The sequence below is a fragment of the Lycium barbarum genome, chromosome 5 (genome assembly GCF_019175385.1).
Source record: "Lycium barbarum isolate Lr01 chromosome 5, ASM1917538v2, whole genome shotgun sequence".
NCBI lineage: Eukaryota > Viridiplantae > Streptophyta > Magnoliopsida > Solanales > Solanaceae > Lycium > Lycium barbarum.
This window is the reverse complement of record NC_083341.1, coordinates 7,459,266-7,581,953: the sequence shown is the minus strand read 5'-3', so window position 1 is coordinate 7,581,953 and position 122,688 is coordinate 7,459,266. Positions and strand designations below refer to the sequence as shown.

The 122,688-nt window shown below is 34.3% G+C and overlaps 5 protein-coding genes across 18 annotated transcripts; 1 reads left to right on the top strand and 4 right to left on the bottom strand.

The window, feature by feature from the left end:
* Positions 1-1,432: 1,432 nt before the first annotated feature.
* LOC132640315 (squamosa promoter-binding-like protein 1) lies at positions 1,433-9,962 on the bottom strand. Its single transcript, XM_060356861.1, has 11 exons — positions 8,560-9,962; positions 7,703-7,884; positions 6,688-6,851; positions 6,230-6,616; positions 5,602-5,676; positions 5,391-5,498; positions 4,868-4,985; positions 4,616-4,748; positions 4,339-4,489; positions 3,350-3,925; positions 1,433-2,202 (listed from the first exon to the last, which is right to left on the bottom strand). The coding sequence occupies exons 1-11, from the start codon at positions 9,138-9,140 to the stop codon at positions 1,753-1,755; spliced, it is 2,925 nt and encodes a 974-aa protein (XP_060212844.1). The 5' UTR covers positions 9,141-9,962; the 3' UTR covers positions 1,433-1,752.
* A 17,026-nt stretch (positions 9,963-26,988) lies between these two features.
* On the top strand, positions 26,989-35,818 carry LOC132640314 (pto-interacting protein 1-like). 2 transcript variants are annotated; one of them, XM_060356858.1, is made up of 8 exons: positions 26,989-27,129; positions 28,859-28,969; positions 29,828-30,075; positions 30,161-30,287; positions 34,124-34,397; positions 34,605-34,737; positions 34,837-34,923; positions 35,477-35,818. In XM_060356858.1, the coding sequence occupies exons 2-8, from the start codon at positions 28,888-28,890 to the stop codon at positions 35,603-35,605; spliced, it is 1,080 nt and encodes a 359-aa protein (XP_060212841.1). In that variant the 5' UTR covers positions 26,989-27,129; positions 28,859-28,887; the 3' UTR covers positions 35,606-35,818. The 2 variants fall into 2 exon arrangements, with proteins under 2 accessions (XP_060212841.1, XP_060212842.1); XM_060356859.1 differs by having other exon boundaries at positions 28,849-28,969.
* A 2,191-nt stretch (positions 35,819-38,009) lies between these two features.
* Positions 38,010-43,012, bottom strand: LOC132640313 (rRNA-processing protein fcf2-like). 5 transcript variants are annotated; one of them, XM_060356854.1, is made up of 6 exons: positions 42,867-43,012; positions 41,450-41,673; positions 41,293-41,353; positions 39,507-39,584; positions 39,287-39,402; positions 38,010-38,506 (listed from the first exon to the last, which is right to left on the bottom strand). In XM_060356854.1, exons 2-6 carry the CDS (start codon positions 41,665-41,667, stop codon positions 38,398-38,400), a joined length of 582 nt encoding a protein of 193 aa, XP_060212837.1. In that variant the 5' UTR covers positions 41,668-41,673; positions 42,867-43,012; the 3' UTR covers positions 38,010-38,397. The 5 variants fall into 5 exon arrangements, with proteins under 5 accessions (XP_060212837.1, XP_060212836.1, XP_060212840.1 ...); XM_060356853.1 differs by having other exon boundaries at positions 41,450-41,676; positions 42,867-43,010; XM_060356857.1 differs by having other exon boundaries at positions 41,450-41,698; positions 42,867-42,966.
* A 3,924-nt stretch (positions 43,013-46,936) lies between these two features.
* LOC132640312 (CBL-interacting serine/threonine-protein kinase 1-like) lies at positions 46,937-56,086 on the bottom strand. 3 transcript variants are annotated; one of them, XM_060356849.1, is made up of 13 exons: positions 55,985-56,086; positions 52,580-52,765; positions 51,068-51,130; positions 49,382-49,453; positions 49,184-49,291; positions 49,022-49,102; positions 48,752-48,931; positions 48,427-48,651; positions 48,239-48,334; positions 47,916-48,032; positions 47,760-47,822; positions 47,598-47,672; positions 46,937-47,510 (listed from the first exon to the last, which is right to left on the bottom strand). In XM_060356849.1, exons 1-13 carry the CDS (start codon positions 55,997-55,999, stop codon positions 47,448-47,450), a joined length of 1,344 nt encoding a protein of 447 aa, XP_060212832.1. In that variant the 5' UTR covers positions 56,000-56,086; the 3' UTR covers positions 46,937-47,447. The 3 variants fall into 3 exon arrangements, with proteins under 3 accessions (XP_060212832.1, XP_060212834.1, XP_060212835.1); XM_060356851.1 differs by having other exon boundaries at positions 52,580-52,762; positions 55,985-56,084; XM_060356852.1 differs by lacking the exon at positions 52,580-52,765 and having other exon boundaries at positions 55,985-56,014.
* Positions 56,087-89,615: 33,529 nt separating this feature from the next.
* LOC132640311 (uncharacterized) lies at positions 89,616-96,174 on the bottom strand. 7 transcript variants are annotated; one of them, XM_060356844.1, is made up of 5 exons: positions 95,751-95,940; positions 94,121-94,565; positions 91,620-93,488; positions 90,535-90,625; positions 89,616-90,181 (listed from the first exon to the last, which is right to left on the bottom strand). In XM_060356844.1, the coding sequence occupies exons 2-4, from the start codon at positions 94,471-94,473 to the stop codon at positions 90,541-90,543; spliced, it is 2,307 nt and encodes a 768-aa protein (XP_060212827.1). In that variant the 5' UTR covers positions 94,474-94,565; positions 95,751-95,940; the 3' UTR covers positions 89,616-90,181; positions 90,535-90,540. The 7 variants fall into 7 exon arrangements, with proteins under 7 accessions (XP_060212827.1, XP_060212829.1, XP_060212826.1 ...); XM_060356846.1 differs by having other exon boundaries at positions 90,535-90,622; positions 95,751-95,939; XM_060356843.1 differs by lacking the exon at positions 95,751-95,940 and adding an exon at positions 95,953-96,174 and having other exon boundaries at positions 89,616-90,625.
* Positions 96,175-122,688: the final 26,514 nt, after the last annotated feature.

The window sequence follows — 122,688 nt, the reverse complement described above, 5'->3', positions numbered from 1 at the left end:
GCACACACCCTTTTTTGTTTCTTTTCTTTTTGGTCAAAAATATACTTTGCCAAAAGCTAACCTGTCCCGGTAATATTGTGGCTGAAGAAGTTCTTAATTATACATTTCACCTGATTGGATCATAGAGTTGGTGTGTGAACTCTACAATAATGTAAAACTTGCTACAAGCATAGTAGTGTATGGTTATTGAAGCCGACTATTGGATTCATAAATCTTTTGGAGTAATTTAAGTTGGGGCCGGCTATATGAATCCTCACTTATCATGTAGAACCATTTAAATTCTTCTTGGATGAAAGTATAAACAAAATAAAATAAAAGTAAAAGTAGTAGAAGTTCTCTCACGCATAAGATCTCTAATAAGAGCTAAAAGAATCTTAGGAAGCATGACACCTAAAGTAAACGCATTAACATGACTTAAACATGACCTCAGCTAACTGTTACCAGAACACATCCAAAACACTGAAATTTTTATTGGAAAAGGATATCCTCCAATATGTTAGATAAAAAAATTCATTTACTAGTAGCTGACATTATGTTTGGATCGGAAATGATAAGTTTGACAATGGTGAATTATACTAATAGAATACAAAGAAATTGAATGGTTGCGGGCAGTTGAAAACCAAACCGTAATCGATAACCCAACCCTATAAATCCATAATTGGCTTATTGGCTTTTTGGTATTAGGTTATCAGATTAACGGTTGGTGAACAGATTAAAATTTTATAGTTAACGGTTTATCAGTGCGGGGGTCGGATTACTCAATTTCCTTATTGGGTAAACCGTTAACCCGTTAAGAATTATTATATTTATTTTTTACTCCTATATATATAAAATATCTATTGTAAACCCTATTGCTAAAGCCCCATTCACTATTTTATTCACTTGCTTAGGAAATAACTGCCACTAGATAAACATTATTGGGTCTAGTATACCTGAAATTAATTTCAGCCTAAAAAGAGAGTGCTAAAATTGTTCTAATTGAACTTTGTCATTTAAGGCAACGATTCTTTTGTTTGGTCCTCCTTATACAGGGAGAACCACCGCTAAGGCTGGGGTAACTGAAGCTCGTGTAAATTTCATCAATATTTCAATTTCCAGTATTTTTCAAATTTTCATCAATATTTCATTGTCCTTTAGATTTAGCCAATACACCGTTTGCTAACCGCCCAATAATTGCTAACCGGATACCGAACCAACCGATATCTTATTGGTTGGCTAGCGGATTAGTACATTTAAAAGCCAATAACCGATATGCCGAACCGTTAAGCATAATTAACCGCCTGGTCCATCCGACAAGCAGCCCTAATTGCGGGGAGGCCGGGGCAAATAAAGAACAACAATGACGAGAAAAGTAACAACTTATCCAGATTTTACCTAAATGGAAGCTAAAAAAAGGCAATTTAGCAAGAAAATTATGTGCTCAAACCATAGATTTAGGCAATTAGCTGTACATATAATTGAAATATAAAGCAAATTACTTATCTTCCACTACATGTCGTGGCTCAGATCTGCGACGCCTACAACTACAATTTCAGCGGTCAGTCCTATTCTAGTTCTACTATCAACTTATAAAAAGAATAAATTTCCTATTTGCAGTTAGAACTTCTCATGTATTGTATGATGAATTAGTGAAAATAAATATACAGAGTTGGAGCTCTCCAATTATATCATGCCATATAAATTCAAAAGATAAAACAAGTCATGGCATTCCTATACTCTCTTCTAAAACCATGACATTAGGTTATACCTACTTTAGATGGAGCCATACTTCAGCATCTCCCACCTGAAGGGTCTGAACGAATAAAGAACCTCCGGTGAACTTTTGAATAGCAAAGCTACACAAACACATACAGTAGCAATTGCAACCATTGAAAGCACTGCCGGTTTGTATATTGCAAGTGATGTTCCAGCGTTTCCATAGGACAATTTCTGCCTGCACTGTCTGCATTTTGGTTTCCCTAAAAACTTCTCCGTTTGCAAGCTAGCTACTTTTACCGACCTATGACCATTTGATAGTTTCTGCTTGAGATTGCTATCTAATAAAGAACCAGGGATATCAAGAACAACATGCCCGTCACCTAGTTTCTGATTAATTTTCTTCTGGACTATATGGACGTACGAGTAATGGCCTCGCAGGCATGCGTAATCATTAGGTGTCAGTCCAGTACTGTCACGGGCACTTTTCCAAGCTTCAATTCCCACCTGAAGAAAACAATTATCAGTTCCTTGAAACAATGGAACCAGAAAATAAAAAGAGGAAAGATCTACCACACAACATCCTTGCTTGTACATGAATATAGTGGGGTGCCTCTAATTAGTAATTAAACACTCATCATAACCTTCAAACAAGTTACGGAGACAAATTTACTTCAGAAAGTTAAAGCCTAAGAGAGAGCAGTTTGCAGAAAAACACTCTAAACTGCTAGGTGAAGTCATGGTTTAGAAAAGAGAATACAGCTAAAGTTCCTTATTCAGGGAAAGCAAGAATGTCAATTTAATAATAGGGGGTCATTTGGTTTACATGCTAGTTGTGAAGGAATTATAATGTAAAGTTGTTTGTACGGTATAATAATAAATGGATTATTACACGTTGAATTATTATAATGTAGGGATTGTTAAATGATGAGTAATAATATATGAAATGCTTTGTAAGGATTATCTACTTTGGAGGCATTTTTGCTTGACTTTGAACAGGTAACTTGAGGAAAGTAGTGGCTATATTGATGAGAAAAAAATTACTATCACTAATTCGTTGCTAGCACAATTTACAGAGTTGGGAGTCCTCCACAATTTAAAAGCATTTTTATTCTTTAATACTTTTATCTCCATACTGCGAACAGGCGCATTCTTAATCCACATTCTATCTCGTATAAAATAATACATAGTTATTGTATAATTACTGAACGCGTATTATTTAATACCGTCAACCAAACGTTTGTGTTAGTTATTTAATTCATTCTGTTATATAGCCAACCATATGTCCCATTAGTTAAGAGGGAATTCCTCTTCCTATTCCCTATGAGCTCCAACCAACCATTGTATTTATATTTGTACTAGTTTTCGTAATACCTCCAATCAAACGACCCCTAACTGCATGAGGAGTGCTTTTGCTCCTCAATTGTTAAGGCAATGATGATAAAACTACTGAGATTATTAGAGCCACCCTGGATTAGAGTGCTGATATATCAACACCAATAACAAGGAAAAGATGAAAGGCTACTGCTAATAAATTTATCGTGCTTCACAACACCCTCCCCCCACCACCACCCCTCCTTTCTGTGAATTGAGGGGACTGTGAGTTTTCAATGCAACAGACCAAAATGCACATAATAAAAATAGGAAAATATACCTGTCTTGGATCATCAATTAATGCATCCAAAAGATTCTCAAAGCCAGCAAGACTAGCAACAACATGAAGTGGAGTCAAACCGCCAGGACCCACTGCATCAGGTCTAAATAAATAATCACGATCATCTTGTTGGTCAAAAGCTCCATGATGACGGTATTTCAAGAGGACATCTACCATGGATCTGCACTTTCTCCTCACGGCTCGATGAAGGATGCCAACCTCTAGCAATGGAACGTCAAGTGATGACTCTTGTCCTACATCTACAATTCCATTGAAGAAAGCATCCAACAGTTTCTTTACTACGGCACACCAGTCATGATCAATGGAGAAATCTATAAGCCGCTTGAATCTCTGAAAAGGAAAGAGGTTCAAGTTGGCACCAGAACCCACTCTAAATTTCAAATGACTTCTATGAAGCAGCCAACCCAGTTCATGTAAAAAGTCCACAGCTTGGTCCCTCGCTTGCAATTCTTCAGTAACCTCAATAATGCTCTCCAATGTACGAATCTCAGAACAAACGTCTTTCTCTGCAACTATAAATGGGAAGAAGTTGCTGCTAAGACCATGGTCCTCAACCTAGTCAAAGATAACGAACCTAAATTTCAGCAATAGAATAAAGTGTATACAATATAGTCAATTTTACGCAACAAAAGGAGATTGAGATATAAGGATTTGCTCAGTCAACACATGGCTAAGTAACAGGAGGTCCAACCGAAAATGAGACTATAATAATTTGCATGTTCCAATGAGTTAAAAAAAAATAGATTTCCTTTTGTTTGTTTTTTTTCCTGATAGGTAGATGCATTTATATTTTATCAATCCAAGCCTGGGTTTATTGTGCCATAGAGACCAAAAGGTGATCCTTTTCGGTGAGTCTTAACTGAATTTACTTACAAGATAAAACCGCGAGTTAAGTACTGAACGGGATTGCTCCGGGATAGGGACAACAAAATAAGCATTAAGGAAAAAACAAAAGAAAATAACTTCACCTCAATGAACCCTCTGCCAGTAACATTTGGCATAATACAAGGAAAGCTAAGGGACTGGATCTCTTCATGGTCCATACAAGAATCAGCTCCTACCGTCATATCAGTACAATTTCCCTGAACGAGGTATTTCCCTTCCAGTGCGCATAGTAACCTAAAAGAGAGGTGGAGACAAAACCAAGAATCAATTAACTAGCTCAAAATACTCCAACCAGCTAAGCAGAGACCAATAAAAAGGAAAAGGAAAACGTCTTTAGGATCAAACAAATATCTAAGTTACCTTGTAGTGGGACGAGATAGGTTAAAGCCTTTCACCAAAAATTGAACTCTTTCGGAGGCACAAACTGCAATAGGTTTGACGATTGAAATTCTGTGGCTTCTAACTGGCAAGGGAGTGTCCAGAACAACCTGCCCTGTAGTACAGAAACAACGACTAGATGTTCATATCAGAGGCGTAATTGTAGAGAAAAAGACATGACAAGACAGAACATGGATCAAGAATGGATACAATGACAGATTCTGTCAAATATACCATTAAACAAAAATGCCACTCGATCATTCACCCTAGTATAAATCCATCCAGTTCGCCAAAATGAATCAGCGGACGCATTAAGAAGCTTCCTCAAACTAGAGTTAAGATCACAATAAAGCTGCAAAGGGAAAACATTTAGTTGAAAAATTTGTTTGACAAAAACACTAACAGAAGAAACAACGGAAAAGGAAAAGGAGGGAGAAGATGCGTGGCCTGAGTGGATTTCGTTTCCTAGTTTCATTTCATTAATAGGTTAGGAATAGCTTATAGGTAGCGCAATTTAAAGGGATAACAACGCAATACGTAGCACAATTTAAAGGGATAACAAAGCGATACCCTCATTTCAAGTATCATGCAAGTTAATCTCACACTCATTTTTAGCCAACAATATTATCCATTCTGGCCAACATGTTTTCTCTTGCCTTTCCCTGGTTCTTTTTAAATAATAAACTCTTGAACTTTTGTTGCTCCACTCTTCCTCTTAGAAAATGAAGTGATACATATCTGAGAATAAAAAAGTTACCTCCTCCCATATGGATTTATCCATCCGAAGATATATTGTTAGTATAATACAACCAGGTCTAATGTAGCTTTCAATATCTGTTGGACTGTGTGATAACCAATCAAGAATCTGCAAATTGTCCAGGAATAGAGAAGGTTGGGTTTCAAATTGAGACGAAAGAAATATGAGAACACTGTCATTGAAGCCTATTATAGCAATAGTACCAAAATACCTGTTTCCGCAAAGCTGTTGGAAATTCACCAGGATCTTTCCCAAAGAGTTTAAAAACAATACGATCCGTTCGACTCTGAAAATTAGTCACAATCTTGGAGTTAAGAGACAAATCATCTTTATTGATACATCAAGTGTTAAGAATCAAACTCACTGAACATTTCTTCTCTGTGTCTGACAAGCACTACAGGCACAAAGAGCCTAGAGTAACCTCATGATAAAGACACATCGACTCAGACTCAAAGACTTATTTACCAAACATCAACTAGAATTTTTTGTTTTATCAAAATACAACTGAACCAAATTTTTCTCAAAGAGAATGGATTTTACTGCAAATGACATATCTCGCAGCCAGCAGTTCATGGGACAAAGAAACATGGCAGTTGCATATCTCACAGGTAAATTCAGCAGCCCGAATGACAGTCAATGGCTGGCTGATAGAGTTCGGATGAGCAAGCTTATGGAACATCATAGTGGTGTGCAAATACAGATTAAAGTTTGCTCTACATTGGAGGATCTTGTGGAATGTATCTATACAGCAGTGAACACCAAATAAACATGCCTGTCCGTTTAACAAATTGCATATAAGTACAATGGTAAACACCAACAGCAAACAAAAAAACTCATACCTGAGCCTCTCCACTTGAACTAGATGGTGAAAGGGATGAGGTGGATCCTGAGTTCCAACTTGTCCTTGTGGAGCTTGATTTGTGAGGGTCATGACTTATCGATAAAGGACATCCAGAAGATGCAGCCCCTGGGTTTGCAAAGGCACCAGAATTCTGCAGCATTTGATTTCCACCTTGAGAATCATCATAGACGTTATTCAAATCAATATTTAGCTTCAATGGTGCAGCTGTGGTGGCTGAGCCATTTGCATTGATAGGTATAGAACCAGGCTGCGAAGCACAAGGATGTTGTGAAATCCCATGTTCAGCATCACTCGTGTCCATTCTCTTCTCTGTCACTTCTGATGCAGGTATAGTTGAACAATTCCCGTTAGGCCTAAGAGAGTCCTGCAAATCAAATCCAATCAGAAGCTGAAGGGAGAAGGGGTACAATATCAATGTTTGGATCTAGTGCAGACCTCTTTTGGATCCTCCATAGATGTCCCTGTATTCTGCTGATCATTTGAAGGTGCAGGCAACAAGCCTGACACATCCCTCTCATTATTTGCACCAGCCAGACTAGCTAAGTTTCTCAGAAGATGTGACAATAGATCCTGGTCTTTAGTTTGATCTGAGCTATTGACTGCATTTCACAATGAGACAAAGCCTAATTTAATATATTCATATGATATTGTCCAACATGGGGGCATATTCAACTTAAGAAATCACCTCTAATACTCTAATGCTACATGATCCCACTAATACTGCCTGCAATACAATTTTTGCATCCCTCACGGAGTAAATTCCAGGTATCATGAATCTTAGTACTTCAAAAGTATCATTTGAAAAACCTAATTTCCAGAAGAAGAAAAAAAACAAGACTCATATGAGGATAATTGCGGTTTCTACTACATAAATTGTTCCAACTAATGTACAATCCCCTACAAGTTATTACTTCTGGTTAGTTCTATAGATAACTTCAAAAATACCACCTAAAATGGATAGAATATTTGAAAAAACCTAAACGCCAAAACACCTGTGCTAGTCCACAAGAATTGATGGCTAAAGTTCTAATAGAAGCATCAATAGAATATAGAAAATTTCCACCAAGATTTATTGGCCATCAATTATTCAGTTGTTAATCCCTGACAATGCCCTATGTCATGTGTAACCTGCGCTGATGTTTCAACCAAACTAAATAAAATTTATGCAAACAAAATCTCCTGCCACCAAAAGCAATATCCAATATCAGTTAGATTTAACAACTGCATTCACAGAGACAAACTGCTGTTTACAGTATAGACATCGTTGTATTAATCAAGTTGATATTACTCCAGGCAAAGGAGTTGATATTACTCCAGGCAAAGGATAAATATACATTCTTTTATTTCTCAGCTTCTTGCACCACATATAAGTTCAAGACACATAACACATTCTGTCACACGAAACATAGATTTTATGCAGGAAAACCATGGAATTCATATAATGACTTACACTGTACATTGGCGAGTATCCTCAGCAGACTAATTAATAAGTAGTTACTACCCCCCTCAGCATTCATGGAGGCTCCATTAGCTACATTTTCTGGATGTGTTTTTCTTCTTCGTCTGTTATGACCAGCTAAACGCCTACGACAGCTCCGCTTCCCCTCATCAAACTCTTCTAGAACATGAAACCTGCCCAAAGCAATCATAACAACCAAACTATGATCATTTTCCACAAACACATAAATAAATTCGTCTCCTCTCTAAAAGCTTAATCTTTTAGATGAGATGACCAAAAGATCCCACAAGATATATATGGCACGTTACGTCAGAACATACGCGGTGACTAATAGCCTGTTTGGGCAAGCTTCCAAACTTTGCTTATTTTGAAAAGTGCTTTTTGTCAGAAGTTCTAGAAAAAGTACATTTGGAGAGTAGCAGGTTATGTTTGACTTATCAATTTGAAAATCACTTTTGCTATTATTAAAGCAGTATTTTGTGCTTGGCCAATGTTCTGAAAGCGCTTCTGTGGGAAACTACTTTTTCTAGCTTGTGAACAATTGCTTCTACTGCTATTCAAAAACACTTATTTTCCCAAAAAGCTTTGTCAAATACCTTAACTTTCTAAAATAAGCACTTTTTGAAAAGTAAAAAAAAAAAACACTTTTGGCTTCCCAAAAGCTTTGGCCAAACAGGCTAGAAGTTATAGACAATGTTATCGACTTAATCTTTCGCATATGAAAAACCAATAAATCCGGTTTCCAGAGGTTCTAATTTTATTACTAGTATACTTTAACTGGTTCATAAGCTAGACATAATTAAGCTAATACATGGAAATGCAAATGTGTTTACTAGTAGAAAACTAACCTACTACACTGCTGACAAAAACGCTGCATAACATTCCCCACCAAAGCGTTTGCTGCTTTAGAATGAACATCACACACTTTATGTCGTCGATGATAATCTTTAGCACTGCTCAAATCTGCTTGACAATCCTGCACTTGACAAACTGCACGATTATTCGACGAAGAAGAAGAAACCCCACAAATTTTCTTCTTTTTACCACTCTTCCCTTTCCCTTCCTCTTCCATCACAGGATATAACTGTTCACCAAGTTTCAAATTAAGTGATGCAACAGCTTCACCATCATTCTTCTCATTTTCATCTTCAATTACAATCGTTCGCCTCCTTTTCTCCACTTCTTTTCTCCCTTTATCATTTCCTAATGTTAATTCATCTGAATTACCATTTGAGATTCTAGAAGTTTCTGGAATCTCTGTAGGAAACAATTGTTTGCTTCTACAACAATCTGATGGCAAAGAATTCACTTGTTCAGCAATAAATCCATCTCCATCCCATTTCCAACCATTTGAATCCCATTCTCTACTCTTTTTTCCTCCTACCTCCATATTTGACACGACTGGAACATGAAATTTGCGAGCCTCCATTAACAAAAATCTCTCTCTCACAAATTAAAGGTGAAAAAATGACCCCTGAAAGGCTGTAAAATAAATTAACCCCAAAAGTGAAAATAAACTCTCTCTTTATAAAATTAGTGATCCTAACACAATTATAACCACAACTTTTAACTCTCTCAAGGGCGGCTCAATAAAATTAGTGATCTCACACAATTGAACTCAGAAATATTTTAAATAAACTCTCTCAATAAAACTAGTGATCCTAACACAATTATCACCAGAACTTTTAACTCTCAAGGGTGGCTCAATAAAATTAGTGGTCTCACACAATTGAACTCATAAATATTGAAAATAAACTCTCTCAATAAAACTAGTGATACTAACACAATTATCACCAGAACTTTTAACTCTCAAGGGTGGCTCAATAAAATTAGTGATATCACACAATTGAACTCTTTGTCAATAAAATTAGTGATCTAAAAACAACTATCACCACAACTTAAATCAAGGGTAGCTCAATAAAATTAGGCATTGAACTCATAAATAGTGAAAATAAACTCCCTATTAGCTTATATTAGCAACAATTAAGTTTTAAACTCTCTCTTTCTTTTAGTTCAACTACATTTCTCCCAACCAGAAAACTCCAGTTCTGTGTAAAACCAAAACAGAACAGAACTGAAAGTGGGTAAAAAAAAAAAAAAAAAGTGTTGATGAATTCAAGTATACAGAAAAAGAGTCAAAGTGTGAGGATTTTTAGAATGCTGTTGAGAGAATCTCTCTAAGAGGAATTATTAAAAGTGAAGTAAACAGAAAAAAAGATGAAAGAGAAATAGGAGATAATGGGTTTGTTTGTCCCCCGCGTTTAAAAATGCGTATTTTGTTGTACCATAAGAGAGTATGAATGTGAAGCACGTGAATAAACAGAATAACTACAGTATTGAACAAGTCATGTAATTTTTACATGACTTGTTCCTATATTCGAGGGAGTATTTTTTTTTTCATATTTTCAAATACTCAATATTTGATTGGTAGGGAGAAAATTATTACTTTAAATTAATACGTTTGGCCATAGATTCCAAATATTTTTCACTTTATTTAAAATTTATGAAATTGAAGTTGAGGATGGAGTTGTGTTTGGTTATACAATTTGCAAAGAATATCTAGAATAATGTTTATGCTTGAATGTACATTTAACAAAAAAAAAAAAAGTTCTTTTTCAAATCTGAAATACAACTTCAAAAGTGAAGGTGGGATTGGAAAGTAGGTTACAAAATGTTTTTTCAAATTTGAAATACAACCTCAAATGGAACTTGAAATTTCATGACCATACACTAATTTCCAAATACAACGAAATAGTATTTTGGAAAAAAGTGAATAATTTTTATTATCAAACAGTCCTAAGTTTCTTAAAATTAGGTAAGTGACTTTTCTAGAGTGAATAAAATGATATTCTTCGTTGATTGTCCCCAACACCCCTTCTGCCAGAGAGGTCAAAAGCAGCAGATGGTAAATTCCGTTGAAGTTTCTCTAAGTAGATTCGAATCCTGTCAACTGGTGGTAACAACTCTACTCTTCGTCTCATCTTCATACAAATTAGATCTACTCTCACCTCTGACACCAAACCCGATGCCTACCCCACGTTCATAATATTTGCCTAGATTATATTGTTATTGAAAAAAAAAATTGCTTATTTATCAAATACCGAAAAATAAGGTGTATTTTTCAAGAAAATATTTTCGTATCTTCCTACCAAATAGGCAAATACTCCCTAATTGTTGGGAATTCCCGTTTCTTTCAAAACCAAATATCGTGCACTTATTTTTATCCGAGTGATAAAAAACGTGTAGGTAGTTGGTTGACCAGAAAAGGGAATGTTTGAAATTGAAGTTACATTTATGTAAGTTACATTTATTTGTGTTACTTGTTTCAAATATCAAAGCTCTAAATTTAAACAAAAAAAATATATTATGTAAATGAGCAATGATATAGATAAGAATCTGACTTTACTCATTGATGATATTATATTTAATTTTTACACTATGGTACATTTTAACTTTTTGTTAGAATATAACGTATTTACTTTATTTTTGAATTACTTATTTGAGTTTTTTCACAATCAATATGATTTTAATTGTTACAATATGTTATTTACTTTATTAATTACCAATTAGGTTTACTATACAAAGTCAGTAGTATTTACATTGTAGATTAAGGAGATTCAGGAAAAGTACTATGATGTCACACGTAAGACCAGAACTGATGACTTAACCCCACTTAACATGAACTTTAAACATATTTGTCACAACATTAATAACTTCTCTTATATATAATTAAAAAAAATCAGTAATATATATTATTTTGTTGTTATCTTATTATAACAGTATAGTTTTTCATAAAAATAATTCAATTGAACCCTTGAACTTAGCTCTGCCCTGCTTATGTAACAAAGATATGCATTATTCATGCATGTTTTGTTTAAAATAAGTACCAAATGAATTGACGTCATTTTAGTTTAAAGAGAATCCCTCAAGCCGTTTAAATCTCAACGTATCTTATCTAGTCACTTGCTTTTTATCGTCCCATTTTTTTTTATATATTTTTCATTTAATATTTGGTACCTGTTTTGAAGTCGAATTAATTTAAATTTTGCAGTTTGCACTAGAACATCCTACTTTGAAGGTAAGACACCTGACACCTCCTATAAAAAACAATTTTATTATTAAAGCTCGAATATGAAATGTTTGATAAAAAATGAAGAAGTACTTATCATCCCACCCTAAATATTAGGGGTTGTTAACAAAAACAAAAAAAAAAAACTATTAGGGGTTGCTTCAATCGATCATTGGTGTGTGTTTGGACTTTTAGCAAACTTTCCACAACTTTTTGGAAAGTGTTTGTTGGAATACCCTTTTCATAAAAGTTTTGTGAACGGAACCAATTTTCTAACAAACAATTAGTACTACTTCAAATTTACTTTCTGCTACAAAAATCTTTCAATTTGATCCGGAAATATCCAAAGTAAAATCATGCTAGCTTTATGTAGAACAATTATTATTTATCGACGACTTTCATGTTAATTGAAATATAGGGATATTTAGTGTACTTCTTTGTCATAAAATTTAGTTTTAATTATGATATTGTTGCAGTAAACATATAGTTTGATGATTATTGAAGAACCTAACCTATTTTTTAATTGATAAACAAACAAAATCAAATGATGATGTAGGTTTTAACAGGAGTGGCTCAAGGGCAGGCTCCATAGTTTTTTAATAGGGAATCTATGATTCTTTTTTTTTTTTTTTTTTTTAATTAGAATATATTGTAGTTTGTAAAGAAAAAAAGGAATTACAAACCCTTATAAAAAAAAATGACTTGTTTTCCTTTTAATAGTAGAAATATTTTAAAATTTGAATTAAGCTACTCAAATCTTCATATTAGTAAATAACGTTTCTTACAATAAAATCTAAGGTAATGTATCGCAGACACATGACTAATATCGTATTAACTTGAATTAACTCTTACTTGTATAAATAATAGGCTTTATGTCTTGTACAAATACTAATATATAAACAATAAGCATGAAAAGTAAAGAATGTGTGTATGTATAGATTATATTAAAATGTATAAGGGAATCCTTCAAGTCATTTAAATCACAACGTACCTTAGCCAGTCACTTGCTTTTATCGTCCTTTTTAATGAGTATATATTAATATAGGTACCTGTTTTGGAGTCCAATTACTTCATATTTTGCACTAGAAAATCCTATTTTGAAGGCAAGACACCTCCTATTAAAAATAAAGAAGTACTTAGTACGTCCTACCCTAACTTTTAGTGGTTGCTTCAATAGTCCTTTGCTCTCACGTATTGGTCATTGGTGTGTGTTTGGACTTTTAACAAACTTTCCACAATTTTCTGCAAAGTGTTTGTTTGGGAATACATTTTTTAACAAAAGTTTTGTCAACGGAACAAAATTGACAATTACTACTGCAAATTTACCTTTTACTGAACAAAAACCTTTTAATTTGATCCGGAAATATCCAAAATAAAATCAAGCTAGTTTTATGTAGAATTTAAGTCTTATTTACCGACAATTTTCATTTTATTTGAAATATGGGGATATTTAGTGAGCAAAAGGTTTACGATATTGTTGTAGTAAGCCTTTAGCTTGATGATCATGAATTATGATGAAATTAACTTACTTTTAATTGATAAAACAAACAAATTAAATCAAATGATGGTGTACGATTTTAGTTTCACCAACTTTAACCACCTAGCCTATTAATATGTACTAAACCTCTCCCACTTTCCCAGGCATTGACAACAATATACAACTGTGAGAAAATTGGTCTTATTGAAATTTCACAAAATGGATCTGTACATTTTTTTTAAAAAGAGATGGACGATCTAGAGTGATAGCAAAAAAATTACGATGATATTAAAGAGTAAGGGGAAAAAGATCCATATGACCCAATATATCTGACAAGTCGTGCTATACGTCAACCCCAAATGCATCTTCCTCTATAGGACTTCGGAAAGGAAATTTTGGAACATCAATAAGCATTAAATGAAAGAAAGAACTAAATACTATATTTCACTTTGAGGTGGAAACGTAACAATTTTTTTTTTATTGTCTTTATAATATTCATATTGATTTTTATCGTATTTATTTTATCCATAGATTCTCAAAATTCATAAAGAAAGACAGAATGAATAAACTCAAATTATTATGAATAGGTCTTTCTAATGATAAATAAGTATGGGATCAACTCCCCCATTGCGTTAATTTAATTGACTAATAAATGAGTTATTTGAATCACTAAAAGTATTAAAAAAGAGTTTTTTTTTCTTCCATAAATTGAGAGCTTAATATAGATTTTTTTTTTTAAAAAAAAAGGGCATCCTATTAGAACAAAGGTTGATTTGAAAACAAGAATTTTGCAAATCTCAAATCCCCTTTCAGACGATATCAACATAAACTTTTTAATATTATATATAAATTGAATTCATATATATTGATATTATCAAGCATCTTTCATCTTGTCAAATAATATGTTTTTGGGGTAACGTTCGATATATGCATCAAAAGAAAAATATTGCTATGCCGTTATCAATTCTTTTAGTAGATAAATCTGGCAATTTATTATACATAGGGTGATATACTTTAATTGAAAAAGGCATTTGGATATTATTAGTTGATCTAGTATAGTAGTATTAATGAGTTATAAATGATTAATTGGTGTGATAAATCATCTAATTTCAGAAGTCACAATTAAATCATCTAATTTCAGAACTCAAAATTAAATGAAAATACGTACTACTAATAGTGGTGTGATAAATATTTATATCATCGACAAATGTCTTGCATTTTTTGTTTCATGCAAATTTTGTTGGGTGTGCGAACAAAGTACCACATTGATATCTGAAAAGAAAATGGAGTTATTTATAAGAAGTTGGATACTCTTAATGATGTGAGGCCTTTTGGGGAAAATCGTGCGGACTTGGCCCAAAGTAGACAATATCACATCATGTTAAGAGTATCTTTGGACCGTTTAGCCCAACAAATTTCAAGTACGAATAGAATATCTTATATAGTTTAGAGATATCTTTAATGTTGCGTTTGGTGCAAAGGAAAATGTAATCCACTTCTGAAAAATTGGTGGATTTTTATTTATTTGTTAATGTTTGGTAAACAAGTAAAAAAATATTATCTCCAAAGTATTTTTAATAATGTAGGCGAACACTATGAGGGGGTGGGGTGGGGGTAGGAAACAGTGTAGGGTTTGTGGGGTTGGGGGCTACATGGTGGGGATGCGTTAGAGGCCGAAAAGGAGACAATTAATGTAACATGCTATTATAAAACTTTTTTTTATTTCTTATTACGAAAGTTATTTTCCTCATTCCTAAGAAATTTGTTTTACTAAGAATAATATTTTCAAAAAGAGCAATCAAATATGAAAAAATTGGACACCCTAAGTTTTTCTGGGATGTGAAATAGAGACACGTGAATAAAATTGTATTTGTAGAAGTGACTCTCATGCCAACCTACTTCTTTTTTTTTTTTTTAATCCGCCGATTAATACATATTTTGAGGTTCGACTAATTTGATTTCACGTTGAAAATTTTCACTTTGAAGGTTCAATTTCATACTCGGCGTTAGGACATGATATCACTAGTTAAATAAATTAAAAGAATACTTGTCACTTCATTATAATCTTTTCTTATATTTTTTCCGTTGTAATGCATTAAGTCCAAGTCATCCTGTCCTTTTTTCCCAGTGGAGATGGTCCATTGAACAAATTAGAATGGAAAGGAACAAGGAGAAAGAGCCACGAGAATCAATATTTGGAACAAGGTTATGGTAACCCAACAATGTTTGTTATTTTCATTATTAACTTTTCAAAAAAGACTTAGGTCATCAATTCACATTCGACTATGCTTCTCATTTTATTGTTATGTTAATCCGTAAGGAGCGAATAAAAGTAAATTATACCTGAATATGAGTAAGGTTTGTTTCCTTTTTTATTTATATTTTTCAATTTTTCTTGATACACTTTATTTATCGAGGTACAGTTATTTACAACCACAGGAATTGCACCAATTGCCATCAATTGCGAGTTCCACACATTGTGGCAAAGGCCACGGACAATAGGACCATGAAGTAAAGTTGAGTTGGTCCTTTACCTTGGGACTTGTGCTAAACCATTATGGTAGTTGTAAGTACACCCTACATAGGTTGTAAATAATTTTTGTTATTTAGTTTTTTTTTTTCCCCGGATACCTATTTTAAGGTTCCTGACTATTTTTGATTCATGCTAAGGGGAAAGCGCTCACTATTAGGATTTTTTTTTCCTATTCTCGAGGCTCGAACTCGAGAGGCCGAGACCTCTAATTAAGGATAGGGGATCCACTTCATCCCATCACAATCTTTGGTGACAAATTATAAAATTATTATCTGTCAAAATATTAACTCATGTACAAATTTTACTATATTTATTACTTTATATTAAGAATTCCATTAGTAAAAATGTGGCTCCGTCAAGTATATTATAATTAAATTTATTCAAGTACATAGAGTGATATTGTCAAAGCATCTTTCATGTTGTCAAATTACGTGTTTAATGGGGTATAATTCAATACGCATCAATTATTAGTGTCGTGCGACCCTACCACAAATTATTGTTATGTCATTATTTATAGTTGATCAGTTTCCTTAATGGATAAAGTTTTGTCAACAAAAGCCCCTAAAATGAGAAAAAAGTTTATAGTAGACACTGCAGACTCAAGAGTGGATATATCATCTATGTGTGAAAGGGCATTTAGATATGATTAACAAATATGGTATAAAGCAGTAATGATTTATTAATACGTACTATGGAACCAAATATTTTGACTTTAGAAGTGATAAACTAAAGCAAAAAATACACATAACTTAATAGTAGTTATGTAATGAAAATCTATATGAAAAAACGGTATCATGTTGTTGTCGATTTAGTACAAACATCATGTGCAAAACTGCGACATTTCATGCAATCCCACTTCCTCGAGCTCGTTTGGTAGGAGGTCTTAGCTAAAATAGTCATGGTATTAGATGTGGTATTATTTTATATTATGTTTGGTTGACATTTTGGGGCATGTATAACTAATACATGAATTATTTAATACACCAAAGGGTGTATTATCTTATCCCATCACCACCATGGGATAACTTATCCATGGATAGCTTATCCATGTATAAAAAGCTAAAATGACAATAGTAGCTTTATTTTGTTCCAAGAAACCTAAAAAGGTCAAGCATCCAAGGGTATAGTTGGAACAAATTATTTCTTAAATTTTAAAAATAAATAAATATTCAAATGGTATCTTTTGTGTCCAATTTTAGTGCAATGAACTAAACACCCAACAAAAATAATCCCTATATTATAAATTCATGTATTACTAATCCCTATCTTACTAATCCGGCATTATTAATTCATGTATAACTTGTCTTTGAACCAAACAACCCTGAGCTCACACGGTCCTTCTCTTTCTTCTTCTTTATTCTTTTCCGCAGTGGAGATGTCTCGTGAACGACTAAGAATGATAAAAAGAGAGGATGAGATTCAATCTTTGGAGCAGGGTTTGTACATGTGATCTACACTGATGTTTGTCAAATTCCCTATTATATGTTATCAAAAATTTCTTCAAGTAATTTTATGTCTTAATAAGCAATTTTTTCTAAAAGATTAGGTCATAAATTCAGATTCCATATTACTTCTCTTTTTATTCTTGTGCCAATTCCACAAGGACCTAAAAAGCAAACCATGCCTAATATAAGGTTCAATTCCTTTGTATTTATAATTTTGGTTCATCTGCATATATGTTATTATGATATTATAGGCAAATTCCATATCGACAAAATATGAAAGAGGTGTCGCGTATATTAGAAAATATTATGCTTAAACTTTAGTAATGTATTTTAAAGCCGCGTAGCCTAAACTCAAAGCGGATAGTATTACTAGTGGACTGAGCTATTACAGATGTTATTAAAATCAATCTTTATGCAACTTTTGGGAAATGATTGAGCAAATTTTAACGTTCAACTGAGTTTATCAAACCTCGCATCTTTGAGATGATTGTGGGCAAACGTCAGTGAGCATGCTTGAGTCCCTAAAGAGGGGGGTGTGAAGGCAACGTAAGTAAATCACATTTGCTAAACATGAAGAAATGTTGGTACATCAGGAAACAAATCTTTAGAGCCTAGTGATGCATTCCATAGTCGTGTGACAAAGGACAATACCACTAGTGAATCGAGCTGTTATAGTTATGCTAGTAATGAAATTCAAAAATAAGATAAAAACGAAATCATAAAAAAGGGAGTAGAAAACCAAATAATTGTATCAAAAAATAATTATGCTACACTTTTTTTAGGTACAATTGGGTAATTACAACCAAAAGAATTAGTACGAATTGCCATCATCAATTTTCAAGTTCCACACACTGGTTTGGCAAAGGCTATTTGACAATAGTACATATATGAGTGATATGACAATGAAGTAAAGTTTGAGCTGGCCCTTTTACCTTTTGGACTTGGGGTAAACTACTATACTAGTACTACATCTAAAGAATTAGGTGCCAATTGCCATCAATTATGACTAGTGCTAGTACCATCAAGTGGATGAGTGGAGAACAAAAGTTTGTGCTCCCTCCATTGTTGCGCTTTTGCTTACTTCTGATGTACATGCCTATCTCCATAGAACGCTTGGACAATAATTAGAAAAAGAACACATTAATAAAATATGTACAGATATCTGCAAATGTCAATTATTTGGGAACTCATGAAATTTGAAGATTTTAATCTACAGGAGATGGATATTATGTTTTATCTGCATAAATCTTCTCTTTTATTTGTACTCTTTTTGGTATAACCATTTGGGGTGTGTTTGGTATGAAGGAAAATATTTTTCTTGAAAATGTTGCCCTAAAGAAAATGTTTTCTAAAATTTGACGAGAAACAAAATAGTCCCTTATGCTTGAAGGTAGGTTCAAAATAGTCCGTTAAGTATGCACTTAACAGTTTTGGTCCTTTATGTTGGCCAAAATTTAACAATTTTAGTCTCTATGAAATACATAGCGGAATCAGTCTTAGATTCGATGGAAACATTACAAAAAGTTAAACTATAAAGTTAAGGGACCATTTTGTCATTTTTTTTGTCAAAATATTTTGAAAAACATTTTCTCTAAGAAAATAAATTTCTTAAAAATGAAGAAAATGACTTTTCCTAGACGGATCCAGGGAGTTCCGGGATATTGTTATGTGTTGTTTCATTTTCAAAAAGAAAACGCTTAATGGATATAAGAAAACGGAATAACAATAGTTCAAAATAATAAAAGAGCTTGTTCTTTTTCACCACACAAATTTGTTTTCTTCTCCAAACAAAATTGTTTTCCAACATTTACTACAATATTGATTCACATGTGCTATTTCTTTTGCAATTAATGAAATACAAAACAATATATGAAATATTTTCAGAATATTGTTAGATACGGAGATCTTAAGTGGACCATTAATTAATACTACTAAACTAACCGACAAATAACACAGCAAGCTTCCAAATTAGTTGGTCTAATCTAATCACCCCAATGAACTTTTATAACTGTGATTTTGTTGTATACTATTTTTTTTTTTTTATAATACGAAAATTAGCTAAAGGAAGAAGATAAAGAAAAGACATGGTCACATTTTATTTTACGTATAAAAGACAGGAAATTAAAAGCAGGTCATGTGAATGGGGCCATTTTCATTTATTGCTAGCTTTGTTATCTCTCGTACACTGTACGTATGAAAAAACATGTGCATGGACCACTTAGCGTAGAGTTTAATTTTGCTTACTTTGTTTTATACAGAGTTAAAATATATTAAGTTAACATTAAGTAGGTATTTATGATAAGTAATTGAATAACCCAGAAAAGAGGTACTGAAATCTGTTAAAGATAAATTCATATTCTTTAGCATGTGCTATACCACATGAAATTATCTCCATTCCGCCTCCTCTTACGTTAGGCGGAACTATATGATGGATAATTCAATTAATCCTTTTTGTTTGAAAATTATACTGTTAAAATAGGGTAAAATATTTTTTTTGCGTGTGTACAAGAGAAGTTTCTAGTTATTGACAAATTAAATGTGACTCATAACTACTTCAGGATGTTCAAATTTCAAGTGTTACATTTATGTATTTTCTTATAACGTCACTAACCGTATTCGTATATATTCATAGACAGATTCAGGATTTAAAGTGTATGGGTTCCTACAACGACCTCAAGTTAACACTATAATAAAAATCGGATACATAGTTAAATATTTATAACTATTTAGTGAATTTCTTAACGTATACATAAAATTTGGACAAAAAATTATTGGATTCACTTGAACCCGTAATTAACAACGTAAATCCGCCCTGATGATCCCTAAGGCATAAAAAATTAAGTAGACTTAAGTTGAGGCTTGCACATGGAGATATTGGACATGGACATCATTTATGTTTGTGTATTCTGGTCAAACATCATAACATGGATCCGAAAATGAAATATGTTCATATGTTCCTCTTGTTTTCTTGTTTTTATTTCTAGTACCTGAATTTAATAATAATTTGAATCAAAACATCATATTTTTTTTTTAATCTATTCCTTTTTTTTTTTTTTTTTGTTCTCCTCCTCCTCCACCCCATCTTTACAAGCATAAAAGAAAAAAGAAGATAGAGAATAGATGTTCAGCATTAAGGAATAACTCTTTGGGATATAATTATCCGTAACGAGGATGCACTCGAGAAAAAAAAATGATGCAATTTATCAATAGAAAAATCAGTTGATCAGTTTAAATCGGTCGATAAATTACATTACCAATGAATTTAGATTCGTTGCTAACTTGGTTGATAGACAAATGTGAGTCCATTAGTAAAATTATCTATGAAAATCGGTTGGTAAACAATAGTATTAAAATCCCTTAGTAATTTGCTTGACTAGATATCAAGTATCTTAAATAAAAGTCGGTAAACTAAGATGAAATGATCTCCTATGACCAATTAAATTAGAATTTTTTTTTGCTACATATTAATTTATTATTATTGTTAATGTCCACCAAAATTGTACAGAATGAACAAAAGTAGAACGAGTTGTTCTCCGCCGTAAAGAAAAAGAAGCAGTTACTCTTATAATATGCTTTTATTTGATTTGTGATTCATCACCTCTTTTCTCTGTTGTAATTCTTTTTTTTTTGGTTGGGGGGAGGGGGGTTTCATTGTCATTGAAATTTAACTAAACCAAAAAAATAACTAAAATCGTCGTGATTCCTCATCTTTTAGAACAATATTAAGTTGCATATTCGTAATGTCATTTATTCTGCAATTGTAACCTGAACAAATTGTATTGGGCCAGTTACACTCTGTTCAAGTTGGGTCCTGTCTAATATTCCAGATAACATAAACGTCAAAGTGGAAGTTGGAAAAATTAGGAGGTATAAATTTATATTGGGATAAATTTACACCTCCTACCAAACATGGTACAAAATGAAGTCTTATCCTAAGGGTGGATATCCCACCTTATCCCACTTATCCTGGAATTATTTTATCTCATCTCCCAGAAGTGGGATGAATTAGTCCCGGGATTATAATCCCGGAATAATTTTGGCTAACTGCCAAACGACCATTAGTGTCGTTACAATAACTAATTAAGTACTATATTTGACTAATGACTAGGATACTAATGTGGTCATATTATATAGGAAAAGTTATGTGATGTGACAAACACTCGGACTATATTTACGAAATGTAACTATAGTTTCAAAAAATTATGAAACATAGCTATTGTATTTATGAAACGTAGCTATTAGTGTTGATACAGTGCGTGTTGATACAACTCTTTCGCGCGATTTTCAGCCGATACCCGCCTGATACAACGTTTCACTGATACACCTGATACCTGCTTGATAAAACTCTTCCGCTTGATACAGCTGATACCCGTTTGATACACCTAATATCTGCCTAATATAACTCTTCCGCCTGATACAGCTGATACCTGCCCGATAAAACTCTTCTGCTTGATACAACAACTGTAGGTACATTTCTTACGTACGCAAACTGTAGCTATGTTTCGGAATTCGGCCTAAACTATAGCTATTTATGAAATTTTCTCTATTATATAAAGCCGTGTGGATCATGTGGTCAAAATATTCAAACTGCAGCCTCGGTCTAGTAGTTGGACTGGTTCTCTTAGATATACAATGTCAAAATTGGGCTACAATAGAAATTGGGCTTTTTCTTCTTTGAGCTGATTTGTTACAGGTACTCTGGCCCACTTATTTATTTTGATGGATCCATACTTTGTGATGTTAAGTGAAGAGGAAAAGTGCAGTATTATGCTGTGGGAGTTAGTTCTTACCCCTGTTTTGAAAATCGGCTATTAATATCACATTTGTTTTTGGTATTAGGACTATAATATAATTCAATTATTATTACTTTTCTCAGAATATACTAAACACCACAAAAGCCTCTCTGTCTCTCTCTCTCCTAGTTGGCATGTCATGTCACATTAAAATTTTATTTTTTTAATAATAATTTTTTTTAATTCATTAAACCTATCTAACTCAATCCAAAGAAGCGTTATATGTTGTTTTTTAACCACAAAAAGAATAAGAAATTTTATGAGATTCTTTTGAGAATTGAGATTTTTTGACTAATGATAATATTTCCAGTGATTGTAATAATAAAGGAGCTACAGATTTTCAGGTCAAAGAATTATATTTTCAAGTTCAAAGAGTAATTTGCATTGTATTTCCTTGTTTATTTCCGCAAAGCAGATCTTTACTTGATAACTTATTTTGATTTTTGAAGGGATTTTGTAGTTCTCACCTTTGATTATCAATGTGAAGTTATGGCCGTATAGTTATTAATTTGTTGTCCCTAAAAAGTTAATTTGATATTCATCAGCTGCGGGGAAAATTGCCATAGTCCAGGTTTGGTGATGCGTTTGTATTTATTCAACATATAACTATTAATATTCATTTTTGATCATACCATGGATCGTTTGAATTCATTTTAAGTTTGCCAAACGATTTAATAGACATCTGAGGGTCTTGTATGATAGAGTCATTAACTTATTTGAATCTTTTTAATCGGGAAAGAGTTACACCTAATTAGCCGTTCTAAGAGTTGCTTTTTAATCTTTTTTAGTGGACAACGGGAATATGAATAAGCGGGAAAAAGTTACGCTTCTTTGGAATTTTTAATCGAATCTATAATCGGGTATATGATATGGATTGAGTTGAGTTAAATGGGTTTAATGAGTTAAGAATATTTATTATTAAAAAAAAATGTGACGTGACATGCCAACTAGGAGAGAGAGAGTTTGTGGTGTTTAGTATATTCTGTGAAAATTAGTGATAGTTAGGTGATATTGTAGTCCTAAAAGAAACAAAAGTGATATTAATAGACAATTTCCAAAACATGGGTGACCATTTAGGGAAGGGAAAATAGCTATAATGCAGCCTAACGTTTGGCCGGATTATTTATAACACGCTCAACCTTTACAGGTGACCTTCTATCCCCTGGACAATTTTAAAGTGAAATTAATACCCCCGTCAAACGCTATAACCAAATTTGTGCTGAGTGTGTGATGTGCACACGCTGATACATATAATTTTTCTATTTTTAAAATTAATTTCTCGTTTTATTCTTTTTGCATTTCTCATTTCTTTTTTCATTCTTTTCATTTTTCAAGAAAGCTCCTCCATTGTTGAGCTCTTGCCGGAGCTCATTGTTGAGCTCTTGCCAGAGCTCCGGCAAACTCCATCCACAATTGAAATTTTCCATGTAATTTTTCTCTAATCTTCTTCTCCATCAAATCACCACTTTCCCTTCTTCTACTTCACCACTGTCCACCGCCGTCCACCACCCTCCACTGCCGCCAGTTAATTTTCTAAAAGTTAACCCATTACTTCTTCATCTTTTCTTACCCAAACCCGTTACTTCTCCAAGGAAAAAAAAATTCAAACCCATTGCCGACCATGTCAACACCATACATCACTTACAAGACCCACTTCACTAACCCTTGCAAATGGTCTGGCTGTGACATATCCATCGAAGTTCAAACATGCGTCACTAGTATATGCATGTCAAGGGAAATTTATTGAAGTATAAGGAAGTGTTTGGGGATGTTGAATTGGATGTAACAGAGAATTCCCCCAATAATGAAATGATTGAGCTTTACCGGTGATGATGGGATACCCTCTAATACCTTATTAGAGGATGATGATGGTGGGGAAGAAGAGGAAGTTGAGGATAGTGTTAGGATTAGGACGGTGGGTGGGCAAGTTTTGGAGTTGGGTTTGGGTAAAAGAAGGTGGGGAAGTAATAGGTTAATTTTTAGAAAATTAACTGGCTGCGGTGGAGGGTGGTGGACGGCGGTGGACAGTGGCGATGAAGAAGAATAAGGGAATAATAGGAAAAAAGAAGAGAGAGAGAATGAAAAAAAAATAATGCTTATAAATTTTTTTTTTAACATTTTTATTTGCTTCTCACTCTCTCAAAGAAAGTGAACTACACTCTATGTGTCACCTCACCATCCAGGGAGGTATTAATTTCACTTTGAAATTGCCCAGGGGGTAAAAGGTCCCCCCGTAAAGGTTGAGTGTGTTAAAAATAATCCGGGCCAAGCGTTAGGGTGCACTGTAGCTATTTCCCTTTAGGAAATTAACTCTATGTTGTTGCGATGGAAATGTGAGTGAGCAATTTTTGGGGCTAATAGCATTTTTGGTTTATTGGTAATCGATAAATTTTAGTTGTAGTTTGTGTGATATCCGACAAAGCACATTTAATATTTAATTACTTGTAATGTGCACTTTTGAACCCTTTATTAGGGAATATTCACAGAATTATTAACCTTTTCACTATTTTATTACATGTGTTATGTTAAGGTTGTATTTTTATTCTATATTTGAGGGTAATATACTTTTAAAAAAAATACTCCACAAATTTAACATATTTCCTACCTATAAGAGACCAAAAACATATATTTTAATTAATTAAAGATTAAATTTATTAAATCATATCACAGGTACCTAAATCAAAATTCACCATAACTAAAGGACATATTAAATCATATCAGAGGTACCTAAATCAATATTCACCATAACTAAAGGACCGAAAATGCTATTATCCATAATATTTTGTGATGTTAAGCAAAGAGTAAGGTTTGATCCCAAATTTAGAACAAGTTCCGTACTAGTGAAGTTTTCACGACATTATTCAAGGGACAGCCTAAGAAAAATTAAAGTACTTCTATTTTTTTAGAAATAATACTCTTTGTATAATTTCTAAACATAAATAATTACTTTAACAATAAAAAATTAGGACTAATAATATGGCAACAGTTAATAATTACCGCACTATGAATATTACAACAACATGCCCGGTGTAATCCTACAAGTGCAGGTCCGTGCTCTGAACATTATTTTATTATTATTCATTTAAGACGGAGGAGGAACTCAAATAATTTGGAAGAAATATTCGTGATTTATTAAAAAAATAATTATAGGACCGACTGCCGATTATATTCACACCAAAATTCACTAAACGCCAAAACCACTTGATAGAGGAATATTTTTCCATAGATTGCTTTTAACAGAGTTGCTTATTATAATCATAAATGATGGTCAAATGTAAAGATACCAAGATGATAATAAATTTAATAGAAACAAAATTAATAAAACAAGAACCATTTATCATATTGTTACTTTAAGAATCGGTGTTCCATTTGTTTAGCATTTGATGAGTTATGACTAACAAACACCCATGTGATGCCTTACTTGGAAAAATTATGAATTGGGGAAAATGAATTAAACAATAACAATAAAAAGATTTACACCTAGCTGTCTACACAATTATTATGTATTTGTAATCATTTCCTGAACCTAGTCATTCTAATTATGAAATAATTTGCCTTGTTTTATTACAACAAATTCATATCCACCACCTTTTTAAACGATTGCATTTGATCTCTTTCTTTTGCTGGTTAATCTGTCATTATTAATTAGTTCTATGTATCATTTCAATTTTATCGTTTTTTTCTAAATAGACAATAATTATTGACTAATAAGTTTTCGGAGTTGGTTTTGAGATACCAAATAAGGAAATTTCCTAAACAATAATGTTTAACTCAAGTGGTTTGTACATAAAACTAAACAAAGAGTAGCTTAAAGGTACACGTAACAATATACTATTGCAATAGTAAAATTTCATTGAAGTAAGAATAACTCTTTCTAGTGTGAATTTCGTATCCTTCAATCTTTTGTGGATCGCTTTAGTATCTAGACCTAGACATTGAGCTTAGCTTGACTCGATTCGGTTAAAGCGCAGTTAAATTACCTTTCATCAAATTCAACCCGATAAACACTTTGACTAACTTGGCTTGATTTTATAATGCAATTATTATTGAAAAATAAAACACATTTATTAGGCTTAACAACTGGGCAAAATAGTAATTAACTCAAAATCTAATATGCATATTAAATTTTATCGCATAAAACTCTTTTCCGCGACAAGCCTTGGCTCTTCTATGCACTCTTCGCTTTAGCTGTTGGTGCTCTAAATACCGAAAGCCAGAAGCAACTACTTGCCTAGCTATAGCGATTGCGTATTTGGTTGGGATTACTAGCCTGATCAAAGAATAAAATAAAAAGATTCTAACAAACCGTACAAAAGAAACACAAGATAGAACTAATTGTTAGTTTTCACCTTTATCCTTACTAAATATGAAAAGAGATTATATAATAAAAAGAGAGTAGTGTTAAATTGAAACTAAAAAAAAGTAATTAAATTAACAAAAAAGATACTTCCTCTATCTCAATTTATATGACACTCTTTTTTTAAGTCAGTTCAAAATAACATGATATATTTCTATATTTAATAACAATTTAACTTAATTTACTTTTTTACATTAATAAAATAATTTCTATCCACATAAATTTTTATAATTTATTAAATACCACAAGTTTCAAAAACCTTCCGTTATTTTTTAAACTTCGTGCCCAGCCAAACACGATAGTATAAAATGGTACAGATGGAGTATAACAAATAAAATGAATTGGAGGAGTACTTATAAAGGAAAGTAAAGATGAAAAAAAGATAAAAGAGAACAAGAAATACTATATATCTAACAAAATAAACTTGTGAATCAGAGTATTCTTTACTATTTGTGTGTGTGTGTGAGAGAGAGGAGAAGAAGAAGAAGTCAATTGGGTGGGCGAAAGAGAGAGCAATTACTACACTCTTTCCGTTTCTCTACACTATACAAATACAAATACAAATACAAATACAAAATACTACTACTACTACTTTTCTCTCTATACTACTCTCATTCATTCAACACAAAAATAATTATTCTATATTTTGACGACTACCTTTTATAGTCTTCTTCAGATCACAGTTTTTTCTCACTTCAACTACCCCAAATTGTTTGTTATTTTTGAGGCCAGTTTGCTTCTAAGGTTAGACAAACTTTTTCCCTTTTTTAGTCTCTTTTTTTTTTTTTTTTTTTTGTTTTGAAATCTGGTGGATCGGTGCTGATTTTTAGATTTGTACCACAATTTTACTATAATTTTATTAGGTTCATTTTTTTTAAAATTACTGAGAGATTTGGGTTATTGTTTGAGCGTTATTAAATTGTAGTTGTACTGGACTAGTTAAATGTGTGGCTTAACGGTCAATGACGTGGGTTGAGACCCATGAGTCTATGGTTCAAATCCCGAGACAAAAAATAAATAAAAATACATTAGGAGCCCGTTTGGATTGACTTATAAGTTGCTTATAAGCTGTTTTCAGTTTTTTTGAGTGGTTGACTGGCCAGCTTAAAGTCATTTTGTGCTTAAAATAAGCTCAAAAAAATAATTGGGCCCATTTGACTTAGCTTATCTAAAGTAGCTTATAAGCTGAAAACAACTTATAAGCCAAAAAAAATAAGATAGACTACCAACTTATTTTTTTTAGCTTATAAGCTGCAAACAGCTTATAGGCATAAGCCCATCCAAACAGGCTCTAGGTGATGTCTACCCTTGGTGGGAGGTGAGTGGAATTAGTTTAGTTGAGGTGGCGCAAGTTGGTCCGAACACCATGGTTATTAAAAAAAATATATAAAAAGAACTGCGGTATCGGGGCTGATTTTAAGATTTGTAGCACAATTCTGTGTTGGTTTTGATTTTTTTTTCTAATCTAGTGGAATAGCCGGTTTTGTTTTTTTCAAAATGTTCTAACTGATTTTGACAATTTTACTGTAATGGCAGTGTGTTTCAGGTTTTTGTCTTGATTTGAGGGTTATTAAGATTTTTTTTTATGTGTTTCCAGCTTAGGATATTGTTATTATTATTATTACTGTGTTTTGTTTGAGGGCTATTAGATTGTACTGGTCACTGGACTAGTGAAATGTGAGGTGTATCACTTAGATTCTATAAGGATACTGAAGTCAATTAAAGAGACTGATAATGTATTTTTCAATAGTTTTCCTATGTTTCCAATTGAGGGTTCAAAATAGTTGTGTTTTTAAAGTGAATCCTTTTTCATATCTTCTAAAGTGAAGATAACGAAAATTTGACATGGTGACCATTTGGTATACAACCCACAGAAAGAAATACAGCCATGTTTTCCGTGGAACCGATCTTTGCTGTTATGTTTATGTTTACTATAACAGCATTTCGCTATGGCAGTCAAAAAATATCTTAATAAACAATGTTGTTATAGAGAGGTTTGACTGTATAAGTATGGCAAAATTGAGAAATAGGGATTTTAAGGAAAGAGTTGGCGTGTCTGCCAACTCTTTAACGACCAAGGTTCAAATGATTTATATCCTAGTTATATTACCATCTGTGATGACCATATTATGTAAGGTTCATTCATGTTGGTCACACCTTAAATTTTCCATTTCCGTTTGTCTATGACGCTGGCTTTTTATTACTCTATGGGATGTTGATGTGCTTAAATTATGCCTTCTTGCATGAGTTCCATACAAACATTTCGTTATATGTCAGTAGAAGCATGAGAGAACATTTTTTCTTGTTATTGATCTTTCACCTAGCCCGTTTGATATTAATGATGACATTGGATTGGCATTTTCAATGTGGAAAGGGCTTAGTTCAGAATCCTTTTGAACTTTGTATTTTCAATGTTCCCTTGTTCTAGAGACACCAAATATAATTTTTTAACTACTTGACTAGTATTTTCCAGAATATCTCGCGGGTATAGGAAGGATAACTATGAGCTGCTTCGGCTGCTGTGACGATGATGACATGCATAAAGCTGCTGATCATGGACCATTCATGACCAACAATGCAGCAGGTTAATTTCTTCCTTGTACTATTTGCTTATAATAATATTTCAATCTGGGGAACGGTAAGTTTAGCAGGAGGGGAGGGGCAGCAGGGGAGTGGGATTCAATCTAAGTACAGTATCTCCTGGATTGAAGCTCAACTTCAACCACTGAGTACTGATATATGATCTACTATCAGTTGAGTTGGGTAGAAGTAACCGGATCTTCCTATCAGGTCTATAAGTAAATTAGTTCCAGTTTCCTGGAAGTTCAAAGATCATGATGTTTATATTTAGGGTGTGTTCAATATGAAAAAAAATGTTTCCCATGGAAATTGTTTTCCATGAAAATAAGTGTTTTTTCTTACTTATTTTCGTGTGTTCGGTACGTAAACAAACAATATTATCCTAAAAGCATTAGTGTATGATCTAGACAAATACTATGGGAGGTGGGGCTTGGGGTGAAGATGAGGTGTGTTGGAGGGTGGGGAGGACACAATCAATGTGGAATGCCTCTTGTGGAACTTGTTTCCCTACTTCCAATAAGGAAGTCATTTCCACATTTTTAAGGAACTTGTTTTCTTAGAGAGAACGTTTCCAAGAATTTGACCAACCGAACACGGGAAAATTAGAAAACATTTTCTGGTATGGAAATATCCCTGCAAACGTGTCTTTCACCTCCATCTTCCAGCTTAACCTTAATAAATTGATAAACAGTCAGGTGAAAGTTGTAGTGTTTAATTCATTGCGTTAGCTTTACCCCTATTCCATATATATATATATATATACTTTCTTTAGATAGTTTCCTGCTTTTATCTACTGAGATTCTTTTTTTATCTGTAGGATTTCTGGTTTTCACTCCTCACTGACTGGATTTTTTTTTTCTAGGCTACAATGCAGGGCAGCGTGCAACAGAAAGTGCGCAAAAGGAGACACCTGTTAACATCCAGCCTATTGCTGTTTCTTCTATAGCTGTTGATGAGTTAAAAGACATCACAGACAACTTTGGTACGAAAGCCTTGATAGGTGAGGGATCATATGGAAGGGTATACCATGGTGTCTTGAAAAGTGGGCGGGCTGCAGCCATTAAAAAGTTGGACTCGAGTAAGCAGCCTGATCGAGAATTTTTAGCACAGGTCAGGTTTGATTGGATTGTCTTAATTTGACTGTCCTATATTATACACGAACCTCTTACCTTGCTTGGATATGAACCCATTACAGATTTCCATGGTATCAAGATTAAAACATGAAAATGTGGTCGAATTACTCGGTTATTCTGTGGACGGTGGTCTTCGTGTGCTGGCTTATGAGTATGCCCCAAATGGATCTCTCCACGACATTCTTCATGGTTAGTTTACTATAAGACTTTGAGAATCCATTCTATGCTTCAAATGGGCGGGTTGGGCTGGATTTGGGCGGGTCAAAATGGGCTGAGCTAATAATGACCCGCCCAAAAGTTACTAGGGCTGACATGGATTGGGCTAAAAAGCGGTCATAACCCAACCTACCCAATCCTTACTAAGTTTTAATTTACTTGTTTGTTCTTTTGTAACTTTTTAAGTACCTAATAAAATTATATTTTTCCCTTATTATGACGATATATAACATATCAAATTTTAAAAAATAAAATATTTGGACAAGATTTCTATAGTTAATTTGGGCTCTACATATCAACCCAATTTTTAGATGGGCTGAAAAGGGTTGGGCTACTTAGCTAATAAATGGGTGGGTCAACGTGAGAGGGTGATGCTTTCATGGGCTAATTTTGCCACCCTTATATATACCGCTCACATTCGGATTGAATCTCATGATCCATTGTGGTACGTTGAATTTGGAAATTATGGCACAATCCAAATCCAACTAGGTCATGCACACTTTAAGAACTTGATTACTACTGCACTTTCAACCCTCGAAAAGTTGTCAAAGCTCCTCCGTGATTTATCCTCTTCTTGAAGTACCTCACCAGGGCCTTTTTTTGATGTGTCATGGAAGTGTTATGTAAGGTTGCTCTAATAAAAAAATAAATCAAGAGTAGACTTGTACCAAGACTTCCTCATATTTCATGCTACTAATTGGAAGACCCTTTTAAGTCTTGCCTTCTGACTTTCAGATTTTATATTTTTCTTCTCTGTTGCCCATATACATTTTTTGCCTTGGTAATCGATGGATTGACGCGACAAATTCAAGGTGAGGTGCCATGGTGTATGTTGTTCGCGGATGACATAGTCTTGATTGACGAGACTCGTAGCGGAGTTAACGCTAAGCTAGAGGGTTGGAGGCAGACGTTGGAGTCTAATGGATTCAAGCTGAGTAGGACCAAGACAAAGTTCATGGAGTGCAGGTTCAGTGGCGTACCAAATGAGGCTGACGTGGAATTAAGATTCGGTACCCAGGTAGAAAAAAAGTTTCAAGTACCTTGGGTCTATTATACAAGGAAATGGGGATATCGACGATGATGTCACTCATCGTATTAGTGCAGGTTGGATGAAATGGAGGCTCGCTTCTGGAGTGCTGTATGACAAGAAAGTGCCACCAAAACTTAAGGGCAAGTTCTACAAAATGGTGGTTAGACCGACGTTGTTGTACGGGGCAGAATGTTGGCCAGTCAAGAACTCTCATGTGCAGAAGATGAAAGTCTCGGAAATGAGAATGTTGCGGTGGATGTGTGGGCACACTAGGAGAGATAGGATTAGGAATGAAAACATCCGGGACAAGGTGGGAGTGGCATTTGTGGAGGACAAGATGCGGGAAGTAAGCCTGAGATGGTTTGGGCATGTGAAGACGAGAGACACAGATGCCCCAGTGCGGAGGTGTGAGAGGTTGGCTATGGATGGTCTTAGGAGAGGTAGAAGTAGGCCAAAGAAGTATTGGGGAGAGATAATTAGACAGGACATGGCGCAGTTTCAGTTTTCCGAGGACATGACCTTAGATAAGAGGTTGTGGAGGACTCAGATTAGGATAGAAGGTTGGTAAGGCTAGTAGGTAGTCTCACTTATTCTCCCGCGCTAGTGTTCATAGTTTTGCTCTATCGTTTATTGCCCTTTGATTTCTGCTTATATTTGTTGGCTCTTTGCTCTTGTTAATTCTTATTTTTTTCATTATTCTGATATGTTTGTCCTTATCTGACTCTTTTGTCTTGTTTTCTCTTGAGCTGAGGGTCTTTCGGAAACAACCTCCCTACCTCTCAAGGTGGGGGTAAGGTCTGCGTATACTTTACCCTCCCTAGACCCCACATTGTGGGATTTCACTGGGTTTGTTGTTGTTGTTGTCCTCTTTTCAAAATATATTTGGTCATAAGTTCCATTTCTTACATAGTTGACTATGCACATAGCAAAAAGGTTAATTCCTGACATATTATATTGCTAGTGATTGGACTGACTTGTGAAAATGATAAGTTGGTTGAAATGGAAAAAATTTGACATAGTAAGTTTTAAGTTCCTCAGATCGAGTGGCTATCTATCCTAGACCAATGACAAGGGTTGAATTCGTGTTTGCCTGAACCTAATCTACATGGACCTAGATTTTGGTATTTGGGTTTCCATATTTAAAATTCTGTCCAATATAGTTCAAGGTTGAGGTAAACATTTGGGACATTTAAGATTGGATGGAAAGTGTGCATTGGGTTGATCTATAGGGTATACGGGATAACCCTCAGGGGTTGGCCTGGTGGTAATTGGCTTGAGCCTTGGGGTGCTCCCTTTCAAGGTCTCAAGTTCGAAACCCACTGGGTGCAAACAATTTCTGAGGGCCATCGGACTGGGGTAAAACCCTGAATTACCCGTGGTGCACTTGCGGGAAACTCCTTGCCGAGGGCCTGTGCACCCCCGGGATTAGTCGGGACTCAAAGAGACCCGGACACCCGGTGCTTAATCAAAAAAAAAATAGGGTATACGGGATACCTAAAGCTAGAATATTATAGCTTTTTTTGTCCTTTCAATCCACTAGTAGTTGCTTTTGATAGTCCAACTTGGAAAGATTGTTTGTCGGAAAGGTCATTGGGAATTTGGGATTGGCCATCACATTGGTTAGATATTGGAAGGAGAATAGGTGGCTATGGAGGAGTCAGATTAGGGTAGAAGGCTAGTAGGTAGTCCCACGTATCCCGTCGTACTAGTAGTCGCAGTTTTGATCTTCATTTTCTTGTCCTTTGATTCATGCAACTATATGTTGGTCCGTGTACCACAATTATCGTATTTATCTGTGGTAGCTATTGTTTCTGTTTTCTCATACTGCTTTATCATGGCTTTTTCGCTTTTGTTAGTTTCATTTTCGTATTGCTTTGAACTGTTTCTGCTTATCTGACCTTTTCTCATCGTGTTTTCTCTTGAGCCGAGGGTCTTCCGGAAACAGCCTCCCTATCTTCCGAGATGGGGGTAAGGTCTGCGTACATTTTACCCTCCCCAGACCCCACACTGTGGGATTTCACTGGGTATGTTGTTGTTGTAATCTATCAAGGAGGAAGAAGCAGCGAGCTTGAAGTGATTGTGAAGGTTGATAGCGTTTCATTCTTCTTTTCTTCTTTGTGTGTGTGTGTGTGTGTGAGAGAGAGAGAGAGAGAGAGAGAGAGGAGACGCCTTCTCTTCACATTAATTTCAACTATTAGCACTGCTCCTTTAGTTAATAGAAAAGGATAAAATCCTAGTAGCTTGAAAATCCATCATTATCCTACCAAATTCATTACTTCCTCTCTCCTGCTGACACGTAAATTCTAATTCATGAAGACTGTTCCAGAAGGTGATGCTTTTGGGTTGTCATTACCTACCTGTTTCCCCCGTGTTTAAAAATAATAAAACATCTGCCCATTGCAATTGTTGATAAATGAAAATTGGTCATTTGCTGACAGCATGTTGTATCTCTGTTTAACAGAGCAAATTCCGTACATGCCTTCATTTTGTTTTCTCTTTCAATTTTCCTTATTTGAACTATTTCCTTACTGCGAGGGTATCTGTTTCGGTATATATATATATATATATATATATATTCCTGTTTCATCTGGGAGCTTTGGCTATGTAATGCGAAAACCATTTTGGTTAGCTAATTCAAGGATTCCACATTGATTGTAGCAGCCTTAAGCCACGTGGATTATAAATTATGATGATTATTGAACTCTTGTCAGTTCCATCTTCCATAATCTTGCTAATCTAAGCTGGAAAACGCAAATGGCTTCTCTGTTTGTGTTTGCAGGAAGAAAAGGCGTGAAAGGTGCACAGCCAGGTCCAGTATTATCATGGGCCCAACGGGTTAAAATTGCCTTTGGAGCTGCAAAAGGGTTGGAGTACTTGCATGAAAAAGCACAGCCACATATCATCCATCGTGATATTAAGTCTAGCAATGTCTTACTCTTTGATGATGATGTTGCTAAGATTGCGGATTTTGATTTATCAAATCAAGCTCCTGATATGGCTGCACGTCTTCACTCTACACGTGTTCTTGGAACCTTTGGTTATCATGCTCCTGAGTGAGTCCAGTTCTGAATATTTAATACAAACAGAAAACAAACTTGGCTAACTAACACTGATTATGTATATTTTGTGTATACAATATGTCTATTTATACTTAAATATACAAAACCTATATATTTGCTGGCTATTATTATTTTGAGCGGTCCAAAAGTGTAATTGTCCCTAATTTTTATGCTGATTGGAATTCCATCCTTGTGTTGCAGATATGCAATGACTGGTCAGCTGAGTTCAAAGAGTGATGTTTACAGCTTTGGTGTTGTACTCCTTGAACTACTCACTGGTCGTAAACCTGTTGATCATACATTACCACGTGGCCAACAGAGTCTTGTAACATGGGTATAGCCTTCAAGTTACCGACATTACTATATCTGATGCACCATTTTTTAGTTGAATTATTTTGATCTGGAATTAACGTCTCACACCGTGTGTATACAGGCAACACCAAGACTTAGTGAAGATAAAGTGAAGCAATGTGTTGACGCTAGACTCGGTACAGATTATCCTCCTAAGGCCGTTGCAAAGGTATGTCTCTAGAACAGAAAATTCTTGACTAACTATCCTGTTTGCCAAGCTTCTCCAAGGTTAAAATTGTTTTTTCTCTCCAAAGAAAGTGCTTTATTTTTCAAAGTTGAGGTGTTTAGCCAAGCTTTAGGAGGAGAAAAGTGTTTTTGAGAAGAAGTAGAAGCTATTTTTGAGAACCTAAGAAAAGTATATTCTCCCCGAAAGTACTTTTTTGAAAATCACTTTTGAAAATACACTTAGAATTACTTTTTAAAAGTTTGGCCAAACACTAATTGTTGCTCAAAAGTGTTTTTCAAATTGATTAGCCAAACACAAATTGCTTCTCACCAAAAGTACTTTTAAAAAAGCACTTTCCTAAATAAGCTGATTTTAGAAGCTTGGACAAACAGGCTACTGCAATCGTAATCCTGCCTCTTCTCTTAAGTTATGTTCATTAAAAAATGAAAATCAGCACCTAATTCAGGGAAAGATGAAAATACATTTTGTTCTGATCTTTCATCTCTTCTTGATTTTCATCAACTCCTATTTCTCAAATCTGCTTTGGCTGAAACAGATGGCTGCAGTTGCTGCTTTGTGTGTGCAATATGAAGCTGATTTTCGGCCAAATATGAGCATTGTGGTAAAAGCTCTTCAACCTTTGTTGCACGCTCGACCTGCACCTAGTGAAACATCAAACTTGTAATTCTCTCCTTTGCTGCCTCTACTACATGAAATGACAACGATTGATATTTGTTTTGTTGAGTTGAAGATGATATTATACTAGTAGTTATCTGGGAAAATAGCGGACATAGTGTGTTTTCCCTTTTTTTTTTTTCTTTTTTTTTTCTGGTCAATTGAATGTGAATAAATTTATTCATACATGCACTAATGGAAGTAGATTTGCCTATTCTTTTCATGCAATGTTCTTGAGGTCTTGAATATCCTAATATCAGCAAACTGGATGATCACTATGATAAAAGCTGACACTACCGAGTTTAGAAGTTGGAAAACTTTGGCTTTTACCACCATTGGCAAGATTGAAGATTCTTGTGCTGATTAGGTCACAATTATGTTTAGCACGAGGGTGAGCATGATGATGCTTCACATAGTATTAGTGGGGTGGCTACTGACTACTGCTTCTATAATTATTGAACTTTGAACCATTGAAATAATAATAGTACGTGCCGACTCCAGTAGGCCCCCAGAGCTTTAGTGCCGTGGTAACTGGTAAGGATGCAACATGTGATGTATGGATTAGGTACACATCATGGATTCGAACTTTGTAATGAACAATATAGGGCTTGGGGAAGTTCAGTGCATGAAACATCTTGCGTTTATACAGGACTCAGGGAATCAATGTTGGTAGCCTATACTTGTCGCAAGTATTAGTGTTTGATTCCAAAGTTCGAATTCATGGCATATAGGTTACAGAAAGTTAATTTTATTGTTGTTCGAAGGTTCTTTTTCAAATTTCTCTCTGACATTAAAACAAAAAGTAGGAGGCGGATCCAAGAAGCAAACCTGCAGTCTCAAGTTGTCTCGATTGTCCCCTCTGGAATATTGAATGTTGGGAGGCAACGAATGGCCAAACTTGGTACATAAAAATCTCAAATATTTAGGTATTAATCAATGCGATGAGAATATAGCCATGTTAGCTGTTTCATTCCAAACTTGTGGATAGGCAAGCAAAGTCTTGGCAATTGTGGAAGCTCCACCCACTACCCTCAAAACCAAATGCTACACTTCAAAGATACACCTGACCGTAGGTATCTGATCATAGGATGCCGTAGGCCGTCTTCTAATATTACCGACATTTCGGATTTTCATAAATTTCATAAGATAAAAGCTCTTTTCATCATATAAAAAAAAAAACTGATTTCCGACCTCTTGCATTGCATTATCATAACGAAAAGAAAAAAGAATTAAAAAAAAAAAAAAAAGGAGATTGCTCTTGTGACCTAGTCTTCAACAAGTTGGATAGAGTGTGACCTCCAACCCCTCCACCTTTAATTAAATGTTTTGAGTTCGATTCCTAAGAATGAAAAAAAATGACGATAAAAATTCCTCTTTAAAATAGTTATACAACGCAAATTTAAATTAATTGAAACCCAGAATGGATACCGAAGAAGCTTAAAAAAAGAGGGTTGGATAGAATGTTGTCTGGAGACAGGCCCCAGCAACTATCTTTCAACTACTATTTAATTAGTTCTTTTCTTCAAAGTTCAGAAACTAATAATGCACGTCACGTGCCCATATATAGTATTATGATTCTTGTCCATTCCCCCTGTATAAACAGAACATATTTTATTTTATTTTTTTTGAAAAAAATGTAGTATATTTCTCTTCAATTGAAGCCAGGCCAAGGATGAAATTTATTTTTGACACAAAGTTGCAGAAAGGGAAACAGTCAAGTTTTCCAATATAAATATGAACAACCTAGCTTCTAGAACACAAGATAATATTCTAACCTTGATATGTTGGTGAGTGAAATGATTTTCTTTGTATGTTCTAATTTTAAAGTTTATTTCTACGCACAATGGATATTATCCAATGATCACAACATCAATACAACTTATCCTTTTCTCTTTGTATATCTTCTGAACTTGTTTACAACTTTTTATCTCAAGCTTTTTTAACATGCCTCCTTATAAATAAATCGCAACACAATCCTCCTTATTATTCCTTGCAGAAAAATAAATCATTATGTAACAGTCAAACTAAGACACATTTAAGAATTACGCTTACGAACATATAGCCAATAAGCAGAGTCCCCTCCTCATGGCTAATCTTGACTCTACTCTTCGAGTTGTATATTTCGAGAGAAGTTAAAACGTCAATTCAACTTTCAGATAGTGATCACATTGCAAGACTATGACTAAACTGGGAATAATTAATCTGATAGGCAGATATCTTTAAATTAGTTGTAAGACGGGATTTTGTCTGAGGTTTATGGTATCTATGGCCTACCACAGGATTAGCGTCTTTCATTAGTATCGACTAGTGTATACTCATCTTGCAGCGCAAGTCGGTGTAGCAAACTCTATCATCTTATGAGGACATTATGTACTTCTTACTCATTATCGGAACCCCGGGATCTAGTGGTGCTATTTTCTTTAAAGTACCAAAAATACAACCTCAAGGTTGCAGTAAATATATAGAATGTCAGAAACATCAAATCCACAATGCAGAACATTCTGATATTCTGATGCGGGAACAATAAGAATAGAATACTGTGTTAGTGGTCACAATCCCTTGAGAAGGCAATATACATGAAGATCATCAGTAACACATTTCAAATTTGATGACAACTATTTCTGTTGCAGTGCTAGAAACTCGTATTAGAAGTATGCTGATGCAATTATGGCATCAGGGATTTCTAGATGTTCTGTCAAACCTGCCTTATTATGGCATCTCACTAGTTTTACACCTCGTAAAACATCCTCGATTGGCCAGACTGGGAAAAATGGTAAGCGGTGCTTCTTGAACGCTCTAGCTTCAATGCCTTCTTTGCTTTGCACGCTGCCTCGACTGTGGACCTCTAATCTTCCACTTGTCCACTCCACCTGGCCGATTATGTTCTTCAATCTCGCGAACTTTGCGTTTCCTGGGTAGCATATGTGGGTTAGAATGATCCTTAACATACATGTTAAAGTAGTTGTATAGATTTTACGGAAAAGGCTCAAATATGTCATCCAACTATCAGAAACGGCTCATTGCCACTCGTCAATAGTTTGGCTCATTTATGCCATCGAACTATATGAAATGACTCATTTATGCCACTCATTAATAGTTTTACTCATTTATGTCATCGTCTGTTATCAAAATGACTCATCCATGCCATATTTCATTAAAGTTGATTTTACAATTGGCCTCCAACTAGATTATGGTTGTGGGTGGGTAAGGTGTATGGGTCGGATTTTTTATTAATTTGGTATTTAAAATTGGGCTGGTTTAATTAAACGACGTAGACCTCTAATTAGAGGCCACGTGTCATATCTGGTATTATAAAACCAGCGTTAATGAAAAATGGGCATGGATGAGCCATTTTAGTAACGGACGATGGCATAAATGAGTCAAACTACTGATGAGTGGCATAAATGAGCCATTTCCTATAGTTTGATGGCATAAATGAGTCATTTCCTATAGTTCGATGGCATAAATGAGCCAAACTATTGACGAGTGATATAAATGAGCCATTTTCGACAGTTGGATGACATATTTGAGCCTTTTCCGTAAAATAGTTGTGTGAGGCACCTTTATCTCACAAAAAAGTAGACCCAAATATTACATTTTTGGTCCCTTTTTTTGAGACAAAAAAGTCTCACACAACTAGTCTCAGTTGCATGAGACACATAATAAAAAAAAATTCATGTTTATGACGTACCGGTACTCCCCAAGTTTACGGTCGGAAAGTAGCTCTTCAGTAAGTGTTGTCTTTCTCTCCTTCTTAGTCAGTCTACCGGAGTAGTATTCAGATGCTGGCTCTATTACTGTGCCGACCTGCTCAAATTTCAAAACATCAAACTCTTATCTCATAACAGGATAATAAAATGTTGATAAAAGAGAATGCATGACAGAAATAGTTTAGGACATAATACACTTGCCTGGAAATATTTAGGTAGTGTTTTTGATTTTGAGCCACCCTTCTTGTAATGCCTTTTCGGATCCATGGCACCCCTCAACTGAAGCAATCACATTTTTCAGAACTGAGCTTACTCGTAAGAGAAATGATTGCGATTAAATTAGGCATACATATAGGAAACTCAACAATATATCATAGGAAAAGGTGATCACTAGACATGATTGCATCTTCACAAGTCCATGTTCGGCACATGAATTCAGGACTATCCATATATCCATCACTTGTCAACTGAATCCGTGAAAAAATTGCAGGTATAACTAGATGGAATATAGCACTTTTGTTTAGAACTAGAGTGATCAAACATAACAAATGAAAAAGAAATTTCAATTAATATTCACTTTACTCTAAAGCTTGTTTGGAGTTTGTAACCTTTTAACCTTTATGACTGAAAAAAGAAAGATCACTTGGGTCTGTCGGGGCTCGAACCCCCCTCTTCCGCCTTGATAGGGTGGTGCTCTGAAAAGTATTCATGGAAAATGAAACTAGAGAGTTGGCAGGGTCAGGGTCTTTCACATTCTTATCTAAAAAAGTGTAAAGAGGGTGGTTCCCTCAATTGTGGTATTGCCTTCATCATCCCTCGGACAGGTTGATGAGCTTATTCGATATGAGCGAACTCAAGAAGCATCAGACCATCGGTAATGGTGCTTTCTTCACGAGTCCAAGTCTGCCTTTGAGGATAAGAAATCAAGGACTTCTTGGTAGATCAGCCAGCTCGCGCTCTAGTCTTTTTATACACGTTCCAATTCTACCTATCTTACTGATCATGGACAAAGTCTTCAGATAAAATAGAGCAATTATCAGCAGCAGTGTGAAGTGTTCTATCCTCTTATTTTTCTGGCTCTTGTTGCTCTTCCTCAAGGGAAGGTTCCATGGATTTTCAACGCTTTACAAACAACTACAGTTCCCTAATATAGACGAGACAAGAATTCCCACGAAAATAAACCATCTTCAAACATTAAGAATATTCGACTTTAATTGTTATGGACTAGTATCAAGATTGAGTCCCTTCGGAGTCCGGGCCAGCTTGAGCGTACCTCAAATTCTACGGGTACTTGCTACCTATCTGTCCATTCAGGGTTGGATGGATGGAAGAAAATCGCGTAGTATTTTTTTGCTTCCGCTAGGATTTGAACCTAAGATCTCATGGTTATCAACCCACTTCATTGACCACTAGGCCACACCCTTGGGTGTGAAATCAAGATTGAGTCATAGTCAAGGGATCAAATTTTAACAGCGGAATAACCCGCAAGGGTGGCTCAGTTGGTTGAACATGGGGCTTTCATAATGGAGGTCTCAGGTTCGAAACCCCCTGCTTACGACAGCAGGGGATTTGCCTTCTGGGTCGAGCTCGTCACATCGGGCTTGCCTAGTGCGGGTTACCTCTCCTGTGTGGTTTGCGAGCTATTGCACAGGAGCTGAGTTTACCCTGTGCGCACCCAAAGGGTAGCGGCTGCGGGTTCCCATGTCATCAAAATTTTAACAGCGGAATAGTAACAAAAAAATGGCCCCCTCAAAATTCTTTAACAACGATGTGAAGAAAAGTTTAGCCAAGTTGCAACCTCTCACACAAAGTGTGAATCACCAACCTCTTACACAAATTACCAATCACTCATTTAGCTTATAAAAGAATGTAAATTCTCCATTCATACTCATCTATAAAGTCCAAAAGTAACGTAACACATCAGCCTATCATCAAGCTTTAAAATTACTCAAGTAAAAGACAGAGACTTTGTAATTCAAAGAATCACCTTTAACAGCTGGAGATCCCTTTTCAGCTCCGGAGTAATCGTTGGGGCAGGCATATCAAACCTATTTAAATTTCACAACCAGTAAATAATTTTCGTAAAGTAACAATTTTACGATAAAAACCGAACGAATTCCAAAAACCACAATTGAGATTATTACCAATTTTTGCCGGCTGTATCCTTGAGTTGTTTTCGTAGAAACTTGTTCACCTTTTTGGGATCATTAGGCGGAACAAATAGGCCATCGACAAGTTCCGAACTAGGTTTGTATACTGCACTGGTTCCGGGCACATCATTGGAGCTCTTTTTGGTCCCAAATGATAATTGAGGCAGCTTTGGTTCCCATGAAATCCCAATTACAGGCTTGTTTTCAGGCATACTGAACTGCTACAGATTTACAAGTTTCAACCTAATGAGTAATGGTTTTAATAAATAAGCAAATTTAACCCTAAAATATTTCGTACACATTACATGATAACTACAACAACAACAACAACATACCTAGTGTATTCCCAAAAAGTGGGGGTATGGGGAGGGTATTGTGTACGCAGACCTTACCCCTACCTTGGGAGGTAACGAGACTGTTTCCAATAGACCCTCAAACATTTCAAAGCAGTTCGGGAAAAGATATAACGGAAGTAAAGAAGCCACGAGGAAAATACTAAAGATAGCATGACAAAGCATTCTGAAAAAAAGGCCAGTAACTACAACAACAAAATAATACGCTAACCGAAGTGCAAGAAACAATAGATAGTTACAGAAATCGAAGAATAGGAAGCTACAAGAGTAATATTGTGACTACTGGTGTGGAAGGATAAGCAAGACAACGCTCAACTACCTACTATCCTTTTACCCTAATCCATATCCTCTAAATTCTTCTACCTAAGGTCATGTACTCGGTAAGCTGAAGCTACGCCATGTCCTATCTAATATGATAACTAACAACAATAAAGATAAAAAGATGAAGATACCCACCTGGCTAAATTCAATATGTATGCAAGCAACTCTGATATTATAGATATCCAGTGACAAAAAATACGCATCAGAGACGTTCTTCTGGTAGGGTTTTGCAAGGATGTGTACAGTAAGGAAAAGGCCAATTTTAACAATTCATAGGCCAATTAAGCTTTAGCCATCACTACTAGGGCTGTTAATCAGTGGGTCATTGACACTTATGCCCCTACTCTGTGCTGGTCTTTAATTTTTGCCCCTCATAACAACCAACTTTCTGGCGGAACATAAGTTTATATTTTTCGCATCATAATATCCCACATGTTATGTCGTGCGCCCTTAAAGAACTTCGATTTTTAAGGGCAAAAATTTAGGTTTTCAGTTTCTTTGAAATGATCATACAAAAATAGTTACTGTATTAGCCCTGGAATTACATTATACCATATCATTTAACATTAGATTAAAACCTACAATTTAAGCTATTTAAATTATCTTAATTTGATCGTTCATACGTACCTATTTCCATCTCCTATATTTTATTCCTATCATCTACAGTATTATCTAATTTTTCATAGCTAATGTACACAACAATTGAGAAGAATAAAGAGAAAGATGGAAATACATACCTGAATTAATTCAATCTATAGGCAAAATAAACAAAAAGAATTCTGAAATTATGGCTTTTCCACAGGAAAAAAAAAAAAAATTAGATGTATTAGATGGCTAACAGAGGTTTTTCAGGTAGGGTTTATAAAAATTCCTATTTTCAAAAATGTAACTGGGCCGATTTTTAACAAGTTAATGGGCCGATTAAGTATTAGCCCATCACTGCTTGTGCTTGTGCCTGTGCTGCCCGTTTTAGGATGAGCATAAAACATATAGTATGTACATAGGTAATGATACTTTTCAGTTTACAAAATATATTAATATATTTATAATAAAATCTATATGAATAAGGTAAATAAAAAAAAGTAAATAAAATACATTAAATAAATTATTTCCTTTATTTTATCCACTTTTCTCTCCCCATTCTAAATTAAGAGATATTATTCTCTAAGTTTCTCCAACTTTTTCAAAAAGTCCATTTTAATCGGTAATTTTTATGTACAAAGTTCATACACCAGAAAATATATATGTATAATATTTGTATGCAATATGTATAATTGTATAAATTCGTTATAATTTTTACATTTGAAACATGTATAAAAATCATATGTGTATTTTGATTATGATAAAGTACATTTAAATTCTATAAAATATAACCAAAGTATGTATAAATTTTGAGAAAATCAGATTTCATACAAATATTATACACCACAAAATAAATACGTATAAATTTTTGTATGCAATATGTATAAATAAATTCATTATAATTTTTATGTATGAAATGTGTAAAAGTTGTAAGTATATTTTGATTATGATAAAGTACATATAAATTGTATCAAAGTATGTATAGATTATGAGAAAATATATATGTATAAAAAGTTTTCTGATTGATACAAATAAGTTTTCTGATTGATACAAACAAGATTCCATATACATTTCATACATTAAATCATTTCGAATTTATTCGCATTTCATACACATTGTACCGCATATACCTAAACGATATATAGCTGATTTCATACACATTTCTTACATATACTAGTTTTCAACGATTTTGAAATTATAGTTTATATAATATATAAAGGTTTCAAACACACAATGATCACACATATCTCAAAATGATACAAACCAATTTTTATATACAATTCATACACAGGTCTGTAATAAAAAATACTTTGTAATATTGGTTTGAAAATTTATTCTAGGAGAGAAGATGAATTTTAGGTCTGGAAATGGTGTCTATCATAGAAGGAGGGGGAGAGGAGGGGGGGGGGGGGGGGGGAGAGAGAAATATTTTAAAAAAGAAGAAGAAGTTGATTAGTAACTATCAGATTCTTTTCCTTAAAAAAAAAGCCTAAAATCGTGGAATCCCATTAAACTCAAATCTGGTATACTTTGTAATTTTGTTGATATATTTTGTAAATAAGGAAAAATATCTTTATATTTTGTAATATAGAGTCTTAAGTAGTATTATTCGGTCATTTTCCCTTTTAGGATATATCTTGTTTTTTTAAGGGTAATTTGCACGATTGTCCTTATTCCGAGGTGGTCTTTAATTTTTGTCCCTCAAATTGTTGGTCTTTAAGTTTAGCCCTTCGCCTAAAATATCTCAAGGTTCTAGGTCCAAACCCTAGTTCATTCAAAAGAAAAATTCGCAAGGCAGAGTTTCGGTGCAAAATTAGGCTTATTCGGGAAAAAGGGCCTAACTTTTGTTGAATTCCAGCAGAGTAAAATAATTTAAAAAAATCTTTGCCTTAAGGCAGAATTTTACAATTTTAAGGCAAATAAGACTTTTTGCAAAGCCTTGTCTTTCGATTTATTTTTTTTACTGAGCGGGGGTTCGAACCTTGAGGTATTTTTAACCACTTTTTAAGCAAAGGACAAAAATTAAATACCAGCAATTTGAGGGGAAAAAATTAAAGACTAGCCCCTTTGAAGGCCAATACGTGCAAAAAAATGGTTTTTTTATCCGTCTTTTCTTTTAGAATTTAGTTCTATATGTTGATAACAAAACAAAAAAAAATACATTATCAATTAATTTTAACCTGCAAAAGAAGTGAATTATTATTTTTATCAAATTATCACTTAATATTATTATCAAATTTACCTATAATTATCCTATAACCAAGCTAATTATACAAATATTATTTACATCGCTAGTCTATAAAATTTAAACGTATTATAATAGTAGATATTCTAGTGCCAAGAGGTCACCCATTTGGAATAGATTACTTACACGTTTGGCTAAGCATTTGAGAAAGAAGTGCTTATATTTCAAAAAATATTTATTTTAAAGAATGATGGTCACTTTTGTTTGTTTTATACCAGTTAAATTAATCATGTTTTACTTATTACCCCACAAAAAATTTCTAACCATAACTTGAAAGAGCCATGGGAAGACATGTGATGCGTGAGGTAGGTTTTTTTGAAGAATATTATAATTTTATGGTGAATATTTTCGGACAATTCGCAGGAATGCCTTATTTTGGGGTGGTCTTTAATTTTTGCCCATTAAATTGGTTATTTTAATTTTTTTCCCCTTCTTTAGAACCCCTTGGTTTCGGGTTCGAACCCCCGCTTAGTCAAAAATTAAAAAAAATAAAAATCGCTAGGTACAGTTTGGATTCATAAGGCAGAGTTTTGCCTCGGGCAGAATTTAGTTACCTTCAGGCAGACTCTGAGTGATTAGGTAGAGTTTTGAGGCAAACTCTATCTTAAGGTAGAGTTTTGCTTTCAGGCATGCCAAAACTCTACCTTAAGGTAGAGTTTTGCTTTCAGGCATGCCAAAACTCTACCTTAAGGCAAAGTTTTGCCTTATACGTGAATGCAAAACTCTGTCTTACGAATTCAAACTTCTGCCTTGCGAAATTCTTTTTTTTTTTTTTTTTACCTGAGATGGGATTCGAACCCAGAACCTTGGGGTAATGTGTTCGATGGGCTAAATAGGTTGTTTATGGAAGAAATGTCGATGACTTCAGTTTATTTTGGCAACAACAGTGTGATTATCTTTAATAGTTTAGGACCAACTTGATCACTTGTTGAAAAATATTGACTATTTCCATCATGTTTATACATTAAGGACCAAATGGAACCAAAATCCATACATTAGAAACCCTTTTGATCATTTTCTCTGAGTAAAACATAAGTGATTTTTAATTAGTATAAAATAAACAAAAGTGACTTTACTAGTCATTTCTATAACTTGAACAATCATCCAAAGAATTAACTCCACAAAATTAATACTGTCTATAAGGTTAAATTTTTTTTCTTTCTAGGTATATGCTTGTGGTTGATAAGGTTCTATTTTCATTTTAATCATCAGGTTAAGGTTGATATGCTTGTGGCAAAGCATAGGTGGACTCCTTGTATACTAAAAAAGAAAAATATTGACAGAAAGATAGGCTCATGATTGAGGTAGACATACCATGTAGTTTGAGAATTTTATCTAGGAAAACTTGTGCAGTAATTATGCTGGGGACTCGGGGGAAGTGAGAAAGAGACATAAAGTGTCCATACTTCGTCACTATAAGTAGAATTTGCCTACTTGCAGTGTCAATTATTGGTATAAGATGCTGCACATGATCCTCCAGCCTTGTTATACATTAGAATATCATCAAGAAGTAAGATTTATGGACGAAATGCATCAATTTTAAAATATAAATGGTATATTAGGATTTAGGCTATTAGCCCACCCAACAGGCAAAACTAGTTCTTATTCTGCCTTGAAAGTTCTTATATTTATGTTTTAATCTTGATCTTTATATTAATTCTTACATTGTCCCTGCTTTCTACTGTAAGGTAGCCAAGTTGCAGAGCCAATTTTATTTCTTCCTTGAATAAGCATATATTTTTATAAATTTGCCACAAGATGACACTTACAAAAACAACAAAAATTACCCTTCAATTTCAAGCAACACTCCTTTTCTTTAAAATCAATACATCCAATATAATGCCTGGAATGATTTTCGATATAAACAACACAGTCCATAATAACTTTATAGAATTCGATGTGCACAATCATTCAGCACAATCATTTAGACAATACTACATACAATCAATGTAAAAAATATATTACTGCAAAACGCACAAATCAGAGGATACCATGTGCAAAGCTTTTTATTACATCTTTTTCAAAAAGGACATCTGCTTGGAGACTTCAAAGTCCTTGTAAAGACCAAGCTCCAAATAATGGATACTACACAATACATATTTTGCTTAATGTACTAATCGACAAGGCGACTTACTGCCATTTTCCAAAGAGGACATCTGCCTGGAGACATCAAAGCCCCTCTAAGAGCAAAGCTCCTCTAAATAATAGATACTACAAAAATACACATTTACCTGAATGTACTAATTGATAAGGCGAGTATCGCCATGTTCCTTTACTGTACACTTAATCGAACCAGTGCTATTTGCCTTAATCTCACGCTATTGCTCGTGAAACTGATGAATCAAACAGCCAACCCCAAGGGGGTGCTTACTACTCACAACACCTCCCACCACTCAACTCCTCTAAAGACGGAAGAGGAAAAGAAACGGAATAAAAAGAACGAAAGAATGTATCTAGTCACCGCTGCAAATGGTCCAGCTTTCACAACAAATCAGTAGCTAGGAAGCTCCTGACTTTGGTGGACTCCCAAATCATTCGACAACCTATTACACAACTGCAAGATACAAATGATTTAGCTAGTTTAACATTTTTGAGAGGGTTTGCAGGTTGCAACAAGGTATACGAGGATGTTGAGATATACCTGTCTATATACTGCAGAATCCCCGGAAGACTTTTGTAACTCTACAACATACAAGGATGGACTAATCTCGAAAACCTGAAAATGGTGCATAGGGAACATTACTTCTATATTTCTTTCTTGTTATGGAAAATAAGGGAGTCAAATACCGCAAACATGGCTTACCTCTGCGACTACCAACAGACTGGTCGGGCTTTTGTGGCCTTTCTGCTCTTGCATCACTTTCAACTGCAATGTATGAAGACATAACGTAGAAATTAATTTAATGTAAATGTAAAAATTCCTTGTGTGACTATGCAAAATACAGACTGATATACTAACCCTTCCGTGTCTTTTCTGGACATGAAATCCCATCTGTGTCACCATATTCTCAATCCTCTCCAGCAACTGTTTTGGAGAGAGACTGGATGTAAATCTGATCTTCCTCTCAGAAACATCCTAAACGAATCCAAGAAGAAACAAGTTTAGGTTTAAATTTTGGCAAGTTACACATTTGGCCAGTCGGTCAAAACTAATATACATATCTTTTACTTTATAAAATGTACATTTGCTGGCTATTATTTTGGTGGGCAGCTATTTATGCCATTTTCTTTTTAAATTTTTGCATCGTGCATATATTGTCACAAATTATAATTAGAGGTTACCTCTTTCTCAAAAAATCCAGAAAGATCCAGACACGAGGACATTCCTATTAGCTGAAAGGCGTTGATAATTTCTGGATCTCTTTGATCATCAAGTGGCTGTGACAGAGATGGAAACCAATCAGTCGTTAATTATGAAAGGATTAAAATGCTTGACTTGAATGAATTACTAAAGGGTCCAAAGTCCATACTGTTTCTTGCACAGTGAAGACTTGATCATCTGTAGATGCATGATCATCATCTTCCAAATCTTCTTCGTCGGGATTTACAGGAGTATAGTCTTGTTTGAACCATTCATCTTCTTTGATTTGTGCCATTGTTATACGTGTATGTGGGTTGGGATCAAGAATCCTCTTTATGATGTTCTTTGCTCCTGCGGATAGCCATTTTGGTATATGAACGTCCCCCTTAAGTATCTGATTTATAACCGTCAAAATAATAGTAAAAGTATTAGCACCACGTAAATGAGCTCATACGCGCAGAAAATACATTAAAAAGGTAACAAAAAAGTCTTACCTTTTGATAAAGTACTGCAAGATTTCTATCATCGAAGGGTAAATAGCCTGTGAGAATGACATATAAGATGACACCACATGACCAGGTATCTGATGTAGCACCATCGTATCCTCTGTTAGAAAGAATTTCTGGAGCGACGTAGTTTGGACTACCACAAGTGGTATGCAACAATCCATCATCCTATAGTTAAGGAAAAAAAAAAAAGCTCAATAAGATTAAGGAAAAGAATTCACATATGCAACAAAGAGAAATGGTGTTCCAATTTCATACCCTAAAATGTTGGGGTAAAGCACTGAGCCCAAAGTCCGTTATTTTTATGTTTCCCCTTGAATCAATGAGGACGTTTTCTAGCTGCATTTTCAACATCGCACGTATTACATGACTGAAATGACAACATATATTATTTGAGCCACACACTGTATAATTAGTTACCTTAAGGTCTCTGTGGAAGACACCTTTGTCGTGACAGTAACTAACGCCATCAACCAATTGTTGGAAAAGCTTCCTACCTTGGGCCTCTGGGAGTTTTCCTTTGGAAACCTATGGATAATATATGATTGTAGTCAAGGCTAAAATTCAAGATTCGATACGCTATTATCAGAAACAGAATATATCGCCAAAGTCACTTACAATTCTGTCAAATAATTCACCACCATTCACGTATTCTAGCACCATGTAAATCTTGCTTTTGCTCGCTAAGACCTGCTTAATTGTATCGTCATGTCAGAAATGCATCATAGTAAAATACTACTAACATGAACTAAACCTGAGGAAATCCATTTATGGATATCTAAATGTTTGATAAATATTACTATTATTATTATTCACTTGCTACCATAAGGCAGGCCAGGGGGCGGATCTACTTGGGGGCCAGGGTGAACACCCTTGGCAAAAAATTATAGTGTATATATAGGGTAAATTTTCTGTGTTTATGTGCATATATTAACTTTTGAACACCCTCGGTAAAAAATTACAGTGTATATTTAATTTTTTTTTTTCAAACATCCTGAATGAAAATCCTGAATCCGCCACTGAGGCAAGCATTTGACAAGCAACAGAAGCCATCACATCTTGACCAAGTTCTCCAAGGAAGAAAAAGAATAAACTTTTCGAGACGTGCAAGTTACGTAATTTGTTTAGATTCAAAGTTGCAATCCCTGATTTGAACCAAGACCAAGTAAATTTTGGTCTACCACGGAAGAATATATTACTTCCTCCGTCTCAAACTGATGTAACACTCTTTCTTTTACAGTCTATCGAAAAAATGACACATTTCTATATTTAATAACAAGATAATTTATAACCACATAATATTTATCGCTTATCTTAAACCATAAATTTCAAAAATCTTTACTTTATTAGTAAATTTCGTACCCAATTAAATATCTTCACCATAAATTGGGACAGAGGCAGTGAAGATGTTGGACTTATTTTGTACCATTAGGAGTTAGTATCTTGCTGGTGAAGGTCTTTCCTACTCTGTGGTCCCAGACAAATAGGGTCCCATCCGATATGCAATATACAAACCACAAATTCAATGATATGACACTTATGGTTATGGAGCAATTCACTTACTTGTATTGATAAAGATCTAATTATGTGGGGGCTCGAGATGGCTCACCAATTATTATTTTCCAACAACCAGAAATGAATTATCACAATCCCCTTAACTTCATAGATTGAAAAGTATGCCTAACATTCAGCAGACTTTGTGCAACATATTTATGCCTAGTCACAATAATGACAAGAAAATAGAAAAAAATAGCATTAGTTGTTCTTTGCTTCAAGCAAAAATTAATTGGCTAATTGTCTATACACAAACAGAATCAGATTCCAGCATGTTTTTTACTCATTTTTTTGAAGAATAAAAAGAATTATATATATAATCCACTTTATATCCTGAATCTTTATGTGGTGCTACTTTATCACTACAAACACAACTTATATCCGGAAAACTTTTCAATACCGTCAACATGGTTATTTTTTTTAGTTTAAAAGATTATATATTTTAGAACTCCTTTTGTTTCAATTTATGTGATAGTTTTCGCTTCTCGAGACTCAAACTGCATGAACTTGACCAACATTTTCATATGTATTTTTTCACCAAATTGATATGAGAAAAGTTGCAACTTATGTATAGTTTTCCAATATATAAATTTTATCTTAAAATATTGAGTTAATATAATCTAATTTAGCTTAAAGGTTTAGTCAAATTGACTCTTAAAAAGTAAAAAATATCACATAAACTGAGACGGGGGAATAATAATCGGAGTATTTGAAATAAGGCAAGAGAAAAAGGAGAAGGATGGTATATACCTCGTATAATCGGACCACGTTAGGATGTTTGAGGATTTTTAAAGTTCCAATCTCCCTCTTAATCTGCAATTATACATGAAACTGCATAAGCTTATTTGAGTTATTTCAAATCTTAACTTTAGCAGTACTATTCCCCCTGTTTTAATTTATTTGTCTTACTTTCCTTTTTAGTCTGTAAAAAAAAATATTAGTTTCTTTTTTTGACAACGCTTTAATTCAAATTTTACACCAAACATGCTTAAAACCACAAGATTCAAAAGTTTTTTTTTAAACTTCTTGTCTAAGTCAAAACTAGACGAACAAATTAAAAAGGGAGAGTATTATTTATATGATTATCAACTAAGAGCTTCAAAAATATATTCAGAAATAAAGTGGAAGATGAGAATTCTCACCAAACCACTAACCCCCAAATGACTACAGTTATAAATTTGAGGATTCAAACTTTAGATTTTAGCCATGCTTCTAAATTTATATTTGTAGTCAATAAAATGGGTTGAAAGTTGAAATTTAGTGGAGTAAAAATAAGAAGCCCGTTTGACCATGGATAGTTTTTATTTGGCTAAATACCTAGATATTCCCTTAAACTTGATATCTTTTGTAACATAGGCACAAACTTACGTAGTGACCAGATAGACACTTGATATGTTTTGTAAGATAAAAATTGAAAAATTGGACGCAAAATTAATACAATTCTCAGAATTAGAAAAGCTCCAAAGAGCTGTTTTTACAATTTTCACGCCAAATCACTTACAAAAATTCAAAAACAACTCCAATTTGTATTCATATTCAAACACAAACTACATTCTCCAAATACCATTTTCAATATTTTTCCAAATACTACCTTTTTTTTCCAAATTTCACAAATTTTATGTCCAATCGCCACTTAAATTCACTAGAGTAAAAATAAAATTAATAAGTGATTTCTTCTTATCTGTCCAAACTCTAAGGAACAAAATTACTACATACATGTACCGATGAAAAATAGCAGATATCCTCTAAAATTAATGAGGTAGCAAGCTAACTCCGACACCACAATTTAAAAATAAAAAAAAGTTCCGTCCAGCCTATCGGAGACAGGATTTGGTCGGAGAAATTAAGGAACAAGATTTCTCTAACTAAGGTAGCGTTTGGCCATAGATTTTGCGAAACTTGAAAAAAACAAAAAAAAAAAGAGTTTTTGGAATTTGAAGTTGTGTTGAATTTGTTTTTGAAATTTTACGAGTGGAAAAACTAGTCCAAATATTTTTCTTCAATTTTTTTCTCAGAAATTGATCAAATTCCATGAACAACAATGTTTTCAATTTTTAACTTCCAAAATCTATAGCCAAACAAGAGTTTAATAAAATAAACTTTCTCCATTGCGAAAGAACAAAATGAAGTTACAAAACTAGAAGTAAAATAGAGATATTAAATGATCTACGTTTCATTAACCCAATAGAATTGTTTTTTATTTTTTATTTTCATCCACACATAACAGAGAAGAAGAAAAAAAATGATATCCTAAAAACGAACCTGATCAGTAGACTTGAGATCAAGAATTCGACTCTTCTCCAAAATCTTAATTGCAAATGATTGACCAGAGTCAACATGTTTTGCATATTTAACTTTACCAAAATTACCCTCACCAAGTGTCCTCCCAATTTCATATTTCCCTAGTCGCATTCCTTTCCTTCCACCTAACCTTAATTCGTCTTCCTGCTGTGCCAACACCATATCCTCAAAAATAATAGTAATAATTTAAATCCTTGTAAAAACTGAAACAATTTTTTGTTGAAGTGTCTCAGTTCTTGATTTTTTATTTTTATTTTTTGCTGTAATTTGTTTGGGTATGAATGAGGAAGATGAAGATGAGCAGGTTTTGTGTTCCCTCCTCTATGTTTGTTGGTGGTTATATATAAGGAAAGATACATATTATGTGTAATATAAATAAAATAATAATAATAATAATAATAATAATAATAAAAGTGGGGCCTGTTACATTTCTTTGTCTGGACCACTCTGTTTGTTTATCCGCTAATTAATCCGGGTTTTCTTCTTTTTGGGAAAGAAATGAATTTTCATTGATCGCTGTGAGTCATCTATTTGATTAATTAATAAGTCCGCCAAATGTATATTAGGGGTCGTGTGTAGGTAGTTAAAATTATTCCGGGATTATAATTTCGGGATTAATTTATCTTATTTATTGGGATTATTTTATACCATCTAAGTGGGATAAGAGGGGATATCCTATCTCTTGGGATGGAATGCATTTTATATGTTTGGTATAAGATATAAATTTATCTCAAGATAAGTTTATACCTTCTACCAAATATGGTACAAAAAATTCGTGTCGGGATATCCCAGCTTATACCATGCACCAAACGAACCCTTAGAGATTTACTGGCTCTGTCCATTTTTAGTTGTCTCTATATCAAAAATAAATATCCGCTTTTATTTATCTAATTTAAAAAAAATTAAGAGATAGTTTATCATTTCATTCTTGTTTTATCATTTTTCTGCATTTTTATTTATCTCAAACAAAAACTTACATCATGATCCGAGAAAGTTACAAAAGTGCCTTATTTATCCCTACTCAGATTTGAAGGATAGTAATTTCCTAATTGAGATAAGGTAATGCAAAAGCTACGTTGGATACACCTATTTTACCTTATTGTTAATTATCAGGTTGAAAATTTGAAGAAATTGTTAGTGATTGTACAACTTTTAAAGTATGTTCGGTTGATTTCAATTATTTAAATAATTTATAATAATTAGAAGTGATATAGTAAAATTGTCATTTTATTTATTGCTCTTTGACAGGTGCGCCAAGTCAAACATAGACAAATAAAAATGGACGGAGGAAGTGCATATACATGTAACTCCTTCAATACCTTCTATGATAGCATTTCTATATAGCAATTAAGAACTATATGAACAAACGACATCGTTATAGAGATATTTGACTTTATATATTTGGTTTAGTAGACTAAAACTAAGATATATTGCATATAATATAAAAAAAAATTATTTAATTTTACACTAGATAAGTTTAAATGCATTTTTATTTTTAATTTTAACCTTGACTTAATTAAATGATTTTGAAAAAAAAAAACTTTGGATAAGGATATCTTTGTTGTTTTATCTTTCATATCACACTGACTGTGAGATACTGATAATTTTAGAATTTGTTATTCCAATGGTGTCTTTTCTATTTACCCAATTATTCTGAATATTCTCAATATTAAAACAGTACTTCAATTATTTGTCAATTTGCCGATTGGTGAACACAAACAAGACACAGAAGCAGAAAAAACCCACAGCCACTTTGAATACAGTTTACATTTTGGGGTTCATATATGATGTCATAATTTTTTTAATTTTATTTTTATGTCATCATTTATTTGCTCTTCTTTTTATGCCTTTTCTTTTTTCTTTTTCATATTTTTGGTGTCTGATTCCTTTTCTGGTTGGTTGGTTTACCAATTACGAGTGTACAAGAGTACTGAATTACCCTTTCACGTGTAGAATGTGTAGCCAAAAGGTTAACGAAAAAAACAAGCTAAAGGTTAAAAAATAATAAACCCCGCTTTACACTCACACACACACACGAATCCATGTTAGGTGGCTTTTAGAATTTGAATTGTTCTGCTTTTCACGTGACGTTGGGTAAGTTGATTAGGCTGTGACACAATTTTAGCTTATTGAAGGTATAATTTTAAATAAGAGTGTGTGAAGATCGAAAATTAGGATATAAGACTAGTAAATATTCGATGGCTTCTTTTCCATTGAGGGACATTAGTGTTATTCTTGGGTTTCTTGCATTAGTATTATTCTTGTATTTTTCTTACTCTTAGATTTTTAGTACTATCTTATATTTATTTAGCCTTAGCTACCTTATTATCTTCTTGTTATTTCTGCTTGCTTTTTCTCTCTGCTTGTTGTTAATGCTTCTTTTTCATCTTTACTTGAGCAAATGGTCTATCGAAAACAGTATCTTTACCTTCTCAAGATAGGGGTAAGGTCTGCATACATACCACCCTCCTAGACTATGCTGTGGGATTAAATTGGATTTGTTGTTGCAAGGTTTATTAAAGAAAAAATCACTTGCTATTAGGATTTTTTTTAAAAAAATAAAAAATCAGGGCTTAAATTCGAAATCATTATGTATTGTTTGGATATGCAATCTCAAATCATGATTTCAAGTTTTGATTTTAAATCTGTATTTGTTTATCACTTTTGAATAAAACTTCAATTTCAACTTGAAATTCTGATTCAAATCCCAAATTCACCTCAAAGGTAGAATTTCAACTTGAAATTTGTGATTTCAAAATTTAAAACTTGACCAGAATTTTAGATTTTGCAAAAAAAAAAAAGACTATCTTTGTTACAAAAGTAATTATCCAACTCCTACTTTGCCACCCTTTCCCCCTTCCATAAAAATCAATTGGTGCTGTTGTGAGAAATCCTTTGTTAATCGTTAATTTAGGTAGGTTTATTAGTTTCGTAAGATTACATATATAAGAGTTGGGAACACTTTTGATAATTTTTACAAGTTGTAGGTTTTCACGGTCACAAGAAAAAACACAATTTGATTCTTTGATTCAAATGTTTATTTGAAAACTTGATACTTTTTTAGTAATTGTGCTACCATGAAATTACGTTAACTTTTGAACGATCAAGAATCTTTTGACTGTTTAGATAGAATATATTAAACTAAATTCTGCATGAAATTATGTTATACTAGTTCACATAATTCTACACTAAATACACGAAATCGATGGATCTAAACATGTAAATCTTATCTGATATTGATCATAATAGTGATATGTTCATGCTAATCCTTCCAAAGAACTAATATGATATAAATATAAAGAAAAGCAAACAAAAATCAATCTCACGAAAGAAAAATAAGAAGAAAATTTCTAGCCATAGAAATACCTGAAAGCGAGACATAACTCCTAAGTTATGAAAGGGAGACAAACATCTATTCAAGCTCTAATTCTTTAACAATTCATTAATTATTACTCATATATATATATATATATATATATATATATATATATAATAATAGTAGCTAGAAGATCAAAGAATATGGTTAAGAATCTGGATAGGCTTATATGTTTTCTGTAAATAACTTGAAAGAGGAAATAATTTTGATTGCCTGTACAATTAGGGGTCGTTTGGTAGGTAGCTAAAATTATCCCGGGATTATAATTTCGGAACTAATTTATCCCATCTATTGGGATTATTTTATACCATCTTTTTATTTTATACCATCTAAAAGATTGTATAAAATAATTCCAGTATAAGTGGGATAAGAAGGGATATCCCATCTCTTGGGATGAGATGCATTTTATATCTTGTTTGGTACAAGGTATAAATTTATCCCAGGATAAATTTATATTTTCTACCAAACATGATACAAAAAACTAGTGCTGGGATATCCCAGCTTATACCATGCACCAAACAACCCCTTAGGATTCTAAGTTGCCTTTGATGGTTTCGTCTTTTATCATAAAATTTGAGAGTTTATGTTTCGTGCACGGTTAGTATATCGTATATTTACACCATTAGATAACATTAACCGTCATTTTCTAAATTCTTTTCTTTTTTATTAAATTTAAACACTATTTTTCTTTTCATCTCTCACACTAGCTAGCGTTTGGACAGAGATCTTGTGAAGTTAATCCTGACAAATAATGTTTTCAATTTTTTTTTTTTTGGGTAAAAAACTTTCAAAATTTATGACCAAACCGGAACTTAAAAACCATGAGTCTTTTTTGGTCGCTCAAATTACCTGTACAACTACGATTTTAACTTCCATTTATTACTTTTGTTTTTTTTATTATCATAAAATATAATTATACAAAAAGGAAATAAATTTGATTCTGAATCTCAAGTTTATCTCGGAACACTTTTTTTTGCAATCTTTTTTTTACTTTATTTAGATATTAGTGTTTGGCCATGAAAATTTCAATACAATTTAAAATTTAAAAAACACCTAAAATTTTATTTTTATTTTTTCGCTTTCAGTACATTCAACAATCAAATATTTTCTTGCAAAAACTATAATTAAACACAACTTCAAGTTCAAAATTTCAATTAAGAGTGAAAAATATTTGGTTCTGCCAATTGCTTGGCGATTTGCCATTTGCTGAACAGAGACAACTGACAAGACGTAGAAAATACATTTCACTTTGATCGCATTGTACATTTTTGTGTTTCATTTCTGATATCATCATTTTCAAAGTACCTTTTTGTTTTTCTTTTCCTTTCAATTCCTTTTTGTGGTCGATTCTCTGACCAACTTACGTGTGTACTGGCTATTGACCCTCTGCATAATTAAGTGATTGACCTTTCCCGTTTAAAATTAAATGTATTTACAGTCACTAAAGGAAAACAGGACATACGTCTTTTACATATAAATTTATCACTTCATTTTTACTAAGTGATATGTATGTATATATATTTTACTGGGTCCCCATAACTTGTAATCTACACTCGTTCCTAAACCAGGATTTCGAGTTTGAATCTTACAAAAAATCATAAATAGAGAACACTTTTCCCATCAAAAATTCACACAATACTCTAATCGAATCAGTAAATTTCGAATATCGAAAGAAAAGCAATCATATTGGCTAAAATTAGTTCAGAAATGGATGCCCACACAAAAGATGAAAAGCACATGGTGGTTGACATTTGACGTCTGAAGGTAGGTAACAGAACATGAATTTGAGAACTTAATACCTGGATCAATGCTTTGCCTAACCTTTTAGATGATTAATAGTAATAATTAACGATCTTTTTTAATCTTTAAAAGAGTTATGTTTCCTGCGCCTTAATTATTCATATTTTTGTCCCAATTTGCTTGGCATCTCTCTTTTATTCTTGGTTTGTCAGGAAAAATTAATATTTAATTTTCACTTTTACCATTGAGCAGGCGTTTGGACATGCGATTTCATTTCATTATTTCATCTCGGCGTTTGGATATGCTCAAATCATCCAAAAAGTCATGATTTGGAATTTGGGATTCCAAATCATGATTTCAAATTTTTTAAATATAAAAGTGGACCCATAAATTTATATTTTGTAAAATAGATCCATAAGTTGGTATATATATTTACTAACCATTTATATCATATATTAAAGATCTACAAGTTGGTAGTATATTTATAATAAATTTTACTCTTACCAACAATGTTAGAAGATTATATTAGCAAGTAGTTACACTACAACTAACGTTCAATTTTTTATTTTATTTAACTAAAGTTTGATCAATTGATATCGTATTTTTTGGAAAGACGTTCTCGTAACATATTAATTTTGTTATGAATTATGACGTGCTCATTTGGTAAGATTATGTGTATAAAAATTAGGAACGTTTTTATGGTTTTCACAACTTGTGAAGTTTTTATGTTTATAAGAAAAAGTACAACTTAATAAATTCAAATTGCACTTTCAAACAAAACTTCAACTTCAAATCATTATAATTTTATTTCATGATTTCAAATCATGTCCAAACCGCTAGTTAGTGAAATCTTGAGTTGATATGATTTTTATTTTTTTTTCATTTTAAGAACACTTTTGATATTTAAATTTTTATATACGTATTTTGTCCATTTTCATTTGCTGATTGGAGGGCCCTACCACGAGCATCACGAGCCTAAGATTTGGTCTAAGGCAACCCCCTTTTTCCGCGTACTTATTTTTGTATACATTATATTATGCTCTATAAAATAAAAATATCTACTGTGCACGTTCTGCCATCCACACCTTTTTTGCCTTTTTCTGTGCTTAAACAAGACAAGGTAATTCTTCCGTCTAATTTTAACTTGGTATGAAATTTAAAAAATAATTAATATTTTTGAATATCGTGATCTTAAATTAAAGATATATATAGATTGCATCAAAATGTCATTTTATCTTATCGTCTTAAATATGTCATGTGAAAAATTAGATTTAACGAGTTGCCAATAAAAATAAAAAAAAAAGACACATAAAATAAACTATAAAGGAAAGCAAGACAAATAAATTGAAACAGAATGAGTATATTATAAGAGTTCAAGTTTTGCACACTTATAAGGTCGTCAAATAAAGTTTTTTTAGAATTTGAAATTTGAAATCTCATAAATAAGTCATCCGCTATAACATGTGAAATAACATGCTAACAATAATAATAAAAAATTACATTAACAGTATATTACTTAAAACACATACTACAATTCTATAAACACCGGTACATGATATCCACGTGAACCACATCTTTTCCTTAGTTCAACTACTCCTCATCCTTCAACAAATTTAAGTTTTCAGTTTCACTTGGTGAAATGAATTGCTTGGTTGGTTTATTGAAGAGCTTTCATAGGAAAGTCTTTTTGTAAATAATTTTTTATATTGATGAAGTTTAAATTTTATTTCTACATAGTTCCAAAGAAATTTCCAAAAGGAGATTAAATTTTATTTACTGTTTTATGATAGTATAGCGATACGAATCATTAGATATTCAAATAACAGATTATGAATTGCTTAAAATTAAGGCATAATAATGCTAGTTGTTCATATATCATAATTAGCTTAAGCATTTTTTTTTTTATGATTGAGTAATTAGTTGTTTTCACTTAAAGAAAAGTTCAAAAACTTCTGACTTTGTGCAATAATAAGGTTTTGAACTCGTGCTATACGTCTAGCATACATTTCACGTTGTATTACATTTTTCGTTGAATCATCTAAGCTTTAATTTGGGGCACAACTTGAAGCAATGAAGTTAGGTCTGTATAGTAATTATGGAATGATAAAATATGGAAATGATAACATGTTAAACGAGTAAAATATTGTATACTCTTAGGCCTTAGCAAATATAATTTAAATTCTTCCAACAAACAATTCAAGCACCACTTTAATTTTAAGTTGGAGCCTCAAATTTCCTTCTAAGCAAAACCATGAAAGTCGATGAAATTAATAATCACTTAATTTGAATTATTTGTTAAATATCCAAATATCTTAAGTTAAGACCGGATTTAGTTTTTTTTTTAAATAAAAAGACACGAGGGAGTTCAAGATATCATGATCTTGCTAGTTTAGGTAAATCTCATATTTTATACAATTACTTGTCCACTCTGTATTCTGTTCAGTGATATTAATTTCTAGATTAATCCTCCGCATGACCATTGCTTATTCATTATTTACTGACAAAGTCGTGTATTTGGCCTTTACCTTATAAAAAGCAAAATAATGTGAAATGAACAAAAGATATCGGCGACGTGCCTGAATTTCCTCACCAATTAATTAATATTAAAACTTATACATTAGTTATTAATTTATATCATATGGTATGTCTAAGGCATGATTTAATTAATTAATATTATAACTTAGATATCATGATCTTGCTAGTTTAGGTAAATCTCATATTTTATACAATTACTTGTCCACTCTGTATTCTGTTCAGTGATATTAATTTCTAGATTAACCCTCCACATGACCATTGCTTATTCATTATTTACTGACAAAGTCGTGTATTTGGCCTTTACCTTATAAAAAGCAAAATAATGTGAAATGAACAAAAGATATCGGCGACGTGCCTGGATTTCCTCATCAATTAATTAATATTAAAACTTAGACATTAGTTATTAATTTATATCATATGGTATGTCTAAGGCATGATTTAATTAATTAATATTATAACTTATCCATTATTAATTTATATCATATGATATGTCTAAGGCATGAAACAGAACCGTCCACGTGTGTATAGGCAATCTCCTCCTATATATTTGGATCTCTTTTGGACTGCTTTTTCTCAAAAGTCTTCTTTCTCTACCTTTTATAATTTATAAAATTGTAATATTACAATCAATTCTTAAGTTCTATTTGTTTTTTTAATTATGGTATACCTTTGAAATCAGTTGTTAATATAAGAAGTTCCATTTTTCTTTATCGTGTACTTTTAAGTCTTCTCGAATTTTATATGAACGGGTAATCTTATTTCTTCTAAAGAAAGTCTAGTATAAACATCATATTGGTATAAGTTGATTTAACAATCAGCCATTAGACACCCATGCAAATTAATTTATGATTTAAAAAATACCAGTTTATTTAATAATGGTATTAGTAAAGGTAGATATATTAATAATAAGAAATGATAATGATATGTTTAATAGTAGCAATGATTTGCTAAAGTGAACAGTATCACATGTTATCCATCGATAAGAAATCAACTAGAGATCTTATAACCTCATTAATTTATTACGATGTGTATTGGGTTAAACAATATAATAAAAGGAATTCATTATCTTCATTTAAAAAGTAAATAAAAGGAATTCGTTATACATAAGTCGATCTTAGGCTATGGATAATATTGTAAATAGATATTTCTACTTCTAACAAGGTAAGTGTACGTATCTACTACTACTAAATATACTAGAATATTTCTATGGTTATCGCAAATTATGATGGAATGGATCTCGTTGATACTGTAACAATTACTTAGGCCTCATTTGTTTGCACTTATTGGAGGTCTGAATCTGAATGGTTCAGACCTTAAGTCATTAAGTGCATTTGTTTGCATTAAGATCTAAGCACTTATTGAGTCCGAATAGGTCTTAATCATTAAGATCTTGAACCAAGTCTGAATATCATTAAGAGGTATTTTTGTATGGAACTTTTTCAACCCTAACCCCAACCCCAACCCTCCACCTCAACCCCACCCCCACCCACTCTCCACTCTAACCCCCTCATCCACCTCAACCCCACCCCCACCCACACTCCACTCTAACCCCCTCATCCACCTCAACCCCACCCCACCACCCACCCACCTTTCACTCCAACCCCTCACTCTCTACTGCCCCCATCCTGCCACCAACCCCAATCCCACCCCCACCCCGACCACCACCACCAACCCCTACCCCATACAACCCACCCCCACTCCCCACTACCCCCACCTCCCACCACCAACCCCTCTCCTACTCCCTACCAACCCCACCACCAACCCCTCTCCTACTCCCTACCAACCCCACCATCAACCCCTACCCCACACCACCCACCCCCATTCCCCACTACCCCACCAACCCCACCCTCACTGCCTACTCCTCACACCAACCACCCACCACCCACTCACCCCTTCACCCCCACTCACCACCCACCACGACTACAAAACATCTCCACCATTACTAGTGAACATAAATGTTTCATTTTTTTAATCAAATAATATTTTATTTTAGTAAATTTGTATTTATTTTCTACTATTTAGTTACTTTTTAATTTGAATTGTATATTTATTATGTTTAAATAAATACATTATGCACATTCAGATATTGAAAAACAAACAGTCTTAATCATTCAATGTTCAGACCTAGAGACAACATCTTAATCATTCAGATGTGCATTCAGATTCAGACGTCTTAATCTTAATGAAAACAAATGAGGCCTTATTCGTCAACATAATAGATTAATTGATTATCCTTATTAATTAGTAATCAAGATCTACAATAAGTTTGGCAATCTATATATAATATAAAGCTAGGCATAATCAATCCTATGTGGCACCTCTCTATGGCCAAGGATCCCATTTACCTTTTTTCTCTTTTTTTTGCAATTTTTTCCTCCTCCATCCTATTAGTTTAGCTTATATTTAAAAAAATAAATCAAAAGTCTCTTTCCTTCATAATTATTTTTATTAAATTGAGAAATTAATACGTATTAATGACTATGTTTTTCATCTTCTCCTGTATTCTACGGATTTTGGCCATTTTTACCATTCATGTGTCAACCATTTTAATCTCCAATTAAATTGAGCAATTAACACATATTAATGGGTTAGTTCTTTTCCACAGAAAAAAAGGTTACGTTTTTTTGGTCTTCTTTCGCTATTTGTATGGGCATAAAGAACAAGGCTACATATATTCTTTACAATCATCTTTTGGCGGAAGGCAGCAATATGAAAGAGGGTTTTGGTTTTTTCCTGTTTTCTTGGTCATCAAAGCAAAAAGTTTGGTAATTCTCCACAATTGTGGATTTTGTTTAATGAAATCTTAAAGCTGTATCTTTTTTTTTTTTTCTCTTTTTTTTTTTTTTGTTTTTTAGTTGTTGTTGCTGCTAGGTTTCTTGACCACGCAAAAGGGATATAAAAAAAAATGCAAAGCACGATCGGGATATGCTGGTGGTACTTCTAGCGAATTTGGAGTTATATTGGCGGAGAAAAGATATTCTACTTATAACATTCTGTCGAGTTTTGGTTGTTTTATCTTCTCTTGCACAGTTGCAGTTGATAGAAAAGATCGCAGCAGTAAGTATAAACGATTACCATTTGTCATTTTTGCTGATTGTTTGTAGCACAAATAGAAAATAAAGCTATTAAGTTGTATGCTGAATTGACAAAAATTTCTTTATCCCCTCTTACACTCCTGAACTATCAACACTACCATTTGCTTCCATCAGAGATATATTTCAATTGTGTCCCTTCAAATTCATCATTAGGCTACATCAGATAAGTTTTTAAATCTGTATTATATGTTTATAAATGTATAACCTATGTTTTGTTGATTATTTTAGTATTAATTATTCTTATTGATATCATGTGCGTATGTCCCTTTCAGTAACAAAATTTCAGCTGTTTTACCATTTGTGTCGCAAGAACATTAGGAGGTGGGCTTCCAAATAATTTTTGTTGCTAAGTTCGTAATTCATTTGTATGAGAAAATTCATCTTTTCAACATACAATAAATAATAATATATTATACATTACACATATCTGCTATTACATGCCAAATTTATAAATTAACCCAATTATATTTTGAAGCCTTTTCTTTTTCATAAAAAATGAGGAATAGTATCTAAATTATTAACTTGCTGAATTTAGAAAGGTGACGTGACACATTTCTTAAATCAGAAAACACAATTATCATTTTTTCTCTTCTTATTTTTAACACTCAAAAGTCTTTAAATATTTTGCTTCTTTTCCCCTTCTTCCTCAATCAATGTGACTAACGTTTTATACTTTCTAATAAAAGCAACATATTTTTCCTCTTCCTCTTTTCTCATTTGTTTTTGTATTTCTTACTCAATGTTCTAACATCCCTTTAATGCTTTTATGTGTTTCAATATCATAAGGAATTTAAAGAAAGTTTGATAGGCATCAAAGTAGTGGCTTTACTATTAAGAGTAGGAATGTGCTTATAGCATGCATTTGTTTTCTCCTTTTGTTGTTGTTAGTCAAAAGAAACTTTTCATTTTTAACTTTGTGCTTATGGGACTGTAAATTTTTGTGATTTTAATTTTATTTATTTTTGCTTTAGGTTCATGTGTTCAGAGAGACAGAGGTTCACAGCTAACAAACACGGAAATTTTCAAAAAATTTAGGCATGCCTTAAAATAATTGTGTTAATCATTATTGAGAGTAGGATTATTTTCAAAGTATACTTTATTTTCCTTTTAGTTATTTAATCAGCAGGTAATTTTTGTTACTTCTCTTAGGTTTTTTACTTTGTGCTTTTCAAGGTTGTAAATTTTTTAGGATTTTGATTTTTCCTTATTTTTGTATGAAGCTGATGCTCTCATAGAGAAATTCGAGGTCAACAAAAAATGTATTTTGTTCTTATTTCTTACTTAGTAAATCTACAATTTTTATGCTTATTAGCACGTTCCTTTTACTTTTTATGCATATGTATTGTAACATTTTATTCGTTGGTAGAAATATTTTTTTTAAAAAAAAATTAGGGATTAATGCTTATGTCTTTTATTTTACTTTTCTACTTCAATTTTTTTTTTTTTTTGGTATTTTTTTCCATTAAATCTATGATTTTTTTTTTTTTTTTTTGTAAGAGAACATTTTTCACGACCGCCGAAGTGCGGACAATTACACTAGTAGTATAATAATACTAGCATCTACCACTACTAATCCGAAAATTAGCAGGAAAAGGTGATCTTAATGGTTATAAGAATTTCATAGAACTTAAAAAATTTAACGTCAAAGGAAAACAATTATTGTGCATGCACTTTTTGTTAAATATCTTTATCTACTTTGAACCAATGCCAGAGTAAAAAATTATCTAAGGATATATATATATATATATATACTAGTTATGGAAGGTCCGTGCTAAGCCCGGACCCAAACTCAAAATATAAAAATATAATCTTTTATTAAATAAGTATAATCTGCTATTCCTTCTGTCCCAATTTATGTGATACACATTCCTTTTTAGTCTATACGAAAAAGAATAATACATTTCTATATTTAGAAATAATCTAACTTAAAACTTTCCCTTTTACCCTTAATGAAATGATTTACAGCCACACAAATATTTATGACTTGTTTTAGGCCATAAGTTTCAAAAGTTTTTATTTTCTTTCTTAAACCCCGTGTCTAATCAAACTATATCACATAAATTGAGACGGAGAAGTACATTTTTCTACCGAATAACTAATTTAATGTATTTGCAGGTTAATAATATTTTATTAATAAGTTTTATAATTATTAAAGTTTCTTAATCACAAAATTAGATGACTTTTAATGAAAACTTTATTTATGAGGAACAAAGTTAAGTAGAAAAATTAGCAAATCTCAAAGGGACACAAGCGATTCGATATCCTAAGCTAAGATTATAAAACAGGATACTTACAACTTGCAAAAATCATAAATCAAAAAATATTTTCATATTTTTGTGAATTTGTAAGCGTGTGATTTTATTTATAGATAAAAGTAAATCTGTTTTGATACTTATTAAATTATGCACTCATTATTTTGTGTTAAGGATTTATGCTGGTTAAATGTGATTTTTAACCTTAGTTTTAGACTAAATAATTTCTAAAATTATACCTGAAAATCATTTTAGTACAAATTTTTTAAACACATGAGGTCAGTAAAGTATAAATATAATGTAACAGAAATGCCTACAAGTAAGTAAACAAATTTTCAGAAATTCTCAAATTCAATGATGCAAGTATAAAGTAAAAGAAATGCCTACATGTAAGAATCTACAACCAACGAACCAATATCAGGAGGAAAAAAAAGTTGGAGGATAATATGCAATAAATGAAAAAGGAAAAAGGAGAGAGCGACAAGAAGCAAGAATATCTAGCGAAGAAATGATTGTTTTTTTAGGATAATAGATAAAATCAATAGAAGAAAGTGAAAGAAAAAAATAAGGTAGGTGTTCGATATCTTTTAAAAAGTAGTCCATAAGAACAAAAAGTAAAGTTGACGTAGGGATCTAGTAGCTCAATTGGTTGACCACCTGAACTTTTACCTTGTTGGTGAGGGTTCGAATCCTCACGTTGTAATCCCCTCCTGCATTTTCACTTCCCCTACCCCTATGTAATGAAATAATTAAAAAAAACAAAAAAGGTAAAATTGACTTAAAAAAATAACATTAGGACCTAGAAGTAATTAATTGAAAAGTTTAACATTAATTTGGAAATTTTTGTGAGGACTACAAAAGTCCTTGGTTATCTCTTATATACAATAGTAATATATATATATATATATATACGAACTTTAAGAAATCAATTTCAATTATTTTTTCCTGATATATAAGTGCACCAACCAAAAGAATTTTCAATAAATGGGTGCACCAACAATATATTTTAAAAATCTAAATTCATTTATAAGAATCCTGTCATCTATAGGCTAAAATAGCATGCTTATAAAACAAAAAGAAGGTTACCAGATCAAAAAGTCCAGCTTAAACATATAAATAGCATAAAGGTTTTTTACTCAATATGATATTGAACTGAACCACCAGTCCACCATGTTGTACTAATTAAAGAGGACCTCAATAAGATGCACGATAGGGATTTGTTTTTTTAATACTTTAATTATCAGTGAGAAAATACTAAAATTATTTTAAATTGCACGATACGGCGTTGTGATTAATAAGGATTGCGATATAATCTTAGCCAGCTGGTAGCATTTTTCTATGCTTGGTTTTGATATTCCATAATTCGGAGAGGTAAGTGTGTAATCAAAATTAAGTTTCATTATATATATGTCGAGTTGAAAATTATTCATTCTTTTGTAGATATGAATTGTGCGACGCGTAAATGCGGTGGATATTCGTGGATATCCTGATTTGATGATTTGTTTTTTTAGTTTCTGGTACCCGCTTTGTGCTTCGACTAATATCTTGAATTCGTATTCCGTAAGACACAATTAAAGTGGAAAGCGCTCTCCATTGGATTTTGTTTTCTTATTTAGAGTTCGAACTCAAGATCTCTCGTAAATGGTGAAAAGATACTATTCATCGATCCTACCAAAATTCTTAAGAGAGGTGGATCTACGCCATAAATTATGAATTCAGTAGTATTTTATAGCTTTGACCCAAATTCTATATTTATATTTAAAAAAAATTACAATGTGTACAATTTATCAATCCCAAACTCATGGGTTATCTATCATAAAATTCACCATACATTAACCTTAAAATTTGGATCCGCTTCTGTCCTTGGTGGTAGAATTTGACGACTAAGTTTGTTGTTCCCACACATTTCATCCCATTTAAAATCTCAATTTTGGACCACATATGAAAAGAACATGTATTATTATTATTATTATTATTATTATTATTATTATTATTATTATTATTATTGTTATTATTATTATTATTGATTCATCCCGTTAATGATCAATCTCGACCTTGTTTGGTTTTCCAATTTTGGCTTTTGCTTGTCTGTGTTTCATGTATATTTTTATAATAGGTAAACAATTAGTTATATTCCTTTTGTTCAAAATTTTACATTATTTGACCATTTTGATAATAAACAAAACACTTTAAAAAATTTCATATAGTTTTTGAATGTCAAAACTTTCTTTTAAAAAAATGAATATATTTGGTTTAATTTAGTTTTTTTTTCTTTCAAATTGTATGAAGTCAAACAAATTAGGGACCGCGTAATTAATGAGTAAAATGACTAGTAAAGATCTGTACCCTAAACAAGTGAATACGCACAAATGCTCAACCAGAGACAAATTGACAACTTAGAAACATGCAGTGGTCGAAATAGATTCAACTATTTGGAGAATAAAGGCTGTCATAGTCAAATTAAAAATTACCTTGATGATGCAAGAGTTATATGACTTATGAGCCACAAAAATTAGTTGGTTCTCTCTCACTCCATTTATTTCAATTTTCTCGTACTTGATTATACTAGATATTTAGAAAAATATTTTTTAAATTAGATATTTTCTCTCAATTTATGGAAAATAACTTCCACGAGAAAGTCATTTTCCAGGTCAAAAATACGAGAATGAAAAAAATCCTATGCCGCTAGATACTTTAGACTGGAAAATATTCTTGTCATATTATTAGCAACTAGACGGCCTATGCCCGTGCTGCGCACGGGCCCAACACTTTAGATTATAGTGCATTTATGTGTATTTAGTTGTTTTTGAATAGTGATAATATATCTATATATATATATATATATATATATATATATATATATATATATATATATAAATAAGTATATATTATGTTCAAAACACGATTAACATAACATTGTAGTTTGTACTCCGTATCTAAAACTTTATTATATTAGTGTTTACTACGAATACTAAGTCTGCGCTTTTTTTTTGACATTATTTTTTTTTAATATGGGGTTCACTTTTTTTTTTTTTTGATATTACTTGATTTTGTTAATATGGGGTTCACTTTTTTTTACCGTGAGTTTGAAGATGGTGGGATCCATTTTTTTTTTTATATTGCTTGATGTCATTTAGTATGGGGTCCACCCTTTATGGGGTTGTCACGACCCGACTAGGGGGCCGCAACGAGCACCCGGTGCTAGCCCACCCGGGCACCCCTTAGCTTACACTCATACTCGCATCTAGATGAGCCACATCATCAATCATACATTTCTAAGCATCAATCATACTAGTCCCATTGGACGACAAAATCTTTAATCATCATAGGCAGCTATGCCACAACAATGTACATGGGTCGACGAGGTCAACAAAATGATATACAAAACATAGGCCAACAAGGCCAAACACATCTACCCACACACACACATATCTACGAGCCTCTAAGAGTATAAGTCACATTAGCGGGACAGGACCCCGCTATGCCCATAATTATATACACAAAAGAATGAGTACCCAAAAGATATAGCTCCGAAGGAAATGGAGCTCTCTATATAATCTCCAAATAGGCAGCTATGGATCAAGTCTGTCTCCCTGTGCACCTGCGGGCATGACGCAGCATCCACAAACAAAAGGACGTCAGTACGAAGAATGTACTGAGTATGTAAAGCATGATCAACATCAATATAGAAGCATAATAGACAACTTAGGCAGTAACATAGGAGGGGAGACAACAATATCATCATCATGACACTTACTTGCTTTCCATAAGGGCATTCCGTTTCTATTGCGTATCCGTATACATACATCCACATCCGTACTTAATTACTCTCATAATCATTTACATCTCATATACATAGCATATTCACAAATATACATACATATACATAGCTTGCCCAACCATGAAGGTTCGGTGTTTCATACATACTTGGCCAACCAAGGCTCAAGGTCATACATACCTGGCCCTACCAAGGCATCAGGGTTATCCGTACCATCTGCAGAAGTGTGCGCGCGTTACGTAATCATATACATACTTTATACATATTCATATACATATATTCTTACCCGGCATCATAAGCTCGGGGTCATATTATAGCCCTTCATAGGCACACGAACATATAATAGCTCATAAGCATCTCTAGCATCATTTCTATCCTCATCGTTATCGTTACATCTAGGTCATAGGCTTACTAGCTCAGAAGGTCAATCATTTGAAGGAATCATAGACTTATAGAGGATTTAGACTTTTGGCCAAAGAACCATGCCTTATGAAAGAAGGGTTAGCCTTACATACCTTTTCGTCGAACTATTCTACACTTGCACGTACTCCTTGGATGCTCACGTTTCTACCTTTATTAAAGTCGTACCATCATTAGAATCGACAATTAGCACACATGGATAAAACTAGAGAAAATCGGACAACATTTCCTTTATTTATACGACATTCCTCCATATCGTAATTCAACTTCCAAACGTCAACAATACATTCACAACATCATAATAATAGCCTTTAGTCATCTACATCATCCACATTCTTAATTCACTTCCATTTATCCCTATTTATGGTCACAACACCCAACTTCGTCCATTCATATACAATGTCTATTTCATGATCTTAACGTCATTTATAACACATTCATATCACAACACAACAACAATCATGATTCAATTCAAACTATGTCTCAAAAACGTCACTATTCATCATTCATAACCCATTTTGCTATTCTCTTCTAATGACCAAGCATTTTAACTCTCAAATACCTTAAACAACATATAATATCATGAATCTTACCTTAGATGTTGTAGGAACAAGCTTTAGTTGATAATATTCCACTTTGAGTAAAACCCTAGTTTTTTTCCATTTGGATTTCTTGACTTTAGATGATCCTTGATGGGTTCTTACTCTTGATTCACTTATTTAATGTTGTTGATGGCTTATAATCCTTGAAAACTTGTATAATAAATGTAGAGAGATATTTTAGAGAGAGGGATGAAATGTTGAAATGATTTCATGAACTTGGTCCTTTATTTAATAACATTCCACTGATCTGTCGGGTTCCATTATACGGTCCGTATAATGGTTATACGGTCCGTATAATAGACCGTGAAATGGGTCTGCCTGCACCCCCTTCACTGTGACCATTTGACGGTTCGTTATACGGTCCGTATAAATTTATACGGTCCGTATAACTGACCGTAAAAATTCCACCAGCAACCAACCTCCACTATGATGGTTTTACGGTCCATTATACGGTCCGTAAAACATTCTACGGTCCGTATAATGAGCCGTAAAACTCATCAGTTCACTGAACTTATTCTCATCACTTCGTTTGATCTCCGATCCTGGCGGAACCTTCTTAACACTTGTTCAACACTTCAATACCAATCTAAGGGACGTTATAACTCTTTCCCAAAATGCCCTTAAGTCATCATTAACCCGATACTCGTATTTCACTAGTTCATTCACTTGCGTACCAACGGAAGATTTTCCGAGATGTAACAGGGGTGCACTTTTTTTTTTTTGGACATTATTAGTTTGTACTATTTTTATGCATATAATATATATACATATACTATGTTCAAAACACGATTAATATAACATTGTAGTTTGTGCTCCGTATCTAAAACTTTATTATATTAGTGTTTGCTATGAATATAAAGTCTGCATTTTTTTTAACATTATATTTTTTTTAATATGGGGTTCACTTTTTTTTTTTTTATATTGCTTGATTTTGATAATATGGGGTCCACTTTTTTTTTCCCCATGAGTTTGGAGACGGGGAGTTCCATTTTTTTTCTTCCTTTTTTTTTTTATTGCTCGGTGTTATTAAGTATGCCCCCCCCCCCCCCCCCCCCTCCCCCCTTTTTTTAAGGGACAACGGACGACGAAGCATGGGTCTAAACCCATGCTTTATATAGTTTCTTTTTATTTTTTTTATATTACTTGGTGTTGTTTAGTATGGGGCCCACCCTTTTGGACATTATTAGTTTGCACTATTTTTATGCATAATATATATATATATATATATATATATATATATATATATATATATATATATATATATATACTATGTTCAAAACAAGATTAATATAACATTATAGTTCGTGCTCCGTATCTAAAACTTTATTATATTAGTGTTTGCTATGAATACAAAGTCTGCACTTTTGTTTTGACATTGTTTATTTTTTTAATATGGGAATCACTTTTTTTTATATTACTTGATTTTGTCAATATGGGATACTATGTTCAAAATACGATTAATATAACATTGTAGTTTGTGCTCCGTATCTAAAACTTTATTATATTAGTGTTTGCTACGAATACAAAGTCTGCAGTCTTTTTTTTTTTTTTATATTGATTGTTTTTTTAATATGGGATTCACTTTTTTTTTATATTGCTTGATTTTGTTAATATGGAGTCCACCTTTTTTTTTCCGTGAGTTTGGAGATGGTGGGTTCCACTTTATTTACTTTTTTTTTTTTTAAAATATTGGTTGGTGTTTTTTTTTTTAAATTTTTTAATATTGGTTGGTGTTTAATATGGGGACCACACTTTTTTTTAAATGCTTAATTGGTTGGTGTTTAATATGGGGACCACACTTTTTTTTTAAAGAATTTTAAGTATGTTGCTGTACAATAATTTCATTTACTCCCACTAATGGGTTGATACGCATGTGGCAATAAATCTATCATTATTGATTTAATTGTTTGATTTTCTAAGCACTTTTGTATTTTAAGTATGTTGCTGTACAATAATTCTATTTGCTCCCTTTAATGGATTGATACGCATGTGGCAATAAATCCATCAGGCTATATGGGCCCATAATTTTTTTTTCAAAAATTGGAAAACAGATATATACATAAGTATTTTAAGTATGTTGTTGTACAATAATTTCATTTGCTCCCACTAATGGGTTGATACACATGTGACAATAAATCCATCAGTATTGATTTAATTGTTTGATTTTTTAAGCATTTTTGTATTTTAAGTATGTTGTTGTACAATAATTTCATTTGCTCCCTCTAATGGGTTGATACGCATGTGGCAATGAATTCATCATTATTGATTTAATTATTTGATTTTCTAAGCACTTTTTTTAACATTATTTGTTTTTTTAATATGAGATTCACTTTTTTTTAATATTGCTTGATTTTGTTAATATGGGATCCACTTTTTTTTTCCCATGAGTTTGGATGTGGTGAGTTCCACCTTTTTTTTTTATTTTTTATTACTGGTTGGTGTTTAATATGGGGGCCCACAATTTTTAAAAAAAATATTAGTAGTTGTTTAAAATATGCCATTTCGGGTAAATACTTTACCCAAAATGCCATAGAGTGTTATTTTCCCCTTTATTTATATCACTGAGTAAAACACATGTTATAGAAATTTATTTTGTTTACCTCAAAGATAAAATGGAATTTATGGAGTAGATTTACTATTTTTTATTAACAACTTGTGTACTGAAAAAGTAAAAGTAAAAAAACTAATTAAGGAACTCCATGGATTCACACGGAGATATGAAGTACAACAGTGGGTCCCCCTATTGGTGTGGCTTTTACCTTAGGTTGGTGTATTATGAGCAAAATGACGATGCTTCCAGAATTTGCTATTGAGACAATTACAAATTTGCCCTTAAATGAAGGTAAATTTGCAAAACTGCCATGATGAACGACGAAGCAGTCGACCAAAATGGCCCAAGTCGTGCTTCTAAATAGTAGTAATGTATTTTTCTCCTAACAATCAAATAGAGCAAAATATTTTACTGAATAACCAAACACTAGAATTTTTATTACTCACTAAGCAAACATTTGAAAATAAGTAAGAAATATCACTACAAAAAAATGGATAATTTACGGAGGTTGAAAGTTGCAATTCGCGGAGGTAACCTCCGCTAGTTGCTAGAAGAGGCTAAAATCTCCGCGAATTGCAACTTTGAACCTTCACAAATTACTCACTCTTTTTGTAGTGATAATCAATTATTTTTTAGAAAAATACTTTCTTCATACCAAACACACCCTTAATTCGAAAACGATTGAGACTTTTTAATATTTGAAAACTCTTTAACTTAAAAGTTTTTATTATACCCGTAATGACATGCTCTTATATTCATAAAAATATTGTGGCATGTATGAGAGTTGAGACTACACACTTTAATGGTACTTATGTATGTACCAAAAATCTGTCTTTGTTTCTTTCTTAAACTCTGAGTATAGTTAGATGCTGCCAATCGCCATATAAAGTGATAGGTAGCCTAGTAAATATGATACTCCCTCTATTCCAATTTATGTAATACTGATCTCGAAAGTCAAATTTTTTTATTTCGACTGTGAATTTGGACATACAATCTTTGAAAAATATTTTACATATTTAGAAACTACATAAAAGTAATATAAGTCACAATAATTAACAATTTAAAATATTTAAAGGTCATACGAACAAAGATTTTTCTTATTTAACTCTCGAAATCTAAACTGTATCACATAAATTGCGATAGAGAATTACTATGCTATATATATAGATTAATCTGCACCAATAATGTGAAAAAAATCTGCAATATATATGTGTGTACATAAATTAATTCTATTTCCCCAATTGCAGGATTGGGACATTGTCTTCACAAGAGAACACACGTCGCTCACACAAACAACACAAGAGTGCACATGCAAAGAGACAAGAACCACACACCAAAGGAGGAAACAAATTATTTTCAGGACAACTCCTTGTGCTCTTTCTTTGTCCTCTAACTCTCTTTCATCTGAAAAAGACTGCAACTTTTAGAAATGGAGAAATTAATTGTTTTCCTTGTAACATACAGCTTCTCCACACATGCCAGAGGTGATTAATTAATTAAAAAGAAACCCAAAAAAGAAAATTGTAGGGTTTTTGAGAGGCTGTAATTGTTTTCCTTAAATGCATTAATGTTGGAATTTTTATTAGATGTGGACTAACGTTAAATTGATGGACATGACTTGAGTAACTTATCTGTTTGATTCCGTATTGGACTTGAATCACTTCATGTATTGCTGTGTGCTGACATTAATATAGATTCTGGTGAAAATTTTAATAAAGTTTGTTATCAGGAAATCTCCATTAAGTCTAGACACATTAGGTCAAGGCTTGATGCATAAATATATGACTAGGTCTCCTTTCATCTTCTCAACTCAAACACTATCAGAAAATCGCTAATTTTCGTTAAAATTTGGCTCATCGGTAACGTTTTCGACGGATTTTCCATTGAGATTTCCTTACTAACAAGTCAAACTCTGACAGAACGTCTATAAAAAAGTTAGCAATTTTCTGATAGTAAAATCAAATCCCTATTCAACCGCTAACTATAAAATGAGCAATGAGAGGAAGATATAGTCATACGTTATATAATTTTGAAACGCTCCCGCATAATGCTACTTTTGCATTGAAAAATAAGACCCACTTAACATGTACACTGTCTTATCTTCCTATTGTGGTACTATTAATCTGTTTAATTTTCTTGAGTTAATACAAATTAACTTACACATAATAATCTCGGACAAACTATATCGATTGTAGTTTATCTTTTTTATATAATATAAGTTCACAGTATTAACTTTGGAGACAAACGAGCATATCTATTTTGTTTCATTTTATTTGTGAGAGGACATATATCACTTTCCAAACTTGAAGGAGACCAGCACCATTGTTCCAAGCATGATGACAATCTGACAAAGAAAAAGAAAAAGAAAGAGCATTACCTTTTATGCATCAATTATTCCCGCATTTCAAATAAAAAATTAACAAGTGGGATCAATGTTGTTGTAAATAGGAATTAAAGCCACAGAAATAGGAACTTTTAAGAAATGACGTGTTCTTTTGCTTTTAATATCCGGCCTAGGGAATCTACATCGTCCATACATAGGCAAAAGTGTAGGGAACAAATATTTTAAATACTAATGCTAATTAAGTACTAATTGTACAAGTAAATATTTTATGATCACTCTGTACATATCATATCTTTAGGATAAGATTTCAACTTTTCAAAAATTGGATCCACCTATCAATAAGGCCGGATCCAGGATTCGGATTCGATACTTTATCATAACTTATTTGATTAATTAAGTTAGACATTAGTTATTTATATTTATTTACTGATTTCTTTTAAAATACATATATAAATTCGAGTCAAAATTACTAAGTTGATGAAATCATAATTGTTGAACTTGATAACCGCCGGTGCATATTAAACTAACAATCTGATCAACTATTCGAATTAATCTCGTCAGCATCGTATTAATTACGTACTCAAATACATTAAAAAACGTATGCGCACAGTTAAGCATGCATTAAACAAATAAGAAGCCAAAGGAAACTTGCAAGCCATATCTCTCAGCTATATATGATTGCTTGAACTTGAAGAGAAAATGTTAACAGATTAAGCAAGAACAACAAAATTAGCTCCTTTTGATTTATCCGACGGTATTTGATTGGACACAAAATTTACGAAAGAAAGAAAAAGTTTTGAATTATGGTCTAAAATGTGATAAAATATAGTTATAAAAGTACGTCATTAAGGATAAAAAGAAAATTAAGAAGTGATAGATTTCTATAGATGAAGGGGCTGCATTTTTGGGAAAGAAAGATAATGGCAAAAGGAAGACCTTTAATTAAGAACCAACATCTCATGTCGACCGCCTCTGCAATTGCTACTACACTGTTAATTATATTCGGATACAGTAATTCACAATAGTGGTCATGGAATAATTACAATATTGTGACTATATCTTCTGCTGATAAAGGGAAGACGATATACCAAGCTTGTCTCATCAGCCAGGTTTGAATTCCGGCAAGCAACTCGGCTCGTATGTATACACTTTGCAAAGAAAATTGGGTCATGAGGTGAGTAATTATATTCAACAATTATTTGTCAATATTATTCTTGAGCGCTACTGAGTAAATGGGGATCGTTTCCAAAATAAGAAGATTTTTTTTTTTTGAATTGACTAATAAAAATAAGTGTCGCACAAATGAAACGGAATAATAAGCTCAACAAATCCTATTAAACATGTCACGACAAAGGCGGATTTAACACAAATATAGCCAATCTTCTTTATTTCCAACAAAGGAGAAGAATATTGGCATCTACTTTGCTAGCTAGAATATTAGGTCTATATATTTTGCATATTAAGAAACTACTAAAATGGATTTAATGGAGCCTATGCCACGTCACTTTCAGCTCAATCCTTAAGAGATATAATTACAATAAAACTCTCAAGTAGTGACAAATGTCCATGTTAATGTATGCAAAAAGTGAAGCAAACGCATCTTAAATTTTGTCCTCCCACTAGTAACTAGTTTATACATCTTTATCCTTAGTAATAGGAGATTGAGTTATATGAAGGGGTCAATTTCCTTCTTTTCGCACCGAATTTAAATTGGCTCCTCAACCAACAAAAGGGTGGGAATTATATATATTTTATATTTTTATATATGTGATTTTTAATATGTAACTAGCGATTAATGGGTTAATTAATCAGCAATTAGCAGTTACCACGTCCCACATATACGACAAGTTGAGGAAACAAGAAAATAACAAGTTAACATCAACATACGCATTCATCTTATCCATTAATGAGTTAAAGTTCAAAAAGTGAAGAGAAAACTATTTAATTAATGACTAATTAATGTTCAAAAAGTGAAGATTAAACTAATTACTTATTGACTAATTTTGTTCAAAAAGTGAAAAGAAAACTAGTAATTAAAGTGCAAAACGTGAAGAGAAACAAGTATTTAAATACTGCTGATTAACGTATCGTCATGTTGAGCCCCAGCAAGTGGGGAGGTAAATATAAATAAACAAAAGTCTAATTCTTAAGTTTTGAGTCCTTTTATTTGGTTAGTAGGATAATTAGGTATAAAAATTAGTAAAACTTACACAAATAACTACCTTTTAACAACTTCTAATAAGTTATAGCTATAAGTTGAAGATTTATAATTCGTAGCTGTTTTTGGCTGTATTTCAGTTGTATCTTGCGTTTTTGAAATACAATGAAATACAGCGTAGCTGTTGAATTAAAAAAAGGTCATATTTATGGCAATAAAAATCTTTCTCAAATTATATGGTAATTTGGATTAATGGTTCCATGATTCACGCAAACCTCATGAGGTTCCATTACAGCTAACATCTCTCTATCAAAATTAGTCCATTCAAAAGTTTTTTGTTGGTTTTGTTGTATTCGGTTGTATTTCGCGTTTTTGAAATACACGAAAATACAAAATTTGGCAGAGTAAAAATAGGCTGTATTTATGGAACATATTCTCTTCTTTCATTTTAAATGGTAAGTCAAATTAAATCAACCATTTATCACGCATAACGGCTAAAGTTTCATAACAACCCACGTTTTTCTCTCCAAATTACTCCATTCCAAACTTTTAGAAATACTTCCAAATGCAGAAAAATATATACTGGAATACAATGAAATATGGTTGATTGTTTAAGAAATATAAAATTGTAGTATGCGTATATACAATGGAATACAATGAAATGTATCAGAAACTGTTTCGTAAATTAGAAATACATTGAAATATAGCGAAATATACTGAAACAGTACACTGAAATATACAGAAATATGCTGAAACAGTACATTGAAATATAGCTAAATATACTGAAATATACAGAAATATACTGAAACACCACAACCACAAACCCTACCGAACCACCACAACAACTGGAAAAACCCTTCTCCTTCCTCCGCCGCCTTTCTTCCGATCCACCATCCTGCTCCACTCCAAAAACCCTACCGAACCACCAGAACAAACTGGAAAAAAACCTCCTCATTGAGGAATCAAGTCTTTGAGGCAAAGTTTGCAAGACTTTTCTACCAGTCATACCAAGAAGAAAAGGTTGATTTGAAGCAGTAAGATACTTTCCATAACAACTTTTTAAACGTATAGCATTGTCCGTTTTTTTCACAAATTCAACAAACCATTTTGCATTTTTTGAAGCACCGTTACGATCTTGTGTTACTGATTCTTCATCTTCATCAGCTGCTAAATACTTGTCATGATGACTTTGTAAACGTACTACTTTTGCTTTGTGGAATAACTCCATTGCTGGTCTTTTTGTTAATGGACTCTGTTCAAACAAAGAAAAAATAAAAAGATAATGAAATGATAACTGCTCCCTCTTTTTCAGATCTGAGTGTATTCTCAGATTTGGCGTCGTTCCACCACCATCGCTGCCACCTCATCATCATCATTAACAGGAGCAACGGCAGCGGCATCGACGGCTTAAGCAGCCGCCTGAGTAAAGTCATGGTTGTTATTCGACTAGGAAGCAGCAGCAACGATGTTACTATAGTTTCTACGAGCTTTAACGCTCAGTTGCCTCAAGAAGTTTGGCTGAAGGAGAAGAGAGGCCGGAGATAGAAAAAGAGAGGGAGAGAGGCGGTAGTGAGGGGAAGGGGAGAGAGGAGAGAAATTTTTCTTAGGGTTTGGAGAAGATGATAAATCTTAAATGTGTAGTGAAAGAGAATAGAGAGGTACATGTATTTCAAAAATTACTGGACCAGTTATGAAATGTAATTTTGAAAAAATAAAGCTACAAAAATTAAATAAAAAATAAGGTAGGTATTATTCATAAATAAGTCTTAGAGGTAGCTATGACAAGTAAATTTTCCTAAAAATTAATGATTGGGCTGTTATCTATTTCAACAGATCTCAACCACTTGGCATAAACATCTTGCAGATAGTGGCAGATTTTTTTTTTTTGTTTTTTTTTTTTGATAGTGGCGGATGGAGTTCTGGTTGGATGTGCGAACAAAGATTTCATATTGATAATTAAAAAAAGAAAAGAAAAAAAGCTACATATAAGGTCTGAGTTAGTTTTAATGGTGTGAGACATTTCGTTTAAAAAATCGGGCCGGTTCGACTAAAAATCAACAATTTCACATCATATTAAAAATGGTGTTGGACCAACTAACTACCTTTGGTGATGGGTAATGTGAGTTTCGGAGAAAAGATTGTTGAATGTGCGAACAAAAGTTCATATTAAAATTGAAAAGAAAAATGCTACATGTAAGTGGTTGGATACTCACAGTGATATAAGGCCTTTTAGAGAAGACTATACGAGTTTAATCCAAAACAGATAAATCCATCAAATTTAAATTCTAGATATGTACACATCTGCTCAAGAAAGCCCTCATCAGTATGTCCATTAATATTAGATCATACTATGTATTCATGAAGTGCTATTAGTTAACCATCAAAAAGTGGTTGTTGGCCAACTTGCCATGGACAACTTGAACATGTAGTTAATAAATTGAACTGCTATATAGTATTAGTACCCTGACTCTTTTGGAGGTGTCAAAAGGCAATATATTATATTACCAAATGTATATGTATCATTACAAAAGGAAGTACTATTGGGAGCACTTTTTGGATACTAGTGGAGTTATCAGAGAAATTGTCCCTTTAAAAGAAGTTCCTACTTTGTATCTCCAAAGTAGGTAAGACAAATAAATTAAGGAGGAATTATCCAGAGATAACCCCGGCTTTTTGCTTAATTATTTTCGTTAATTGCAAGTCAATAAAGCAAGCTTGTAGTGTTGCTTCTGAACATGTAATTATATTGGGGTAAAATAAGAAATGGATTCAGAATATAAAAACGACAGAGCACCAATGTAAAATATATAGCGGATGCACCTTAAACGAAGCGGTATCCCGTCACATCGCTTCATTGGAAAAATTCATTAAATACATATAGAACCGATGTACCAATGGATAAATATAAATTAAGTGACATTACTTGACAAAGTTCACCGTGTGGTCTGATGGTCATGAATGTCACTTTAAACAATTGAGGTTCCTCGTTCATAAGCAGTGAATCAAACAATGCTCAGAACTAGGCTATTATGTTTTCAGATCTAGGTCTAACAAAATATATGATCATTATTCAAGGTATATATACATGTTTTTTTCCAAAGATACCGGGGGTCCGATGATAAACAGCCTCCCTACCTAAGGCAGGGGTAAGATTTGCGTACACTCTACCCTCCCAGACCCCACGTTGTGGGATTCACTGGGTATGTTGTTGTTGTTGTTGTTACCGGGGGTCCGATGATCCCCTCCTATCCATGTAGCTAGGTTCGCCTTTAGTTAAATTATAAAATGATTTTTATTGAAAGCGGTTTTCATTTTCAGGAGTAAGTGTTGAACTTGAAATATCTAGTTAAGAATGGAGTATATGGTATCTAAAATAGATTTCCACTGACAACTTAGTCATAGCAAGTTGGCCACAAGTATGTTTTAGTGGTTAGCTAGTATGACTTCCTAACTATATATTAATATATAGCTGGATTTGAGATTGTATTGCTGATTAAGGGTTCTCAAAGATTTCTTTAAGCAAGTGGTAGAGATTTGCTGGTGCTAATATATAGGCTATAATCAACGTCAATCAGAACGTACTATTGTCATTAGAGTCTAACATCTTTATACTGAAAGTTAAAAAAAATTAAATGATCGAGTCATCTAAAAATTTACGTATTCCCTCTATTTCAATTTATATGGCTTGATTCGGAGTACGAGGGTCAAACTAATGACTGTTCGGTGTGAATCCAGACATAACATCTCCAATTTTTAAAAAATAAAATTTACATATTTAGAAACTATATGAGAAAGTAATATAAGTCACGATTTCAAAATATTTAGAAAGTATTTGCAAAGAAAATATTCTTTAACTCTCCAAATAGCAGGGGCGGACCCACTAGCAAATTTTGGGTGCTCCAGCACCCATTGAACTCAGTCACGGAGTGTATAGCTGTATAGAAAATATAAAGGAAACATATATAAATAGTTAATAGAGCACCCATGAAGTGATAAGTCTGATAGGTAATTTGGTTAGGGGAGCGTGCTGGAGGCTTTGTTACTAAAGGGTCTAGAGTTCAAATCTCACTAGGAACTTTATTTTTTTAAAATGCTAGATTATTTTTTCTTCTCTATTATTATCAAGCACCTCCGAACTCAAAATTCTGGGTCCGCCACTGCCAAATAGTAACTAAGACAAACAAAAACAGGGGGAATATAAGAAACCATTCATAAAATACGGAATGAGTACATGAAAATAAGGCAAAATTACATACTACTACAATATATTAATTACCTAAAACACGCTAGTACTATAAAATTATTTATACTAAAAATCAAATCCTTCTAATTACTTTTTTTTTTCATCCTTTTTTATTTTCTCTTGACTTGTTGAAACTTTACTTATTAATGGATAAGGAAGAACGCATACGACTTGTCTTTTTTTTTTCTTCTTCTTTCTTATGTCCTTAAATTGTCGTGTGTACTAACTGTTAACTTGTCGAGTTCTAACCTGTCATCGCTAATTAACATGTAAAATCCGAGCAAAACACAAAAATAAAAATAAAAATCACAACGTCCAATTATGAATATTCCTGAATTATTGTGAAATGAAAAATCGATTATGAAAGTTAAGACAATAACGTACCCACCTTGTCTTCTAATCATGAATACGTCTCTGAAATATAATGCGGAAATAAAACATTTTACGTCATTTCTGAAAATTCCAGTTCGGACAAATTAAAGAAAGAACATGCACAGGGAGTCATAGATATTTGTGTGGCTGAAAATCATTTCATTAAAGTAAAAAGAAAAATTTTAAGTTAAATTATTTCTAAATATAAAAATGTATCATTCTTTTTAGAACAAACTAAAAAAAAGTATATCACATCAATTGGGAGAGAGGGAGTAGTTGTTCAAAATACACGTACAAGGATCCATCTCTGAGTGTCCAAATTGGAAAGAATTTGTTCCTCCTTTGGTGTGTGGTTCAACTTCATTTCTCTCTACATTTTTATACTTGATATATTTTTAACATGCATAGTTGTTTTGCTGTGAAGAAAAATTGAAGGACACAAACTTAGAACTTAATCAGCAGGAGGATTCAATCCCCACAACTCATGCATCTTCCAGGAAATTTCCCTGTTGGCTGCATGTTTTTTTAAATTGTTTTTCCAAATTATTGAATCCATTTACGCCACGGCATGTTGATAAGAAAATAGATAACGTTCGGCCTACCAAAACCATAAAAGATAACTCAGGCAGTCAGGGTGAAGACACTAAGGTGCGAAGGGATTAAATTAAATTCTCTTTCTAAAAACAATTATACTATGTAGTTAATGTAACACCCCGTATCTTGGAACTAAGTTTAGACTCATATCATTAGAGTTTTAGTGGAAAAACTGAAGGTTTGAACGTTTTGCGAAAATGGTTGATAGGCCTTCCAGTCATATTTCGTGAAAATCCATTGGGAATTTGAGGAAACTTAAAACATGAAAGTTGTATCCCTTTGAAATAGCTTTCCAACGGTATATTGTGGAGACCAAACAGAGCTGTGTACAAGAAGTTATGTCCATTTTACCGAACACTGTGCAGAGCCGACACACGTCGCTTTTTCAGGCGCGTGCGATGGCTTCGCGCCGCGGGCCAATCGCACAAAGCCCCCCTCTCTGAATACCGACCTGCAGGGGGTCGTGCAATGCACGTGCGTCGCGGACCCAATGCATAAAAGGTCAGGTTTCGGGTTGAAAGTCGGGTTTTCGCGTTTTAGGTTATATTTAAGCTTAGGGTTTATTTTCCTAACACCCCTATTCACGAAAAATCACCCTAAACTCATAGAGAACAAGTCCCAAACCTCAAGAACCTTCCAAGGTAAGTTTTATCATGATTCTAGGTTGAATTCAAGTCCCTAATCCCTTTCTAACATATACTCTAATAATCTAAGCAAGAAATCATTGTTCCTAATCTAGGGTTATCAAGAAAACCCATCTCAAGGTTCAAGAATCAAGATTTAGGAAATCTTCTCCAAAATTCAAGTCTTTAATTCAAGATTTTGGAGCAATTAAGGTATGTAGAACTTCCATCCACATGTGGGAATCTCTACGTTCTTCCCCATGCTTCGTTTCTTGATATTCATGAAGTTCAAATCCTAGGGCATTAAACCCAACATATTGGTAGCCCGTATTTATGTATTTATGTACATGAATTTTGTATCTATATTCGTTGTTGTATTCCTAATCTTCCATTACGGTTATTAGGAACCCTAGCTTAATCCATGAATCATGAATTCTTCCTCATGTGTTCTCATTATGTTTATATGAAACTTTATGATTTTATATAGCAAGTTACAAGCATGTTTTCAAGTCAATTATATACATAATTATGAACTATTGTTATTACTCATGAATCAAGAACATGTTTGCAAGACTTTGACAACTTATTTCATGAAACCATGTTTACAAGTTATTTCATGAAACCATGTTTACAAGCTATTTCATGGAACCATGTTACAAGTTATTTCGTGAAATCATGATTACAAGTTATTTCACGAAAATCATGGGCTTCTTAGCCAACTATATCATATTCATGTTTTTGGGAATTGCTTAGTTAACCGAGAAGGCTCAGATAGCCTGAAACTACGTTGCCACCGTAGTATAAGGGTTGTCAGCAAGGAGGCAACACCTTCATTATGCAGTTTGGATCCTTACATGCTTATTATCACGTAAATCTCATATCCCTGGCAAGGTGTGAGTGTTCTGCTGGTAGGACGCAAGTACCAGATCATGTTGTCGGTTATACTATAGCGTTCCCCACGTTACAAGCAATTTTTACATACATGTCTTTCCATTGATTTACTATTTTCAGACTTTACTCACATTTCATGCTCATGTTCAAGTTACATTCAGTTTCAGTTCATGTCCTATACCTATGTTGTGCCATGTTCTTCATTTCAGCAGGTTTTACATACTAGTACTATTCACGATGTACTAACGCCCCTTTTGCCCGGGGCCTGCACTTCACGGTGCAGATACCGGTTTTCAGAAGCATACACCTGCGCAGTAGGATCACTTCAGTTATCAGCTTATTGGTGAGCCCCACTTCTCTCAAGGTTCAACATGGAGTCTGCATTAGTATTCAGTTTGTGGTAGTCCAAGGCCATGTCCTGGTAGTTAGTATTCAAACATGTTTTAGAGGTTTCATAGACAGATGTTAGTTCACAGAGTCAGTTGTGCATTCATGTTTGCAGACTATTATGTTTTCATGATATTTCACGCCATGAGATAATTTCAAGACTTTATTCCGCAAATTACATTTTCACTATTCATTTAAATTGCATCATATAGAGTATATTGTTTTGATGCCCATGTTGACAAGCAAGCCATGAGGTTCGCTCGGTCACATGCAGTAAGGCACCGAGTGTCGTGTTTCGCCCAGGCCATGGTTCGGGGCGTGACAGTTAAATAGGTCAAAATGATTTTTTGTATATACATAGTTGTTGAATCTTTTTTTTCTTGAATCCCTTTGTTTGATTCATGCTCCGTCGCTGCATACGAAGAGGATTGTTCAAGAGAATATGAAAATACCATATAATCAGCTTACAACGGATGTGGGACTCATGTGAACCGGGGACAATATATTATGGTTATGGAAGCTAGCCCAATTAAGTTCGGGTAAATCAAGACTTGAGATGGATCGGATTGTAATAGCATGATAAGAAAATAGATTTTGGGTCTAATTTAACCTCAAAAATTAGTGCATGAATGAAGATTGCCCAAGACCGATACAAAGAGACAAAATGACCCACACAATCGATGTAGGACTCGTAACACGTATTGTTAAGGTTGCCATTTCATCAATGGATCAACATCTAGTTAAATACTGACTCGCACTCAATAATTATACCAAATCGAGCTATCGTTAAATTTGACAGTTAAAAATTAAGGTAAAAATACATATCATGGTTAAGTGGTAGACATATGTATGAAAAAACACATTTCTCGTATTTATTGATTTAGTGTAAACACTGAATATCGGTATATTTTCATCCATGCATCCATGTCAATCTACTTCATCACGTGTGCAGACTCTTTCCTAGTCGTTTTGCTTACTTCATCATGCATGTATTATTCTCTCCAACTTTATTTGACTTCGTTTGTATTTACAACTTGACCAAAAGGTTTAAGTGGACTAAATGTGACAGGACCAAAGGTTTAGTCAATGCATGAAATTTCTGGGAAGAAGTAGTTGCTTTAATTTAAACAGTACAATAGAAAATTTATGGGTTGTCTTTCATAATTCAGATTCTTTCAAATCAAACAATATTGTTTTTGGTTTCTTCAAAAACACTAATAGTCTACAAAAACACAATATATAGATTTGTAACCTTTTTTGGATTAAAAGACAAAGAAATTTCTTGATTGAAATAAGTCAATGAAAAATTCTAAAATTCAATATTTGGTTTCAACTAGATAACAATTGAAAATTTACGATCTTAGTTCCAATAGCTACAAAATGAATGAAAAGTATAGATCAATCCCGTCCGCTTATATAGGTATGAAGTGTATTATTTTTTAAATGAACATTTTTGAGTAATTATTTTTTGCCGCATAAACATTCGTCTTAGATTTACTTATTCTCTGACTGGTTTATAGGATAAATCAATGTTTTACAAGGAAAATAAAGGAAACTTTTGATACATAAATTAGGTACATGTATAACATATAACTTAAGATGAAATATATTTCATATTAAAAATTGTTAAATATAACTATCAATTCTGTTGGAACATATTAAAAGGAAAATAATGTAGTATAAAATAAAACAAATGAAATTATAGGATTTGATAACAAGGCCACGTACGTGGAACAATGGCAGAGGAGAAGTGAAGTTGAAACTGAAACTACTGTCGAGGAATGTGGTAAATTGCTTAAATCATTAGAATCACGTTTTTATATGAAAAGCTTTTTCCACTTCCTTTTAGTTATTTATTCGACGTGGATTTAAATTAATTGAAGTAATAAAAATTAATTGAAGTAATAAGTTTCGAATACAAATGCTAGCTTGAAGTAAAACAATAAGAATGGTTAAGAAAAAAGTGAAACTATTGCGGCCAATTCCACTTTACAATTTAGCCAATGGATTGATCAAGCAATAAAGGTAAGATGTCTAAGAAGCAATCATCCACCCCACCCCATGCATGTGTGCTGTTTCTTATTTTTTAATCTTGAATTATCAAATATCAACCACCCTTGCATGTGAGTCTTATCTCTCTTGTGGGCAGCCAACAATTATTATTGTTGCTGTAACATTATTATATGACCATCTTATGATGATTGTTACACATTATTATCACTATATACTCACTTTTTGTTTTATAAATATGTGTTGCCCATGATAAAGGGCGGTCAAAAAGAAAGATCGACAAACTTCTGAAGAAGAGTGGACGTGAGGCGAATTCCACATAATCGGCAAGGGCAGAGTCACATTATTGGTTGTTACAAACTCGGCGAACTTAGTAATTTTGGATCAAATTCTTTATTTGTATTAAAAAATTATTTAATATGCGTAAATAATATATTCAATATTCAATAAGCAAAAAAAATATGGTCTAAAATTGATAAACTAAAAGTTCTAGCTTAGCACGTGCTTATCGGAATAAGAGAAAAAAGGTGAAGAATTTTATAAGACAGTATAATTATTCACATGGTATGCGTGTTGTTTTGGCTCGATGATGATATAGCGTGCACGTGAGGGACAAATTCATGAGGTTTGTTAGGCAAAATCGAACATTACTATACGCCTAGGTCAATTTATATTCTAAACCACATAATTTCCACTATGTTTTATATTTCATCTTTAATTTCTTGTTGTTCTTTATATATATCTTGGTGGATTTGATTAGAAAAGAATCTTCGGATCAAACCTAACAAACTTCGCAACTCTTGAATTTAATTATTACATAATTATTCTTTTTCTGTTATTGAATACGGTCACTGTTTAATTTGTTACATTTAATTCATAAAAGTTATACTCCTATTTAAATAGCAAAACTATTTCTAAAACTACGAGAATAAAATATACATATCCGACGTCTATTTGTATAAAATTTGCAACAATCATATCGAGATACTTTTCTGAAAATTGAAAACAACCTAACTCAAATGTATATGTTCTTCAGAAAAAAAAAAAAAAAAACTTGAATGTTTTCTCACTTGCTAATTCAAAAATACTCTTTTTGCATAATTATTCTATGACACCTTTTCAAAAAGTATATAAAAACCAAAGTCAAAAGCCACCTAAGAGGGACTAGGTATCTAACTATGTTCACTTTTGTGTATGTGGGGATTAACTTCCATCAAATCAAATACCTTTTGTGCTTTTAAACGTTTTAGTCACACATTTTAGACGTGATAGTTTAATGATTTATCAGTAGTTAGTACACGCGTAAATTTGAGAATATTTGAGAGCCGACCAATAAAAGAAAAAGGTTAAATAATTGAAAAAAAGAATATTCCAATTTCTACCACAAAATTATGTGTACCATAATATTTATCTGCAATCGATACTTGGTAAGCAATTTCACCTTTTACCATATGGATATGGGGGGTTCAAAATTTTCCAAGTGTCCATTTAGAAAATGTACAACTATTATTTTTGAGAGAACGTTTCTAAATATCCCTAAACTAAGAAAATTGAAAAAAAGAAATCAGACATAAGCTGTGTTCGTAGTGATAAAATATCCACTTCTTTATTTATCCTATTTTTTTCGTCTTATTTTGTGGTTTTAACTAGTCAAAAAATTGTTGGGCAAATAATGCCGAATTTTAATGTAGCTCAAAATATAAAGTTAAGGGAGTGTGATAATTCATTTTTGGTTGGTGAAAAATAATTATTGGAGAGCCATCTCCACCTCCCACATTATTAGATTTTTTTCAACGTTACTATAAAAATGAGTACTCCATAACTATATAAGTATCATATCATTGATTTTTATAGTAATTTGGGAGGAATGATGCAAATGGAAGGGGCCCCAACTTGTCTAGAATTTTGGGTATGAACTATAAACATCATTGGTTAAAGTATGGTCCATACACGGGTTATTTGCATTGTTTTGAGTTTCTTTTGGCATTTTACTATTACTATCAAGAAAATTGCTAATTTCAGACGTATGTTCCGTTGGAATTTGGCTCGTCGGTGACATGTTCGATAATATTTTCATCGCAAAGTCCTTGCCAATGAGCCAAATTCAAATGGGACATCCGTAAGAAATTAGTGATTTTCTTAATGTATGTAATGCATTACTAACATTTAAGAATAAGTAACCCACACACTCGTATAACATTATCGAAAGTCAAAGAAGATAAATAGTTCAAACAAGATTATACTCCTACAAATCCTAATGAAGAAGATTTCAAAGGTGTTCATGGCATTAATTCTTAACAGTAAAAGAAGCAGTATGAACTTCAATTTGGACCCTTGATTTATAATTGGTTCATGGCAATGTTCAGGTCAACTACTGGACATGTTGACTAATTCTATGATATACTTGCCTCTCCGTTAATACGATCATACAGATATTAGATAACTCTCTCCACCAAGACTTAAATAGTCTAGCATTTTAGTATTTCATCAATAATATCTGCTAATTGGTTTATTATGTCCTTGGCACAGCTACTTGATCTACAAAGTGATCCAGAATCACCTTCCCTTATCAATGCCTTTTAGCTAATAGCATATATATTTAAGATCACGATTTTCAAAAGTCTACAATCACTAAAATATTTTGACATATTTAAGACTAGATATTTCATAAGTCTGTTATTTCTTTCTTAATCTTTGTGCTCAATAAAATTACGTCATATGAATTGAAACAGAGGGAGTACCATATTATTCAAGGAAAAAAATAACACCACCTATACTTCTTTCTTTATACTCCAATTATACTAGGATGTTTCTGAGAGGAAAATCAGATGTACATCCAATTTCTTACCAAAACAGTTGCTGGAGAGGATTGAGAATACAGTTACACAAATGGGATTTCAAGTCCACAAAAGACATGGACGGGTTAGCACCCAAACTGATACATCTATCTGTATTTGCAAGTTGCACAAAGAAATATGTACATTGAATTAAATTCCAAGTACTAGAGATTTTTAGACATGCACAGCTGATATAATCTCAACTATAACATTCACAACATTCAAAGCAAGTTACTCAAACATGATTATGTGATAGTAAATATACAACGAGAGTAATATACATTCTTGGAAGTATATTCCTAATGCTGATAGAATGGGAGCAAATTCTTTGATCATTCAGGAGTTTTCAAAATCACAACCTTCTAGAGTGCCGTTAAAGCATCATATAATGTCCACCCGACAACAATTTCAATTTGTTTATCGCAATCTGTTGTCCATTCCGGATGCATGAGTTACAACATGGAACAAGAAAATATGTGAGCAAACTAGCTCTCGTGCTTGCTCCGATGCAAAGGCCGCAGATACTCAAGAAAGCCATGGTTGGACAGTCGAATGATTTCTTGCTTTTGTTCTTCGAATATCCTTTTATCCTGTTGTTATAAGTACCACCAGCGTTCTAGCTACATATTCCGTAGTACAATCAACTACTACTATTACTAAGCCTCAATCCAAACTGTCCATGTCGCTCCATTTGAACTCAGATTCTGAAGTCCAATTAATCTTTACCCTTCTTCTCCACCTTCCAAATAATTTAACTGCTTTTATAAAATTTGAGTCCATTATTCATCAGTACTTCACCTAGGGCATGAGTCTCCTACATAATCTAATATAATCACATATACAACTTGACAAGGTGAATCACCACTATGGCATGACTAGTAAATAAAGACTTTCTAGGGGGATGAGTAATTGCTCAGTTTTAAAGTGCAATGCTGAAGAGGGGCTGGCCTATTATCTACCGAGTTTCGAACCATGCTGTTTGTCTTCGGAGATTTCTCGGTTATCAAAACAAAAAGTATACCCCATCCGCTCCTGTCCTAAAGGGAATCTAAGACTAGTGTCTAGACTTCGCAAAAGACTTTCTTATATACATAGGAGAAGAAGGTACCAAATATCATGCAGTGACTTCAGGTTCTTCAGCTACCAAAACGCCAGTAAGGAGTAGAGGATCAGATCCACCAATCTTATTTGCTTTCCTGCTTTCAAAAATAAAAATAAAACAACACTGGGTCATAGACGGCTACATATGTAGACGATGGAAGATATTAATCATGGTAGCAGGTTAATACACAACAAAAGCTGAACAAAAAAATAAAAATATTAGCATATATGTAAGCTTTTTGCCACTTTACAATCAGACCACGAAATTTCTACTTTAGCATCAAAAGTGTAATGATACAAGAAACAGATGACTTCGTGAAAAATAACAGCGATAGAATGTTGCAATTCATTTACTATGTAAAGCAGTTCAAAAATCAGGGAAGTTTGGACAGCACTTCCGACTAGCAAAATAAAAGTATTGCGTACTTCTTTCACTAAATGTTTAAAATTTCAAGAGAAGGTACGGTGTTTAACTGTCTAGCAAAAAAAGCTTTACGAATAAGATTAGTTGTAAATGACCAATAATACTGTGGTCTGACTAGATCAGTTAATTCATTTAAGAAAAGACAGACCTACTGAGGCTGAAATCATCTCCTTTTTTTATCAAGTAAAATAACGAGGTTGAAATCATCTCACTAGATAAGGCTGAACTTCTCAACCTGAATATATCTTTCTAAAGAACACACAAGTACAGAAACTATTAAATCAAGGCTGATTATTGGTTGTCCAAAACAAAGCAAGTAGAGCCAACCAATCAGAAAATGGACGAAAAAATCATACAGGGAAATAATTTCTAACTTGATTTAATCTAAAATGCCTAATTAAATTGTGTGAAACAAGTTACATAGGAAATGACATATGCATACCTTTTTAATATCACTAGAGAACAATTTGAATCCCATGAACTTATGGTATCATTCGAAGGCGAAACAGAAGAAATAAAAGAGCAATAAGAAGCCAAGATATAGCAGGGCACAAGTAAAACAAAAGATCCGAAAGTAAGCAAATTGACCAGTTCCAATAAACTAAGCTAGTCTAGAAGAAACATCGAGCTCAAAAGCTATAAGCCAGAGAAGTGTCAGAGGCACCTACTCGCATGTCTTCTTATTGTGGCCCAGGCCCTTGCACTTGCTACACTGAAGTTGACGTTTCATTATCTCAACTGAGTCCGGTTGTTTCATCTTTGGTCGGCCAGGTGGACGTTTAGTTGGAGGAGGACTGACCATGATTTCCATGTCTACTTCAGTTTTCACGGGCTTTTCCAGAAGGGGTATAGGGTTGATTGATTCTGAGTATGTCAAATGGTAGCTCTCAGTTGTGAAGTATCTGGAGCAATAATCATATGCGCTCCTTCCCAGACATTCGAAAATAGCAATAGCATGACAGCAAGGCAACCCACAGAGCTGCCACCCTTTGCAGCTGCAGTCCCAATTATCTATATCAACTATATCAACAGCTTCTCCATGGACCTCAAATGTGCTCTCATATGAGTGTAATACTTGAAGTGATATTGCCTTTGATGTCTCATTTTGAAGCTTTTCTTCCATAGAAGGCGTCAATCTTGTAAGCCACTGACTAGAATCAACACGTCTTGTGTAATTCAGTTCCATCATCTTCCCACGCAAGGCATCAACCATCTGAGTGATTGGAAGCTCACTCACATCAGATACCCAATCACGAAAAAGTTGACCAAAGTTAGAAGTCATGTGGTTATACCTTGCCCCACCAAAAAAGGCATTTGCCCAACGATCAGGCTCACTTCGCACAACCCAACTGTAAGCATCAGGTGAGATGGCTTTTATATTCTCAACACAACGCTCAAAATCTTCCAGTTTTGGGGCATAAGCAGCAGCATATAAATCTTGGATCATAAGACGCCTTGCTTCATGTGAAAATTTCCCATGCAGATCCTTATTTAATTTCTCACCAAGGTACCGAAGACAATAACCATGGTAGCAATCTTTGCTGAATATATCACACAATGACTCTTTTATACCATTATGGAAAGCAGAAACAAATGTTATTGGTCGAGAGGTTGAGACAGCAGATTTAAGTTCAGAAAGAAACCAATGCCAGTTGTCAACTGTCTCCTCATCTACAACTGCAAAGGCTACCGGAAAGACACCATCATTCCCATCGGCACCCACGGCAGCCAATAAGGTTCCTTGATATTTTGCATAGAGAACAGTGCTATCAAGGAAAAGAAGAGGCCGACAGCCTTGTTGAAAGCCATATATTGAAGCATGAAAGGAGACAAATAGCCGGTGGAAACTCGAGTCCTCCTTTGTGGCAAATGTAGCAAGACTACCGGTATTAGTTTCCATGATTCTCTCACAGAATAATGGTAACTGGCTGTATGCTTCTTTATAAGAACCCTGAAGTTGCTCTCTTGCAATCTCTTTTGCACGCCATGCCTGAGAATAGTTCAACTGAATGCCATATTCACGCTTAATGTCAGTGGCGATATCCTTTGGCTTGTAATTAGGAGAAAACTTCAGCTTTTCCTTAATTATACTTCCCACCCATCCCCTTGTTGCTCGATATCCGGCTTTCACGGCAGCTCCTTCACATGTATGGTTTTTATGCATTTTCTTAATACATATCAGCTGGGTGGTAGCCAACCTTGACGCATAAATACGCCAAGGACAACCCTCGGACTTGCATTTAACTGTTACTCTATGACTATCATTCTTCTTATATTTATACGTAAATCCATGCGCAATTGAGTACTTATGTAAGGCTTCACGAAATTCAGTAAAACTACTGAATCTTTGGTCCACACCAGTAATGGAGTTTTCCCACTGTGTAGCTGCCCTACGGTGCTTGTTGTCATTGCTACTCGGAAAACTACCTAACGGTGTCGTATCCATGGGTGTATCAACCATAAGCTGATTGTCGGGATTTGACTCCACAGGGGTAGCAGGAGAAAGTGCTGTCTCTGACATTGTTGTCCTGTTGGACCTGAACAATTCAGCAGGCCACATATGCATTAGGAATCACAGAGCAGCAAAGGAAAGTCCTGATTGTCACATGTTGAGTTCAAGAAACCACTAACACCAGCATTGAACTGAAATTTTTTGGATTCAAGGTTAACTATTTAAAGAAAAAAGAACAGGAAAAGGAAAAAAAATCATATCCCCGATGTGTGTTGAAAATTTGTTATGTGTAACTACCTTATCTAAGCTTAAATTGTTAAACAGGGAACACTTTTATTCATTTTATCTCTGCAAGTCTGCAACATGCCTCCTCGCATGCATGCTTGATTCTTTTTTCATGGACCAAGCACGTGGAAGTATTCTTGCTAATAGTAACAGTGATAATTGAACTCAAAATCTCTTTCTGCTCTAACATCATTAACCCTTCTATTTTTCTTTAAAATTCAAAGGTTGTGCTTTGGTTTAGCACTGCTTACTCACTACTTCGCCACAATCTAATGACAGTAAAACTATCTCCTCTTATAAGCAACATCCGCTAATCCTAAAATCTTAAACTGTTAGAGAGAAAACACTTTTAATTATTTATATATGCAACAGTCCAAGTAAGAGAACACTTTTATTTATTTATACGGCAGTGCATGTAAGAGAACAAAATACCTACTGGCAGGCATATTGGAAACATTGGGTGCAACAGCTACTTCTGCAACTACAAAGACTTCCACTTGCTCAGCATCCTTGAAGAAGTTAACCATGCGTTGTAGGTCCTTATCCTTCGATATCATTATGAGGGTCTTTTTATTCCCAGGAAGAAAATACTTTATAGTCATTCCATCACTACTGCTAAACTTAAATGTATCCACTAGTTCTTTTTTAAACACGTCAAGATTCGTGTTCTCATCGATATCTACAGCATATGCATCTCCTCCAGTGTAACTCATACACCCATCTTCATTGTTGGTCACAAATTCCCCACCAGATTGGCATATTGCTATGATTTTCTTGGCAGCCATCACGATGGCGGCGACATAAAATATCAACAAATTTTGCTGAACCAACGTTGGATTAATACTTTAACAACTTATTGCATAACAAAAGTAGCAACCTACAGAAAAGATAGATAGTTGAAACCTTTGGAATATTAAGAACTAACAAAGCGTGAAATAATCCTAGGAATAACCCAAGGGGTCGGCATAACAATGTAACAATTGGAGTAACAACTTTTAAGCCAAAATTGCTTTTGAGCACTTTTGGAGCCCGTTTGTCCATGAGAATTATTCACTTTTTTCGGGAATATTTTTTCACTTTTTTCAGTGTTTGGCCATAAAATTTCCAAATTGGAATTTGAAAAACAACAAAAACTTGTTTGTCAATTTTTTTTTCTCAGTTTTTTCACTTTCAATACATTCAAACAACCAAATATTCTTTGCAAAAGTTATAACCAAACGCAACTCCATCTTCAACTCCAAGTCCAAAATACCAAATAAAGTGAAAAATATTTGGTTTTCATGGCCAAACGCCTACTTATAGTGTTTGGGTAAGATACAAAAGTACTTATAAACACTTATACATTATGAAACCATGGGTAACGACCATCCAAACAGAGTCTTATTTTTAAGCTAAAATAACAAAAATAAGCCAGAAAATCCTAGCTCATGAGTCATAAATTATATCCTCATCCAAACAGGCTCTAAGCTTCAATCCCCTTAGAGGCTACATCGGGTAAATTTTATTTTCAATCTGTCTAAATTTTCAATCCAGTATCTTAAGAGGTAGCAAGCAGCACCATTATAAACTAGGGAAAAAAAGAACTTTAATGCTGGGCAATATCGAGGTCGAGGATTAGAATATAAGTTAGTAGATAGTCCCGAGGTGTCACACTTTAGGTGGGAGAGACAGAGGGCTAGCCTTCTCTTCGTGTCCCTTATTAGTAATACTATTTAGTAATTGCGTAGTTTCTTACTCCTTTCGTTCTTTTTTTTTTTTTTTTTTGAGCCAAGGGTCTTTCGAATATAGCCTCTCCAACCCACAAAGAGAGCAGGCAAGGCATGCGTACATACTATCCTCCCCAAACCTCACTTATGAAACTATATTGGTATGTTGTTGTTCTTGTTCTTGTTGGGCAATATTGTTAGGACTTTTTTGGAAATGTTGTTTTAAAAGTAGAACTATACCATTTGGATGCACCAATATTTTTGGAGAGTCCCTATGTAAGCAACATAGAATTGTTAGGTGCAATCAAATAAGAAACAGGGAATGTAAAAGCTAGCAAGAGAAAAAGAAAAAAAACCTTAATTAATCACATAGGATTGAGATTAATATGGAGAAAACTTAGTAATTTTGGAGAGGGCTTGTGAAGTAGACTACAGACTTAAGGGAATCATCATTTCAGTTTAGACAAGAAATAGTATTTGGGAAAATTTGTGGGAACAAGTGCAAAATTGGGTTTCTTGATTATTTACCCTTTAGAAAGGGGAAGGAAATGAAATTACCTGTTAAAGATGGGGTCTTCTTTAATTTCTGCTTTCTTTTATGTATAGATATATATCTTCTCACTTCGCAGGTAAAAAAAAAAAAAAAAAAAGGAAAGGGTAATCTGATATTGAAGGGTTCTAAGAGATATGCTTTAGCTTTGTGGCTCTTGCCAAAATACGCAAACACCCTAAACTTTGCAAAAATGTCAGTCTTCCTTTGATATTTCGAGATGTACAATTTTCATCCCCTTTCTTAAAATTGGTCTTTCCCCCATTCCAATTTTATCCAATGTCTCTAAAATGATCATCTTTTTTTTACTCCCTCTGTCCCAATTTATGTGATATATTTCATCTAAGTGCGAAGTTTAAGAAAGAAAGAAAGATTTTTAAAACCTGTGATCTAATATAAGCCAAAATCATTTCGTTAAGTGTAAAAAAAAAAAAAAAAAAAAAATTATTTCTAAATAGATAAATGTATTATTATTTTTTTGATAAACTAAAGAGGGAAATATATTACATAAAAGTGAGACAAAGGGAATAATCGGTAACAACAAAGGAAATTGACAACACAACTTCTAAGGGAGGCCAATAGTAGAGTCTGAAACCAAAATAACTCAATAAAAAATCAAGTGAACCAAAATACCCCAACAAAAAAAAAATTACAAAACTACTTTTAGCGCAGTACAATACTGCGCTAAAGTAGTTCACGGAGACGGAGCCGTTAACTGCTTTATACTGCGCTAAAGTTTTTTTTTTTGTATAGCGCAGTAAAATACTGCGCTATAGCGAGCACTAAAAAAAAATTGGTAAACTTTTTTTTTTGCAACACTTATTGTTTTTTTCATAATTTGACCAATGATTAGTCGTGTGTCAAGACTCCGAAACGTCAATATTTTATATAGAACCTGATATTTTTTTCTGCGTGCAATAATGTAGGCTCAATACATCAAGGATACGTAGACGTTCAGATCGTCATTTTAGGGGTTGAAAAGGTGCCCAAAGTAAATTTTGTTTGAAAAAACTTAGTGTTTGATTATAAGGTTATTTTAGTCAACTTTATATGTCTAGAAAGTTAGTCAGCTTTATTTTCAAAAATTGAAACCACAGAAGTGAAATCGACATTCACAACTACATTACCCCGGGATTTTTACGTTGAAATCTATTGCGTATCATCATATTATAAGTAAATAAAACTGAAAATTTCATGCTAATTTGGGGGAAAATTGAAATTGAATGGGATAAAAGGTGTTTTTTTTAAAATCGGCTCGGCCAAACCGCCTTGCGGCGTTTGTCCACATAGATCTCGAAAAAATACCCAAAATTAAAAAAAATCACGTAAATCGAACGTCTGAGCGCAAAGTTATGACCATCTAAAGTTTGACCACTTTACAACTAGCTTTTCTCCCTATATTTTTTAAATACTTTTTTGTCAAATTGAATTAGATTTATATTCAAAATAAAGTTATGTCTTGATTAAAAAATAACACGCTTAAATCAAAATCTTAAAAAATAAAACACTTAAACCTAGATTTTCAAACAAAACTTACTTCGGGTACCTTTTCAACCCTTAAAACGACGATCCGAACACTTATGTATCCTTGATGTATTGAGCCTGCATTATAGTACACAGAAAAAAAATCAGGTTCTAAGTCTTGATACACGACTAATCGTTGGTCAAAGTATGGAAAAGAGAACTCTAAGTGTTGCTAAAAAAAAAAGATTTACTAAAATAAGATGTTGCGATCTTTTTATAGAAAAAAACACTAAGTGTTTCTTAAGTGTGTTATTTTCTAATGCGTAACTTTATTTCGAATATGTGCAAAAAGAAATCGCGTAAATCGGACGTCCAAGCGCAAAAAATTGCGTATATTCGAAATAAAGTTACGCATTAAAAAATAACACACTTAAATCTAAACCCTAAAAATAAAATAAAAATTAAGCTAATGACAACAAGTCTTCAAATAAAAATGGAGGTCTATGTATATAGAACACTCAAACCTAAAGTTTTCAAATAAAACTTATTTTGGGCACCTTTTCAACCCCTAAAATGATGATCCGAATGTTTACGTATCCTTGATGTATTGAGCCTATATTATTGTACGCAGAAAAAAATATCAGGTTCTATATAAAATATTGACGTTTCGGAGTCTTGATACATGATTAATCATTGGTCAAAGTATAAAAAAAACACTAAGTGTTACCAAAAAAAAAAAAAAGTTGGCCAAAAAACACTAAGTTTTTTCAAACAAAACTTACTTCGGGCACCTTTTCAACCCCTAAAATGACTATCCGAACGTCTACGTATCCTTGATGTATTGGGCCTACACTATTGTACGCAGAAAAAAATATCAGGTTCTATATAAAATATTGACGTTTCGGTGTCTTGACACACGACTAATAATTGGTTAAAGTATGAAAAAACACTAAGTGTTACAAAAAAAAAAGTTGGCCAAAAAACACCAAGTTTTTTCAAACAAAACTTACTTCGGGCACCTTTTCAACCCCTAAAATGACGATCCGAACGTCTACGTATCCTTGATGTATTGAGCCTACATTATTGTACGCAGCAAAAAAATATCAGGTTCTATATAAAATATTATCGTTTTGGAGTCTTGACACGCGACTAATCATTGGTCAAAGTATGAAAAAACACACTAAGTGTTGCAAAAAAAAAGTTTACCAATTTTTTTTTAATGCTCGCTAATTTTACTGCGCTATACAAAAAAAAAAAAAAAAAACTTTAGCGCAGTAAAATACTGTACTAAAGGTAGTTTTGTAACTTTTTTTTTATTAGGATATTTTGGTTCACTTGGTTTTTTATTGAGTCATTTTGGTTCCGGACTCGCCAATAGTACGAGCTAGAGCCATAAAAAATCCGGCTAAATACAATCACGATTGGCACAACTAGTAAGCACAACATGATGCACTTGTTCACCAGTATGGCACAAGTAGGGTGGCAAACGGGTGGGTCGAGTCAGATATGAGTCGGTCAAAAATGGGTTAAACCAAAATGGATTAATTATCCGATTCGCTCATATTTTACATGGATAGAAAATGGGTAACCTGACGGATAATATGGATATCTATATTATCCATGATTTCAAGAATAGTCAGGTGAGAACACAAGCTAAAGGCCAGAATAAGCTTATACTCTCAGAAAAAAATAAAATAAAAAAATAAAAAAATAATTTAAAAATTTTAAAATCAATAATCAAATAATTTTCAAAAAAAAAAAAACTAAAAATACACAAAAAATTCAAAAATGAAGTAAGAAATTTTAAAAATAAAAATAAAAATGAAACAATAAAAAATTAATTAAAAGAAAATCTAAACTCCCAAACTTTCTATGATGTACTAATATATAATTAGCTTGAGGGGAGTGTAGTTGGTGGATAACTCATGGGTTTACCCACATTTAAAGTGGATAATATGAGTTGACTCATACTGGACTATTTTAAATGGATTGGATGGGGCGGATAACCGTAAATTTTATCTATTTTGCCACCCCTACACAGCATTGCGATCAACACCATTCAACGTGACTCACCATGCTGTAGACCAAGTCAAGCCTCAGTTACTTTGAGGCATCACATAATTGATATCAGTTTTATTTTCCTCACAAAAAAGACTCATAAATACTCTCCTTTCACCTTTGGGTCTAAAAATACTCTTAAGATTTTTTTCCCCTCAAATATACCCTTTAAACTAACATATCAAATTTGACTGTGTTAAAAAGCCACGTGACATTTTCTAATTGGTGCCACGTTCACAGATTAGCTATGTTTACTTAATAACACTAATAATGATGGGCTAATTACATGAAAATCCTTTGAGGTTTAGGTATGTAATTCCTTACTCTTCTGTGTCTCAAATACTACAATTACATTCCTATTTCAATTTAATTTCAATTTATAAACTAAAATTCATGAGTGCAACTATAAATTTCCAAAGCTGCAGCCCTATTGTAGCCTTCTTACAAAGTTATCCATCTGATAAATTCAAAACTTCAGAAAATGGACCATTTCACCGTTATGTTCAATCCCTGTGATAAATCGAGCGTTGGTTTAAAGTGGAAAGTCTACATTTTTTTTTTTACTCAACAGAATTGATTTTTATCAATCAAATACTAGTCATTCGTACAAAGCAGTAGGAAGCCTTATTGACAATCCAAAATGGAAAGTTATCACGCCAAGAGACTTCATTAGTGATAAAGATAACACAACTAATCTATGGCTACAAATATTAGCACGCCTACTAATATAGGTAAAGGCTACCTCATCCAGGTAAAGTCTGAGGTGTCAGATATCCTCACAAATAGTAATTACATCCCAAGAGGAGTTATTCTCCTATTTAACATTTGAGTCATTATTGATGAGTCTGACAATATTTGTATGTTCCTCCATCTTTGCTCCACCACAATTTGCATTGCCTTCCAAGTTGCTAACACTTCAGTAGAGTCTACATTGTTCATTTCCTTTTTCTTTTACTTCTATTAAATTCCCTTGATGCCAGATTGGTTGTATTTTTATATTTATAAAGTTTTAATTTTAACATGTACACTTTATTTTTAATGATACTTGTTGGGTTTAAGTGTTAAAGGTGAATGGGAAATGGAAGAATTCGAAATGAGGGGAAATGTCAAATTTAAAAATGGAGGGAAAGAAAAAGTTTATTTTATAAAGGAAATGAGGGAAAGCAAAACTAGTGTGCTATATATAGAAACACTTCTTCTAACTCATAAAGAGTTGAAAAAAAGTTCCTTCTTCTGCACTTCAAATAAATTCGACGTGATTTGATGTTGCTTGTTGCGTTCGACGTTCACCAAAGTTTGAAATACCGCTTTGTGATATTTGACACAAATATCATGTTTTGTGTCGTATTACAACTTCTTCTTATGACTTTTATCGCTTAATTCATGAAGTAACCGTCGTATTTGAACTTATGTCGTTATATTTTATGTGTATAGGTACGATGACGACAAATGATGGGAAATGTGCTTGAAGTGATTGGAATTCGTAGCATATGTCGATAAGCTGAGGTGAAGAGTCGACGAACGAAAACGTCGAACTGAAAAGGAGAGTTAATCGACTGCAGATCCTCGCTTTCCTTCCGCATCGCGGAAGGATCGCGAGAAGCTCTAGAAATTCAGGCCATTGACCCGCATCGCGTGCAGAAAGCAGAACAACCAAACTCAGTCATCAGGGTGCGCGATCGACCCGCATCGCGTGAAGAAGGCGAGAAGCTGCAGATCATTGCGCGATCCTTCCGCGATGCGGAAGGAAAGCGGGAATCTGCGGATGTTTTCCCGATTAGACTAGGATTTGGATCCCTTATTTATTATTTTTACCCTAGCATATATATAGACGTTTTTATAGCTGAGAACGGTATTCTGGGATTATTCAAGGATTTGTAAGCCACCGTTCTCCTTTTTATCTCTCTAGGTTATTTTATTTTTCATCTTTTTCAACCCTAGTTTATTCATGGCTTCTTTTGTCTATGATCGAATCATGAGTAGCTAAATCTCCTAGTTCTAGGGTTGTGGCGAAAGACTTGAAAGTTGATGTGATGACAATTATTATCTATTGATTTTCCATATTGTGGGTTGCTTATTTATTCTTGATTTTAATTGTTTGATTATCTGGCCAATAGTTAGACACTATCTGTGGTGCGTGGGTTGAACTTGAGAAAGGGAATTCACGTACGTAATAAGAATAAATAGAGTTTGTTCGATTTAATCGTTTAGCTAATGAGGATAGAGATATACCCTTTAGCCCTACTTAGTTGAATACGGTAAAATAAATGCGTTCTTGTTACATCTGATGACCATAGAGATATAGGCATTAAGGTAACATCTACAGGCTTGTGAGTAGTTCGAGAGAATATCATAAAGCATAATTAACCCGTTAACTAGTAACCCAGGAAAGAAAATAGGTGGAATTGTCTGAAGATCAACTGGATTGTCGAAAGCCATAACCCTAGATCTTTCTCTCATCTGAAATTTCTTACAATCTTTGTCGACGTAGTCCCAGTCATAAAAACACCCATCGCAAATTGTTTACTTTTCAATTTTAGTTTAGTACCACAAACAATCTTGATTTTCACTCTCTTGAATAGTTTCATTCGAATTTGAATTAGTTTAACAGTAGAATCTAAGTCTCTGAGGGATCGATATCTGGACTTAACAGTCTATATTACTTGTACGACCACGTATACTTGCGTGTGCGTTTGGGAGCAACACTTTGCTAGTGAGTTAATTCATTATATCTTGAGAGGATATATTCCATAATCTTGGGTGCATTGAGGGAATAATTTCCTTAAGAAAACACTGTAAATTCAGTGGGCTTTTTCCAAATTCTATTCAACTTATTATCGAATACAGATTGCTAATAATACTTTACTATAAAAATGACATAACATGTATATGACCATTAAATTGATAAGTTATACTATATATTTCAAATTTAATACGTTTGGGAGCAACAAGTTTTTGGCGCCGCTACCGGGGACTTAGAAAAATTTACTGTTTTTCTAATTTGGGTTTGTTTTTCTATTCAAGTCTTTACTTTTCTTCGTTGTTCTACTTGTGATTCTTCAGGCTTCTCTGGTTTATGCCAAGCACTAAAAGTTCAGGACAACCGTTAGTTGATCTTGATCAAGAAATCGAGAGAACCTTCCGACGACAGAGACAAATGGCTAACGAAGCAGCAAGACTTGCTCTTGAACAGGCAGAAAGGGATAGAGCAAGAAACGCAGATGAACAGGGAGAGAGAGCAGCTGCGAGGGCACAAGAACAACGAATTCTGTTATCCAGTTATGCTAGGCCAAGCCTGGCGACCATTGCTAAAGCTATTGTTAGGCCTGACATTACTGGAAATTTCGAGCTAAAAGAAGGAACGGTGCGGCTGGTGCAACATACGTGCCAGTATATGGGTAAATCTAGTGAAGACCCGCATAAGCACTTGATTCAGTTCGTGGAGCTGAGCGAGAATTTCCAATATAGAGATGTTCCCGATGATTATGTTAAGCTGTCCTTATTTCCGTTCTCACTTATTGGCGAAGCAAGGGAATGGTTGACGAATCTTCCTGCCGGTTCTATCACTTCTTGGGAGATATTATCAAATAAGTTTATCGACAGGTTCTTCTCACCCAAGAAGACAAAGGAGCTACGAGGAAGAATTGCTAACTTCACTCAGAGAGATTCCGAATCTCTACCACACGCTTGGGAAAGGTATAAGGGCTATCTGTGAGATTGCCCCCATCACATGCAGCCAAAGGAGATCATTGGCAACTATTTTGTGGAGGGTCTTAACCATGAATCAAGGGCCCTGCTGAATGCTTCAGCTCAAGGTCAGATATTAAACAAAACATGTCACACCCCATTTTTAACCGGGAGGTTAAAGTAGAAGTATGACGTATTGGAGATTCCTGTTTTTGTTGTTTTTAAGGAGTCGCCACCTAATTATTTATGGTGAATTAGGACACCTAAAGTTTATTAAAGTTATGTTTAGAGTTAACTCTGTTTAAGGTCTGCGAAACTTGAGATTCTAGGTAAGGGTTCAATTAGTCTAAAGGGAAGGTATTAGGCACCCTTAAAGACCCATTAACAATGGTTAACCGACCGGACTAAAATTTAATTAGGCTAAGTGTAAATATAGTATTATAGAAAAAATAAAGTAGTCTTATAAGTATGACTAAAGTTATAAATGAATATGTAAGAGTGCTATTTAAAATGGAACTTGTAAAAAATAATAATAATTCGTATAAAAGAGTACTTTTAATGCTGTTTTGAAATACAACTTATAAATATGATTAAGGTTTTAAGACGAAAAGTATAATAGCATTATTTAAAATAACACTTGTAGAAAATAGTAAGTGCATAAAAGAGTTTAGTTAAAATGATCTAAAAGATAATGTTTGTACGTATTTGAGGAAAAGTGAGCTATGTCGACTCGCAATTTCAAAGAGTTATTGTAAAATCAATGTTGAATAAATATTAAAGGCTTCATATAAAGACTAGCAACTTAATATATATATATGGTGCTAAGGTTATTTCGAACAATCGTGTATTAAGTGTTGGAAGGAACTAAAGTAAAAAGTTATCCACTGAAACCTATTTCCTTTTATTTTTCTTAGGATAAGTTAGTATAAAATTTGGAGTGTTTTAAAACTTCTAAAATAGTAAGCGCAATTTGATTCTCTTAGTCAAGATATATAGTCATGGTACTTTGAAGAGCAATTATTCCAAAAGATAAATATTAGGGATAATAAATAATTTCGACATAAACTAGTGAAGCTAATTATTAGTTTTCTCTTTTTTTGAATTAACTACCCACTATTAAACTAAACTTCATTAATATACTAGACATTATCTACATTAATAAAATAAAATAAGATGTTAGTCCTACAAAGCAAATAAAAATACACAACACCAATAAAAATAAGGAAGAGAGGAAAGAGTAAAATGAATCTGGCCCACTTATTAAGGCCCAAACGTGATGAACTGTTTCCATTACTGGGCTTATGCCCAGTAAATTCCTTCATATTTGCTGCTGTGGGCTGTCTTGGTTTATTAGGCTTTGGCCCAGATTTTGTTTTCTACTTGGGCAGTGGACAGAGCTGACACCGGAGGAAGATTTCATGTTGGGCTTTTAGCCCAACGCCAAATGCGGAAGAAAACAAGTCGTTTCGAACTCGTATGTGAAATGTCATGCATAAAAAAATGGAAAAAAAAGAATTAGTATCTATTCAACGAATAAAGTTAAACATGTAGGACATAAACTAAAAGAGGATCAGTAGATTGTGAATATTCTGTGTATATTTGAGTATATCTCATGTATAAACATTCATAAGGATGTATAGAAGATTAACACCAGGGAAGGTTTAAACCTATACCAATGAGACCCTATTGCACTTATCTATTGTGTACATCTTTCTCCATTTTGCACAATACTATCAAACACTGCTGCTATACAGTGAGTAAAAACACTTTAACATACAGAATCATAAGAGAATGGACAAGGTAAGACTTATATTGGATTCAAATAAATAACTATAGAAGCAACTAGTATAGCACACATTTAGAAAACATGTTTTCGCAACTATATTAATCCAGAGTCCCATACTCCAATAAATACCCAACAAAATTTCTAAAGATCACAACAAGTAAGCAATATCACCATGCTATAATAACATCTATTATAGGCAAACAGATAAGGTGGGTTTCGAAAAAAAAAAACTCAGAATCAGTTTAAACCAACAGAAAGAGAACCAGATGGTACATGTTTATACAGAGCCATGCTAGGCCAAACAGACAACAAGAAAAGACACAAACTCACACAGATTTTTCATTACTCAAAAGTAGACAGTTTGGAGGTGATAAGACCAGATTCCATGCGATTTGGGAGACATGTATGATAATCATTTAAACTTTGCATAGAGTGTAGGCAGTTTCAAGAAGCAAATAAGCTCAAGATTAACAGCAAGCAGCAAGTAGTATTATCTATAGAAATAGGACATGAATGTCATGCTTGGACTTAGACACTTAACAGGCCACAGTGGAGCTAAAAAAAAACAAGTGACAAACAAGAGGCAAACTCAGAAATTGCAGCTATGATAAGCTCAAGACCAGGGCACCCTATCAATGCTTAAGTCTTGGCAACAAAAAGGGTCATTACAGCATTCATTAAAGTCTAGACAACCTATAATCCCACAAAAACAGACTGAAATTGGACAATTTGATAAGCTGATTATGTTTTAAAGACATGTTTACATATAGGCAATCATACAAGGAACCGATAAATGTCAAACAGATACACCAAAATCATTCCAGGAGATTCAGCTAAACATGGAAGGGTAATCTTCCAAAATATTCTGATGCCCTGACACCGAAAGATGACGTTAAGATTAAACAAATGAAGACTTGAGCTTAACATACAAATAGAAAATAAAGGCACAGGAATTGAAAGGACATAGCAAAAATAAGAGGATATTTCCTTTTTCAAATGCAGCCGTATAAGAATGGACTTGGAAAAGACTCAACATGCCCCTCCAAGCTCAGTTTTCAGCAGACTCAGCCACACAAAACAAAATCAAGTTTGAATCTTAACCTTGAACCCAACAAATTAAAGGCCTTGAAAGACTTCGAAGCCCCAAGTGTTTGAGTTCTATTTTTGCATAGTAGCAGTTTCAACCACAGGTATAACAAACCCAAAGTACAGCTCTAGGGACTGGTATACTCGAAATTCGATTGAACTAGCATATAGATTCGTGTTTAACTAAAACACTACTTATGTTTATTTCTCACATAAAACCCGAAACAGATGAATAAACAAGGGATAGAAATAGTTTTGGTCACCTTATACATATATAAATACATACACACATTCACCACGACATGTCACAGGAGAAAATGAATGCACTTTCCATCTTAAAAGGCTTGTAAACTTAATCAAAGTATTGAAAGACATATACGTTTCCCATTAGCATTAATCAAGACAGAAAACTTAGACTTACAGATGAAGAGGCAATTATGAAGGTGGTCTAGTATCGATCTGTTTAAATCATATACACGACATGCTTAAGATATACACATCACGGTATGTATATTATCTGTATATCGAATGTATATCTTCTCCTTATCCTAATAAACAATTGTATACCCTATACATAATTGACCTCAAATAGATTCTAAGTTCTGGAAAATCAGTTTAGGTATCCAAAACTACGATGTACCTCTTTCAAATCCATTTTTAGTAATCAAACATCCTATCCTAACAGCACCCAAACGTCAAACAAACAACGCAGCGACAGAGAAATTCCATAACCACTAACATATAGCGGCATAAACTAAAAATCTTGAACAAGCAGAAATTAAAGATCACAAGTGACAATTATAGCGAAGTTTACCTGTTTTGTGCGCAGTGAAGCGGGTATCGATGTCTCGAATCTATACTCGAACGCGACGAACTCGAACTTGATAAGAAAAATAACTAGAGTTTTAAAACAAAAACAAGGAAAGCCAAATAGAGTAATTGTTGACTGTTTTTTGTTGGTTAAAATTGATGTTTTTTGTGGGGGGATTTTGAGTTTCAAATCCTTCGTTTTTTCTGTTTTCTCCTCTTTCTTGCTCGTCAAATCCCTCCTTTTTTCTAAAACGATCTTCCATCCCCCCTCTCTAAACACTGAATTCCCCCGCTTTATAGGACTTTGTTTGGTAAAAAAAAAATAGAGGAGCGTAAGAGAGAGACGGAGTGGGGGACAAGGGCGACAGAAGCGACAGAGGCGTGGGTGAATGGGGAGGAACGTGAGGCGTGGGGAACAAAAAAAAGGTGGAGATGGCAGAGATGAAGGTGGGAGAACGGGAAACGTGGGGGACACGGGATAGTGGAGGTGCAGAAGCGTGGAGATGAGGGGGGGCGGCGATGGGAGGCGAAGGAGAAGAGGAGACAGAGGAGCGGCGGAGATGAGGTAAAAGAGAAAGAGAGAGAGAGGAGGCGGAAGAAGATTGAAAGGGAGAAGAGGAAGAGGGATTAGGGATTAGGAAATTAAGAATGGGTCGGGTCGCGGGTAATGGGCTGGTCCGTTTGGGCTGGCCCATTAATTTAAACATGGGCTGAAAATGTGGGTTTAAAATGTGGGTTGGGTATAAAAGTGTGGGTTATTTATTTGGGTATGAAAATAATATTGTATTTGTATTTTAAACCATTAATTGGCTGAAAATTGTTGATCCTTCCTCCGCTATTTTAATTATTTTCGGGCTTCTAATTTAATAACTAGTACCATATTTATTATGTGAAGATAAATAGTAATTAGTATATAGAAAGTAAGGATTTTACAAAGTGCTGTCTTGTAATTAATTTAACGATTCCGGACCCGAAAATGAAACGATGACTAACCGTTTAAAATTTGTGATAAAGTAATGCTCGTAATGTTTTAAAAAAAATAAGAGTAGTGAAAATAATAGTAGTGAAAATAAAGTATTTAGCTCGTTAGTAAATTTAGAAACCCGGGTAAATGAAATAGGAGAGGGACAAAATTGGGTGTCAACAGATGCCCCTCTTCGACCGGAGATGATGTAAGAATCTTCGGGCGAAGAAGTTGACGTAGTAGCCAATTTTGTTTGGACCGACGAATATGGGTTTGTAAGAAAGTACGGTTTAGGAAAATTGATGGGAAATATTACGAGGACCGAAGGAATTATGGGAAATTATGGCCGAATCTCAGTTTCGAGTTGCCTACATATCTCGGGCTGCACGAGAATCAGGCCATGTGTAGTTCGAAAGTTTTTGTGAGTTCATAATCTTGCGGGGGTTGTAGACAGGTGACGAGAATGGAACATATGCTTATAGCCTCCTAATTATAAATGTGGTGCACAACATTCTCATAAGTAGGACTCTACTAGGCACTATGTAAATTCTTCAAAGATGCCCCAGTGTTGAGTTATGGAGACACTGGGGATGTAGAAAGGAATATGAGATTGTAAAAAGAGTAGATTCAGTAGAGTTTTAGCGGAGGATGTGAAAAAGAAATTAACCTATGTATCACGTGTTTGTGGACATAGGCGGAATCGAGTTCGAGAATAGATCCGTGACCTTTGCTTGTGAGTTTGGTATTCCTCTTCAGCATGTTTGCCCCAGTTCACTGCGTAAGATAAAGTTCCACGTTGTGTTGCGTCCCTGCAGGTTGTGTTTTCTGCCAAAACTGAAATTCATGTCCAAAATTAGTAATAGAGTTGAAAGTGTAAAATTGTAAAGAGTGTAAAATGATAGTAAATATGAGTGTGGGAATGAAAGTGAATCCGTGTGGCTAATGTTGTCTCTGATTGTCTTCAGCGACTTGAATGAATGCGTGATGCGTATGCTGAGGATGTGATAATATTTCTAGTTGCATTTGCAGATGATAGTGATAAGGTCTCCGGCTGTCTTCCGGGACTTGATGATAAATGATATCTGCGAATTTTAAGGTAAATTCATTAAAGTGGTAAGGTAGATGATGAAATAAAGGAACGAAGTAAGGAGTAAAATAGGTGTATAGCCGTTTGGCTTATGCGCGTGAGGCCGTGCAGCCGGGTGATGTCTCCAATGGTTGTCGGGACTCAATGATATGCTGATGAGGCTGTATAGCCAAACGATGTCTCCGGTTGTCTTCGGAGGCTCAATGATAATTCCTGTAAAGTTCAGGGTAAAGTTGTTAAAGTTGGTAAAGTAAATGATAAAGTAGAGAGTAAAGTCAAAGTGTAGCCGTCTGGCTTATGCGTATGAGGCCGTGTGGCCATGCGATGTCTCCGGTTGTCTTCGAAGACTTGATGATATCTCTCCGGTTGTCTTCGGAGATTTGATGCTGATTCCCGTAAAGTCCAGGATAAAGTTGTAACGTGGATGATGTCTCCGGTTGTCTTCGGAGGCTCAATGATAATTCCTGTAAAGTTCAGGGTAAAGTTGTTAAAGTTGGTAAAGTAAATGATAAAGTAGAGAGTAAAGTCAAGATGTAGCCGTATGGCTTATGCATGTGAGGCCGTATAGCCGAATGATGCTCCCGGTTGTCTTCGGGGACTTGATGCTATGTCTCCGGTTGTCTTCGGGGACTTGATGTTGTGTCTCCGGTTGTCTTCGGGGACTCAATGATAATTCCTGTAAAGTTCAGGGTAAAGTTGTTAAAGTTGGTAGAACAAATGATAAAATAGAGGGTAAAGTCATAGTGTAGCCGTCCGGCTTGTGCGTATGAGGCCGTATAGCCATGTGATGTCTCCGGTTGTCTTCGGAGATTTGATAATAAATCCCTCCGGTTGTCTTCGGAGACTTAATGTTGATTCCTGTAAAGTTCAGGCAAAATGGTTAAAACAGATAAAGAAGGTAATAGAGTATGTAGTAAAGTGATAGCATAGCCGTTTGGCTGATGAAGTCGATGCTATCGCAACAGGCTGAATCAATGACGCGTAATCCTGATTTGATTCGTCTTTAACTGTTTGGCTTTTGAGGCGAGGCCATATTGGGCCAGATGATGCTTTTCGGTCGTGATAGATTTGACTGTTGATCTCGCGGTCTTTTAATTCCTGCACTCAAAGAAAAATTCTTAGTTTGGGAGGGGGGAAGTTGATTCGTGTTGACTCGAAGCTTGACGTGGTTGGCGCTCCATTCGTCTTGTTTGTTTGGATCTTGTGATCTCCGTTCAAGCCTCGGTAGGTGAACAGTAGTGAATCAATTGCAAGAAAGTATTTGATTTGAAAGGTAGATATGTAGGTATATGTATAAGGAAATGTGACTATATGTATATAGGTTGTGAAATATGTATATGTAAATGTATGTATGTAAGGAAAGATATATATGTAAACGTATACATATGTAAGTTGTAAAATATTCTGCCAACTTTAGATTGTGACGCTTCTAAAGTAATTGGTCTATAATACTTCCTGTCTGATAGCCTTAATCTTGTCGATGTCCAACCGTTCTTTCGTCTATATCTTTTCCAAAATATGCCCCAGTTTTGGGTTCAGAAGGGTGTGCTAAATTTATGTTGTGGTGTGACCGAACCTTATATAGGTTGCCTACGTATCCGCCAAGGAATCAGGTCAGAACGTAGTTCGTAGGTTCATAACAAAAAATGGTCTGAAGTTTTCTAATAAAAGGACCGAACCCGATGTGGATTGCCTACGTATCCCACCAAGGGAATCAGGTCGGCGTAGTTCTGCTATATAAATGATAAAAGGTTTGTTGAATTTTTATCTAGGTGTGATGGATCTGTATGTTGATAATCTACGAATCCCACCGAGGGAATCAGGCTAAGCATAGTTCTCCTTGTATAAGGATTTTTTGATTTTCTGTTATAGCACAACCGAACCCTATGTGGGCTGCCTACATATCTCACCATGAGAATCAGGTCAGAACGTAGTTCGTACGCATGCAAAATGGCAAAAATTCTAACCTAGTATGACCGAGTCCCTATGTGGGCTGCCTACGTATCCACCGAGGAATCAGGTCAAGCGTAGTTCGCAACTAAAGGAAAGGTTGCAAACTAGGTTGTCTAACCTAATGTCGTACTTTGATTTCTTCTTGAATTGCTAGCTTTTAGGCTTATGTTATCACCTATCGGCTATTTCAATTCTTGTGAGTGGAATCTTGTCTTGTCCCCCTAGTTTCTTTGTTACTCTCTCGGAATGTGTGTTGTCTATTCGTACATTTCATGTCACAATCGTAGAGTTGACAGATTTGATAAATAAAGTAGAAAATAGATGATTAAGGAAAATCAGAAATACATTCATAGTTTTGCAATTCAAGCTTCCACAAGGTGAAGCAAAACAAACAAAATTTTGAGTACGGTTCAAGCATCAATGAAAGAAAACAAGTTCACTACATGTTCATGCTACCAAGGCTCCCGACGGATCGAGGACGGAGTACAAGTCCAATTCTTCAGAGTCTTTCCTGGTTCGGCGCCCCATATTGTCAGTGCCTTGGTGTTGCGAGTAGTTGTATTGGATTGTTCCCACGAGAGCGACAAAGTTGTTGATCTGACTCTTTCCGCACTGGACTCCTCTAAATCTTGGCATTTCCGTGAGCAGGCAAAGGATTGTTGACCACATTGGGCTTAGCTTCAGCGAGCTGAATTACTCCTTCCTTAATCAGGGCTTCGATTTTGTTTTTAAGCCCATAGCAATCTTCAGTGGCGTGCCCAACAACTCCAGAGTGGTATGCGCAGCTTTTGGAACCATCAAACCATTTTGGGATAGGCTCGGGAATTTTTCCTTCAATCGGTTGTATTATGCCTGCTGCTTTCATTCTTTCGAACAATTGAGCCAAGGGTTCAGCGATCTGAGTGTAATTACGGGTGTTTTTGGTGTCAGGGTTTGGACGGGCTCTAGGTATAGTATGTGGTCGATTTTGGTAAGTTGGAGCTTGGTTGGGTTGATACGGGCGTGGGTTTTGATGCGGAGGCGCTCGGGGTTGGTAGTAGTTTGCTTGGGTGTTGTAAACGGGGTAAGGAGGTAGTGGAGCTTGGTAGGGTTCAGGGTAGTGGTAAGGGTAGAAAGTTTGTTGTGGGTGGTTAAAGTATGGAATGGCTTGGCTCGGCTCATGTCCTTGAGCGTTCATGACTGCAGCGACATCTTCCTTCTTCTTTTTAATCCCGTTGATAGAACCAGATTGTATAGCTTTGTTCATTGCTTGTAAAGCAATAAGATCCTGAATTTTCCCCGATTTGATTCCTTCTTCCAAGGCTTCTCCCATTCGAACAACTTCTGTGAATTTTTGTCCCATCATACCTATCATTTTCTCGTAAAATATGCCAGCCTGGCATTCAATGAAGGTAGCAGTCATTTCCCTATCATTCATCGGAGGTTGAACCCTGGCTGCTTCTGACCTCCAACGTAACGCATATTCGCGGAACGTCTCAGTTGACTTCCTGGTTAACTTAGTCATGTAAACTCTATCTGGTGTGATATCGGTGTTAAAACTGAACCTGTCCATAAAGTCTTGCGCCATGTCACTCCAACCACGCCATTTACGGACATCTTGTTGTGTATACCAAGTAAGTGCTTCGCCAGATAAGCTTCTTATGAAGAGCTTCATCCTTATGCTCTGGTCTCTGCCCACTCCAACCAGTTTGTCACAATAAGCCCTTAAGTGTGTATGAGGGTCGCCTGTTCCATTGAATGTATCAAATTTTGGCGGTTTGTAGCCTACGGGTAAATCGACGTCGGGTTGGACACAGAGATCCTCATATTCTACACTCTTAGTTCCTCTAGCAACTTGAAGGTTCCTCATTGCTTCTTTGAGACTGTGGATCTCTTTTAGCAGTATGTTATCTGCCCCTGCCTTTGCATCCCTTTCCATTTCTTCGTATTTATCTACCTCGGGTTGGAACCTGACCGTTACTGGGTTGGTGAAGGTTTGTGTTTCTGTGGCATATACCGGAGGAACACATTGTGCATTTGGGGTGACAAAGTGTGCCCCGTGCATATGCTGGGTTGGATAAGTTTGGATGATGGGGGTGTTTTGGACAAGAGGTGGTGTGTTGTAATTGGTGTTTATAGGTGGTTGATTCGGTGGGTTTAGAGGAGTAGTTATAGGTGGAGGATTAGTGTTGGTGGGCAAAGGAACATAGGGAGTGTGTACTAGCGATTGACTTGGTGGGTTGACGGGTGGTGGATTAGGAGTAGTGTAGGTAGTGTAGGTGCGTGGTTGATTTTGTGGAGGAGTATAGTTAGTGTAGGTGGGTGGTTGACTTTGTGGGGGAGTATAGACGGATGTTGGATTTGGTGGATTTGCGGGGATGATCGGAGGTAAGTTGCTGTTGGTAGGTGCATTGTTTTGGGGAGGAAAATGCTCAGGAACTGGGGATTCGAGTGATGGGAAACGAGGTGGTTCTGGTGCAGTATTGCTAGGTTCAGAAGGTGAATTTTGGAGTGTGATGGATAAATTAGTCAAGTCCCTAACCCGATTTAGTTCTCCACGTAGATTCTCAATTTCTTGAGTCAGGCGGGCGATATGTTCATCCCGTTGAATAGCAGTTCCATGTTCAGAAGTTTCAGGCGGATCGCTAGCGATCACGAGGTTTTCTACACCAGTTGGAACAGGTGCGGCCGGATCAGACATAGTAATTTCATTTCCTTGGACAGCCCAACTACGTTCAGGTAACGATGACGTCTTTGACCTCGTGATGTAAGGATGGTCGGCCATCGAGCGTCAACACGAATCAACTCTCTGTTCGGGAATAAGATAAAATAGACATACAGTATAAACGATGTTAATCTCATGAACATATCTAGGTAAAGTCATTATCACGTAAAGTCAAGTAAGTCATGTAGCAAGTAATTCATCAAATAGAGTCAAACAAGTTGTCAAACAAGCATATCAAGCAACAACGTGTCCTAACATGCATGTGACCTCTTTGTGCCAGAGGTAGGCCTAACGCTTGTTTGAAGGATAAAGTGTGCCATAATACGTCATCCCGTTGCTTTGATTAAACGAATTCTATTTCCCAAAATAAAGTACAAGATAATGTAATATTTATTACATGTCAAATGAATACAACATAAAGTGTTTCCTAATCTAAATAAAGTAAATAAAATTTCTATGTCTAACTTCTAGCTCCATTTGTGATACCCTTGATCTTCGTCATTTGTTATATTCCGATGCATACCTGTCATAGAAATGTCAGTCACCCCCTCCTTTTTAAAGTTTAATTAATTAGAGCAAATAGTCAATATTTAGGCACAGTTATCCTTCAAACATGCATATAAAGTATGATTGGTGTCACTTGGGGTCGTGAACCCGCTTGGACGTTTGGACAAAGTCATCTAATGGGCTTAATACACCAAGGGCATTAAACCTCCTACGATATGAAATGTATGCTCTTAAATAAAGGTGCTGGTTTAGCTCTATCCTAGGTTGACTAGGAGTGGGTTTACTAGACGCAAGGTTCCCGAGTGGACTACTCGAGTGAGAAGGCTACGCGGTCACCGTTATTCGGACACCCCCGCGCACGCGCCAACTCTCCTAAGATTTGGATTCTACGAAGAAATTTGCGGGTGCGCTAAGCACACCTCGCGTGTACGTGTGATAGTGTGAGATTTCCAAAAGTGGAGGAAATATGAACGGAATGACAATTTATCAAAGCAGTAACACATAAACAGTTTATATCAAACAAACAGTTAATAGCATGTAAAAATAGTTAACAAATAAATAAAGTGATTCCAAATAAACACACAAAGCCTATTTAAACTAAGTCCGTTATGGTTAGAACCTAATGATTCCCCAGCGGAGTCGCCAAGCTGTCACACCCCATTTTTAACCGGGAGGTTAAAGTAGAAGTATGACGTATTGGAGATTCCTGTTTTTGTTGTTTTTAAGGAGTCGCCACCTAATTATTTATGGTGAATTAGGACACCTAAAGTTTATTAAAGTTATGTTTAGAGTTAACTCTGTTTAAGGTCTGCGAAACTTGAGATTCTAGGTAAGGGTTCAATTAGTCTAAAGGGAAGGTATTAGGCACCCTTAAAGACCCATTAACAATGGTTAACCGACCGGACTAAAATTTAATTAGGCTAAGTGTAAATATAGTATTATAGAAAAAATAAAGTAGTCTTATAAGTATGACTAAAGTTATAAATGAATATGTAAGAGTGCTATTTAAAATGGAACTTGTAAAAATAATAATAATTCGTATAAAAGAGTACTTTTAATGCTGTTTTGAAATACAACTTATAAATATGATTAAGGTTTTAAGACGAAAAGTATAATAGCATTATTTAAAATAACACTTGTAGAAAATAGTAAGTGCATAAAAGAGTTTAGTTAAAATGATCTAAAAGATAATGTTTGTACGTATTTGAGGAAAAGTGAGCTATGTCGACTCGCAATTTCAAAGAGTTATTGTAAAATCAATGTTGAATAAATATTAAAGGCTTCATATAAAGACTAGCAACTTAATATATATATATGGTGCTAAGGTTATTTCGAACAATCGTGTATTAAGTGTTGGAAGGAACTAAAGTAAAAAGTTATCCACTGAAACCTATTTCCTTTTATTTTTCTTAGGATAAGTTAGTATAAAATTTGGAGTGTTTTAAAACTTCTAAAATAGTAAGCGCAATTTGATTCTCTTAGTCAAGATATATAGTCATGGTACTTTGAAGAGCAATTATTCCAAAAGATAAATATTAGGGATAATAAATAATTTCGACATAAACTAGTGAAGCTAATTATTAGTTTTCTCTTTTTTTGAATTAACTACCCACTATTAAACTAAACTTCATTAATATACTAGACATTATCTACATTAATAAAATAAAATAAGATGTTAGTCCTACAAAGCAAATAAAAATACACAACACCAATAAAAATAAGGAAGAGAGGAAAGAGTAAAATGAATCTGGCCCACTTATTAAGGCCCAAACGTGATGAACTGTTTCCATTACTGGGCTTATGCCCAGTAAATTCCTTCATATTTGCTGCTGTGGGCTGTCTTGGTTTATTAGGCTTTGGCCCAGATTTTGTTTTCTACTTGGGCAGTGGACAGAGCTGACACCGGAGGAAGATTTCATGTTGGGCTTTTAGCCCAACGCCAAATGCGGAAGAAAACAAGTCGTTTCGAACTCGTATGTGAAATGTCATGCATAAAAAAATGGAAAAAAAAGAATTAGTATCTATTCAACGAATAAAGTTAAACATGTAGGACATAAACTAAAAGAGGATCAGTAGATTGTGAATATTCTGTGTATATTTGAGTATATCTCATGTATAAACATTCATAAGGATGTATAGAAGATTAACACCAGGGAAGGTTTAAACCTATACCAATGAGACCCTATTGCACTTATCTATTGTGTACATCTTTCTCCATTTTGCACAATACTATCAAACACTGCTGCTATACAGTGAGTAAAAACACTTTAACATACAGAATCATAAGAGAATGGACAAGGTAAGACTTATATTGGATTCAAATAAATAACTATAGAAGCAACTAGTATAGCACACATTTAGAAAACATGTTTTCGCAACTATATTAATCCAGAGTCCCATACTCCAATAAATACCCAACAAAATTTCTAAAGATCACAACAAGTAAGCAATATCACCATGCTATAATAACATCTATTATAGGCAAACAGATAAGGTGGGTTTCGAAAAAAAAAAACTCAGAATCAGTTTAAACCAACAGAAAGAGAACCAGATGGTACATGTTTATACAGAGCCATGCTAGGCCAAACAGACAACAAGAAAAGACACAAACTCACACAGATTTTTCATTACTCAAAAGTAGACAGTTTGGAGGTGATAAGACCAGATTCCATGCGATTTGGGAGACATGTATGATAATCATTTAAACTTTGCATAGAGTGTAGGCAGTTTCAAGAAGCAAATAAGCTCAAGATTAACAGCAAGCAGCAAGTAGTATTATCTATAGAAATAGGACATGAATGTCATGCTTGGACTTAGACACTTAACAGGCCACAGTGGAGCTAAAAAAAAACAAGTGACAAACAAGAGGCAAACTCAGAAATTGCAGCTATGATAAGCTCAAGACCAGGGCACCCTATCAATGCTTAAGTCTTGGCAACAAAAAGGGTCATTACAGCATTCATTAAAGTCTAGACAACCTATAATCCCACAAAAACAGACTGAAATTGGACAATTTGATAAGCTGATTATGTTTTAAAGACATGTTTACATATAGGCAATCATACAAGGAACCGATAAATGTCAAACAGATACACCAAAATCATTCCAGGAGATTCAGCTAAACATGGAAGGGTAATCTTCCAAAATATTCTGATGCCCTGACACCGAAAGATGACGTTAAGATTAAACAAATGAAGACTTGAGCTTAACATACAAATAGAAAATAAAGGCACAGGAATTGAAAGGACATAGCAAAAATAAGAGGATATTTCCTTTTTCAAATGCAGCCGTATAAGAATGGACTTGGAAAAGACTCAACATGCCCCTCCAAGCTCAGTTTTCAGCAGACTCAGCCACACAAAACAAAATCAAGTTTGAATCTTAACCTTGAACCCAACAAATTAAAGGCCTTGAAAGACTTCGAAGCCCCAAGTGTTTGAGTTCTATTTTTGCATAGTAGCAGTTTCAACCACAGGTATAACAAACCCAAAGTACAGCTCTAGGGACTGGTATACTCGAAATTCGATTGAACTAGCATATAGATTCGTGTTTAACTAAAACACTACTTATGTTTATTTCTCACATAAAACCCGAAACAGATGAATAAACAAGGGATAGAAATAGTTTTGGTCACCTTATACATATATAAATACATACACACATTCACCACGACATGTCACAGGAGAAAATGAATGCACTTTCCATCTTAAAAGGCTTGTAAACTTAATCAAAGTATTGAAAGACATATACGTTTCCCATTAGCATTAATCAAGACAGAAAACTTAGACTTACAGATGAAGAGGCAATTATGAAGGTGGTCTAGTATCGATCTGTTTAAATCATATACACGACATGCTTAAGATATACACATCACGGTATGTATATTATCTGTATATCGAATGTATATCTTCTCCTTATCCTAATAAACAATTGTATACCCTATACATAATTGACCTCAAATAGATTCTAAGTTCTGGAAAATCAGTTTAGGTATCCAAAACTACGATGTACCTCTTTCAAATCCATTTTTAGTAATCAAACATCCTATCCTAACAGCACCCAAACGTCAAACAAACAACGCAGCGACAGAGAAATTCCATAACCACTAACATATAGCGGCATAAACTAAAAATCTTGAACAAGCAGAAATTAAAGATCACAAGTGACAATTATAGCGAAGTTTACCTGTTTTGTGCGCAGTGAAGCGGGTATCGATGTCTCGAATCTATACTCGAACGCGACGAACTCGAACTTGATAAGAAAAATAACTAGAGTTTTAAAACAAAAACAAGGAAAGCCAAATAGAGTAATTGTTGACTGTTTTTTGTTGGTTAAAATTGATGTTTTTTGTGGGGGGATTTTGAGTTTCAAATCCTTCGTTTTTTCTGTTTTCTCCTCTTTCTTGCTCGTCAAATCCCTCCTTTTTTCTAAAACGATCTTCCATCCCCCCTCTCTAAACACTGAATTCCCCCGCTTTATAGGACTTTGTTTGGTAAAAAAAAAATAGAGGAGCGTAAGAGAGAGACGGAGTGGGGGACAAGGGCGACAGAAGCGACAGAGGCGTGGGTGAATGGGGAGGAACGTGAGGCGTGGGGAACAAAAAAAAGGTGGAGATGGCAGAGATGAAGGTGGGAGAACGGGAAACGTGGGGGACACGGGATAGTGGAGGTGCAGAAGCGTGGAGATGAGGGGGGGGCGGCGATGGGAGGCGAAGGAGAAGAGGAGACAGAGGAGCGGCGGAGATGAGGTAAAAGAGAAAGAGAGAGAGAGGAGGCGGAAGAAGATTGAAAGGGAGAAGAGGAAGAGGGATTAGGGATTAGGAAATTAAGAATGGGTCGGGTCGCGGGTAATGGGCTGGTCCGTTTGGGCTGGCCCATTAATTTAAACATGGGCTGAAAATGTGGGTTTAAAATGTGGGTTGGGTATAAAAGTGTGGGTTATTTATTTGGGTATGAAAATAATATTGTATTTGTATTTTAAACCATTAATTGGCTGAAAATTGTTGATCCTTCCTCCGCTATTTTAATTATTTTCGGGCTTCTAATTTAATAACTAGTACCATATTTATTATGTGAAGATAAATAGTAATTAGTATATAGAAAGTAAGGATTTTACAAAGTGCTGTCTTGTAATTAATTTAACGATTCCGGACCCGAAAATGAAACGATGACTAACCGTTTAAAATTTGTGATAAAGTAATGCTCGTAATGTTTTAAAAAAAATAAGAGTAGTGAAAATAATAGTAGTGAAAATAAAGTATTTAGCTCGTTAGTAAATTTAGAAACCCGGGTAAATGAAATAGGAGAGGGACAAAATTGGGTGTCAACAAAACATATGAAGAGATGGAAGATCTCCTTGAGATGATGTCTGAGGGTCATCATGAGTATAACGAGACTAACCGGGCGTTACCACAAAAGGCCGCTGGAGTTCTTAAGGTTGATGATGTTGCAGCTATTCGGGCTGATATAGGTACTCTTACTAATGTGATGTTGAGGGTGTTTCCTCAAGCTCAGCAGATTCAACCAGTTTAGCACATTCAGCAGGCAGCATATGTAGGTTGCGGTGAACCTCATGATTATAACAATTGTCCATTGAATCCAGAGTCTGTCTATTTTGTGGGGCAGCAGAATCGCGGTATGGGTAATCGGGGAAACTATTATGGGAATAATTACAACACTCCATTTGGGAAGCAGGATTTTCACAAGCCGAACAATTATCAGCAACCTCAAGCTCAACCAACCAACAATTTAGAGGAAATGATGAAGCAACTCATAGCTCAAAATCAGGCGATGCAGCAGCAAAATCCGAAAATTCAGAGTGAGATGCAGAAATCTATTCACGAGCTTGAGCGTCAGATGGGGCAGATGGCTCTTATGCAGAATGTCAGACCTCCGGGTGCTCTTCCGAGTGATACTGAAAAGAATCCAAAAGAATGCAAAGCAGTCACCTTGAGGAATGGTAGAGAGCTAGAGGAAGTGCCACCGAAAAAGAAGAACATAGCAGAAGCAGAACTTATCCCTGCTAAGCGAGCTGAACCAAAGCAAACAGTCGCAGAGCAGCATGTAGAGGAAGTGGTGCGACCACCCCCTCCCTTTCCACAGCGACTTCAGAAACAAAAGGCAGATTCGGCTTGCAAGAAATTTCTGGAACTCTTAAAACAGGTACACATCAACATACCTTTGGTGGAGCTTCTGCAAGAAGTCCCAAAATATGCAAAATATATTAAAGATGTAGTCGCGAACAAACGGCGTTGGACAGAGTTTGAGACAGTTGCACTTACGGAGGAGTGCAGTTCTACAGTGAGGAGTAAGATCCCTCCAAAGTTGAAAGATCCGGGCAGCTTCACAATTTCGATTACGATTGGAAACATTGAAGTTGGGCTAGCATTGTGTGATTTGGGAGCAACAAGTTTTTGGCGCCGTTGCCGACCACTATTACATTGCAGTATTAATCTTATGCCCACCTCGGTGTTCCGAACGTTGGGTTTGGGAGAGCCTAGGCCGACCACTATTACATTGCAGTTGGCTGATCGATCTCTTACTTATCCTGATGGTATTATTGAGGACGTTCTTGTGAAGGTAGGCCCATTTATTCTACCGGTTGATTTTGTGATACTCGATTATGAAGCAGATAAGAATGTTCCACTCATCATGGGGAGAGGATTCTTGGCTACTGTTAATGCTGTGATCCGAGTGAAAGATGGAAAGATGTCCATGACAGTTAATGGGCAAGAGGCGACTTTTGATGTGTTTAAAGCCACCAGACTTCCAGCCCATTATGAGGAGTTGAAGATGATTTATGTGGTGGAACCCGAGCTCACAAATGCCGAATTGGATCACTTTCTCGCCTCGCGAGATCCGTTGGAAACAGCTTTGGTGTATGGGGAAGATCTGAAGATAGATGCAGAAGTGGAGGAGTGTCTTAGCATTCTTGACACCTCATGTGCTTATCTACAAGCAAGGACACCATTTGAGGAGCTAGACAGACCAGAGTCATGGAAGAATCCGAAACCATCTATCGAAGAGGCTCCTGTTCTTGAGTTGAAACCATTGCCTCCTCACCTTCGCTATGCTTTCTTGGGTAGTGGAGACACATTGCCCGTAATCCTCTCGGCCTATTTGACTGATGTGCAGCTTGAACGTGTATTACGAGTGCTGAGAGATCGAATCCGAGCCGTCGGGTGGTCGATAGCCGATATTTGGGGTATTAGTAGCTCGTTTTGCATGCACAAAATTTTATTGGAGGAAGGCAGCAAACCCAGTATTGAGTGTCAGAGGCGACTAAACCCGATCATGAAGGAAGTGGTGAAGAAAGAGGTAATCAAGTGGCTTGACAGCTGCATCATTTATCCCATCTCATACAGCAATTGGGTGAGTCCTGTACAATGTGTCCCGAAGAAAGGGGGCATAACTGTGGTGGAAAACGAGAAGAATGAATTGGTGCCTCAACGAACTGTCACGGGCATTACTGTGGTGGAAAACGAGAAGAACGAATTGGTGCCTCAACGAACTGTCACGGGCTGGAGGATATGCATCGACTATCGCAAGTTAAACAATGCCACCAGAAAAGATCATTTCCCTTTACCCTTCATGGATCAGATGCTCTACAGATTGGCTGGGCATGATTATTATTGCTTTTTGGATGGTTATTCGGGTTACAACCAGATCATGATCGCGCCCGAGGATCAAGAAAAGACCACATTCACATGTCCGTATGGCACGTTTGCATTCCGGAGGATGCCCTTCGGTTTGTGCAATGCTCCAGGTACCTTCCAGCGATGCATGATGGCTATCTTCACTGATATAGTGGAAAATTATGTGGAGGTATTTATGGATGACTTCTCTGTCTTTGGAGATTCTTTTGATGACTGTTTGAACCATCTGGATGCCGTGTTAGCTTGTTGTGAAGAAACAAACTTGGTACTTAACTGGGAAAAATGCCATTTCATGGTTCGCGAGGGAATTGTTCTTGGGCACAAGATATCGGACAAAGGAACAGAGGTTGACAAGGCGAAGATTGAAGCAATTGAAAGATTGCCACCACCCGTTTCAGTTCGGGGAGTGCGCAGTTTTCTTGGGCATGCTGGCTTCTACCGACGGTTCATCAAAGACTTTCTAAAGTTTCTAACCCACTGTGCAAGCTTTTAGATAAAGATGTGAATTTTGTATTCAATGAAGTCTGTCTGACGACTTTGATGAGCTGAAACGAAGGTTGGTATCTGCCCCTATTATCGTTGCACCCGATTGGTCTCTACCATTTATTCTAATGTGTGATGCAAGTGATTTTGCTGTGGGCGCTGTCCTTGGTCAGAAAAGGGACAAGATCTTTCACCCTATTTATTACGCCAGCAAGACACTTGATGCAGCCCAGATGAATTATACTTTCACAGAGAAGGAGTTATTGGCGGTTGTCTACGCCTTTGACAAATTCTGATCATACCTGGTGGGCATGAAGGCGATTGCCTACACTGATCACACGGCAGTTCGTTACTTGTTTGAAAAGAAGGATGCAAAGCCGAGGCTTATTCGTTGGGTGTTGTTGCTGCAAGATTTCGACATCCAGATTTTAGATCGAAAGGGCACAGAAAATCAGGTGGCAGATCACTTATCGAGGTTAGAAGATCGGGAACATGTGGATG

What these genes read in the sequence shown, in the direction of transcription:
- LOC132640311 (XM_060356843.1), bottom strand. Translation starts at nt 94,473, where the DNA reads ATGGCTGCCAAGAAAATCATAGCAATATGCCAATCTGGTGGGGAATTT. An exon ending in TCCAATATGCCTGCCAGTAG is followed by an intron (nt 93,489 to 94,120) that starts GTATTTTGTTCT and finishes TGAATTGTTCAG; the next exon opens with GTCCAACAGGACAACAATGT. An exon ending in CACAATAAGAAGACATGCGA is followed by an intron (nt 90,626 to 91,619) that starts GTAGGTGCCTCT and finishes TATTTTTGAAAG; the next exon opens with CAGGAAAGCAAATAAGATTG.
- LOC132640312 (XM_060356849.1), bottom strand. An exon ending in TCTTCCACAGAGACCTTAAG is followed by an intron (nt 49,103 to 49,183) that starts GTAACTAATTAT and finishes TTGAAAATGCAG; the next exon opens with CTAGAAAACGTCCTCATTGA. An exon ending in TCCAGAAAAGACACGGAAGG is followed by an intron (nt 47,823 to 47,915) that starts GTTAGTATATCA and finishes CATACATTGCAG; the next exon opens with TTGAAAGTGATGCAAGAGCA.
- LOC132640313 (XM_060356854.1), bottom strand. Translation starts at nt 41,667, where the DNA reads ATGCCTGAAAACAAGCCTGTAATTGGGATTTCATGGGAACCAAAGCTG. An exon ending in CACTACCTAAATATTTCCAG is followed by an intron (nt 39,403 to 39,506) that starts GCAAGTGTATTA and finishes AAATTTGAGCAG; the next exon opens with GTCGGCACAGTAATAGAGCC. An exon ending in CGTAAACTTGGGGAGTACCG is followed by an intron (nt 38,507 to 39,286) that starts GTACGTCATAAA and finishes TATGCTACCCAG; the next exon opens with GAAACGCAAAGTTCGCGAGA.
- LOC132640314 (XM_060356858.1), top strand. Translation starts at nt 28,888, where the DNA reads ATGAGCTGCTTCGGCTGCTGTGACGATGATGACATGCATAAAGCTGCT. An exon ending in ATCGAGAATTTTTAGCACAG is followed by an intron (nt 30,076 to 30,160) that starts GTCAGGTTTGAT and finishes AACCCATTACAG; the next exon opens with ATTTCCATGGTATCAAGATT. An exon ending in TCTCCACGACATTCTTCATG is followed by an intron (nt 30,288 to 34,123) that starts GTTAGTTTACTA and finishes TTGTGTTTGCAG; the next exon opens with GAAGAAAAGGCGTGAAAGGT.
- LOC132640315 (XM_060356861.1), bottom strand. Translation starts at nt 9,140, where the DNA reads ATGGAGGCTCGCAAATTTCATGTTCCAGTCGTGTCAAATATGGAGGTA. An exon ending in AGTGGCATTTTTGTTTAATG is followed by an intron (nt 4,749 to 4,867) that starts GTATATTTGACA and finishes TCTGTACTACAG; the next exon opens with GGCAGGTTGTTCTGGACACT. An exon ending in TAATTGATGATCCAAGACAG is followed by an intron (nt 2,203 to 3,349) that starts GTATATTTTCCT and finishes TGTTTTCTTCAG; the next exon opens with GTGGGAATTGAAGCTTGGAA.